This window comes from Ptychodera flava, chromosome 22, assembly GCF_041260155.1.
Source record: "Ptychodera flava strain L36383 chromosome 22, AS_Pfla_20210202, whole genome shotgun sequence".
Lineage (NCBI taxonomy): Eukaryota > Metazoa > Hemichordata > Enteropneusta > Ptychoderidae > Ptychodera > Ptychodera flava.
Genome location: NC_091949.1, coordinates 31576750 through 31703312, shown reverse-complemented (window position 1 = coordinate 31703312; position 126563 = coordinate 31576750). Strand labels below are relative to the sequence as shown.

Here is a 126563-nt window from a genome sequence, read left to right as displayed (position 1 = left end):
TCCTTCAATCTTGAACATACCTCCGCTTTCTCTACCGTATCGATTCCATATTTGGACATATTAGTATCGGTCATTAACTCTTATCTACATCCATATTCTGAAAACCCACCAACGACCAATACTCTTATGTTTTGTTTTATTAACCTCACTTGTGTCGTCGTAAAGAATTTTGCACCTTTTTTCTCAGTTTCTGCATGTCCGCCTTATTGGCAGCGATCAAAACGATTTTGAACAACAGATAAATGCAATCAAAACTTGGTTTGTAGCAAGGGATTAACCCAGTGAAGCGGTCGATATGGCAGTATAAAGCGAGTAAAACTTCCAGCGTAGGAATAAACTTGAACTTCAGTGACTACTTCACACTCTGAAAGTATTGCCTTGATCCTTACTTATCAACCCCTCAAGCAAAGTAATCCAGAAAACAATTTTTTAAGATTTTTTCTCTGTTGACCAATTCACATAACATACCCAACATGTCTACCGCACCATGTGCACCAAATATAGCATTCAGGCGTGATAGTAACATAAGGGCTCGACTCGTGCATACTAGTTCACTAGACCTACTTAGTGTTGCGAGTACTCTATGATCACGATGTTGCCGCCGTGTGTGCATTAACTTTGCTTCTGTGTCTAATTATAATAGCAAAAGTATTTATGGTCATCGGGGCGTTTTACCACCTTAGAATTTATTCATACGTAGATCGTCTTATTTAATTTATTGCATCAAATGCAGACGATGTGACTGGCTTGGGAAAACGCCATCCAGGCAGTCATTTTGTAGAACAACTTCGTACTGTCACTAATGGAATTACATCTACCGGATGACCGAACATTTATGTACGCCTTCATGGGGCACATCTGACACGAGGGTCAGAGTCACGGTGACGAATTATGAATGATAAAACATTAAATCGGCGGTCATACACAAGTACTATGTTACTTTCTCCAGCTGGTATGAACATTCAATTAAACGCATTTTCTACCGCTATGCTGTTCTTGTCTTTAAGATACCTTCTTTCTCTAATGTAGTCGTGTATTTCTATGTAATTTCCTTGAGGAGGCCCATACACCTATTTTCATCTCCTTTTCTTAGGAAGAATGATGTTTATCGTATATGATAAAAAGCCAGCTATGTTATATTCATTCATCTTCATTCTTACTCATGTAGAACAACATGGAGGGTAATAATAACTGTGTTCGGAACTGCCCTCCACTTGATTTGAACACACTGCTTTCCCCTATCCATTGTCTTTTATCATTTCCCAACTCTAAATCAGGTCAAATTAGACCTGCAGGTGAAAGGGTACGGCTTTTCATGGTCAATATTGATTGCCATTAACAGCGCAATGTAAAAGAAAAAAATTTCTTTCAATATATTTTATTTTCCATTAAACAAACAAACAACAAACAAAACATAATATCTTGTCAAAAATTGATCAACTGAAGGGTCATGATTTTGCTTTTGTATCACAAGATGAATATTTTCACACATTGAGAGGTTTCATAAGTAGCAATATTATTCTGTCTCATTTGAGTCTTCGTCACAGTCAACAAACTATAATAGTTTCATTACTAATATTGTTTTTAGATGGCCTCAATAGCTAAACATTTTGGTTCAGCTTGAATGAAATGGTATTTCATAAGAAATCACTACTTTCAAGGAAACATAGATTTGTTTAAAACTTGTAAGGCTTCAAGTCTTACTTAAGACATAAGTTTTTGAAACTTACGATGACGTCACTATAACGTAACTTACATTGCTGAACCCAGAACAAATGAAGCATCGTGTTAAAATGCTTCAATCAGGGTCATCTGTCATAACGTTTAGCGCAATACTTGCACGTGAATATAAGAAAAGCAAGGTTCATAAAACTTTGAATCCGAATGGCTGACAAATGGTTTACGTATGTCCATTAAAACTTGTCAAACTTTTTTCGTTATAAAATGCAATTATAAATTTGCCATGGTAACACTACGTGTTTCTTTAGGAATATTTTTTGTAGAAAAATACGTATTAAAATATTTTAAATAAATTAAATAAAAAATCAAATTTAGCATTAGACAGAAATGCTCGCTCAGTACAAATTCAAGATTTTGCTATAATTGTAAATATGCATTGCACGGCGTAAGGACTGGAGGGCTATATAGACTTAAACCCTTTCTCTACCACATGTACAAGCCACTGCCAGTTTTACTGTTGATGGCTCATAGACATAAAACCCATCAGAGTCACATTCACTGGTTTTCAATAAGACAGTCAGGTCAGGAGTTGTCACCTTCTCACATCGCCACAATGGATGATGGTCGCTGCTTTCGAGTAGATCAGTGATGCAGTTGGGACAATCGTAACACTCGGCTTCTACCAAGGTCTGTGGATAACGGTCAGTGTTTGTGTTTTCAACATTGTAGTAAGGACACGTGGATCGGATTTCCAATGAAGCACCTGGACCGTAAGAAACAGGGCATGTGGTCGATGAGGGCGGGCTGTATGACCCTGGGGAGGCGGCGAAGGAGAGCGCGTTCGGTGTGTATTGGTCTAGCTGTGCTCGGAGAGCATCTTGACTCGGTTGCTTACAGTTGATTGGGTTTCCATTGATACAATGTACATTGTAAAGACAAAATATGGCAGCAATCTGTAGAAACAAAATATAGAGATACAATTTCATTTCGGGAAGAAATTCAGTACTAGAAAGATATGATACAGCACGGGGTTATTTACAACTAAGTTTAAGTCGTTTACGAATTCACATTCCAGAAACCGTTCTCAGGCCAATGTGACAGGCTACTTAGATTTTCATCCGGTAAACCGTTTAGGCAAGATCTATAGCAAATAAAAAGTGTCTATAATGACATAAAGAAAGAAACCAGATATAAACGCACGAGAAAACATTGCTTTGTAATACTTACATGTAGTACACGTAGAATATTCATTTTCAAAATTTTCTAGAGGATAGAGTTAATCGAAGGTTCTGCAAAATTTACCACAAAAGCTTGGAAATGTTGATTTCACAGTGTTTTGAGTTCCGTCTGTGTAAATGTGAAAATGTTGATCGTCTTTATATATACAAATGTTTGCGATCTTCAATTATAGTACTGAAGGTAGGGAGTATATTTGAGGGGAAAATCACGCACTTGAACCATGGAATCATCAGCTATAATTAGAATACAAGGAAATCAGACTGGATCTATCAGCTCCCCTCAAAAGTTGTCATCTAATATATATCAGTTGTGATGATAATTTTTTCAGAAAAAAATCTATGTCATGTCAGCCGTAAAAGTTTTCAGAATTGGGCTGTAATTTTTACCACGAGAAGATATCCTTCCAGAAAAAAATCTGAAATTCTGTGCAGTATTTGAAGTGGTCTATGATCGTGTTTGTATTTTAACGGTTTTTTGACGAAGCACTTCCCCAAGTGGTGACAAGAGTGTTTGATTGGTGGACAATGTAAGGTCAACGGACAAATAGCGGAAAAACTCGTGTATCGCTAAATACGTCAGAGATACACAGAAGGAAACACGATCCCTAAGTTACAAAACCGCCAGGTAAGGCTTACTCGCTGATAGTTTGAATGTCTTCACTCCCCCGGATTCTTTACTTTCTTACAGATTTCCCCCAAGTTCGATTAAGGCTGCATTCACAATTAATGGTTAGGAAAGGGGTGAGCTTGAGGAATCGCTATGGAAATCCTATTTTTTTCAAATCCCCTTAATGCCCCAAAAATTCTAATCCGCCATCTATATGATCAAAATTTTCAAGTCCCCCAAAATTAAATTATAGCCGAATATTTATTAGGGATGCACGCACAAAAAAAATAAACATGTCTTGCTATCATTAACTTTGACATGATTTGCATCAAATAGTTCTAAATCATCTTTATTTTTACTCTGCAAAGTTACCACATATTTTACAAACATGTTTTCATGCATAATCAGTGTCCACAAACTTTAGATTAAGATTAGCTTCCACTGTAAGCCAAGACAGAGCAGTATTTAAGGAATTATACAAGAATGCCGGTCTTTTTATAGCAACGTGATACGCATATAGATCAGAAACCATCAACACGTCTGGGCAGATCGTGGAATAAATGGTGGTGGCTTACCTCAAATGTTATGTTTACCCAACAAACTATGATATAATCATGTATATGTATAGAACGCCGCCAGTCCCTTGTGCCTTCTTTGTGTATACTGACATACCCAATATCACAGGCACGTACCGTAAAATAGGTACAAAGCCAATACATTGACAAACAGCCGAGGACCCAAAGGCTGGGCGGGGGGGGGGGGGGGAGAGCAAGCCACTGCCGATGGAGCAGACAGAAATCCCCCAACCACCAGAGACGCATCGCGGTTTATGTTGACCGAACATGTTAACCACAATTAATTCCTATCGTAGAAGATAGGTTAGGACAAACTGGAGAAATGGATTTGCCACTGAAATCATTTTCTTGTCAGGGTGTTTATTGAAACATATCGTTCAGAAATACAGTGGGCCTCGAGGGATTCGAATTCAGGGGTTTTGAAAGTTTTTGGGGTAGTAGAGGGGGATTTGAATGGTTTACAGTGGGTACAAGGAAAATCTGAAATAAACGTTTTGTTCCTCAGCTTTTTTACATTTTCAGATGCCACAGTTTGGTAGAGAAATATTGTTAGATCACCCAGCGGCTCTAACTTTAATAATAATTAAACAAATTCTGGAATAATTTTACAGCATTTCAGGACTTTTAATTTGAAAAAATATAAAATAGTATAATTGCCATTATATTTTCATAAATGCCGATATTTGTTTACTACTTCACTGTATCGTATTAGTGTTTGTCTAATGATTTCTGCCAGTATGTAATGCATCAGGTGCTTTGCAACTCTGCGAATGATACGAAATTCTTTAAGCAAAATATGGAAAGTGAATTTCCATACGTTTTTATTGAAATATTTGTACAATATTGTTTCCTAAATTGTTCATGTTTTCCCTTTTGAAATGTCAAAACTGGAGATGTCTTTTGGGGTGACTTTTAGCAGCGAGTTGATGTAACTTAGAACTATTTAAAACATTTGATGCTAGACAGACTTGAGCGCCAAAGTCAATTTTTGTAGCCGTTATAAAATATAATCGTTAATTATTTTTCAGATTTTTGCCAAAATTTTAATACAAAAATGTATCCAATAAAACACGATGTCCATTTGGTCCAAAAATTATCAAAACAATTGCACAAAAATTCATAATTATTGGTAAAATGTTGCGCTAAAATTTTGGTGGGAAAAATTACAGCACTTGAATGGTTAACTCATGAAAGTCATGATACATTATCTGCTAGGGTATACGTATGACTTCCCCTTCTCATTCCACCACGTGTCCATGGAAATGGATTAAGAACTATTATACCATCAAGAACTCCAATGACCCCCTTTATTTAGTCAGTTCACTGGATCAACTTGAGGAACCAGCCGGGGGAAGTCATGGATCTGAATATAATCTTTTGAAGGCTACACAGTTATCTGACTACGTGACAATGACCGGTCGTAGTACAAACAGTTGGAGATGCTTATCGGCGGGGAGATAGGTAATCTGCTACTTGACAAAGCCCACATTTTTTCCGTAATAGCTTACATGCATGGAAATAGCTTCCTTCCCAGGAATGTAGTTGTTGATTCTTCATGCTTGCCCTCTCTGGATTGATAACTTTGACTGGAAAAATAGCCATCCCCTGAGCGATAACATAAAACGTTAGACGTCTGATTCCGTTATGTACTGAAATAGCTCACGGATCATCGTTCATTCTATCAGTGAAAAATGCCGTATTAACCCTAAAATGCAACAGAATCCTCTAATTCACCCCCAACAATTTCACATTCACATACATTTGAGATTTTATTTGTGGGAGATCACTAGATCTAAGAACACAGCCCTCGATAGTACAGTATTAGTATGCATGGTAGTGAGAGATACACATGAAAAAAATAGTTGTAAGCATTGTACTACTTCAAATATCCGCACGTCAAACATCTTTTGTTTCATTGTCCTTTTTAAAAGAATTCATAATATTGAATTGCCAATAACAAAAAAAAACAACAACACAAAACAAAAAACAAACAAACAAAGAAATCATCCCTGATTTCAAGTAATGGGCATTTCTCTTTTCATATGTTTAAAAAGAACTGAATTATTTATTTACAATGCGAATTTATCAGTAAGTGTATTTGTTTTAATTCTGTTGTTTCATTCAATAAATGTGTATTTGTTAAAAACAACAACAACAACAACAACAACAACAACAACAAAAAAAAAAAACTACCAAAGAAATACGGTTCTGATATAAACCTTTGTCAGCATCGGTTACAAACAATTGCACCTGAAACGTGTGTTATTAATCGCTGGGTTTATAGTCTTTTTACACTGCATATCCGGTTAATGGTATTTTTGACATAGAAAAGTGAATCCTTCATACCGTTTGTTTCATTGTTCATGTTTCATTTCTTTCTCAAAGTACACTTGCGGTATTTTATCTCAATTGTTTTGTCTTTTCAATATATATGGTATCCATGGTAGCCCGGTCACCTGTCTACAACCGGGTGAAGATGCTCTGCAGACACAGTTGCAGCAATGCACACAAAACACACTCTCGTTTGCTGCCACTCCAGGGTCACTACAGCCCGCCCTCATCGACAACGTGCCCAGTTTTTTATGGTCTGCTCACAAGTCAAACAGAAATCAATTCGACTTCGCTCATCATAAACTTACAAGATGAAATGAAATTGCGAAGGAAAACAGTACGCATGAAAGCTGATGCAGGAGAAACCTAAAACACGATAGCATGTATTTTTTCATCTATAGCACAGGAGTCGTTGATTTTCATGAAAAGAAATAAAAATTACAGGTTTCTTAAAATTACAGGTTTCTTGGAAGTCAATGTTTTGGTCTTTCTCCTCCGCTCAAGTTTGCTTTTTTATTCAAGCACAATGATTGGAACTCTCGTCATATTCGCTGAGAGTTTTACAGGAAATCGTCCTTACCTATTATTTGCGAAAATTTATACGTCGACAGTCTGGCTCTCATAGCCATCGGAGGCACTTTGCCATGGGACCGTAATACTTGTGAACACGCAGGTAGAATTGAGATTGATGGCGTTATTTGCGAAACGGCAACTCTCACCTTTCCAAACTACAACTTCAGCTTCCTGATACAGCTGCGCTTTTAAAATGCATTTCTCTCCTCATTTATTGCAATTTATGTTTAGAATAGACTCTGAAGTAGTCTGTGGTTACTCTAAAGTCTTACGCACTGCGTTTTAACTAAACATGTTCTTCTCATGATGATATATAGAATTCTTGACTATTGATTTGTTGATTCTGCAAATCATAATTACCGACACCCTTATTAACAACCGAGGGCGTTATGGAACATCATATTGTATCATCTGAGAAAAAACGTGTTGTATACCAGTTTCTGTATCCATTGTACAGGAGAAAGAAAATCATATCAAGCCTCAATTCCTCAATTCCTGAGCAAAAGAACAGAAATTCACGATATGATGAGAAACAGAAATTTAATGTATCCATATGATGAGAATATAATGATCTTCTTAAGATGAAAAAACTCCTGAATACGAATTATTTTACACAATATGATATACTCGTTTACAAAAAAGGAAAACAGAATTGTGAAAACATTCGATTCGACTGCTCAGTCAATTGTTTAAAGGTCATGGCAAATTGTCTAATGAGGTCATGTCCACCTTCAAGACAATACATGTAGTTACAAGTTTTATCAAATTAAAGCTGATAAGATGTAACTTTTGATGTGCATTTTCTCGTATTTCACTTTAAAGTTTAAAATCCACTTTCTTGTTTACTTCCATATCCATGTCGGAATTCCTTATGTTCCATTTGTATCACCATGATGTCTGTATGACCCAAAAGTCATTACTGACAACGGAATCTAAGTCCGTCCTTGAATTCAAGTGTAGAAATGACCTTCCATATTGAACATTATACATTGTCATGGCAAGGTTATCAGTTTGTAATTGACCGTACTTAAGTTACTACTACGAATTACGTCAAAATTAAGTTGTGGTGTCATTTTCTTGAAACTTTGCACAAATATTCTTGGAAGTTGTGCAAGTGCAAAAATAAAATAAAAAATGGGGGTCACCACGCTCGTTCCATGGAAACGGACGTTAAAATGGCGTCGTTCGAAATAAATAAAAATGATATAATTCACTTAAACTAAAGAAAGCAATTATAAAAAGCTTAGCAAATGAGATAATTTTAATATATACCAAGACTTAAGATCCATATCTATCGAATGTATAGTTTTCATGATGTTTGTAAAGAAATATTTACATAAGTATCGATTACAAAATGACGATATCGAAATTATATCACTACATAATTTTCGAACTTTCTTCGTGTCGCTTTGAATGGTGTCATTTTGACCAAACTTGGCGAATAAAATCCTGACATAATACCATTAGTTTACACTTTTAATAAAAGGGTGTCACCACGCTACTTTTTACAATATCTCCAGGTGAATGGGTAATATGCGCCATGTAAATGGGAGAGAAATGTTAATTTTTCGCTCATATTGAATAAAAACCAGCTTCCTAGGGGGTCAAAATATGACAAGGTTATAGGTCACATGTATTTCTAAGAGACTGGGTCAAAAAATTAGGTAAAAGCGCAATTTCAACAATGACAGGTGATGTTAAATACATGCACTACAAAGTAACCCATTTGCGACAGGCTTGAGTTAAATCTGCGCAGAAACGTTCTAAAGCGTGTGCGCGTCCGAATTCGTCGCCCTTTACCGTACTTAAGTTACTAATCTACGATTGCGACCTGCTTTGTTTGAAATCATTCTGCGCGGTTCCAATTGATTGGGTATGAGGGCACCACTGATCTATAGTCATTTCTGCTTGCATTCTACAGCAGCACAGATGACCGAGTTGACATCAATCGCAAACAGTTCCGCAAAACACATAACAATTTACACAAGTCACACTTGCAAAGGTAAATAGGTAAAACGGAATATTTATATATCATTTTTATTACAAATAGTGGTAATAAAGTACGAATAAAATCATGCGGTAAAAATAAATTAAAAGGTATACATACTTACGATTTAGATCTGCTGAAGATCCTCCAAAACTACGGATGCAAAAATGTATATGTTCAAACCTAAAGGGTGTAATGTGAACTTTAAAAAAGTAATTGTTGTTAATCTTATGACCGTTTAAGACTGAGGTAGAGGAAACATTTTGTCTCATTTCAGTAGTCCCTCTTCAATGAAATGGACCCTTCATAACCTGAGTTTTTGGATTTCATTCACGTTTTCCTTTGTCTCGTTTCACCTTAATACTGGAAAATGTACGTGAATTTTTAAAAGTTTGAACTATATGAGACATAAGTAAGAATATTCTGAAAACTTAAGAATGTAACAAAATATCATATTTCAGAAGATATTTATAAAAATGCGCGTCCTTAAAAATACACTTTTTTTCTACTTTCTGACATACACTATCTGATAAAGACGACTTTTCTGATTAATTCTATAAAGTTTTTAAAACTTACATATCTGTTACTACAACGTAACTGACTCTATCTGATTCTTGTGACAAATAACAAACGCGTAAGCTTACAATTGCGCATCTTGCTAAACTTATCCTTAGTTGTCATTTTGTCTGGTATCAGCTTGCGAAACCGAGATCCAAAAAACGCTACAACGGTTACCAGTAATTGTGAAACACAATAGTTGGCCATAAGGTTACTGCAAAAAATGCAGCGTGTACATTATCCATAGGATAAATAACATTCAAATGATCGTATAATTACGATGATTAATACGTCATCCTTGGCAAGACGTACGCTTAGCATCCTGTCAGTCAACTATACACACCCTCTTCGCTATGGCCCCACAGCAAATTGCCAATATATATTTGAAGAATGGTTAGCTTTCCGCTTTTCAGTTAGGCCTAATATGTTTTAATGCAAACAGATTTGGTTACGTATGTTCAATGTCTTACTAAAGAGCAAAAATCGTAGAATTTGTCAAACCTCAAATATTATTTTCAATTTCTCAACACTTTTTCAATTTTCACAACACTTCGTGTTTCTTTAGGAAAACTTTTTTTGTAAAAAATGCGTTTTGAAATATTTTAAATAAATCTTTCAAAATCAAATTTATCGTTTGACAGAAATGCCCATTAAATACAACTGTACAATTTCGACATGTTGCTGCAACAAAATGCAGTACAAGATGGATGGACTAAATAAGTATTCCACTCTATACTCTTTCTCTACCACATGTACAAGCCACTGCCAGTTTTACTGTTGATGGCTCATAGACATAAAACCCATCAGAGTCACATTCACTGGTTTTCATTAAGACAGTTAGATCAGGAGTTGTCACCTTCTCACATCGCCACATTGGATGATAGTCGCTGCTTTCGAGAAGATCAGTGATGCAATTGGGACAATCGTAACACTCGGCTTCTACCAAGGTCTGTGGATAACGGTCAGTGTTTGTGTTTTCAACGTTGTAGTAAGGACACGTAGATCGGATTTCCAATGAAGCACTTTGACCGTAAGAAACTGGACAGGTAGTTGATGAGGGCGGGCTGTATGAGCCAGGGATTGCGGCGAAGGAGAGCGCGTTTGGCGTATGTTGATTTAACTGTGTTTTAAGGACATCTTGGCTTGGTTTCTTACAGTTGATTGGGTTACCGTAGATACCACTGCTCGTCATCAAGATGGCAACAATCTGCAGATATGAAAATAAGTTGAAATTTTTTTTTATTCGTGTCGTTCTTCTGTTAAGGTCGGAAGATTCACTGCGATTGATAACATCACAACTTTGTGGAAGAGAGGTGAGCGTTTGAATTTCGGATCCTGTGTACCACTACTATAGGACACAATTAACAAATGAGTATTCGATCGCTATGACCATAATGTAAAAGTTTTTGTTCAAATCCTAGATGTCATTTACACAGACTGCAAGTGTGTCAATCTTAGTTTTATTTGAATCTGTTTACATTTGGTGAGCGGAATACTTCTGATTTATGTACAAACCATTCTTGGAAAACAAGTAGAATCTTATCACATCTAGACTTCTGCTTCACCCGAATCCTCGATCAAACTGCACTGTGATAATTAGAAATGTATCTCTTTGCGGTTCAAGTTGATATTGTAAAAATGTTTACTTACCACCAGAACGTGAACGAAGTTCATATCGATATTTTCTGTCTGTGTTATTAACTTATCCGATACGGACGGGTTTTGCAAAGTCGACGTTTGCTGATTCGATACGATGGCGTTATCTTGATTAGCGGTATCATCTTGCATTCAGAACTTTTATAGTCAATGGAACATAACAAAATTAACTCAGTTACAACTTCGAATCGGTCGGGGGAAACCACCGTCCGGAACCAATAGGAGGTACGTGTGTTTGCACCCGGACTTCCGCATTTTTGTTTCATCACCCTTTGAGCGCCAAAGTCAATTTTTGTCGCTTCCATAAAATCTTCTCCAGTCAATTTTTTTTTCAGAGTTTTGAAAAAATTTTGATAAAAAATGTAGCCAACGAAATGTGATGTCTACTTGGTCCAAAATTATAAAAAAATTAAAATTTGTAAAATGTTGTACTAAAATTTTGGAGGCAAAAATTACAGTACTCAAAGGGTTAAAGTTATTATGAGCGATTATTTGAATCTTATCTATGCAAAACCATCGATAAGGTGAGCTATTTTTCAGCACAAATTTTGGAGTTTCATCATTTGGTTTGAGTGTGGTGCGTAATTTGACAATTTGACGAGACACAAATCAGGATGTACGTCGTAAACGTACTTAATACTTCCGGATTCCGACTTACGAGCTACCGTTACGGTAGCTGTTGCTATTTGCGGGTACAGGGCATGCATGTTGATAAACAGTCATGGACTTTGATCTCAAGCATGCAGGTGCCGAACAGTTGCAGACGATAACCACAAAACATAGCCACTGTCTTCATCGATATTGAAGGAGGGACATTATCGGCTGCCATGGCTACCGATTATTTATTATACTGAGAAATGTGCATCTAAAGCTTTTGCTATCGAAAGTGACAATTTCGACCATTCTTTTACCTCAAGTAACTAAGCAGTGACAATACTAGATATCCTGTCTTCTTTTTGTCTCAGTGATGTGAATGCAACCTTGAAGCAAGAAAACTATGAAGTTCAATGGCAGCCCTGCGTAAAAAGGTTTTGCGAACAAAACCTGGAAAAAGTTAACATCCAAATTATACACAAAACCGCCTACAGTTAACATCGCAAGTACGCAAGGTTGTTTGTGAAAATAGTGTTCGTGATCGATTACATGGCGGGGGCAGAGGGGCGGTGGAATTTGGGGAAAAGGGCTCTGACGGGTATTTTTATCTCAGGGAAACGTAATTAATATGTTCAGCGGACAGTTGATAAAAATAACCTGATAGACAAACACTCAGTTGGGTAGCCACATCTTGTCGTCAGTGGATAATTTATACATGGTGTACAAATACCACGCATGTCACTCTAATGATGTGTTTGTAAACAGTTAACAGATACCTTTGAGACTGCTATCTATACTACCTGTATTCTAGGGGAATTTCGGCCACGCCCCTGTCCGTTTACTCTAGTTAAACGCACACTAGGGGAAAAAAAACTTTACGGTACTGTTGTCACGTAATCATCTCATTGAAGGTGTAAACGTATATATTTATTGCAAATTTGTATTAAATTAAATTTTAGCAGTCCACGCCTTTCATGGTATGGTTTGTAATTACTTAAAGCAAGGAGAGTGTAGCCCTGGTAGCCGTGTTAATCACGAGAATAAATGTTTTTAACAGACGGTAGTATCCACTGAATGATAAATATTACTAAATAAATCAGAGTATGCAACTTCCCCTCAAATTTACAAAAAATAAAGAATTGTAACAACACCTGAACATCGGTTGTCTTGTTCTATCTCAAATAGAACAAAATCAACACGATGCTGGTAGTATATATATATATATATATATATATATAATAATATATATATATATATATATATATATAATATATATATATATATATATATATATATATATATATATATATATATATACAACGGTTCCTTACAACAACTCTTTCAGGTCTCTTTCAGGGAAGAAAAAAAGGTCAAAAGAACGGCGCACGTCAAATCAACTTAAACTCATCGGTTAGCTCATTTGGTAGAGCATCTGAACTGCTATCGGGGGACGTGGGTTCCAGTCCTATAAACGGGTCATTTTTTCAAGCCCCAAAAATTTGCAGTGTAGAGACAATCAGATGCAGTTGTGTGATTTTCTCATTAGTTTATATTGTAGCCCTCCTGTCCTTCCATTGAACAACGTTTAAACATATTTACAATAACCAAGTGTTGAAATTGTACATTTGGACGGCATAGAAATTGCTGTACGATGATTAATTTCGTTTATGTACAAGTATTCTGATAATGATATCCCTTTTCCTGTGCAGAACAAAACGAAATCATTGTGTTCAACATTACTTTGTTAGCCATCTAAACTGTTGGCGGCCTCGTTTTCAAAAATAGTGTGGCTTTTGCGAAATAAAGAGACAAACAAGGACAAATTAAGCGAGAAAATGGTCAAGGTTGTCGGCGTTATATAGTTTACATATGGTTCAATCTCATTTTAGATTTTCACTTGCGTTTTCAATCAAGAGATAATGCCAGAAAACAAAAATGAAATTAAATTATCTCACGAGTCGAGTCAGGTTAATAATAGAGGGAGAAATGGCTTACGTGGGGCAAAGAGTCATTAATTTCCTTTTCGTTTCATGTTAATGCATATTTTGCTATTGCTCCAGCTATTTCAAATATATTTTCTTATTCTACTCCAAAATGATGTGAAAATAATAATTTTCGACTTACAGCACAACATTCAAGGATTGTGCACGATATGAAAAGTTATTGTTGACAGTTGCATCGCAGTTCGGACTGGAATTCATTCGAATATCAATAATAACAATCTATATTGTACACAGTGCGTTAATACTTCGTATTGGACCATACCATAGATCTTTTACCGGTTCCATGATACAGTGCGCGCCAGGGTATACAAAGCATACGTTACTCATAAACCTTTTAAGCCGTAGGGTATACGCAGGGTATGTTACTCATAGAACACTATGGCTGGTTACACTCTGACCTACATTTTTGTCGTCGATGGATGGAAAATGCACGAAACATTTTTTGTCATTGCAAATCTGTGTCATTCTTGTATTACTAATCGTTGTACAACACATAATCAGTATGCGTTTGTTGTTTTGAGTGTGTGCACTATGTTTGATACAGCCACAGCGATGCATTGTGGGATAACCGGAAATGGTTTATTGTAACTAACTTACGATTGCGACCAGCGCTGTTGTACACACTATACATGTACATGTAGTTAATGCGTCTAATAGGCTGGTTCTAAAGGTACTATTAACTCACATTATCGCTTTACATTCAGTTTTACAGCAAATGATTTAGTCGGCGATAACCACAAATTCATTATGTGTTCGACATGATAATTCAATCACAGGTCACGCAAATATCAATTTCTCGAGTGAAAATATCACACTTCAAATATAAGGTTTTTTTTATATAGATTATAAAATATTTAATGAACAATGAAAACCCGCTCATGTACTTTGAGTTTTACTAATTAAGTTTTTGCTGAGTCATCACAGTCAATATTCCATCAGATGAGGAATAATGCAGTCCGGTTGCACCTACTAATATGTCAAGCAAATATACGTCGAAACGTTACTTTACATTACTTTTCTTTTTTAATCAAACTTTAACGAAAACGACAGCTCATCAACATAGAGACCACTTTAAAAAATAAAATAAATACGATGTTGAAATACTTAACGATACAAAGTCCCTAGGCAAAATATCAAAAGGTTAAAAACACAAATTAAAACCTGCTAAAAACTCTCCAAGATACAAAAATAGTCATGTGGAATGGCAAAAATGCCTTTAAAATAACTGTTTGCAATAAGTTCTATAATTCATTTTGGTGGCAAGCTTGTTTTCCATAAAAAGAAATGGGAACATGTAACTCAACGTCAGCCAGCTCTTATAGGATATCATAAACCTAACTTGACCTGTGAATTTTTTTTTGTCTAGCATTACCTCTTGACTGAAAACGTCAGTGGAAATTTAAATAAGATTGAAAATGACAGATGAAGAAAATGACATATTTCAGAGATATTTATCAAAATACTTCAGGCCTTAAACAAAAGACTTACCCTACTTTCTGGCATAAACTTTTTCTGATATAGACGACAGTTAACGATTAATTTAACTGAGTTTTTGAAACTTACATATGTGTCACTATAACGTAACATACTAAGAGGAACCATTCGTGTCCATGTAAAAACTCATGAGCACAAATACGCATATCTCGTTTGTCCTTTTGTCTTGCAAAAGACAAATTGTATCTTTGAAAACGAGACTGCTAACAGGTTACATGGTTACAAAGTTATGTTAAACGCAGTACTTATATAGTGCGTTTTAGTCATGATGAAATGTTTCTAAAATGGTGAAATATCTTATATAGAAACGTTCTTATAATACAAATGTATAAAGATATAATGAATATACCTCCTTTCATCGTAAAATCCGATTTGAAAGGAAAATGGATATCGAAATACTTTCACGTAAATTAAACTTATCGTCATACCGAAGTGTCCATGTAGTAAAAATGCACAAAATGCACAATGTCAACACATGGTTATTTTAAAAATGTGTAGCTCTATGGAAGGATTGGAGGGCTGTTCAAAGTTATACCCTTTCTCTGCCACATGTTAGGCCTAATATGTTTTAATGCAAACAGATTTGGTTACGTATGTTCAATGTCTTACTAAAGAGCAAAAATCGTAGAATTTGTCAAACCTCAAATATTATTATCAATTTCTCAACACTTTTTCAATTTTCACAAAACTTCGTGTTTCTTTAGGAAACTTCTTTTGTAAAAAATGCGTTTTGAAATATTTTAAATAAATCTTTCAAAATCAAATTTATCGTTTGACAGAAATACCCATTAAATACAACTGTACAATTTCAACATGTTGCTGCAGCAAAATGCAGTACAAGATGGATGGACTAAATAAGTATTCCACTCTATACTCTTTCTCTACCACATGTACAAGCCACTGCCAGTTTTACTGTTGATGGCTCATAGACATAAAACCCATCAGAGTCACATTCACTGGTTTTCATTAAGACAGTCAGGTTAGGAGTTGTCACCTTCTCACATCGCCACATTGGATGATAGTCGCTGCTTTCGAGAAGATCAGTGATGCAATTGGGACAATCGTAACACTCGGCTTCTACCAAGGTCTGTGGATAACGGTCAGTGTTTGTGTTTTCAACGTTGTAGTAAGGACACGTAGATCGGATTTCCAATGAAGCACTTTGACCGTAAGAAACTGGACAGGTAGTTGATGAGGGCGGGCTGTATGAGCCAGGGATTGCGGCGAAGGAGAGCGCGTTTGGCGTATGTTGATTTAACTGTGTTTTAAGGACATCTTGGCTTGGTTTCTTACAGTTGATTGGGTTACCGTAGATACCACTGCTCGTCATCAAGATGGCAACAATCTGCAGATATGAAAATAAGTTGAAATTTTTTTTTATTCGTGTCGTTCTTCTGTTAAGGTCGGAAGATTCACTGCGATTGATAACATCACAACTTTGTGGAAGAGAGGTGAGCGTTTGAATTTCGGATCCTGTGTACCACTACTATAGGACACAATTAACAAATGAGTATTCGATCGCTATGACCATAATGTAAAAGTTTTTGTTCAAATCCTAGATGTCATTTACACAGACTGCAAGTGTGTCAATCTTAGTTTTATTTGAATCTGTTTACATTTGGTGAGCGGAATACTTCTGATTTATGTACAAACCATTCTTGGAAAACAAGTAGAATCTTATCACATTTAGACTTCTGCTTCACCCGAATCCTCGATCAAACTGCACTGTGATAATTAGAAATGTATCTCTTTGCGGTTCAAGTTGATATTGTAAAAATGTTTACTTACCATCAGAACGTGAACGAAGTTCATATCGATATTTCTGTCTGTGTTATTAACTTATCCGATACGGACGGGTTTTGCAAAGTCGACGTTTGCTGATTCGATACGATGGCGTTATCTTGATTAGCGGTATCATCTTGCATTCAGAACTTTTATAGTCAATGGAACATAACAAAATTAACTCAGTTACAACTTCGAATCGGTCGGGGGAAACCACCGTCCGGAACCAATAGGAGGTACGTGTGTTTGCACCCGGACTTCCGCATTTTTGTTTCATCACCCTTTGAGCGCCAAAGTCAATTTTTGTCGCTTCCATAAAATCTTCTCCAGTCAATTTTTTTCAGATTTTTGAAAAAAAATTTGATAAAAAATGTAGCCAACGAAATGTGATGTCTACTTGGTCTAAAATTATAAAAAAATTAAAATTTGTAAAATGTTGTACTAAAATTTTGGAGGGAAAAATTACAGTACTCAAAGGGTTAAAGTTATTATGAGCGATTATTTGAATCTTAATATCTATGCAAAACCATCGATAAGGTGAGCTATTTTTCAGCACAAATTTTGGAGTTTCATCATTTGGTTTGAGTGTGGTGCGTAATTTGACAATTTGACGAGACACAAATCAGGATGTACGTCGTAAACGTACTTAATACTTCCGGATTCCGACTTACGAGCTACCGTTACGGTAGCTGTTGCTATTTGCGGGTACAGGGCATGCATGTTGATAAACAGTCATGGACTTTGATCTCAAGCATGCAGGTGCCGAACAGTTGCAGACGATAACCACAAAACATAGCCACTGTCTTCATCGATATTGAAGGAGGGACATTATCGGCTGCCATGGCTACCGATTATTTATTATACTGAGAAATGTGCATCTAAAGCTTTTGCTATCGAAAGTGACAATTTCGACCATTCTTTTTACCTCAAGTAACTAAGCAGTGACAATACTAGATATCCTGTCTTCTTTTTTGTCTCAGTGATGTGAATGCAACCTTGCAGCAAGAAAACTATGAAGTTCAATGGCAGCCCTGCGTAAAAAGGTTTTTCGAACAAAACCTGGAAAAAGTTGACATCCAAATTATACACAAAACCACCTTCAGTTAACATCGCAAGTACGCAAGGTTGTTTGTGAAAATAGTGTTCGTGATCGATTACATGGCGGGGGGCAGAGGGGCGGTGGAATTTGGGGAAAAGGGCTCTGACGGGTATTTTTATCTCAGGGAAACGTAATTAATATGTTCAGCGGACAGTTGATAAAAATAACCTGATAGACAAACACTCAGTTGGGTAGCCACATCTTGTCGTCAGTGGATAATTTATACATGGTGTACAAATACCACGCATGTCACTCTAATGATGTGTTTGTAAACAGTTAACAGATACCTTTGAGACTGCTATCTATACTACCTGTATTCTAGGGGAATTTCGGCCACGCCCCTGTCCGTTTACTCTAGTTAAACGCACACTAGGGGAAAAAAAACTTTACGGTACTGTTGTCACGTAATCATCTCATTGAAGGTGTAAACGTATATATTTATTGCAAATTTGTATTAAAATTAAATTTGAGCAGTCCACGCCTTTCATGGTATGGTTTGTGATTACTTAAAGCAAGGAGAGTGTAGCCCTGGTAGCCGTGTTAATCACGAGAATAAATATTTTTAACAGACGGTAGTATCCACTGAATGATAAATATTACTAAATAAATCAGAGTATGCAACTTCCCCTCAAATTTACAAAAAATAAAGAACTGTAACAACACCTGAAACATCGGTTGTCTTGTTCTATCTCAAATAGAACAAAATCAACACGATGCTGGTAGTATATATATATATATATATATATATATATATATATATATATATATATATATATATATATATATATATATATATATATATATACACGGTTCCTTACAACAACTCTTTCAGGTCTCTTTCAGGGAAGAAAAAAAGGTCAAAAGAACGGCGCACGTCAAATCAACTTAAACTCATCGGTTAGCTCATTTGGTAGAGCATCTGAACTGCTATCGGGGGACGTGGGTTCCAGTCCTATAAACGGGTCATTTTTCAAGCCCCAAAAATTTGCAGTGTAGAGACAATCAGATGCAGTTGTGTGATTTTCTCATTAGTTTATATTGTAGCCCTCCTGTCCTTCCATTGAGCAACGTTTCAACATATTTACAATAACCAAGTGTTGAAATTGTACATTTGGACGGCATAGAAATTGCTGTACGATGATTAATTTCGTTTATGTACAAGTATTCTGATAATGATATCCCTTTTCCTGTGCAGAACAAAACGAAATCATTGTGTTCAACATTACTTTGTTAGCCATCTAAACTGTTGGCGGCCTCGTTTTCAAAAATAGTGTGGCTTTTGCGAAATAAAGAGACAAACAAGGACAAATTTAGCGAGAAAATGGTCAAGGTTGTCGGCGTTATATAGTTTACATATGGTTCAATCTCATTTTAGATTTTCACTTGCGTTTTCAATCAAGAGATAAGCCAGAAAACAAAATGAAATTAATTATCTCACGAGTCGAGTCAGGTTAATAATAGAGGGAGAAATGGCTTACGTGGGGCAAAGAGTCATTAATTTCCTTTTCGTTTCATGTTAATGCATATTTTGCTATTGCTCCAGCTATTTCAAATATATTTTCTTATTCTACTCCAAAATGATGTGAAAATAATAATTTTCGACTTACAGCACAACATTCAAGGATTGTGCACGATATGAAAAGTTATTGTTGACAGTTGCATCGCAGTTCGGACTGGAATTCATTCGAATATCAATAATAACAATCTATATTGTACACAGTGCGTTAATACTTCGTATTGGACCATACCATAGATCTTTTACCGGTTCCATGATACAGTGCGCGCCAGGGTATACAAAGCATACGTTACTCATAAAACCTTTTAAGCCGTAGGGTATACGCAGGGTATGTTACTCATAGAACACTATGGCTGGTTACACTCTGACCTACATTTTTGTCGTCGATGGATGGAAAATGCACGAAACATTTTTTGCCATTGCAAATCTGTGTCATTCTTGTATTACTAATCGTTGTACAACACATAATCAGTATGCGTTTGTTGTTTTGAGTGTGTGCACTATGTTTGATACAGCCACAGCGATGCATTGTGGGATAACCGGGAAATGGTTTATTGTAACTAACTTACGATTGCGACCAGCGCTGTTGTACACACTATACATGTACATGTAGTTAATGCGTCTAATAGGCTGGTTCTAAAGGTACTATTAACTCACATTATCGCTTTACATTCAGTTTTACAGCAAATGATTTAGTCGGCGATAACCACAAATTCATTATGTGTTCGACATGATAATTCAATCACAGGTCACGCAAATATCAATTTCTCGAGTGAAAATATCACACTTCAAATATAAGGTTTTTTTTATATAGATTATAAAATATTTAATGAAGAATGAAAACCCGCTCATGTACTTTGGGTTTCGCTAATTAAGTTTTTGCTGAGTCATCACAGTCAATATTCCATCAGATGAGGAATAATGCAGTCCGGTTGCACCTACTAATATGTCAAGCAAATATACGTCGAAACGTTACTTTACATTACTTTTCTTTTTTAATCAAACTTTAACGAAAACGACAGCTCATCAACATAGAGACCACTTTAAAAAATAAAATAAATACGATGTTGAAATACTTAACGATACAAAGTCCCTAGGCAAAATATCAAAAGGTTAAAAACACAAATTAAAACCTGCTAAAGAATGGCAAAAATGCCTTTAAAATAACTGTTTGCAATAAGTTCTATAATTCATTTTGGTGGCAAGCTTGTTTTCCATAAAAAGAAATGGGAACATGTAACTCAACGTCAGCCAGCTCTTATAGGATATCATAAACCTAACTTGACCTGTGAATTTTTTTTTGTCTAGCATTACCTCTTGACTGAAAACGTCAGTGGAAATTTAAATAAGATTGAAAATGACAGATGAAGAAAATGACATATTTCAGAGATATTTATCAAAATACTTCAGGCCTTAAACAAAAGACTTACCCTACTTTCTGGCATAAACTTTTTCTGATATAGACGACAGTTATCGATTAATTTAACTGAGTTTTTGAAACTTACATATGTGTCACTATAACGTAACATACTAAGAGGAACCATTCGTGTCCATGTAAAAACTCATGAGCACAAATACGCATATCTCGTTTGTCCTTTTGTCTTGCAAAAGCCAAATTGTATCTTTGAAAACGAGACTGCTAACAGGTTACATGGTTACAAAGTTATGTTAAACGCAGTACTTATATAGTGCGTTTTAGTCATGATGAAATGTTTTTAAAATGGTGAAATATCTATATAGAAACGTTCTTATAATACAAATGTATAAAGATATAATGAATATACCTCCTTTCATCGTAAAATCCGATTTGAAAGGAAAATGGATATCGAAATACTTTCACGTAAATTAAACTTATCGTCATACCGAAGTGTCCATGTAGTAAAAATGCACAAAATGCACAATGTCAACACATGGTTATTTTAAAAATGTGTAGCTCTATGGAAGGATTGGAGGGCTGTTCAAAGTTATACCCTTTCTCTGCCACATGTACAAGCCACTGCCAGTTTTACTGTTGATGGCTCATAGACGTAAAACCCATCAGAGTCACATTCACTGGTTTTCAATAAGACAGTCAGGTCAGGAGTTGTCACCTTCTCACATCGCCACATTGGATGATAGTCGCTGCTTTCGAGTAGATCAGTGATGCAATTGGGACAATCGTAACACTCGGCTTCTACCAAGGTCTGTGGATAACGGTCAGTGTTTGTGTTTTCAACGTTGTAGTAAGGACACGTAGATCGGATTTCCAATGAAGCACCAGGACCATAAGAAACTGGACAGGTAGTCGATGATGGCGGGCTGTATGAACCAGGGATGGCAGCGAAGGACAGCGCGTTCGGTGTATGTTGATTTAACTGTGCTGTGAGGACATCTTGGCTTGGTTTCTTACAGTTGATTGGGTTACCGTAGATACTTTTACTGCTTGTCATCAAGGTGGCAACAATCTGTTGAAATAAAAATGTAGAAATGTTCTTATTAGCTGTGTTACTGCAATTTTTCTCATGTTTTTTAAATCGCAACATAACAAACATATTAGTGTCATTCCTATACTGATAAGCTTGTCAATGATTGATTGACTTTACGTGACTACATCCCATTATCACAACCCAGGCTACTCTGTATAGAGTAATCGTGCCACAGCTTGATGCAAGACGTGTATTTTAATGTCGCAGTACTTTATACCGTAATAAAACATAACAGATACAAAAACAATGGCCTGGGAATGTAAAGATGTATGCCTTGTTGAATATTTGATCACTATATTTGAACCTGTTGAACTTTGGTGTAAGGGATACGCCTGGGTTTTAGTGCAGGTGATTCCTGAAAACCTGGTTGTCTCTGTATAAGACGTTTAGCCTAGTGACTGCAGCTGTACATAGTTACCAAAAGGTACAGTTTCACTTATATCGAACAAGACATTTTCGCATGACATATAGACAAATATATAAGAAACAGCTGCAAATGACTTTTTGTCATTTTAAAGCTTCGTCAGCTGTTACACTGTCATATTTTCCACAGTTTACCTCCTGTTTTTAAAATACACTTTCTCGCTCTACTCCCCAAAATCGGGTCGAAATGCCATTTTTTTAACTTGTCAGCACAGCCTCTATAGATGTGAAATGTCTACAGTGAACAATGGAATTGTAGACCCCGGCCAGAATTTGTTTTGTAAACAATAGCATTACAAATCGAACACATTGCATTGGTCTGGAAATACTAGCACGTTGTATTACAAAAGTAAAGAATCGAAAATATCATTGAGAATTACAGGTATTTTTTCATTCATGCATCAGCTTAAAACCAGTCTAATACTGTCATATTTTGTAGTTCGTCTGAATCGTCGATCAAACTGCAAACAGATTAAGAAGGTTATCTCTTTGCAGTCTCGACTTTTTTTCTAAATTACTCACCATTGGTAGAACGTGAATGAAGTTCATAATTATCGACGGTTTTCTCTCCGTGTTATTGAACTGATCTGACACTGATGCCTTTATGCACGGTCGATGATTATCGTTGCGATGATAGTGTCTTAGTTAACTGTCTCATCTTTTCTCGACACTTTTATACCTTCAGACATAGCGGACTTAAATTGTGACGTATGAAGAATGGTTATGGAAATTCCGTCCAGGATAGAGGGAGTGTTGGAAGGAACCGGGGCTTCCACCATGAGCTTCGAAAAGGTCGTTCAATTATGGTGTGAGATAAAGTGAATCTTAATGTGTTTATAATACTATCAATAATGGTCAGGTATTTTCCCGCAGCATTTTAGGGTGATATCAGTTTTTATCTAAATGCCGAACGATTCAGTGACTGCCAATCATGTCAGATCAAATAAGGAGTGGAGAGGGGTGATCTGACGAGACACAAACAGGATCTACATAAGCCAAATGTACGTCATGATTGATTGATTATAACGGTGATTCCGGGTTCCGACAGCTAAGATAACGTATCAGTCACTGTTTACAGGCTCAGGTACGCGTACTTATCAACTGTGGTGAACTCTAATCTCCAGCTCTAGATACCAGACCGTGACAAAACATAGCGACTATCAATGTTCATCGACACAGTAGGAAAATCTAACACCTTATTGAAGAGCCAGGCTTCCGATTGTTTTGTTAACTGAGGAATGCAGAATTTGATATCCAAAGCTACAACGATCGATCTATCCTTTTGTCGCAAGACTATTAGTAACGAAATAATGACCAGAGGCCGTCGCTATCTTGCCTTTTATCTGACGTACGTGCAATCATATGAAGCAAGCAAACTTTGAAGTTTGAGGACAAAGTCACGTGGTATGGAGAGGGCCAGTGGTAACAATGGGGATAGTGGAGAGGAGGAAGTGCCGATATTTTTAGGAGGGAGATAGAAGATGGCGGGTGGATGTCCTGATCAGTAGCACTGGAGAAGTAATGGGTTGCAGAGGCTGGGGAGAGGTAATATTTGTACGGACGCTCGCTCCGTTCTAACCATGCCCATCGGGTACAAAGCCTAGTACCCTCCATGCATCATCAAATGCAAAAATTAAGCAGTCTACTTATTTGAACGGTACATTGGTTTTGGGATAAGTTTGTTTGATCCTCGCTAGTTTTCTAAGTCGATCTCGGCCAAGTTGACTTTGAGCCAAGTTTGAAATTGCGAATTGGATTAAGGTCGAAATGGAGTGATTCTTCTCATCGTCAACGCGTATTTTGACCTACTCTATGACATCATGCAAGGGTATTCATGTGTTCACAAAAGAGCACCTTGTAAAGTGATACCAACTAACAACCCTCTCTAGTCAAGAGCATATGGTGAAAAAAGCGCCGTGATTGACGATAAGCTAAAGGTGTACATATTGTGTGTAAACAATTGAAAAGAGCAAGCAAATATGGTCAATCTATGTCGTTGGTCAAAACACTCATTTGTTTAATAAAAAAATGATAGCGGCCATATCATTGTACATACAATCGTACACGTGTCCATACTTTGGGAGTCGAGTTTAACTCTATCGATCTCTCAGTCAATTTGATATTCATGACAACCAATAATAATGTAATCTGTATTTGCCTGTATTTACACACACAAACTGACGTATCCTTATTGGTAACACTGTAGCAAGTCCTTGTCAAGTCGAGGGCTACTTGACCTTACTTATTGTTTTATCTTCGAATTTCTTATTACCGTTTGTGAATCATACCATATCCGACCGTACTTCCTTTATGCCTAATAACGATTCTTTGATCCAATGCATTCCACTTCCGCGTGAACAGGTTGGTTAGTGTGCTTTTACCATGGAGACGAGGCAGAATGCGGATGCAATATTCATTATCATATTCAAAGACATAGTCTTGTCCTCTTTCGACAAAATACGGGATTTTCACCCTGGTCGTTGTACGTCACTACAACTGCCAGTCACAGTGTTTTATAGAATTTGGACTTCGTAGGCATAGCAACTCGTCGGGACATGCTGGAGGACGCGACAGTGTCATTGCCATAGAGATTCTGTTATTTTCTTCCTCGAAAAATTGTGTAACTTAGCTTGAGGGAATCCTTAAACTAAGCCTGATGCTATCTTATTTGAAATCGTGTATAACATGGCAGGTGGTACTATCTGTACTATACAGTATGGCATTTGCAATAAGTACGACATTCTTCTCTAGCGATCTTCACTCTGCAATGATTGGCAACGAAATCACTTGAAATCTCGGAATCACTTGAATAAGTCAATGTATTGTGCAAAAAACATCGATATCTTGGCTTGTACACGTGATAATCTCATACTCGTGATTTGTCAACCATATCGCTTGTCGTCTTACCCCTTGTGCGCGCTATCCGTCAAACAGCAATGGCTCTGTATTGTGCTACGGACAGTGTCACGCATACTGTTTCCTTCCGAATTCAGCTAAATCTCTAATTTATCGAAATAATTAATTATCAGATTCCCAGTTTTCTTTTTCTATTAAGAACACTATAATATAATTTGGGAGAATTGGATCTTCATATTGTTCAAATTTCTCAAAAAGTGCTCAATGCCCTACAGCTGAATGTTGCAATATTACAAATTACTCATAAAAAGCAAGTGTATAACGAAAAACAGATGAGCTTATATTTGCAGATTAAACATACTCACTTCGCTATCTAATTATCTTAAATTAGTGCCAATCGTGTTTAATCAAACAGATCGACTTCTTTTTCACTATTCACAATGATGTGAATTTCTTTCTCAATTTTGTTTTCACTTGCCGTGACTGGACCATGCAGGGTTACTTGGAAAATAGTTTCATTCATTTTTACGAACATGATTAGATTTGTGGGTTAGTATGGATTCCCTTCCAGGAAAAATATGGAATTACCACTCAAGATATGATTGAAACAAGAATTTTAAATTATTGATTGTTTGTTTGTTTGTTTGTTTGTTTGATCGGTGACATATACCATCATATTGACTTAATCCAAGTCTGTGGGTATATAACTATCAAAACGTAATAAATTGAAGTGCTAAACATCGGACAGTAGTAGGCTGTTGCGTAGATCGTGGGGTGAACGCCTTGCCTGGTCAGTCAGTAACTCACGTGCTGAGAAAAGCCAGGCGACTGGGGGCTAGTCTAATCCACATACGGCATTACTACGCAGACAATCTATTTCGTTCAAAATAGAAAAGCCGCTACACACGTGACACTGTTGGTCAATTCATGATCTATGGGCATTGCTGTAGTAGTCCACGAATGTGTTCCAATTTTAGAAAGGTCTTGACCTTTGACACGTTTATATCATCACCGTACCCAGAACTGATAACCTCAATGTCGGGGATCCTAGGTACGGTCAAACTGTCATTCTTATTCGCAAGGACACTGCTCCTGTTCGCTGCGTATTTCCTATTATGGTCAATTTGTTTAACGGTACAACAGTGCATATAAACTATGAGCTGTACAAACAGTGCGTTGCGTCACTCTCAGCTCTATCAGTAAATGATTTGTGAGCGTATACCGTGGGCGAGACTCAAAATACTCCCTTCTACGTCACCTTGTCTAAAAGTGATGATAAACAAAGTTTGAGCTATTTTTGACAAATATATCGACTCATGGACGTCAAATTTCGATACTAGAAAGTAAATATCCGATATGTTTTTAACCTTTCGTTAAGTTCATATATTTTTGGCACTGAGACCAGTTGCCCAATTGCAAAGTTTCGTTTTTGATAGTCATCTTCATTTGCTTTCCTTTAAAAAAATTAAAAGGTACAAACACAGTTTGATGCTAGGATGTTGAAGTGGTGTATTATTATTTTTTCAATCAAATGTTCTAAGCCCCTATAACTGAGCGCGGGTAAAAAAATCTGAACTATATTTGGATTTGACCAGAGGATCGGACCAGTTTATTTCCTTCAGGGCCAATGATTTTTTAAAGTTGCTGGCTCGCTTGACCAGTAGAGATTTTGCATGAGTTAGCACACTGATCAGGATAAATATGATGTGAGTAAAATATGTCTGGATATGAACGGATACGTCACCACTTTCATCGGGCTCTTATCATGTTCTGATGATGTCACACGTTCTCTTGTCGTTTGGCAGTCGTTTTCTACGTGAAACGGCCACTTTTCACGTACACCCTTTCCGAGAGCGATTTTTACGCTCTCTTCGCCACAGATTTGATGTTCAATACAATACTTGAGTTTTGATTTTCTATGCCATATGTATTTATAAAACTTCAGTCCACTCTAGTCTCACAGCTAACCTTTCCTATCCAAGTAATCCTGCATGTTCCAATCTCATTTACTCAAATGATCACAATGGCAGATTCAGCTATTTCAACGCTCGTATCCTAGCAAAGTAACTATCCCCTGTATTACCCCTATTTGTAACAATCAACCCTATTTGTAACAACATTTAGTTTTCAAAAAAACTTTGCCGTATATGTTGAAATATTAATAAAATATGCATATTTGTATGTTTGAGGGCAATTTCTTTTTTTTCCTTGTCAAAACTCATTTTTCCGAAACTACTTTTGTTACAAATTGGGTTGATTGTTACAAATAGGGGTGACATGTGTAACCCTATTTGTAACAATCAACCCTATTTGTAACAAAACCTAAATTCAAAGAAACTTGGCGTATTTGATGAAATCTTGATGAAATATACATATTAGTATGTTCGGGGGCAATTTTCTTTGTTTTCCTTGTTGAAACTCATTTTTCCGAAAATGCTCGTGAGATTAAATTTCGTTGTGCAGGTTCCTAGGGATAAGAGCCCTACTCGTAAGATATAATCAAGTCGTGCAGATACATGCCAAAGGTTTGTTTTGGGGCGATTTTCACCATTTTCGGTCAAAAATGTTAAAAATCTTGTTTTCTGACCGAAATCATACTAAACCTATATGGGGTTAACTTTTGTTACAAATTGGGTTGATTGTTACAAATAGGGTTGACGTGTCAACCCTATTTGTAACAATCAACCCTATTTGTAACAAAATTTAACCAACTTGAAACAAAACCTAATTTTCTACAAAACTTGGCCGTATTTGATGAAATCTTGATGAAATGTACATATTAGTATGTTTTGGGGCAATTTTTATTTTTCCCTTGTCGAAACTCATTTTTTCCAAAAATGCTCGTTAGATTAACTTTCGTTGTGCAGGTTGCCTAGTACAAGAGGCCTACTCGTAAGATATAGTCGAGTTGTGCAGATAGGTTTGTTTCGGGGCAATTTTCCCCAATTTCGGTCGAAAATGTTAAAAATCTTATTTTCTGACCGAAATCATACTAAACCTATATGGGGTTAACTTTTGTTACAAATTGGGTTGGTTGTTACAAATAGGGTTGACGTGTCAACCCTATTTGTAACAATCAACCCTATTTGTAACAAAATTTAACCAACTTGAAACTAAACCTAATTTTCTACAAAACTTGGCCGTATTTGATGAAATCTTGATGAAATGTACATATTAGTATGTTTTGGGGCAATTTTTATTTTTTCCTTGTCGAAACTCATTTTTTCCGAAAATGCTCGTTAGATTAACTTTCGTTGTGCAGGTTGCCTAGTACAAGAGGCCTACTCGTAAGATATAATCGAGTTGTGCAGATAGGTTTGTTTCGGGGCAATTTTCCCCAATTTCGGTCGAAAATGTTAAAAATCTTATTTTCTGACCGAAATCATACTAAACCTATATGGGGTTAACTTTTGTTACAAATTGGGTTGATTGTTACAAATAGGGTTGACGTGTCAACCCTATTTGTAACAATCAACCCTATTTGTAACAAAATTTAACCAACTTGAAACAAAACCTAATTTTCTACAAAACTTGGCCGTATTTGATGAAATCTTGATGAAATGTACATATTAGTATGTTTTGGGGCAATTTTTATTTTTTCCTTGTCGAAACTCATTTTTTTTTAAACTACTCATTAGATAAAATTTCGGCGTGCAGGTTTCTAGGGATAAAAGGCCTCCATCTAAGAGGTAATCATGTTTTTCAGATACATGCCAAAATTTGGTGGGGGCATCAGTCACTAATTTTGGTCTAAAATGCAAAACAAATCTTCTTTTCTGACAGAAGTCATACTAACCCTATTTGTATCAAAAGTTAACGCTATTTGTAACACTTAAAACATAAATTTTGCTCTTCCAATAACATGGTTTCAAAATAGGGCAGTTAGGTCGGCTGGTTTTCTTTTCCCCTATATTTTTTTTTAAATATGCACTTTTCAGGGGTTCAGGGCGATCTAACACTTACCACAACATTTCCAGAAAAAGCGTATCATTCATATTAAAGGACTAATTACATAAAAGACGTCGACGTCCCAAGCAAAAATCAAATATCAGGTGACGAACACGTGATTTTACGGGGTTTTCTGTCTTTTTGTTTCTTCCGTGTTTACGTTGCTAAAACGTTTAGGGTCGCAGTCTAAAAAAAGGGTAGGTCGGGTTATCGGAACAGGACAAATTTTTTCTTTTGCCTATCCTATCCATCTGCAGGCCACCGAGACTTTGGTCGGCCTCTGTAAAGGATGCTTCATAGTAACTTAAATCATCATCAAACTTTAAATTTAAAACTTTCAATCACGTCGCCCTCGAGTTCTATATTTTTTTCCTCCTTCAGTCGTATTTTTCTCTGTATTACTCCACTAATAATGCCGTACAGCAATGACAATGCCGTAAAATCGATAATTTTATCAAGCTTCAGCAGCCGAAAACCATATGGAATTAAGGCAGAAAGGACCCATCATGTAGTTACTCATAACCCAAGCCAGGCACAGATAGGTGAGACACTACACATACGGTGTCCAAAGTTAGAGAGTGGAGTCGTTTATGTTCCAGATACCTTCGATCTGGTATTTGACCTTATAGTATCGGTCACCCAAATAACCGAGTAGTTCAGAATATCATAAAAATATAATCAAGTGCATTGTTTTAGAATTCGAGGGACAGATACTTCTCGATCTTAGTAATCATAATGTTATTGAATGTTATCGTGATCCCTATGAACATAAAAAGTAGAGATGAAACGTGATTCTGAAGAGTATTCAGAATGAAAATCTCCGAATCTAAGAAGTGGTGCGGCCGATGCAGATAATAACATCGTTTATGATAGTCTACCTCTTGAGGTTTATGATACGAAATATGCCATGCACTTGACTCATCCCTTCATCAAAGGTCATAGGGTTACTTATCCATCAGCGCTCGGCATTAACATCGAGTGGGAAATTACCCTTGTGTCTCTGTCTCCTAGTTAATTGTCAGTGAAAATCTCCCTACAGCAGGTTATACAAACTGACGAATATTCAATTTGAATGTTAAATGGTTGTAGACTTCATGACACTACTGACACTGGAAATGCATTCAACATTTGAATTTACAGTTGAGAAATACCTAAAAAAACAACATTTTCCGACGTTGAAATATTTCAGGGCTAAAAGCAAAACTAAGAAATCATTCTTGATATTAAAACAAATGCAAAACCAACTGGAACGTTCCAATGCCTGCTCAGAGGATCAACCAAAACCAACCTTTAAGGGACCCATCAAAGGCAAAATTCTTAGATACTCGCCTACATGCAATACCCAATCGATTTCAAGAAAAAATGTAGCATTCTTCACAAGCAACTTAATAGACAGAGAATGCACGGCAACATAAACCAAACAGAAACCATACTCAAAACCGTAAATAGAAAAAACAAACAAACAAACATTCACAACATAAAATGACTTGATCTTCACAACAACATTTAGGCTCAACACATATCAAAACGAAGGATAAAAAAGAAAGCCCGTCAAAATATTTGGAAGAACTTGATAAGTGGGAAGCAATAAAAACCCTTTTGCCGAAACAACCAACAAGAGCCTACAATAAACAACAAGTGTATAAATTAAAGCAGCGGCATTGAGGGTTCAAATGAATCCAAACAAATGCCAAGGCCGTATCTGTGATGAATTATCTGAAAATTAGGTAAAACGTCACCACATGGAACCTTCATACAAAATGTCAAAGCAATAGGACGAGTAGATTCTAAGAAGAAGATTTTTGACCCGTTTTTTTGCAAAAATGGCGAAATTGCCAAAAAAGAGTGGTGCATAGATCAGCATAATTCAATACGTCTTGAAGGAATTATCTCCAGAAACCTGTATACCAAATTTCAAAACAAACCATCTCGCAATTTTAGAAAACATATTTTTTTGAAAAACGACATATTTCCCCAAAATATAGACCTAAATACGAATATTTCATCAAGATTTCATCAAATACGGCCAATTTTTTGAAAATAGGTTTTTTTAAAAATTATTAAATTTTGTTACAAATAGGGTTGATTGTTACAAATAGGGTTGACACGTCAACCCTATTTGTAACAATCAACCCAATTTGTAACAAAAGTTAACCCCATATAGGTTTAGTATGATTTCGGTCAGAAAATAAGATTTTTACCATTTTCGACCGAAATTGGGGAAAATTGCCCGAAACTAATCTATCTGCACAACTCGATTATATCTTACGAGTAGGCCTCTTATACTAGGCAACCTGCACAACGAAAGTTAATCTAACGAGCATTTTCGGAAAAAATGAGTTTCGACAAGGAAAAAATAAAAATTGCCAAAAACATACTAATATGTACATTTCATCAAGATTTCATCAAATACGGCCACGTTTTGTAGAAAATTAGGTTTTGTTTCAAGTTGGTTAAATTTTGTTACAAATAGGGTTGATTGTTACAAATAGGGTTGACACGTCAACCCTATTTGTAACAATCAACCCAATTTGTAACAAAAGTTCACCCAATATAGGTTTAGTATGATTTCGGTCGGAAAACAAGATTTTAACATTTTTGACCGAAAATGGTGAAAATTGCCCCGAAACAAACCTATCTGCACAACTCGATTATATCTTACGAGTAGGCCTCTTATACTAGGCAACCTGCACAACGAAAGTTAATCTAACGGGCATTTTCGGAAAAAATGAGTTTCGACAAGGAAAAAATAAAAATTGTCAAAAACATACTAATATGTACATTTCATCAAGATTTCATCAAATACGGCCAAGTTTGTAGAAAATTAGGTTTTGTTTCAAGTTGGTTAAATTTTGTTACAAATAGGGTTGATTGTTACAAATAGGGTTGACACGTCAACCCTATTTGTAACAATTAACCCAATTTGTAACAAAAGTTAACCCCATATAGGTTTAGTATGATTTCGGTCAGAAAACAAGATTTTTAACATTTTTGACCGAAAATGGTGAAAATTGCCCCGAAACAAACCTTTGGCATGTATCTGCACGACTTGATTATATCTTACGAGTAGGGCTCTTATCCCTAGGAGCCTGCACAACGAAATTTAATCTCACGAGCATTTTCGGAAAAATGAGTTTCAACAAGGAAAACAAAGAAAATTGCCCCCGAACATACTAATATGTATATTTCATCAAGATTTCATCAAATACGGCCAAGTTTCTTTGAAATTAGGTTTGTTACAAATAGGGTTGATTGTTACAAATAGGGTTGACACGTCACCCTATTTGTAACAATCAACCCAATTTGTAACAAAAGTTAACCCAATATAGGTTTAGTATGATTTCGGTCAGAAAACAAGATTTTTAACATTTTTGACCGAAATTGGAGAAAATTGCCCCCGTAACAAACCTATCTGCACAACTCGATTATATCTTACGAGTAGGCCTCTTATACTAGGCAACCTGCACAACGTAAGTTAATCTAACGGCATTTCGGCAAAAATGAGTTTCGACAAGGAAAACAAAGAAAATTGCCCCAAAACATACTAATATGTACATTTCATCAAGATTTCATAAAATACGGCCAAGTTTTGTAGAACATTAGGTTTTGCTTCAAGTTGGTTAAATTTTGTTACAAATAGGGTTGATTGTTACAAATAGGGTTGACACGTCAACCCTATTTGTAACAATCAACCCAATTGTAACAAAAGTTACCCAATATAGGTTTAGTATGATTTCGGTCAGAAAACAAGATTTTTAACATTTTTGACCGAAAATGGTGCAAATCGCCCTAAAACAAACCTTTGGCATGTATCTGCAGACTTGATTATATCTTACGAGTAGGGCTCTTATCCCTAGGAACCTGCACAACGAAATTTAATCTCACGAGCATTTTCGGAAAAATGAGTTTCAACAAGGAAAACAAAGAAAATTGCCCCCGAACATACTAATATATATATTTTATCAAGATTTCATCAAATACGGCCAAGTTTCTTTGAAATTTAGGTTTTGTTACAAATAGGGTTGATTGTTACAAATAGGGTTGACACATGTCACCCCTATTTGTAACAATCAACCCAATTTGTAACAAAAGCAGTTTCGGAAAAATGAGTTTTGACAAGGAAAAAAAAAGAAAATTGCCCTCAAACATACAAATATGCATATTTTATTAATATTTCAACATATACGGCAAAGTTTTTTTGAAAATTAAATTTTGTTACAAATAGGGTTGATTGTTACAAATAGGGTTGACATGTCACCCCTATTTGTAACAATCAACCCAATTTGTAACAAAAGCAGTTTCGGAAAAATGGGTTTTGACAAGGAAAAAAAAAGAAAATTGCCCTCAAACATACAAATATGCATATTTTATTAATATTTCATCATATACGGCAAAGTTTTTTTGAAAATTAAATTTTGTTACAAATAGGGTTGATTGTTACAAATAGGGGTAATACATCCCCGACTACTGGACTTGTGACTTGAAGGTGATTTACAAACACATTTCCAAACTTTCAACATAGTACAATGACAAAATTTACATTTGGCAGAGACTACATCATTGAAAATGACTTGTTTTGTGTGTATTTTATGACTGTTTTCATACCTACCTTTCATAATTCTATCTGGGCGGAAAACAAAAGTTTACATACTTTGGTCTCAGTAGTGTGACTTTTCTGTAAAATCTCGATCACTTTCTACTACATATAGAAAATCAAAACTAAAGTATGATGTAAGGTGTTCTGTGAAAGGACTTTGCAAGTATTTGCCCACATTCGCAACCTTGGTAATATTTTGCACTTACATGTTAGTTTTCGGTTATTTTAATAGGTTGCATATGGATTCTTAAGAAGATGTGTGAATGTTCAAGAGCAAGCCTACATTAGTTTTCAAACATTTATCGATATATCCAAGTACTGCTCATACATTTGCAAAGTGTTACGATTAATCAATGATATCGAGTTTGTAAGTGCTGAGAGTATTGTGGGTCACTCATGTATTCAGCATATCTTCGAAAGAACTACAAATCGAGTTGTCACATCATGTCGCAGAATTCTAAATAATGAAATTCAGACAAAACTATTTTAACACAATAGATATTATCCTTTCTATAGAGTAAACAAATATTTTATTGCAAATTGTTAAAACTATTACTCAAATGTAGTTTAAATTTAACTTATATTCCAGTAAAGACGGCAACTGTTCTATATGAAAGAGTTAAGATTTTCAGACAGAAAGCAAAAAAGTGTGCGGTTGAGTATGATTCAGTGGAAATTATTTCAAAATGGTAATTCAGAGACATGAATTTTTGTGGCCATTTGTATCTTCGCTGTCAGCGACATGGAGCTTATCAAATAGGCTGATTGTCCGTCGTCGTCCATCGTCATCGTTGTTGTCTATCTGTCATCCATCAACAATTGTCCATTAACGATTGCCAAATGAGTTTTGTGGTTAGCGTTATTAAACCACTTTTGATATCAGAAAAAATAAAACACCCCATGGTAAAAAGGTGCAGCCAACGAACAATGCACTTTTGAAGGTGACCTTATTATAATAAGATTATTGTGCAGGACAAGTAATGTGAACTGACTAATTTTAAGTCAAGAGGGTAGTTAATTAGCTGTTAATAATTTGCCCTCCAACTGAAAATTTTTCGATTTACTCTCCTGCACTCAAACTTCATTTTTATCCACTCCCCATATATTTTTGCCTGCATGTTTCCTCTCCCGATTGTGATTTTTTGAAGGTCCCCTGCCCTGTGGCGAAAAACTTGTCTTTTCCCCTGTCTTGGAAAAAATAATTCACCTTGAAGTTTTATCATTCTGACTTCCCCCGTCTTGTGATAAAAAAACCTGTCGTTTCCCCCAGTCCTGTAAAAAAAGCAAGTAACTTCCCCTCTCCTCGTTTTTCACCAATCCCGGTCCCAAGGCCAATCAACCTATATCTGTCCGACAAAAAACTAAAATCTTGTTCCCGCCAGCTAAAAATATGTCCCCTGCCCAAGCAAAATTAAATTTTCCCCTGCCCTCAAAAAAATGCTCTCGGAATAGCTTTTCCGATGAATAGCTCCATTGGCTGCACCTGGGTAGAGACTCAACAACATGATATGTTTTTAGTACACGAAACTTGAGTTGATTATTATTATTATTTTTTGACCCGTAGTGATTCAGAAATCTTTAGTTGTTTGAACACTTTTGTAGTTGACAGAAATTACCCGTTTGAGATTCATTTGTAGGCATTCTTTGTCGTGACATGTGGGTGTCGTCGATATGCTGGACCACTTCCCCCCTGTATTAAAAAGGTGAGGGTGGTATTTTCCAACGTACCTCATGGACACGTCAGTATACCCACTGGATGACGACATCAATCTTGGTAGCCTGTCTAAAATACATCGTTGGGGTCGTCGTACCAATATCGAGCCCGTACGTTTTGTGTTAGCGGGGCACCATCATGACTAGATGATTCCTGTGTTGTCTTGACAAAGATACTTCATGACCTTGAACCGATCGCGTAAGATACAAAACGTTTTCCTGGTCGTAGGTCAATACATTGTGCTTTAGAATATGAAACAATAATAAAACATATCTGAGGCACAAACTTAGAAAGTACTTCTCATAAACATCGGTTTACGTTCCACTATAATGAGAAAGTGCCCGCACATCGTGTGGTAAGTGGATGGTGAGTTCAAGACTCCAGTGCGGTGTTGTGCCCTGAAGCAAGGCACTTTACTCCTCATTGCTCCATTGGACAGTGGATAATGGGTACCTCATCCTGTAGTTGGGCGTGTGCCTGTTGGATGATGGATTGAACAAATGGGGGATTAAAGAATTTTACATTGTGCTCGACCCTTGTGAAAAGAGGCATACAATTATCAAGGCTGACAGGTTGAAATAAAGATGATGATGATGATGATGATGATGATGATGATGATGATGATGATGATGATGATGATGATTAATTTCTGCAACACGTCTAGGCCTGGTTGCCTGTATGTGGATGAACGCTTCCAATTACTGATCTCTCTCTTTTAACTAAGTTTATATGTACACAGCGCATGTAGTTCTGAAGTTGTTGTCTACATTTTGAAATTTTACCTGGCGACAGTTCAGATAATCTTGTATATTATTACTTTGACGATTTTATTTGTAAGGCTGAACACAGTGACGAAGTGATGGCAAGCAGCCATCGCGTTTGAACGAATGGAAATTGTGAGGTTTTTAATGTTATATGACGTCATAGTAATAACAATCAGCAAAGAGATGTGTGGCTTCAACTACATCACGTGATACCGTATCCAAACGACATACGAATCTGTAATATCAGTATAACATTATTGAATGTTAAAAGATATTTCAATCATTTAGTAAATTGAAAAATTCAGTGAGAGTACATGGTAAAATCTTTACGTCATGATCTGTGTACGCCCTAGGTCAAAAGACGGAAGGGGTTTCACAAAGTAAGGGCCTCTGGTCTCCGCCGTAAGACCCCGAGTACAACAAAACTAATCAGAGCCGTAAAGATCAACACAACCTAATGTATAGTGTGTGGGTTTTTTGTGTGCAGAAACTGTAAACTGCATTTGCACAAAGCGATATAAATGTATGGTTACATGACATCGGGATAAACAGTAGATGGTTGAAAATTCTGTCTGGGATTAAGCATTCAAAACCAGACACCAGCTGTACATTGTCATAAACCCTTTATCTTTTGTGGAGGGGCGAAAGGTGGGTCTAGGCACAAGATAGTTTAATGAATGTCACAAACTAATACCCATTCTGGTCAATTGTAGGAGATCGTCTCATAGTTGGACTAAAGTAGTCAGCATTTGAAGTATGTTCCTTCTCAATTTATAAAACATTTATTTGCGCATGACTTGGTATATCCCACTTCTTTATACTCTTGCGATAAGATGTGAATCCGTCACGGTTGAAATTCCTCTCATAAGTTGTTGATAGGATTAATGGAGTTGATCTTGCTTACGCCCACATGCATTGTAGATGCTCTCAGTAACATCTTCATGGGTACGAATTTCACTACATCGGAACACTCCTTGTTTCTGAAACACTCTGCATTCTGCGAAGATTCATTTTTCACAGACTGCCAGCTGACTGTATTGCCCGATGATATAGAATGCACGGGTTCTTGTCCATGAGAGCTACGAGAGCATTGTGGAAGGACGCCGCTATACGTTTGTGCGAAAGGAAACGTTTGTTTTCATTTGTTCATGCAAGAGATGGAAGAAGACGTTAACATCTGCTGCTGGTGATGAGTAGAAGAAGAGGCTTTGTATAAATCCTTTAGCAGGAGTCTATACCAAGATCATAGATGACAAATGGACTAATGATATTCGAAAATATCGGGCCTTTATCTAAGGGCCTTGGCGTGAGATTTGATCTATTTTTTGGGACGAAAGGATGCGTATCTTAATGAGGCGAAGCTGTTTTTGTACAAAACCTTGCACAAAAGTAAATTTAAACTGCATCTTTTCTGTGGTAAAACACACTTTCGATGGCAAATAAAGAGTACTCCGAACGCAAGTAAGACATTATTCTGATTAATTCCAGTTCAGACAGTCCACCTGCTTAATGACAGACCCCAATTGCTCATAATACAAGACACAGAAATTTCACATGAAATGTTGATTTTAAAGCTTCGACATAGTTCCACGATACTTTGTTTTAGTGAACTTGATATAAAATCTTCCCGATATTTGATCTTAATTTGACGTGTTAAGTATTTCATTAGGATATTTTGATAAATCTGTTAGTCCCTGGACAACATAGGAAATACGAACTATTCTTGACTAATATACGAATTAATGATCAAATGAATAAAACGACCCTTGTACAATATTATATTACTTGGGCCTGATGCCATGCATTCACTCTGTCCTTAGCCATAGCATCAATTGTGCCAAAAATGCTGCCCTCTTATATATATGATCCAAAAAACTAGTAGATTAAGAGTATGCAATTAATTCAGTAAGCGACCTACATAGAATTTGAAATAAAGCGCCGACTATTTTCTCTCATATCGCATCTCTGTGGCCAGAGCTTTTGACATTTTTCCCGCAACTTTCGCTATAACACCTTGCGTACGGGTCGACGGTAAAAGGTTACACGGCATCATCAATTTAATCATGATAGATATATTACCATTAATAGAACATAAAGACTTTATCCGCAGTGAAAGACAATGGCTGTACGGCTACCGTGTAGATATCAGCTTCCTCTTCTCTTTTGAGGCCCATGAGTCATCGAATAAAATTTATGCGGGTGGTTATTTGTGTTGTGAGGCTAGGCTAGCGCAATGTTTATATATTTATTTCATAAATGTCAGCAGCTAGCCCGCGTAGGACGACCAGCGTTGATCAACTGTTTTCATGTGGAGCTTCTACAAATCAGGATTAGTTTATTTGATTGACGTGACAGTGTCCAGTAAGGTAAGATTCATGCACATTTATCTTAAGCACCTTCTCGAAGAATCTGAGTGGTAGGAAACTTGTAGTTGCCCTACTACTACTAATATTTGAGGCAGATTGTTGATGCATTGTGATGGTTTACGCAAAAATAGATAGTTTGAAATAAGCCTTGTATTTTCCCTTGCCAACAGCGAGCCAATAACTAAGATAGGAAACGTAATCCATTTTTTTACCTTTTTGCTTTGAAAATAACACGGGAAAGACGGTAGTAACAGTTTATGAGGTCAATGGCGTGCCTGTAATGTTAAGTGGTATCACAGGGGTCAAATCTTTACGACACCACTCTCAGCCATTTCAACACATCCCAGATGAAAACCTGGTGGCCTTCGACTCTCAAAATACATTTTTGTGCGTGATGGATACCACTATTTGCCATCTATGTGTCCTCGTCGATATTCACAGTTGTAGAGTTATCCAAGGCCAATCTAAATCGAGAACTTTCCAGTCTATTCGAAAGTAATGAGGTGGCACGCTTCAGTATGCAGTGTTGTTAATGCAATCAATATTCGAAAAATGATTAATTTTAATCTGTGAGATTTATACCAGAGTGATTGCACAATATGTACCCGGATCCGCTAGACTGAAATATAAAATGCATCTTCTGTAGGGTATTTGTGTATAGGGCTGCTGTTCCATAACTCAAAGCATTGAAAGTAATAATCATAAAATCGCGAATTTCTCTGGAATAATAAAAATGGTTGACCTAATTTTCTTCTCATTTGTGACATACAGAGAAAGTGATGATTTGTGAAAACAGCTGTTAGCCGAAACTTTAATGGGGAAATAAATCAACCCACACCTGACCCTTGACCTCGAGGTCAAATAATCTTTTCACCAGAAATGACAGTCAGAAAATATATATATATATATATATATATATATATATATATATATATATATATATATATATATATATATATATATATATATATATGTATATATATACATGTATGAATGTATGTATGCATGTATGTATGTATGTATACACACAGACACACAGACACAGACATACACACATATTTTTTAGTTTGTAAGACTCACTTTTGGCACTACATTTCCAAGGAAACAATCAGGTTGAAAATTACAAAATGATAGATGTGAGTTAAAAGAGGAGAAATTTTTCGAATCTTGACTGCAGGGTTGTTTGCTGACTGCTATCACTTTCCTCTTCAAAGTTTAGAGTAACTCTGAATCAAAACATGCGAAGTCAAAATTTCTCGAATCCTGCTGATTGGCTGCCCATGGTTAGAGCTGAGCGAATCAGTGAATGGCTGCTTTACTTCAAGTTTTTGGCCAGAAAACTCTAAACCGAACAATAAAATCTTACAATAACAGAATGTTTTGGTACACAAATAATCGTTATCGATTAAAGCTGTGCCTAACAAAACCTTCTGGCCGAGAAACGTGAGTCTTATATTATGCTTGTTCAAGCACAGCCGAGTTTGATAAGACACGGTCGTTTTGTGGAAGGACCGTGGAAAAGAGCAACGGCTGCTTGTAGCCGTCAGTTTCTATAGGCATCTATTGTTTGAGAAGTGGTAGCTATTGTGTCGATGGAGTTCTGGTTATTTTGTCCTTTGCATTTACTTCAGACATTGCGTAAGGACTTAATCGGATACGGTATTTACTGTGATCTATCCCCATTTAAACGAAAGAACCTTTGAGCCATGATGCAGGGATTTAAATTTCCCAGTAGAATGCATGCAAACACTCACATCTACCTTTCCATTGCTAATTATTTATATGACAAGTGTCACTTGATTTCACACTTCATTTTATTGATCCTAACCTTGTTGTTGGTGTGGATGAAGTCCTAGCGTATAAATTTTCCTCACCAAGCGACACATGACATCGGTAAAACTCGAATGCAAATCCATAAGGAGATTACCAAAGCAAGAAAGATCACGACATGAAAAGATATCAGACGCGTTCAAGCAATTTAAGGTTACATAAACCCCAATTTGCCTCAATGAAATATGAGAGTCGGGTAATGGGGATTGGTAAGCGACTTTTATTAAAGGTATAGTCGAGAAGATGAGTTAATTAATTCGTGAAAAGAGTTGATGCAATTAAGAAGCAAAATACAAATTATTTGATGACGGCCCTTTCGTAAACAACACTCTAAAAATGAATGCAAATTTTACAGATAGTGCTAATAGAACTGACTTTTAGTGACATTATTTTTCAAAATGGCGTCCTAACGACCGATCAGTATTGTCTGAGTCTGGTCTTTGTCACGTGGCATTTCCCCGTTGTTCTTGTTGTTGTTGCTATCGTCGTCGTCGTCTTCGTCGTTGTTGTTGTTGTTGATGATGATGATATGATCGTGATAATGATGATTACCAGGGCAAAACTAAGGATGAGGCCCTGTTATATCTTATTTACCAATCTCACCTGTTCGGGTGCAAATTTACAAAAACTGGACAAAGCGAATATTTGAAAACTTAAAATCGAAGTAATATTGTTCACACTATCTACAGTAATCATTTTTCATCACATGAATCATTATCCGTCAAAATCAAAAGACATGATGGCACACTCTAATAATTTCACTTCAGGATAAACATTTGTCTTATTAATAATTTGTATAAAAAATGACGTCGGCGGCTAATTGATGGCAATTACTACAGTGTATTCCATTAATTATAGTAAGTGGATAGTGAGGTTCCATGTTTTGAAAGCCAGCAACTATAGAAGCTCATTACCCTAAACGAGAAATGCAATTTCAAACTCGCTATTGCCCAAATGACTGTACATTACCACATCAATGGTAGTTTTAAATGCCATTTGAAACTTGTCTTTTTAGAGATTCTTATACCGCCTATTTGTGATCTGTAAATTTTTACTTTTGTTCAGAGCACTGAGACGTAGTGTAGTGCGCTTTTAAGAAAAAAATTAATGATGATAATCATCATCATCATCATCATCATCATCATCATCATCATCATCATCATCAATAGTAGTTTTAATTATGATAGAAATATTTCATGAAATTCAGAATCCAGGAATTCTCCTTGTTGAAGCATAGCGTAGTGATCATCATTGAACGCAATGTGTCCATATCCATGTAATCTATAAAATCGTAGTAAAGCACTGGAGTATAAGCATTTTCTCAATAGTCAGAACATACTAGAAACTCGTAACAATACGAATGTAACACTATTTTTTCCTTCAAAATAAATCGTTCAGTTATTTTGTAGATCCATTGAGCGACCTGTAAAGTTACGCAATACACTATACGCTTTAAATGATATGTTATTTCCTTCCTGCACGAAAGTGTACCGGAAAATCGCCTCACACGTAAAGTCGCTGATCATATTTATGCGATGTGCGGGACAAAAAGTAGGTTCGAAATAATAACACAATTTACCAATAAATCCCAACAGTACAAGAATTACATGTCTGCGTGTGTCAATGTTCGCATCAGTGTGAAACAACTTCATATTTGCGTTCCTGCTGTGGAGATATTGCATCTTTTCGCTGTGGAAAATAAGGGCATATAGTTCGTACACCACGTGCGGTATTATTTCAAAACAAAGGCACCGTCTTCAACAAGACATGCAATTGAACAGACACAGTGGTCCAGGAGTTTTGATGACATCACTCAACAATGGAGACCGAGAAGGCCAAGATGTTGATTGTGCGTTGAAAGTGAGAGAACAGCGCTCCCTGCGGTGGCACAAAACCTTATTGTGCAGCCTCTCCATAGCGCTATTCATCTATGAAAATTCCCACGCACCACGCATGCTTATTCTTATGTTAATTATTTTCATGTAAAATATGACGGTAGGCGGGATTATTACCCTCTACGAGGCCACATATACCGTTGTCAATATGACCTGCGAGTTATCCGTCGCTGTGTTAGTAATTGTGCCACACCATTAAGGGAGTTAATATTAAACCGCGGCCATCGCGAAATACTGTATTCAGTCGGTCGTCGGTGGTTATTAACATATTTTAATCACTCCTACACTAACCTTTTAAACATGGCTGCTCGGGTGATCAGTGCAAACGTCAGGTGTTCGATTTGCGCGTATCCCTGCGAAAACTAACACTCCAGGTCATATGGTGCCACGATAATTGTTGAACAAGATGATGGACATTCTCTCATCGCCGAAGCCCGATAATCCCGCCAACTTTTCTTGGCCGAGAGTGACATCGAAAGCACGGCCGAGGACGACGACAGCCGATAGCCCAAAGTACAACACAGAACACGTTGGAAGGGAGGTTACCTTGCAGGTACAGAATGCTACCCACCCGACAGATATATCGCTACAGGCGTTCTATCTAAGCTACATGGTACACACGGCAAGGTCCATTCAACGGGCCATACTTCAGCGGATCAGCAAATGTGGCGCAGTCCCGAAAGTAAGGATTGTTCGGAGCGATCCTACGCAAGATACTGAAAGTCTATGGGCCGATATTCTCTGCCAAACCCTGGACAGCTATACGCACTTAGTGCATCAATACGCCAATGGCCAACTCAAGCGAAAACTTGAAGGAGAGCTGAAGAAATTCGATTACAATGAAAAACTCAATCTTATTCTCGTTGGACATGAACACGTCGAAGTTCGGTAAGTCTCCCATGCATAAAACAGAGAACGATTTACCCGTTGGGTCTGTTTTCATCAAAAGTACAACTTGCCTTATTGCATGTGTGTAAGTGTCAGGAACTTCAATTGACAAAAGCGGCGCGTCGTTGGAGTCGAGTGGCTTGGCTCTTGTCAACAAAGGACGCGACTGTCAAGTACACAGAATCGCTCTTTAATGAGTTGTTTGCACAAATACTCCAAAGTTCCAACAAACCTTGTTATTCATTTCTAATATTTTGTTAAGGTGGCGGATTTGTTCAGCGATTAAAATTGAAACCTGATCGTGACTGTATTTTGATCTACTAGATGCCCCTGCAGTCACATTTTCTCTGAACTTACGTCCTTAAGTACAAATACTGTGACGTAATAAGCGATACCTTGTAACGCCAGTACCAGCTAGCACCTTGTCGAGAGCGCATCTGCAATATCTGTTACAACACACTGTTTTTCAATTGTTTTAACGATGAACTAATTTGTTTTGCCCCAAATCAAAATGTCATCATCTGGACAAATTTCGTGCTGCACCGCAGATTCATCACCATGTATTTTTTTGAAACCCTATCGAGATGTTTGTCCGTCAAACATCATCTGTCTATTCAAACCATTATAAGCGTTTTCGCTGACGGGTTGCTTTCAACAACAAAACAGCTACAGGAAAGTGAAAAGGTTTTAGCAATGCAGGTCACTTTTCCGGGTTTCTTGTTTCCAAAATGAACCTTCTTTTTCTTGACTCCGAGAAATTTTTAAACAAAAAACTTTCCGCAAAACGTCAACACGGGCTCATAAGCGTGATTCACAGGCAGCAAACTCACAAATTCAACTCTACAAGTATCGATGTCAGCATTTTTCAAATAATACAAGTCTCGGTCCATGAACCACGCAACCAGATTGAAAAGGGGAATCGAACTCGCTTAATGGAACCACGTTGCGTTGAACCATAAATTTAACAAAGAAAAGAAAAATGCTCCGTTGAAGTGAACAGTTAATCCTTTACGTCTTTGTCAACAAAGGAGTTAGTATTGGCGGTGTTTTTCATTAAAGCTGGTCATGTAGCGGTAAAGTTCAGCGTGCCTATTCAAATATCACCGTCATTTCGCTGGTGGTCTTACAGTCTGTCCTAAGTTAGACTCTTCTTACCACTTTTTCGTCATCCTCGATCACAGGCCGATGGCATTTTTCAAGCTGTTAAAAACATACCTGCAATTATTTTACACGCCATGGAGTCATTCTGAAATATCTATTTTTGCCCATAAAGCCTTACATGGCATGCTGTCAACTTGGTGTGTTTCTACACGCATCTGTGCGAAGCGGGAATCGAAAGCAAACGAAGTCAGCAAAATATGAGGAGTATATATTATGCGAATCGGACTATACCGATAATTTGGAAAATTCAGGTGGAGAAAACAGAGTTAGACAGACCGACCGACAGACAGGCAGACAGACAGACATAGAGACAGATGGACAAACTGGCAAAAAGGCAGGTAGACACTATGCAGACATGACTCAACGTGTGCCATACAGTCGAATTCAGCGTATCCTATACGACCGCCGCGCTCAGACAACAGAATGTAGGACAAATGTCGTCAATAGAGAAGTGTTGACTGATTTTAATGTAATGTAAAGAAAAGACTCCCATTGATAAAGTTTATTACATCCTTTTCTGTCGAATGGGAAAGTAATCATTTCTATGTTCCGAAACAGACTATTAAGCTGGTGACATTTACCTGTTGGGGTTATAAAACCTAATCAATTAGGCTTCATTCAACGATGGCTCAGGTGTCGAACCAATTATTACAAATACAAAATGGCCTATCTTCTTTCATGCTGACGGCGATGATGTGTCCGTCCAAGCTCCATCTTTGGTTTGCCTGTCTCGTTTCTTGAACACCGTACGGTGACGATAATACCCCAAATGACACATCTGCCTCACGCAACCTGTAAATATGAGCTAGCGGTGTGCACACGGTTTATGTGAACCAAAATAGCAAACACGAAACTGATGAACTGTATTTTGCCAGTACATGTTATTCTGGGGTATATAGTATGTTATCTTCGGTTACTTATCTGCTTTGATTATTTCTCGCATCTGAGTGCCAGGCTTCGTTATTTTAGCTTTTCTAGAATGTTCCGCGATTTAAAACTGACACACTTTTGTGTTTTCAAATAAAGGTGTTCATCTGCCGACTCATTGCAGGATTAAAATTATCAAAAGACACGCTGGGTCGCGTCAGCAGTGCGCAACTCTTTTAATATAAGTGAAAGGAAAGCCTTGTTGTTTTTATTAAACACGTCGGCTCTGCAGGACAGCCCGTGCCAACTGATTCACGTGTTGGCAACTACTATCAAGAAATTTATGTATAATGTTTGAGTATGGATAAGCTGATTCACTGTTGGCAGTGCCTTGTAAGCCCTGGGGGCTAGGTGTAGCATTTATATGTCCATACATGACATTTTAATAAGTAAATATTTGTAACATGACATGACATAGCTAATATGACGTAAGTGAAACGATTATCCAAATTTCATATCTTTCTCTCAGCTCACTATACCATGTTTGTACTATTTTTTAAAACTTATAAGGTACCTTACTGGCGATTTAAGATTTATTGCCTTTTTGTGCGTAGATAGTATATCTACTTTGGATTTCGGTCGTGTATTCAGATTTTTCAGATAAACAAGATATGGTAATTTTTCAGATTATTTTCAACGTCAACATTGTGTACCGCAGTGTTCAGAACATTTCTGTTCGTGTTGAGTGGTGTGCATATCAATAGTTTTAACAAAATATCTCTTAATTGGAGGAAATAATTAACAACGACAAACAACTAGCCTACTAAAGGTCTGTCAAGGTCACAGTCTCCCTATAGACTTGATGTCGTTTCTTGGGACTATTGTCTACTCGCATTACTTTGACAGGGAGTTAAAAGTCTCCTGTCAGATAAGAGTATCGTAGTTACAGTCGTGACGTCACCAAGTAAGGCCGTTTAAGAAAATTCTTTGTTTGCCGTCCTTGGATATTGAAAAACCTACCAGCCAGCCAGGGAAAAAACAAACACAGAAAAAAAACAAGTGCATTAATATACGCTCAATTATTATTTGATTGTTTTGGAAAAATGATATCGTTATTTGTAATAGTATACAATTGTGTTTGTTTTCTTTATTTTCTCTGAAAACCTACCAGCACGCGGACGGCAAACAAAGAATTTTATTAAAAGCGCCTAATTATAGGTTTCTTCGCTGTGGTCTCTCAGAGAAAACAATGTAAAAGATGCTACTAGTATTTTCTTCAGCGTTCCTTCAGTTTTTAACCCTCAGTTTAATTTCTGAAAACTATCAGATGGGCGAAGACGCTGCAAAAGCTAAAACTTTCAATTTTAATATTTTACAGTCTGCTTGTTCTACCCCCTAGTCCTTTATGGCTAACTTGCAAACACAGCGTGTGTGTGGAATTATGTCCAATGTTGTTGTTTAGAAGTGCGAACGTCTTGCTTGATGTGGAATTCATTTGTCAACAACAACATTGCGTATTTTTCATAATTGCGTTCTAGGTATATTTGTTGCATATCAAAACTAAAGAAAACGTACTCGTGTTATTGATCAAACAGAATGAAATTTTTCAAAAATGTTACAACTATTGTACCTTTCATGTTTAATTGTTATTTTATATTTAGTTTCTATGTCACGTCACAGAAATTAACACAGTTGTGTATTGGCCTAACGCGAGAAAATATTCATACGAAATAATTGAAAAATATCTCGCCTCGGTAAACACAAATCAGTCTAATTATAGAGTTCAATTATCGAAAAGCATAGCTAGCGCTGCCTCGATAAGTACGCAAAGACAAACAGTAACATGTTTTATGACAAGATACCATTCCCGTGATCATCTAAGCTAGGCTTTCTTGCTGGAATTTATTTAGAAATCTTTCAACATGTTCACACTGTTATGAAACGTATAAAACTCGAACCAAATTAAAAACAAAGCTGGAGGTATCATGGGACATTGTGATGTAAGTGATGTAAGTGAAAATACGTAAAATTGTTATTTTTACATTCTACCCGTAATTTTCAATAAGCATGCGTGGCACGCTATGAGCACCAGCTGCAATTTGTTATTTGATGAAGCCGCCGTGTTTCAGTTTGTTCGCTGGTGTTTTTTTTTGGTTCTTTCCTCCACATCGCGTTGAGCGATCCAACACTACACGAACTTTGCCGACAATGACCATATCGAATCGAAAGGCATGTTAATGATATTGAAAATTGCCTAGCTCCTATCTTTTATAAACTCCATAAGGTTATTTTTAATTTCCCCTCCAAAATCAGGATCTTTACGTGTGTTCATAAAATAGGTTGTTAAAGAACGATAAAGCAAATGTGAATTTGCGTGTCAATATATTCCTATGGCCATATTACTTCGCTTATATAAAGGTGTATGTGTATGAAGGCGTGTCAGCTTGTCTGTATCACAACAAAAATTAACACGTTTATAAATAGCCTTTTAAAATCAATGCATGTTGCTTTACTTTTTCCTTCGTTGTTTTGCCAGACAAGTCCTGGGGACTGGAGATAACTCTGAAAGGCGATTATGAGATTCTGTAAAATTGAAACGACGGAATAGTGTACGGATAAAGAGGAGCTGGGACCAACGTCGACGTAACGAGAACAAAATTATGGTCGCCAGTAAAGGCAACTGACTAAAATTGATAATTGAATTGATAAACGATTTATGATTAGAGCAAATACTAGTAAATTAAACCTAAGATTTGTCGACTAAGACGAGCAGAATCTTGCAAAGCGTGTACTTGCATTAAACATACGTGTACATATTCATGTCTTAATTAGTAATAAAGAAGTCAAAACTTGAAGAAAAATATGAGATATATTGATGGCTTGATTGTTACATTTTATCGTGTTTTATGGATTTCTGTCATGAGCGACATGACCCCGTGACCTGGTGAACTTTGATTCGACAGTCACTCTATGAAGAGTTCACCTTTTTCGTTTGCCATCGATCCGACCAACGAGCTTGGTTGCCTACATGAAATCAATTTGTCTTAAAGGAGCAGGTGTTTATCAGTCCATCTCTGCAAGGAATTGGTTAACTTGACAAAAATTTAAAAGAACAAAGAACTAACATTAGATAAAGAGCCAATGTTATCAGAACAAACAATAATTGAAAATTCACCAAAAGTTAGGGCTGATTGAGCTATGAGTAACAATGTCAGACGTCTACACATTTTGTGGCGTGCTGTCACGCACATTGTGTAGACACCAGATCCCTCTCTCGATCCATTTCTTTCCAAAGCTGTTTGTGTTTGTCTGACATGTCTGGGGGCTCACTTTAGACAAAACAGCCAGGCAATGCCGGATGTTGGGTGCCTTTTCACGATGAAGGGGAAAGTGGTTCTCACAACTGATCCCAGACAGGTCGCGCTCTTTCCACAATCTGACACAATAAGCTTGGCAAGTGGGCGTGATCGTTTCGACGAGACGATACGACAAGAGAAATGGCCAGGTTAACAAGATGTATTCAGAGTCCATCGAGCTTGAGGTCGAAGTCTTTTTTGCGGTAATACATGCAAATTAAAGTGGCCGCGGATATAGTTTCGATCACTGCGTGCTAGTTTCAAAATCTATGGATGAAATGAGCCCAAACGGTATTTGCTTCGTTGTTCACTGGCATGCCAGAGTTAAACCATTCTTGAATGAAGTCTTGTTCACTATTTGCTCAGTAAATGCAAAACAACTACAGTAGGTTTTTCCACATTCACTTTGGATTATGGTAGCACAGGTCCAAATATTCGTATTGAGGAATTTTTCTAGACTATAGGTTTTGCTGCATTCTGGTGGTACATTTCCAATGTTAGCGTCTCGGGTGAGCCACTTTCTCGGCGTCTCTGAGTTACAGTTCTGTGTAGATTCCCCATCATACCGGTGATGTATGCTGTAGGTCGAGACAGGTAGGCTTAAGTTGACTTTTGTTCATTTGTTAGCCTGGGAAACACAATTGCCACTGATGCATTCTATTTCTTTGCTCGGTCAATACATGCATGGTGAACAAACTAGAAAACTCGACAAATCAAAGCTCAGACCCAAAAGTGTTTCTGTAGGGTCTGTGTTCATAGATGTAAAATGTCTATACTTTAAACGATGTAAACTCCCATGTGAGTTAGCTATTTCAATATTTGATCATAAAATGGGCAGTTCAGTTTGGTAGATAACGCTATATCTTGTGTCGAATGTATGTTGTATGTAAGCTATCTCGAGTTTCGCGTACAAATGAAAAAAAAAGACCGTACATATTATGCCGATTTTGATAGTTTGATAGGTTTGCTGCTGTCGGTATTTGTTAACCGTATTTCAGCATTTGAAATGAAATCGTTGGTGGATTTAAAAGATTCCGTCGTCAGAATACGGTGCAGTTTGTGTCATGTCACCTGTGATAAGTGACAAGTGACAGATCCTGTTCAGGGTCAGATGTCGGTGAGCGAGAAAGAACTGAACAGAACACAGAGGACTGCCTAGGTTACCAAAATAAAGAACAATGTGTCGTGTTTTTTTAACCTTTCATCCCCGTGAACAATGAGAGGTCTAAGAGCGTGTGTTCCGAAGCGTGTATTCAATTAATTTATAATATAAGTCGTCGTGTTGAGTGAGTATTTTTCAAATCCCCTTCGATGAATATACATCTCCGTCGTAATATAATTCAATTATTAAGTGTGTTAGTCACAGACAGACTTGATATTTGAGAAATCGCCGCCGACAGGATAAGCCATGATTTGTCCGGTGTGTTATCGACTCTACTATAGTATACTGACGGTACCATAGAAATCTTGAACTATCAAAGGCGCTATTTTCGTGATCATATAGGACCACCTTTGCGGTTTATACCGCATGAAATTGTACTGTAAATTTAATTTCAAAATAGTTGTCATCGCAGCGTCTTTACAGGCGTAAATTTGAATGTATCAAAGTGTGATGAAAACCAAAACTCATCCCTCCTAGTTTCAACAGGTACGGTGTAGACAGCCCGCCATGTGCTTTATTAAAGTACATATGACACATTAATCAAGCAAAATGTTTTGTCTTGGTTTTTAGAATCGACCAAATACTTCAGCTCGTATCAGTGATAACTTTACAACTTAAAGGGCTCGACCCTTGACCTCTTGGTGTCGGATTGCAAACCACACTACTGTTACATAGTCAGTTTCATTCTTATCTTGTAAGCACCCTGAAAAATTGTCACAACACAAAATTAACGTTAATGCCCTCTAGTTTTGTTTGAAACCTTTGAAGGAAAAAAAAACGAGAACATAACTCAAGTCCGTTTGAAAAAGGCCAAAGATTTTAAAATCTTTGTTTCGAGTAATGGCATATCGTTGCAAGCTTTGAAACAAAACCTAATTATTTCTTAGAAGAACAGAACCTGTCCACCGGTTGACTATGGAAAGCTTTCTCTTTTGAAAAACGCTTTTAACTTTTAGCAAGAAAAAATGAGATGCAATTTGATACATTTCAATACGTGACTTTTTACAGGAAATTATTATTCGCACGGACAATCACCCTTTACTGTACAATTATGTCTCGATACAAAAAAACCACCTGTCTCTATAGTCCGCTTTTTGTTATCTCCTACGCGTTTTGTATACTAATGGACTAAGATGACGACCTCAATTATGCACCCAGAATCTGACCAAAGTTTCTTCACTTGTACGAGATGAGAAAATATAATTGAAATTGTTTTTATCTAATTCTTATCTATTGCACTACTTCGTTTCTCCCTTTTCGTGAAACTTCAATTGTGTTTTTGGCCCGTCATCATAAACATTATCGGGAACTACAAATTTGTCAGGAGGAAAATGGCGCTTTAATCTCCAAATTTGATATTATATCACCGAAAAAAGCCATACTTTGTCGTTGAAAACCAACCAGTCTCGGCTCAGACATGTTAGCTTTGCATTGAACGGGATTTCGAAGGCATGACTCACTCCAGTTGACGTTCCGGAAATAGAAAATGATTCGTCCTTGAAATTAAAGTAGCAGTTACCACTTTGGTAATTATCTTGGTGCCATTGTCTCCGATAGAATAGAGAGTGCATTTCACCTGTTTTTCGTTTTATCCAAAGTGGTACACTCTCATGGTACATTGCAATCACGTAAATACAGCTTTGCTCCTTACGGCAGTATAACATAGATAGTCGAAAGATAGTGGAGCAGACACAATCTCGCGTGCCCAAGGGAGGCACCAACATGAATATATAAATTATCGAAGTTTAGAAACTTTTTCATATCCGCAAGGTATTCATCATATCGTGTGTCTATAACACTGACTCGAAATTTATCTCTTTTAGCAGAGCTCAACAATATATACCTAACTTCTCTAACCAGGTAACCTAATACCTCTTAAGAAGTTATCATTATAATAGAAAGATATAATCGTACTTCAAAATTATTACAAGTCACATGATTTGAAGTAGTAATTTGAAGTAGTATATGACTTTGTGATAGACAGACTGACACTAAGAGATTAGACTTGCTTTTATAGAAGTAGTCAGTTTCCTGGCCTTCAGATGGTATTTGTGCCTGATTTTGTTGAGAGAGAGAGAGAGAGAGAGAGAGAGAGAGAGAGAGAGAGAGAGGAGAGAGAGAGAGAGAGAGAGAGAGAGAGAGAGAGAGAGAGAAGAGAGAGAGAGAGAGAGAGAGAGAGAGAGATGACAGCAGGGGATTACTGCAAAGAAAAAAGAGAAAATGTGCACCTTGACCGACGCTCTAACTGTGATGTGAAGTGCATCGCTCTGTCTCTGAAAGCAGCTCAGTCGTATATTTTGATCCTAAACATACCAATATTTGCAAAGCACTTGATTTTCTGTTTAACGGTTAACGCAGGAGATAACAGATAAAATCATTCATTGTCGAATATATACAGTACCAGTGTATCATTAAGATAATCTAAGGCAAACGGTCAGTATCTTGACTGTTTTTACGTGACGTTTCGTTCAGAAAAAACACAGCTGAGCTCTAGAATGAAAGACAAGGGTCGCCATTGAATAACTGAGGTACTCGGCGAGGAGAGTGACCCTTATCGTCATGGTTCAGGTGGCCGTATAAGATACTCTATCAATCATCGACAACGGTGCCCGATGCAATACATTCGAGCTTAAGAAATCAAATAATGACTGTCTACCGAATGGTATATTTAATGCTCTTTGAGCTCCTGCGTCGTTGCTCTGTCGATGAGAAATAATGCCCGCGCGACCTAAGACATCCTGAGATAAAAGAAACATTACTTAGATTAAACGGAAGCAGGGTTTGGTCAGTAAGGCACAGAAAAGTGTGCTATCGAAATGTACAATTTATGACAAGGGAAGAAAGGAAAAAGCGCAAAATGCAAATATGAACACGGGAGGGATTAATCGAGAAATACTGGGATGTAAATTAGCAGTAATGACGATGCCGTCTTGGCTTTCTCAGTACTAGGGGGCGTAGACATATAGACACACGTACAAACTTCATTGTTTTTAAACACTTATCGGATTTTAATTCCGTGTGTTTAATTAGGACCCAATGGGAGATTACAGCTTTATTGGGTAATTTTAACTCGATTTGAGCATGTAAATGGTAATCCTGTAATGTGAAATAAATAAATAAAGAAATAAATAATAAATCAATAAACCAACGGGCTGACACATACATATAACATTATTGAATCGGATTGACAGATATGGTGAAACAGACTGACATGCACTGCCTGATAGATATTACACATGTATTATCATGATCAGAACTTTGCCTTTGTGTTTTGAACAAGTGTTATTGTGCTGTCTCTATTCCACAATATTTAGTCAATGCAAAGTATTTGATTCTAAAATGAAATATTAGTTATTAAAAAATAGAATAGCAATTTTATGGCGGTTGCTAAACAAGATAAATTTGCATGAAGGACTGCTCTTCGACTGTTAGCTTTATCATTATAAAATGTGACATTCATCCCAGATGGCAAAATGTAATTTCCTTATTTGGTAAAATATTTGATGTTAGTTCAGAGTTTGGGAATAAAAGCGCCATAAATGACGTCATTATGGATGGTCCCGCGTTGCCATGTAAAGCTAAGAGTTATTCTTGGGAATATAAATTCGAAAGCAATATTTTTTTTGCGATGATGGACTTGTTCAGCTCTGACTCAATACTACTACTACTGAATTTTGAAATCGATGTTTTACTTTACTTGACCTTGTCCACAAGCACAAAATATTTAGATAAGTGAGTTTTTGAATACATCCTAAATGTCTCATGCTATTTTGAAGATCAATCATTGAAAAATAATGTCCTGTCATTTAATGAAAAGCTATAGGAGAACAGTGATGCAATAATAGTTACTGAATTGGATTCAGTGTCAAGGACAGGATTTCACAGGATCGTCACTCAATGTTATAATATCTATTAATGTGAACATAAATCATAATTAAAAAACCGGGGCATTAAATTCTGAATGTACATGTGTGCTGTTCAGTGTGTGTTGGCGGTCATAGACGACAACAGACTCAAATGCTCCCTGTCTGTGTCTCTGTCCTTCTGTCTGTCTGCCTATCTGTCTGTCTGTGTCTTTCTGTGTCTGTCTGTCTGTCTGTCTGTCTGTCTCTCTCTCTCTCTCTCTCTCTCTCTCTCTCTCTCTCTCTCTCTCTCTCTCTCTCTCTCTCTCTCTCGATAAAAGTGGCAAGTCAGCAGCTTTATTTCGCCTATTGTATAGAATTATGCGCACGCACACTCCTGTGGTATCACGTGTGCATGTGAAATTTCATAATGTCATTTTCAGGACTTTCAAAAAGGAATGTTTGATGTCTGTTCGACGAGTAATTAATCATATGTTTAATTATGCTGACTCATATACTCGTTACACTACCGAGCCTCAGCATTTGATACGCGCCATCTATTACTTTGTCGTTGGCATATTACAATTTACATATGAGTCATACAATGTGGTTGCAATAGATCCCTCGTGCCCATATATAATATAAAATAAAACAGCTGTAAAATGTAGAATTTAAGATTAATCGGAGACAAACTGAACAATAGAAATTACATCAGCCACCAGAAATGCATTTGATAAATGAAATTGCCCTACTTGACAAGGTCGTGTTGTTGAATAATTAATTATTCATGAGCATATCATGTGATAGGTCCTACTTTGCCGCACACAGATATATGATGTAATGTTCATCTTTATGTGTGGTTTCTTTATTTAGACATTTGAATTCAAATTTTACAACTAAAAAGGGTGGTACTCTCGCATTTGAATTTTTCCAAACAGCAATTCCAAATGCCGACCCTAACCTGTCTACGTCGCTTGCATGTATTTTGTTAGAAAAACTTAGTGAAACGCCAGTATTTTGTAACTCTTACAGGACGTATATTATCAAACTTGTTGAAATATATTTTAATATAATAAAATGCGCTTTTAGAGTGGCCTATGTATCTCTCTTCAGCTCAAAAATATAAAACCTGACTTGTTATTCTGAGTATTGCTGGGAACCAAATATGTCAGAGTATATGACATAGTATCGATTTTACCAAACCGCGCTTTACGATCTGTGTACAATATTTTCAGCTTTTTTCACTCCGATAGTTAGGTATCCATTTCAAAAAACGTGTTGTGACATTTACAATATGATTCCATCTACTTTTCACTTGTTTTCCAAAAATAGACATATTAGCATACCAGTGACTTGTGCATACAATCAAAACATATGGAGGTCATTTTTAGCTTTCCATTATTCATATCTATGGTCATCGACGTTTTTCGGTTATCATGAAGTCGCCATACATCAAATAAAATTAGCAAATTTATCACACATCTAATATTATAGGAAATGCTTATCATACAGCACTTTTATGTCATTAGGCGTCTGTAATCCCGCAATGCATGTTTGATGCAAAAATTTCGAATGGAACCTAAATCAGGGAATGGCTGTATGAATTCATAATTCGATAGAGGGCAGCTGTTGCAAGGCCAATCAATACAGAACTATTTTCATCCAGAAAAGAACGGCAATTTCGTCCTGTCTCAAATTGCTTTGTTTTAATTACATCAATAATTAATAAGATTCGCCATTAAACAGTACATTTAAAGAATAACGTCATTACGGATTGGTAAAAGAATTGCAAGTGATAACACACATACGATATGGCTGATAGGTCACGTGACATGGACATTTAAATTTTGCTAAGTTAGCGAAAGGCTTCTCATCAAATACACCACCAACGTTTACCATTATGGTACCTTATACGGTATTTCAAAAAATTTAATAAATTTCGCTATTTTGTATTCGACCGGAGTTTATTCGATCGATAATTGATAAAGTGAAAGTGGTACCAAACTTCCTTTCTACTGATTGTTTAGCCCTAATATTTACACAGATTTTGTCTGAACCCAACATTTTATCTAGGTCTTTCCATTACAATATTTGTCCCGCATTTAATGAATATTTATTAGCACCATAAGTCTTTCAATTTGCTATGGTACAGCAGTAATGTATAGTGTTTAAAAACACGCACCATCGCCTAATATATTCAAATAGTGTGCAGTCCCATTTTCAACAGAAGCGAGTATTCTGTCATAAAAATATGAAACATATTTTGAGAGATATTTTGGGAAGGTCACGCCATTTAGTCTGGAAATCTAACCCGACATCTCAAATAGCCTATCCATCAGAAATACTCCCTTGAGGCGTACACAATAAACACGAATTCTCGTAAATCTTGACGTCGTCACCGAAAGTCGTGTACCATACCTTCAGTCAGCATATGAAAGTTGATGTTTGTAATGGAGATTAATCTTTATTCTGGATCGGTACGTCAGATTTTACGTCAGAGAAATTATGCCTCAGTTTTTTCCAATTTAGTGAATACATAAAGCCAGCTTATTGGTGAAGATGGTTAAGGAGATGACCATTTTCCTTGGAAATAAAACGGCCAAATGAAATGCAGCCGTACTGTGTACAGCTGTTTGGCCTTCGGGCGACGTAATCTCATCTTTATGTAATTGAGTCTCTTCTTTTTATTGTTCACCAAGGGAAAGCACGGACACTCCGCTCTCCAGTGTCTGCGTTAGCGGCAACTCGTCGAGGTGCGAGACTCCGATTACGGAGACTGGGCTCGCCGAGAAGACCACTATTAGGGACAAAGTGGCGGAAGAAAAACGGAATTTCGAGAAGACGAAAGAAATGAAGATCGAGGTGGGACAGTCTCATTTGTTTGATTAATTGTCAACAAAGTGATTAATGAAACACTTGTATTCATGATGCCATATTTATTTCCTGTGTTCCGTTGTAAAGTTTGGTCTATCTTGAAGAATTCCTCATGAAGGACTCATGTTATCTCATTTTTCTCGGTATAAATTTAATTTATTTGGTTTATTTGTTTACTTGGCTTCGCATATAAGGCGCCCACTTATATTGTTGGTCAAGTGAACAACTCAATGATATGAACCCATCCCCATCGATGATAAGCCAAGTATATTAGCGGATTAAAGTACACCGTATAGGCACTGAAAATCAGTCGATGACTTTTTGACCGTCAGGCTAAGATTTCAAAATTTGGCTACTTCCGCCCACATTGCTGTTTGTGAAAAAAGACTTCGGTGTCGTACCCCGAGCACGAAACCATACGATGGACTTGAAATGCATCAGAATGAGATAGCACAATACATATGAGATTAAAACGCCTGTTTAGGCAGCCCTGGATATCAGCGTCGAATAAGTGGTGCAAATTAGCGATAGCAGTCATACGACTAGTTTTATTTAGACCGAGACGCAATACGAGGATGCAGAGTCTCATCGGTCATCAAATCGCCACTTTTCTTATCGGCCTGCAATGATCCTTCAATTCAATTATCTGTCAAATAGTGAATTAAGTAACTATCTGCTGATACGGTTTAATTATCCATATGACTCTTCCTCGTACAGTTTCACTGGTGCTAAATGTGCCTTAGAGACACACTCAGTGACGCATTGAATCAGTATTCTCCTCTTCCTCTGCTAAATAAGTTAATTCAACGTTTGTATTTCAGATACTTGTAATTATTGAAAACTCTATCTTGTTCCATTTTATCCGTCGAAGTGATTTAATGGAGCCTACACGCAGATATTTTGATGTCTATGGTATTTAACTCTTATTGCACAAATGTGTATGTTGTATGACGTCTTCATATCAGTGTGCTTTTGAACAAAAATTTTTCCTCTTATCAATATTTATCCACCTTTAATACAAAAACTTGTATCACACCAAAACATTTAAAGTATCTACATACTAGTCGCCAGTACTTCTATTGTGGCTCGGAAATATGGACATTGGATTTTTCGCAACGAGCATTTCTATCGAAAGTTATCTGTTTCATTCTGTTTGACTTTTGAAAAGCGCTGCAGTCACGAAATTTACAGGCACATGTGACAATATGACTAATATTACAAATGTGGACACAAAGGCGTCAGAAGTTCATAGCGATGTTTGATCGCTAGAGAACTTCTCACCTCTAAAATGAAGTGCATACATTAGCTTTAATAAGACCCAGTTTTTCGCATTATATTGCAGTTGAAAAGCTATCAATTGAGAAAGTTATTAGTTTATTAATACAGACGTTGCTCTGATATTGTCAAACTTCTCAGCCCATCCAGAATCATCTCGCATCTGATTGATCAAACTTTTGACAAAGCTCCAACGTCAAGTAATATCATCAGTGAAGTGTGTATTTTCGGTCAATTAAAGGTCTCTTGACCAACTTTTAAAGATCCGAGGGTTTAAAGGTCGCGATTGACATACCAGAACGAAAGCAATCATGCCCTTGTAAGTTGTTAGATCAAGCCACAAGAAATAACTTGACAATCTTTTGGTAAACAAAATAAAAGTACAATAGAGTCTCGACGATAGGTCCCTCTTTCATTGTTATTATTTTAAAATCATAAAATGGTAAAGTTACCAAATTTTGATATTTTTGTAGGAGTACTTTATGACACATTTGTTTTACATTTTAAGTTAAATGCCATTTTGTCAGCAGTGAAATCTACACATATGCAATCCTAACCGGCAGTGTGTTGTTTATTATCAAAACACTTCATGAATTTTTACAGCGGATATGTAGAGAAGTTGTTGAAGACAAATTTCTGTGCTATGTGCACACTAGAGTTAGAACAGTTACTGTGAAAACCTACAAGAACAGCATGGTGACACCTCATGAAATTTGAAAGTTGGTAAAGATTCTTTAAATTTCTATTAGAGAAAAATGTATACATATAGTCTGTAAGTTATTGCATTAACCGGCATTTCTGTGTAGTGACACGGGGATATCCAATTAGTAAAAAATCCTGATGACAAATCCATGCTTTTCCTTTCAGGATGATCTAGATCTCGCATTCCAGTTCCTGAAAAACAGAGTTGGTCGAAACTGGCGGGAGTTCCTGCGAGTTCTCGGCGCTAGCGAGCCCGAGATACGTAATCTTTGGCTGATCCATTTCAATGTGCGGGGCTGGCACGACTGCATCTACCACGGACTGTTGCTATGGCGACAGAGGGAGAAAGAAAGCGCGTCGCTGGAACCACTCGTGGAAGCACTGCGTCATATTTCAGTCATGAGACCGGATATCGCAGGTATTGTCTTTTTCTTTCTTCAAAACAACATTTGTTCGGATTTATGACACGGTAATAATGAGGTCCCATTGGACAGCTCTGGTTGAGCTGACAATCGCAAAACACGCGAAAATAACATCAGTATTAATAATTATAGTTATTAAATGAAAATACGAGGCACTGTTAATTCCGTGGTAATAATTGTACTTTTTTCTCGCTCTCACGTAACACGTCAGTTTTCATTTGCATGTTAACACGGTGAATACAAATTGATAATGGCGATATGACTATACATTGAAATAAATACAGCTGCTAGCCTTCCTTAGCGCCCTCAGTGGTTTTCCTTTTGTGATTCTATCGTATCAAAAAGAAGGCAAACCTTGTTAACTGTTAGCTAGCTATAGACCTGTGTCAATCTTGTCGTAAGAACAGATCCATGACCTATGGAACCACCTGTTGATTCTGATTTGAGATGGTCATCGGACCATATCGTGAGGAATAGTTTCTATCTTTTCAAAAATCTTGTCAAAAAATGTTCCATTATGTATACAACAGTACAGTATAATTCCTTAAAAATAATATATTTTTCTGCTTTACAGATGAACTACAGAACTATTGGGAAGAACTGAAAGAAGGTCGAACTCTGACAACGCCCTCACCTACTCAGAGTGAAATTTTGTCGATTGATCTAGAAACGGTAATGAGTCTGCGCCAGCAAGACCTTATGAAGGAGCGAGAGAGAATGCTGGCGCTGTTAGAAGGTGGCCGAATCTTAAAGCATCGGAAAGGAAAAGCGAAAAGAGACTTTTTTGGAATAGTTGGGTCAGAATCATCTGCCTTTTCACGAGTAGAGAAACAGGGGACAAGTAAACTCTTGGAAGAGGCAACAGAATGCGAGCAACAACAGTCGCCGAAGCATGAGCGCAATCCATCTGCGAAAGTGGAAGCTTGGCCAAAGCGCGAATGGGTGGCGGACTGGGTGTCTGGCGATAGGTACCCGGCAAGAAAGCGCGAAGGTTTGAACGACATTGACAAACTAGATGGTCCAAGTTCCGCGGGGAAATCTGACTTGCAGCCACATGTTCGCAAGCTAGACTTTAGTAATGACATTGACATTGACACACCACCGGCGAGGAAAATACGAAAAAGCGAACATCAAGAGAACCAGCGCCAGAATCCTCTTCAGACAGGAAACGATATTGTTACGGCTAGCGGTCAGGGTACGCCATCGACGAAATCGTTCGGGCAGAGCAGCAGCAAATCCAGCGGATTCTATGGTTCAAATGGCATGACCACAGAACCAGACACGACACCGTCGAATGCGGTGTTTTCACCGGTAACCCCCGACGATGGTTATTTCACTTTCCCGTCATCAAAGGACAATGTCGGTGACAGTACCGGCAGTTCTACCCCCGCTGTGCCGAAAATCCTCCGCGACAACGATTCAATCGACGACGCGTCGTATCACACCGCCTACAGTTCGTCCCCGCTCACAAACCCGTCGACACCGAGATCGAACCCAAAGCTACCTCGCGGCGGCCCCGAATACAGAGATGGCCCGAATACTCTTGAACTGCCACCGCAAGATAACCGTTGGAGTAATTCAACTACGACCAATGAGGATCTGCAGTGGGAAGATTTCCAGAATCTCAGCTTGAAGGATTACCGATTGACCCGTAGTTTTCTCACGCCGAAAACTAACGAAAGTTCAGCTACGTCAGACAGAGGCACAACTTCGTTTGACGACATGGACTGGCAGCACTTTGACAACATGACACCAACTTACTCGTCTTCCAAAGGCATTCGACACTTCACACCCATCGCGTCAAAATCTACGACTAGCAGTGTCGATTCGTCGAAGTTCAACGTCATTGACGAAAGTCCAGAGAACAGAACCCTTGACAAGGAAGATCAAATTTCAGAAGAATCTGGCGAATACGTCACTGCGGAAGCTTTCCCGTTGCTAGAAGAGGCAAACGATATAGGGCCAGTTGAAACTGCGACGTCACGCGATGGAGTTTTGAATCTTGACGATGAAAATATGCAGAGCGGGAAAGGGTCGGAGGACAGCCAAACGCCTGTGAATATAAATACAAATTCAGAAACTTCACCGAGAAGTTCAAATGTGCATACACCGTTGACAGATCCTGGTCAAGCTGTAAATCCTAAAGAGAAACTTAAAGCAAAATTCAACAAGCGACCAAAAAAGAAAGTTAACAACGACATCCCAAAGGACGATTTGGTCGAACCGATTGATGATTATCAGGACACTGATGGCGCTGAGCTGGAAAAGCCGCGGCGTAAACGGTATACGAAGAAAAGCCCCTCAAAGAAAAACCAGAATAAGAAGATCAAGCCCCCCAATAAGCCAGCCCCTTCGCTGAAACCAAAGCATGGTGACAAAAAGGCTTTGAAAGAACGAAAGCCCAAACCTACGACTGAGGAAACGCCAGCGACTGTGCCCCTTGCTGCGGAAGACAAAAAACCGGCCGAGAAGAGGAGTTCGGCGTCTATGCCGGAGTCACATGACACCAGTAGTCCAGAGGTTAACCGATGCATCATGTGTCCGCTACCGAACTTCAGAAAACCAGTTGTCAAACCATCTGTGCATAAGGGCTACAAACCTCCCGGATCGCCTTGGGAACTCAGACGCAACGGCAGTTCGGAAGAGGAGATTTCAAAAATCCTCGCAGATGCTAACAAACCCAATGGAAGCATACATGATGTGAACAAATCACCAAGAAGGAAAGAACCTGTCACTGGGGAGGTTAAACAGTTTATGGACTCATTCCCGCGCTATCATCGTTCCAGTAGAGGTAGCTCAGGGAGGGCTGAAGAGAACCTGGACAGATATTCACCATGGGAGGTCCGACGTGACTCAGAAACGTCAAGATCCGGCGCACATCTCGTAGCGAGAAGTGCGTCATTGGTGAACGGGAGTATCACGCCCTCTTTCGTGGATGAAGTGTTCGAGTCGCCTTGGATCGAGATGGACGAGGTTGAGCTGGAAAGGCAAAAACTCCTCAATGAAGCTGGTGGATTATTTGACGACCTGCGCGAAAAGGGTCTGCTTGATCTTCAGTCGAATGAAGTGGACGACGAGACTTGTTTCCTTTTGCTCGTTGGGGACGCTGTTCGGAAACTTCTGGAAGACAACAACCAAGACGCAAAAAGCATTTACGCGCTGAAACAGCTGAGCGAGAGTCTCTGTGAAGTAAACTTGCACAAGAAGGCGAAGAGCGCCAAGCCTGGAAAACCGATCGGGCAACGACATAGGCGCAGAAGGCGTTCTGACGAAGAAGTGCTGGCGAACGTAAAGCACACATTATACGGCAATTACACACTGAAATTTGAGCTGAAAAGGAACAAGAAAGCGAATAAGAAACAACCAAACAGTCTTAATCTGAAGGAAAAGATAAGACCACCAAAGCCGCCGCGTGTTGGAAAAAGCTCACGTGATTCCCCATCGTGAAAGCTAAAATTCGACAATGTCACATATAGATAGCATGCAATTGTTCACAAATGTGTGGTCCTTCACGCCTGACCACTAATCGAAAGCTATGGTTCAGTGATGGATTATTGACGCCAGCGAAGGCAGAATAACAAACTTATATCACGTGACAGACGCCATTGTCCCTGTCACATTAATCAGACGCGAAAAGTGAGAGTCAATGATTTGAACTCTTTTGAGCTGCCATTGAGATTCCACTTAATGGGATCGTTGCCTCTGTTTAAGCGGAGATCATTCACCTGGACAAACCCCGCTGCTTTTAACCTGCGCATGTCAAAGACACCGTAAGCCTTCAGTGTCTGCTGCAGGGGTGTTCTGCATAGCAGCGTTCACGGTAGTGTAAATAATGGAATCTTTGAAACTCGTTTATGAGGTTATTTGGTCGTGAAGATAACTTTTCTCTTGATTATCCTTGCTGTGAAAAGTGGACGGAGCGGGACATGAATCGCGCTCAGGGAAACACGAGACAGTGGAGAAAGGTAACTAGTGATATTTACTGGATACTGCACGTATGGTAGTAGGAAAAGGACTGCCCATGCTTCAAGGTAGTGACCAAAGAACCAATCGGAACAAGTGTTATATCGTGTCGATTGTTTGGAGAACATTTGCATTGCGTGATTATAGACCGAGGTTACTGACAATTTTAAAAACCTGATATTGTGCTTCCTTCGTGCTATTAAAAAGATTTAAAAATATCATATATTGTTAACATACTTTCATGTACATATTCAATCAGAAAACTCATTTTTACGTGTACATATTCGGAAAAAACTTTCATTCTTTCAGCCAGTACTACACAAATATTAGTAGTGAATTTACATCTTGGGTAAATTATTTAGCTTTGAAGTGAATAGGACGGTGTTGATTGTAACAGATTCACAGGATTGGTTTCAGTTTGTACATTTATGTAAAGAGATCCCCCACAAGGTCACCGGTCCCTTTATTTGTTCTCTGTGTGTCTACTGAAGCACACACAGCCAACACACATCGCTGTTAATCTGCCTAATAACATCCTTTCATTATGTCACAGTTAATTTTAGTGACATTCTTTCTTCAATCTGTTTATCAGTTTTTTTTTGTCAATCTGTCTGTCCATGCAGTGGGCATGGGGTCAGGTGACATTTTCTGCTGTTGAAAACAGCAAATATTCACTATTTGGTGCCAGTCCGTGGATACTCGTTATAACCGTCCGAGGGTAGGTTATGCTATGTAAGTGCATTGCCTGACCTCGATTTCTCTCCCGATACCTATTTACCTTAACTGATCTTGAAATCTTGAAAATATTTTCGCAAACACATTAAGAATGTATTTGATTTGAATAAGAGGAAAGCTATGCTTAGAGTTCTTTTGGTCCGTATAAGGTTTTTCATTCTAGAAAACAGATGTAAAAGCCTAAATTTTATCAACTTTTTATAGCATAGTTAGTTTTCCCGTAAAACTGGCCTATTATTTAAGGTCAAATATTACACTTCAGATTGTTACTAGTAATCTCTCACCCAGAATTGCGCGCGCAGTCGATCAGTAGCTTCGAACTGAGGGCGCACACGTTTACACATAGCCAATTCCTCATGAATCAGTGCTTTGATTTAAATATAATTTTAAGATGGTCCCAAATCAAAATAAGCTTAAGCTTTGTAAAAAAGATCATGAGCGAGAAGACTCGATCTTAAAAAGGATTGGAAAACAACTTTGCTATTTATTTATTTTTGTATCTAAAGTTTTGAATTACATTCGTTTACTGTTTTATCAGCTAATAGCCTCGGATCAAGGACTATGACAATCCTTTAGTTCGTCGCATAAGTAATTCTGTAAAAACGAAGTATATATATTATCTCGTAAAGTTTGTGCGGGCGCTGTTTCATTCATGCCTCTTCCGACTCAACATGAAACAGTCAAGTTCTTGGGGCGCAATTTTAATTATGAACAGAATGGCGTTTTCGTAAGAGACCTACATAGATTTGTGAAGTAATCGGATCCTGTACGGTTATGTTAAGGTACAACGCGTCTCGGTGACTGATTTTCGGACTCAAATTTTTACAATTCTTTTCTGGTCTACCACTTATGGGGGATCATTTTGAAGCTCTTAGATTGAGCAGTTTTCACCGTCGCCTCTTAGATTTGTAGAAATCAACAATTATATTCTTCGCCATAGAGTTCAGACTGGAATGGCAGCCATTTTGAGATTTACATATCGGTAAATTTAAGGTAAATTGTTTCTCTGGTACTAAAATTTGACCCTTGATTTTATGCGTTAAGAAAATTGTTGAAGGTTTAGTTGAAGAAAGTTTGAACAAAAGTTTGATTCTTTTAATTTCGACGCGCGTACTACCTTTGGTGTGGGCCCAATCTTCATAAATGTCACCTTCATGCTGTTTAAACAGAAGTTGGTTGGTCGTGCATCATGTGATACCCTCAAATCGATGTCATGTGCGACTTGAAAGTATATGTGTTGATAACATTTGATCCTACGCTCAGTCGTCTTCCTAGGCTGTCAATCTCTGGCTTTCTACGCACTTAGATGTAAATTTTACAACATTGTAATAACCCAAATGTTTCCTACAGTATGAGCTAATCTATTGATTTCAGAGTTGAGCAACTGTATCTGTTTTAGTATCTCCTTAGATCCAAATGTTAGTTCTAGCGCGATTTAAATGCATCACAGGCGACACTGCAAAACACCAAACAATCGTTTATTCGATATGGTCACGATATAGCATAAACGGTAAAATATATCAGTGATATGCATTTTCAGAATCATAACGAAAACAAATCATCATGGTTTATCTACTTTTTCTTTATTTGAGTTTGTTTTTTTTAACTTTTTAGTATCAGAAGTTTAAATATCTGTATATTTTTATGGGTTGGATTTCCACTGGATTCGTTTTATTTTAAATTGCTACCTGTTGTAATATATGTCCATATTTATTATCAAGCAGCGAGAATTCAATATTTGTTTAATAGTTACTCTGCTTTGTAAGTGAATATTATTTGGTCATTAAAGGGTTACTTCATGTATACCTTGACTTGTTATTGTTGATTGTGATTATTCGTGTAACATGCGACAGTGTTTCGGAAACCAGTGTAAAATATTTGTATATCTTCAGCCAGAACACTGCTGTCTGAAGATTGCAGGATGCATGAAACTGAAGTTATATATATATATATATATATATATATATATATATATATATATATATATATATATATATATATATATATATATATTATATAATATATATAATATATATATATATATATATATATATATATATATATATATATATATATATATATATATATATATATTAGAAAATTGTATCCTTCGGCTCAAACTTATCTAAAGGAAACTTGAAATCATTTTTTTTCTTAAAACTAACTGAATAAATTAAAGATCATAGTTTAATGTGAAAATTTGAGCATTGAAGAAACAACGTACCTAACTTTAACGACAATATACATTTAAAAGTTTGAAATGGTCTGCATAAATAGCCTCCGTTACTTCCGGATAGGAATAAACATACATTTTCAGTGTTTACAAAGACAAGGCGACGAAAACTTTATTTACTCCAAAGGCTCAAAATTAATGCAAACAGCAACAAACCAGCAAAGTAATGATGCCCTGGAGCGCATTCTACCTTAAGGTAGTTTGCGCATCGAAATCGAATGACTTCAACTTTTTCTAACTGTCCTCAAGGAAGTTTGAAACAATTCTCTTATTAAATCAAGAATAAAAATCAGGGGTCACCTGTAAAGTTTGGTTTCAGAGAACAAAATGGCCCGGCCACTATTAACTCTGCGGGGAATTTCAGACTTGTATTGGAACTAATTTGGGATAATCGGATATTCATATTTTTCAAATTTCTCAAAAATGTTAGGTGCCATATAGCTGAATGTCTCAATATTACAAATTGCTCATAAAATAAGTGTGTTACGTAAAAAGAAAAGCAGATTAGCTTACATTTGCAGATTTTAAAGACATTACTTCAACATCCAATTATCCAAAATTAGTTCCAATCGTGTTTTCTGTAGACTTGTAATATAAACCCAATTTAAAGGTTTATTTTTAACAGTAATTTTATAAGAAAATTTTTGTTCTCAGACTCCTCTAATTTATTTAATTTATTTATTTAACACGATTTGAACTAATTTGGGATAATTGGATGGTGTGCTAATGCCAGTTTAATCTGCAAATGTAAGCTCATCTCCATTTCTCTTTAAGCAATACACTTGTCTTTATGAGCATTCTGTAATATTGCAACATTCAGCTGTAGGGCACCCACCACTTTTGAGATTAGTTCCAATCATATTAATTTTTGTTAATACTGATTGAAAAATTGTTTTATAAAAAAACTTTACGGAGAAAAGAAAAATTTTCACTTTCTTTCTCCAAGACCTTTAAAATGAGTCCCAACAAGTGGTAGACCATAACAGTGTTGTAAAAGTTTGAGAGTCTGAGTAGCTGTCCCCGTGGCGCGTTCTACCCCAACAGCTTAGCAAGAAAGCGTAGTGGAATCTAATGTCAAATATTCTACAGTCATCAACGTGATGATGATGGTTTGATGATGTTTACGAACTCATCAATGATGGTCTTTTTCACAAGACGACTCCTTAAATCATTACTTTTTGCAGAACAGCATCGTTTATTCATATTGTGGCAATAAATAACTCACTATGACAAAATATTCATAAAGTCTTCTGTTTAAACAGTTATCGTCATCGTATAGCATTCTGGGTAAAAGTTACAAAACATGTATGTGCAAAAGTGAATGCCTGTGTTTAAACAAAAATACCATCTTAATTTGTGACCTTTGATATATGTTATGGAAAGTAAACCCACTTTCAAACAAAGTGCGATGACCTCTAGTTTAAAAACCGTCGTCTCTGACAAGAAATGTGGACTATTTCACAGATACTGAAACAAAAGAGCGGAATAGGTTTGTTCAGTTCATCTATCGGTATTAATAATTATATGCTAATAATAGTTTGGAGTTCATTATCAAATTACATGAACCACACGTCAAAGTATGCTTGAACGGTAGAAAAACAAACGAAGAAAAGCCGATGGCCATTTTAAGTTTATATTTTCATTAACATCCGGGCTCCTTGTGTTCTGAAAGAGAAGTATATATACAGTTGCCGCGTTCGTTACACACGTTCTGTTATGCACGTTTGTTGTTGTCTTGTTGTTCTCTTTATTGAGAATTGTCTGTTAATTGTGTTTTGAATAAGACGGTTATGCATTCATTTCACATGATCTGTGATCAACGGCATTACAATACTTTTCAGTCAAAAAATTAAATGTTCGCGGCACAACTGCTTATACTGTTTTTTTCTATCACAATTATATAATAGAACTTTTTGATTAACAAAAACAATTTTATCATGATATGTTTTGCATCATCCGATCCCGAAACCTAAACACAAAAAGTCACAAAAACGTATGTGTATGTGGTAACATCGTCGGCATGTTTGTTTTGTAAAGCCAGTGCGAGAACTATATATGATTTTCCAAAAGTTTCTTTTTTATATAGTTTGGAAATAAATTTACTGAGGGTATTCCCGCGATGGAAATACCCCACCCGTCCTCAATGGTTTGAATAACCAATAAAAACAGACAGTTTGTAGGATAGCTTCTTCATGCACAGTATGCAGATATAAAGAAGGATCGCTATTTTCCAAAGAGGAAAACTACAGTTCAGTTAAAGGCTTACATTATACATTGTACGAGGAATAATCCAACGCAATTCCTTGTTTCATTTCAATAAATGGAAGAAGTTTTTAAAAGTTTCTTTCTCCCGTCAGCAGCCACTATTGACGACCTTGTGTTTCCGGTGCCTTACACTGCAGTCTTTAATTGATTGAGAAAGTTAGTTGAAGTCCAAGGCCACCATGATGAAGTGAGAATTCAACTGATATGTTCAGTACTCAGACGGACGAATTTTCATCACAATTTGTAGGGGTGGTAAGATTTAAGGTCATTCCTGTGGTGGTTTCGCATTGGTCCAACTAGTCCGTTACCTCCATGGTGGCTAGAACAAAACGTCGACAAAAGCGTGTTCCGCAAGAGCGGGTTGTAGGACACAATGGACGGCGCGACAGACGAGGTGACGGCAAACGGGAGGCCGAACATGGAGAAATTTGACTGTCTGGACGATCCTGCATCGGATATTATGGATGGATGGTGTGACGTAAGTAAATGTTCATGTGACGTCATAGTGACCTCTTTCGATGTCAAGGGCGACCTCGGCGTCACTGTTGAAAACGAGGGAGGCAGCATAAACGACGGAATGGCAGCTTTCATTGGATGTTGAGGCGGAATATGCCTGTGTTTCAGTAAATCTGCAGTAGGTATTGTAGGTTTGGAGCATAAAAATGGCGGCAATGTGGGTCGATGGAAAGCTGAATGCATCATGTCCTCCCGCAAACCAAACTTCGCAAAACCTGAGGAAAAAAAGAGATAGAGTGATATTTAAGAAAATATTCAATTGCGATGTGTATGTTGAGTACAGTAATGTTGGTATCACATCATGGCATTTGAATAAGATTGACATTTGAATCTATGTTCGGGCATATTTTACTCAATTTTAACATCGTGCTACTGTGTTTTGCTGTAAGCAATACATTTATTGTACATTTTATGATCAACGATGATAAATTTTCTCCGTGTATGAACTCTCTACTTCTCATAACTAATGTCACTTTCCAGTTTACCTTGTTCTGTCGCAGTTTTTAACGACTTCAGAAACTCGACAGCCGGTCCTTGTCCCTGAGTGACGTCACTTCTCTTCAGAGGATCTTTTCTACATGATTCGCATGCACACCTGCCAATCTTCTCCTTCTCAATATTATCTATGATAAAACAAGGCAGTAAAACAGTTTACTTCACCATCGAGAACAAAACATTTAGTTTTAAATGAGATCAAAATGTAAGGAAAAACTTGATTAAAAAAGGATCTGGTTTATTTCAAAAGATACATTTTCATGCAAGGCTAAACTATCGCCGCAAAGGTGGCTTTATATGGGCGTATACTGTTGGTTATATCGCAAACAAGGCAAAATCTCAGCCGACTTAAAATTCATATTAAAACGATAATAGTAAACTCAATCTCGAAAAGATGCAGATGTAAAATATCGACAAAAATCTCGCGTAAAACTTCCACTTGTAGTTCATTACTTCGATTTATTCCTAAGTGAAAAATATAAGTGAATATGCAAAAAATTACCTCTTTTAAAACATGAACTTTGTAAACGTATTTTAAATTTCATATTTACCTTGTCTAGCTGGATTCTGTGCCTTCAAACACTGAATTATATTTTGTAGACCATCTTTGATGGGCATCCTTCTGAAAGGCATTCGGAATCCCACCAACATTGCTTTCGTCACTCCAGCGCCCTCCTGGTCTGATTTTTCGTTGCCAAGTTTGTAAGCATCAAATATTGCCATGGCGACAGGGAAAACTTTACAAGAGGCGAGCTCGTTTCCCCAGTACATCCAAAATTCGTTGATGATTGGCGGTCCTAGCGTAGGATCCTGTGATTTGACATCAGTAATTTGTGAGGTATGTTTGAACACATTGACCATTAATGAAAAAACTTTCGCTTCTCAGCCCCTTCTTAAGGGTCAATGTAATTCTTTGGCATTTTTATAGTTTATAAAGTTTGCACTCAATCTACACGGAGTTTCCAAATTCTGGATTGGATATAATTTTGTATAATTAATTTTCGATGACCCGCATTATGCACAGTCACGTAGAACACAATGAATGGATTAATTACACTATTCTGATGGGCAACTTGGCGTAATCTCCGCTTCAATGAGACACAATTTTACCGCACAATGTTAATGATGAGCTAAAACATATTTTTGTGAATTGTTCTTTACTTTTGCAACAAATGCATTTATCTTGTGCGTTAAATTATCATAGCCTCAAGGTTTTATGATTTTTTTCACTGATATAGGGTGATTTGCCACATTTTAGACGGGTCGTACCAGGTATATATTGGTCTTTTCCCGCCAATTCTCGAGCTTAAACATCGACTCTCAATTGCTGACTATTCCGAGATTGTCTTCATTCTACCTCTCAAACTTAGCATCAAACCACATAAAATTCTTACCCGTAAAATTAAGTCGGCTCTTTTGAAATCATAGGCGCTGCACTTTGTAGAAGTCATGTGATCCAAAAGGGCGACGAATCGTGCCGCGTCCTGCTCTGGTAACTTTGAGCCGACCTCGTTCAAGGCGATATAAAAATATTCATGAAAACTTTTCAAGCATGGAAGTACCATTGTGTCCTGTAGCAGAAAATGCGAAAAATGAATCTTGAAGTTGCTTAATACAGACTCTATATCAATGTTTTGGCTTTATCAGCAGAAATAACATAATTATATCTAGTACAAAAATAGATTCGAGTAAGTAAATAATATCACAAACCTTTGAATTAAATAAAGCTAGTCATTTAGCCATGAACTCACTTTCAATTATACTTGATCGTCAATCAAGGAGAGAGAGAGAGAGAGAGAGAGAGAGAGAGAGAGAGAGAGAGAGAGAGAGAGAGAGAGAGAGAGAGAGAGAGAGAGAGAGAGAGAGAGAGAGAGAGAGAGAGAGAGAGAGAGAGAGAGAGAGAGAGAGAGAGAGAGAGAGAGAGAGAGAGAGAACATTCACGTTGACAAACAGAGAGACAGGCAGGGATAGACAGAGAGTGACAGAGACAAAGACATAGGGAATGAAGATGCATGTCAGTGACGTACCTTCAACATCTGCAGAATGTCAGCTGCATTTCGTTCTGGAAATGTTTTGACTAAATTCTCCCGCTGCAACTCCAAGATGGATTCTGCGCATGCCTGGATTACTTGATCGCGGTCCGTTGGTTTCAAATCAACCACAAGTGCCTGAAGGTACAGTAGACAACGATTACTATGCAACACATGGACAGTTTTCTTGTTCGTTTGCTGAGTGCAAAGATGGTGGAATAGTAATACCGATATATGAGACTATCTTATGCACCTACCGGTAGGTGGCAGCAGGCAAAGTGTGCATGCGGATCAAGGAGAGTCTTCACAAGACTGGCGAAATGCCGACGCAGTCCCTCTACTGTACCCTTTTGCCATAATGTCAGCTGTACAATTGACATACATCCCCTAAAGAGAAAAAAATAACATACGACGTTATCTAAACATGTTGATGCCGTCCATCGCCACAGTGGACTGCCATCATGTGATTGTAAAAATTGGTCTTGCAAAACAGGAAAAGTTGTGTAAAATTTATTCACTGCTTAACAGCCTTAATCTATACAGTTTAAATACCAATTTAGATAAAATTTCTATCTCGCAATCATATGGTAAATAACAATATAAACAAGCTAAGTAGCAATAAATGTTTATCGTTATTTCTTTCCAATACTGAACGGCACAGTCAAATTAACTTACCTTTGAAAATTTGGCGCCATAGTTATGATCGTCTGAAACCCCTCGATTAAATCAAGGGTATCGTCGCATAGCAACACCGGTGTCACGTGATGAACACGAGGTAGACCTTCACGGAATTTCATTTGTTTAAGGATGTCGACCATGAACGGAAAGGAAAAGGTAATATGCTGTTTGTCTGGCTTTATTGAAAAACTTTTAATAGCCTGGATAAAAGAAAAAAAAAATACATACATCATGAGACCAAGCATGTTGAAGTGTGAAAATAGAGCAAAAGATATCGCTTCTTAGCACTTTATGTTGACGCGTTATGTGTGACTTTGGTTGCATTGTCAGCCTGAAGCCAAAGAAGATAATTTTTAAGTGAGTATTCTTCCACGGATTTTGACATTATGAATTTATTGCAGTATCCGGTAACACTACCATTAATAAATATTTGATACAATAGTATGGAATCAACGTTACATTATTACAATGCATTCGCAGGAAGATATTTTGCAGCATATCGCATTTTTAATAAACTTCTGATATACGATAGTAGTTCTATCGTATGCATCATATATGATATGTGTCGACAATTGCAGATATATGATTCATATCGCATAGCTAGGTTTGTGTGGATATTTGACGTGACACCGATAAGTCATTCGGCAACTTGAAAGTACAAACATATTCTGACACGAAGCAAAATACGAAACAGGTTGAAACACGTGACAAAGAATAGCGCTTTGACTATTAATTAGCCGGAAAACACGGAGTTTCCTTACTTACTTGTTGGACATTGTCGGGCAAACATCCGATAATATCCATCGTCAGTGTATTTTTGACTTGAGACTCCGTTGATTTAGTCTTCTCGTTTAGGTCTCGCCGCTGACGCGGTCTCGTCACCTTCTGTTGGGCCTGTAATGTGATGATATTGTACAAATTAGGCTGAAAACAATGTTCTGGAATTTATCTTAGGAGAATATGAAGAGGTTCATTTGACTCTAAAAGTCAAAGACTGTTTTCAATATTCTTCAAAATCTAGCTGACATGGATTTGGTAAACGACTGCCACTCTCTGCCCAAAAATACAACAACGCCTTACCAATCGTAGCTCAGCTTCGAATACGTGAGATGGGTCGACTCCCAATTCCAGCATCTCAGTTGGGATTTTCCTTGTGTCGGGCCGTTGATGGTCGTGTGTACCACGTGACTCAAACGTAATAGCGTCTTGACGATCACTCCACAGATGAACGACCGGGAATCCGTTGTTTCCTCGACACCTAGATTGGGCACAAAGAATACCGAAACGCTCCGTGTTAGTCCAACGCCCTCAACGACAGAAACTGTTACCAGTCATACCCCACTTGTTTTCACAAATTGCTCGGAATACTTTCGCAGCTAAGATTTTACTGCCCAGAGTGATGACTCATACTAATTTGTAGACGCTGATATCTTCTTGCTTGAAGAACAGTTCTACATGTTACTCGCATCTGACTTCGAACATCCAAATGTCGCCTAACCACGGAATATTCAATTTTGATAGAGCATGCTGGTACAAAAGTAAACTCGAGTTAAGTGGATTTTTGTGCATTGTCACAGTCACTTACTTCCTATGTACAAGTATTCCTTTGCAGCAAGGGTTCGGGCATGGTTTACCGATCTGTTTCTCTCTGACTTTGTCGGAAATGGCAGGTCGAATAGCTATCGCAGACCATTCGCCGTCGTCGACACTGTCGGTCTTGCCGGGATCGGAACAATTACTGCAAACGATTACGCCGATGCAGGCTTTCTTCAAAACGTACTTGTTATGGTTATTCGTGTACTTCATGGCCCAACCTGGAGAGACATTGTGTTCAAATTAAATATGATGTCGTATCAGCTTGGAAGAACGCGCCTCTGGCCAATATGACGCACGCACACACGTACAGAAGTGACATGAGGTCGGTCGCATTCTGTATTGTGTACATTATCTGGATAGATTTTAGATTTGATTTTAAAATTTTCTAAACTGGATACATTTTGTACTTTTAGTATCATGACTTCAAGAGAAACGAGAAGACACACAGACTTCCACTTTCCCCCCCACATGAAACTGGTGGAGGTTCACTCACAGTACACAAATCGCACTGGTTAAATGTAATGGGACACGTATGCAGACGAAGGATGGTAGAATTCTGTCTATAAGTATTACGAAGACTTTTTGTCAAGTTGTTAGACTGTTAGAATCCCATCCCTTCATTCGTTACCTGTTAAACTCACCTGATACGTGTCCCTGCGCTTCAGGGTCTGTTGGACGATATTGTCTTTTGACACTGCCGTTAGCCCATTCGTCGAAATCGTCGTATTCTCCATGAGCCAACTTGCTAGCATCCAAGGAAGAAGTTGCACATCGTGAATTTATCGGCGGCTGCGAGATAAAAGGAAGATATTAATTCAAATTAATAGAACTACAGATGTGAAAGATTTTGGAAACAGTTGAAAGCCATATCCAAATAAAGAAAATATATTGTGTTCAAAGCTTGCCAAAAAGTTGAGCAAACTTTCTATCAAATACCCGTCACGTATTGTCAACAGTACATGATATTTCAAAATACTTAGCGATTTTCGCCTTGAGTGTAAGAGAAAGATTCTCCGACAGTTGGTACATTGCATATATAATAAATACATATATAATTAATAAATATATTATTGTTTATTCAAGACGATGGTTTTCATTTTCTTCTCTTCTTGCTTTCTACCAATTTAATGAGTGCTGCTTTCGATATGGATCCGAGCTGACATAGTTTTGCGACATAATACCCAACTTCAAAGCAATGTATTAATACCCAGTTCAATTTCTTTCTTGTTTTTTTTTTTTCAAATGCACCATCCAACTGGTCACTAGACCATTCAAATATATCCACAACACATTGACAAACCATAAGCAGAAATATTTTTAAAAATACAGTCACCTAAGGAGAGATACCTACTTGGTCAATCGGTTTCTCTTGAAGACCATTGCGTTCCCTCTCTGCGCCATTTCTACACAGTCTCGTTATGTCTAACCTGAAAACAAATGTACACACGCCATTCAAACCACTTTTCAGTGAACAGATCGGTGACAAAGCCGTGACACTGTATAGCTTGGACCCCAGTTTTCAGAAAATTATTCAAGCTTCATTACAGAGTACCGATGTAATATTTTATAACGTTGAATAACCCCTGCGGTGTGATTGAGGATTCCGTTTCGAACGTTCAAATGCTGTACCAACACACCAAGCAACATTGCTGAAGTCGCTCCAAAACGCTCGGCTACATCCCATGTTCACAAGATATGCTTCGATAACTGAGCTAACTTAACATAACTTCAAAATCATAACTATGACATTTTCTCCCCTCCTTGCCGCCCTTACAACATTTTATTCACCCCTACATACTTTTTTCGCTTTCGTGCTGTCTCTAGTTTTGAGTCCACAAATGCATCAGAATATGAAAACACCAAAATATACTAATTTCAAATTTTCCATCGAAATATGAACTTAATGAATACATCTTTTATTTTCTTAAAAGACCAAACATTTCTCACCTGTCGTTGATAATGGAACCAAGGGCATTGTTGAATGTGGAGAGAATTTCACTGTGATCTCCAAGGTGAATGTTCAAAGTCCTTTCGCCACCTTCGTCGGACTGGACGGACTCTGGACCGTTAGGTTTCCCACCACCACCACTACCACCACCAACTTCTTCTGCATCACGTGATCCTGTGTTAAGAAAAGGATTGCAATTTGATGTACGCTCAGTGATTTGGTGAGGTAGGGCTAAATTCAAACATTCAAACTGCAGCATGTTAATACCACGAACTTTAATTTTCAATGTACTTTCAATTATGTCTGTTTGTGGAATATGTTTCTTGTCCTACGTTAAAACGCTCTTGTCGAAATGCACGGTATTTAACTTGTGTCAATATACTATCGATGTGTAAGGGCAAACATCCAATATTTTGTCAACTATTGAATTTACGTCCGGACTAGAATTCATTTGTCAACAGAAATATTGCATATTGTGTCTATTGCATTGTGTTAGAAAGACTTATACTTAGTATTTTAGCCTACTTTAGGAAGGGGATGATAAAAAATGTGTTCACTTTATAATAACTATTTAAAAAATGTATCAACATTTATAGTTATTGATCCTAGAACAATGTTTAAAGATATATTTCCCTGTATCAACTTTTTGAAGGTAGAAATTGACTTTCTTTCATGAGCACACACTGGGCTATGAAATATGACATTTCTGAAGCGTCGTAAACCTCAACAGCATTCATAACTTGGCAGAAGAACAAAACCGATCAAAATGCAGCAGTTTATGGGATTGTCAAATGATAAAAAAATTGGAGATTGGGAACTTCAATTATACGTAGATATCTTAGACATGGTTTTCTTTGACGGGAAATTACACTCTCTTGGCTGTATTCGTATATGGACACATGATATACTATTGATCGCTCTTTTTACCTAAAAATATCACCCTCTCCGAAAAACCCCGAAACATTTGGTTATTAAGAGATAGTCAATTTCTCATATATGCAAGGATGCAGAAGAGGTATCATCTATCCAAATATATAAGGAGATGTAATAAAACTTTTAAATGAATTTTCGAAATATTACATTTCACTGGTATGGTTATCAGAAGAGTGTTATTTCTGCGGTCTCATGTGAAGTTATATTAGGTTTACTCTTTCATGCTTATCCTGATTTTGTATCAACATGAACGAATAATCCTCCAAAACTCTTGGCAAAAACGTATGATTTATGCTGTTTAAAATATTACTCCATTTTTAAAGTTGTTACTTAATTCTGCATACTTGATATACAAGGATTTCCTCGCCTACGTCTTTGAAAGCCGATTATTTCAGAACGTTTCGATTTTGATAAGTTGTAGTTTACAAAAAAAATTGTTTACTTCGACACGAATATCGGAACGTCAGCTAAGATGTTTATGATTTTATTTTTGTAATCTGTCTTTACTTTTGTGATTACGTATTCGTTGCGAAGAGGCTTTCCTTTCGACTGAAATGGCTCAGAGACACTGCAGTGGCCACAATGGCGTAGATTATGCTTTCCTACCTTCCTGATCGTCTATGTTGTCTTGTCTCCTGCCGCCATCCACTTTACCGATTTCCTCCTCTCCGCCCTCCTCTTCGCTGTCCACGATATCGATGTCGGATTCTGAAGAAGAGGAAGAAACCGATCCACAAGTGGCGCCGTCTGTGCACCTCAAAGATGGCGGCGAGTTTGGCAAAGAAACCGGCACGCTGCCATCGTGTTGGAGTGCCTTTGATGGCTCCGTCATCCTGGCTACTAGAGTCTCTGTAAAGAATACGGTGTCACTTAATCTTATGTACTCAATTGAAATTAGAGTTAAAAAGAATTGAGAGCTTAATGAAGAGGATTTAAAAGGGTCCAAAATGAACACTATAAACGACATGGAAAAAAAACATGTCTGAAATTTTGCGCCTAACATCACGTAGACTTACATCTAATAATTTCATGAGAGCTCAATCTTTGTCCTTTAAGTAAGTGCCAGATTTAGGCGTGATTTACTAAAATGATAAAAATACACTCGAATACACACATCGAGCACATAGTATTGTGTACATATGTATACATCTGTATGTATGTATGTATGTATGTATGTATGTATGTATGTATGTATGTATGTATGTATGTATGTATGTATGTATGTATGTAGTATGTATGTATGTATGTATGTGTCTGTCTGTCTGTGTATGTATGTATGTATGTATGTATGTATGTACGTACGTACGTACTGTACGTACGTACGTACGTACGTATGTATGTATGTATGTATGTATGTATGTATGTATGTATGTATGTATGTATGTATGGATACATGCATGCATGCATGCATACATGCATGTATGTGTCTGTCTGTCTATCTACCTATCTATCCATCCTATCGTAGTGTATTTGTGTATCTATGTGTGTATATATTTATATCTTTGTATGTATATATGCATATATCCATGCAATATGTTATTTGTAAGCGTTAATCATCAGACAAACGATTCGAAATCATCTGTAGAATTGATCCAGGAAAGAGCGAAGTTAACGGGAAACTCTTTTGTTACGCTACAGGACGGGCGCAGGCGTGGTGACTTTTCAAATTAATCTGTGACAGTAAGTCAAAATAGCGTAGGCTATTGTTTAGGAGCGCAGTGACTGTCGTCATGTGTGAGTGAGCTCCCTTTATATGTTGAAATATGTTGTCAGATTGACAGACAGAAAAAAATCATGAAATTCACTGCAATGACGTATTACAGAAATTGTGCATTTTAAAGCTTCTTTCGTTGTAAGAATTATTTACTTTGTTCTATTTTGCAGTTTCTTGTTTTTCCAAGCCCCTCTGTAAATTATGATGTCGAAATGCCAAGTCAGTAATTCGTATGTGTGTGTCACTATTGTGTGATATCCAATGACTATTGTTGAAAACTGAATTTTAGTACGGATTATCAATCGTTTGTCAACAATAACATTTTGTATAGTACACAGTGCCTTGTCTCTGCGAGAATAATTCACCGTTTTGCGTAATACTTCAGACAGAAGAAGAAAATAAAACAAAACAAAGCTCGGTTTTCTAAGGCAAATATGATAAAAACATTATCAAAAGTTACGACCGTTAAAGCTATGCTAGCAATATGCTAAAACTGACTAAAACTATGTTAATACTAACTGTGCATAATCTAGAACTGTGGATATATCAAATTAAAGTAGTTTGCACCTCGAAATGAAAGATTTCAATTTTTGCTAAAACCTTTCTCAAGCAAACTTTCGACTATTCTCTTTAAAAATCGAGAATAAAAATCGAAGATCACAGCACAAATTTTGGTAAGAGAGGAACAATGTACTCAATATTTATCGATATTTGATATTCAGAATAGCCAACATCTATGTGTTATCTCTATTGGCGAAAGTAAGATTTTCAATTTTCACAAAATTATGCCATTGAAAATTGTATTTACTCCATAAGCTTCAAAATGAGTCCTCACAATTTTTAAAAAGTTTGAGAGTCCGTATACATGTCCCCCCAGGCGCATTAAAATGAAAACATGTGAGTCAGTTTGAACAAAATTACCACTGGTGATACAGACACACATTTAAACAAAGGCAATATATTGGACCATATGACACAGTTTTTAGTATAAGGAGCAGATATCTGAGGCGTACCTTTTTAAGTGTAAATACTTAACAAGCCAATGTTAAGAAGTAACTTGGTCGGAAAAGATAAAAATTGAACAGATCGATATTTGAAAAATGTCATCAGGTTGTTTTGTCAAGGTGAACTCCCACATTAAGCGATACTCATACGTCATCGGTCATACTCTTCAAACTGCAGGAAGACCAATGACGTAATCGAGAGATGAGCTTTTTGTGTATGCCCCTGGTAATTCTCAAAAACTTTGACCCTAAAAAGCTAGCCAGCCGAAAATGCTCACTGAATTTCCTTGTAGCCGCTTTTCACATTTTGCTGTAACCAGCCTTGTGTAACGGACTATATGTGTTCATAATCGATCGCAATTTTTCACATTTTTAACCCGTGCTGTTTCTGTACTTGATGGCATCATCTGTCTCTCGGAACGCCCTCTTGGAGTTTTGAATCATACTTGCTGCAACAGCGAATACAGAATATTGTAGGGTCATGTAAGTTTGTAATTGAATGGTAGACCGTCGACATCTTGTATTCGTCACTCGTATATTATGCCTATAGAAACGCCTTACAATATTCTAAGAAGTCATGTATATCTTAAAACTACAACGTTCGTGTTGCTATGACGATTACACACTGCAGCCATATTTTATTCCAATAATATCACCGGTTACTGTTTTCCTTTGAGAGTTTGGCGATTTAAACACGCTTTTATGCGAATTCTAGCGTTTTGAACAATGACGGTGGAAATAGACCGTGAGTTTCAATATTTACCGCTTTCGTGGCCAGCGAAGCTAGTATAGAACAAGTTGATGTAATATTCACCGGAACAGTAGCAGTGGTTTTGTGTGTTTTGAAATGATAACTCAATGTTCTTTGTCCTATATACTGAAGCTTTTTAAGTCAAATTGGCTCGGTGGACTGAAATGCACACACTACAGTACAATGTGATGAATACATATAATAATCAATTTCTACCGGGCCTTCAATTTCTTTTCAACACTTCATGTCAAGTACGTATGAGATGTGCTCACATGGAATCCCGGCATGCCGCACGTGCCGTCACAAAAACCAACAGAGAAATGAAGCGACAATACGCAAGCGTGACCGCCATTAATATGCTGATCATTGAGGATAAAATATTGTATGGACCATCAAACAGGACAAAAGTGTTCTTCTTCTCAGTCTAATTATTGACAATAAGAATAAGGATGTACATGAAATTTTTGACAAGATTTTGAAAAGCTGTGATAAAGGCTTACTGCTGGACGAGTACGTCAACTGTGACCCTAGAGACATTATGGTAATTTTATTGTGGTCTTCCGTCTCATGATTTTTTCATCTGACGTCCTCCTTGACAGTTTTACATATCAAAAACCTCCATAAAATCATTTTTATTTCAATTGAGAGTATATATATATATATATATATATATATATATATATATATAGAGAGAGAGAGAGAGAGAGAGAGAGAGAGAGAGAGAGAGAGAGAGAGAGAGAGAGAGAGACTAATTTGACAAGCTGTTTTCGGTGTTACATATTGTTGATGCTTGTCAGACAAAACCAGTAACCGATCGACAAGCGTCTTAGTAAAAAGTTCCCAAAACACAAACGACAAATGTGAATAGTTTTGAAAGTTCTGCCCTTGGATGGTAATTTTGTAATTTTGTCAAAATTTTAAAAGCTTACCTGGAGAGATTTACTTATGAGCTATGCCCACAGTTGAAGGTAGCTGCTTCTTCTTTGCCCCCTGTCGATAGTACTGACGTACTACACAGCTAGACCTACCAGCGACAATAAAAACTCAATTTTGGAATTGACCCAACATGTTTTAGCATTATGATTATTTAATGAGTTAAATAGTTTAGGTACCTATTCTCATCTACAATCAATTTCCAACAACATGAAACATCATCACTCTAACAATACATAAAAGTACAAACGTACTCTATATTCAGCACACACTTGTGAAAATGTGCAGTACTTTGATTCGGCAGTATAGCCATTTAGTATTTAAAACAAAATGAGTCGTATCTGATCATTGAGAGAACCTTTTTTCGCTATTTGTTCGATTTTAGTTGTAACAAGACCCGTTTTCTTACGCGTGGCATTGTTATGATAAAAAGCACCGCTGGAATTTTCACACCTCGCTAGACAGTGTTCCATAGAAACCAAGTACCCATGCCACCTCTGAAAATCAATTTTCCATATTTTATGCATGAGACGCATACTCTGCTAGGCTAATCCATTATTGAGGTTGTTATCGTCGCGAAATCTGGATTACCTCTGATGTTTTTTCACATTGAATACTGGCATACTTACAAGTATTGTCTGGATTTCTCGAACTATCACAGACAGCACTCGCAAAATGCACTATGTAAAGCTGAATCATAATATATGTCATTATGTTGCTGTCCTTTACACCAATTACTTTTATGCCCGAACCCTGTACTGACGCATAGCACCTAATCGCATGAATATTCAATATAATGCTATTCCGTGCCGTCTTAAACTTAATGAGACATATATACAAGGATGGATACTGTTCTAAATTCACGCACACATATACACATATACATACATACAGACACACACACACATGCATGCAGAACATTTTCCAAAACGCTACAACTTAACATTACAACTTCGTACTAATGGTGGAAAAAGGAACATATTTTAACCTGAGTCAGCCATCTACATTCATGGATCTCCACCTACGCCTGAATTTAATAAATTTTGTCTATATGATGGCTTGACCCTTGTACCAAATAAACGGACTTTTCATTTCCATTTCTACTTTTAAAGAAGCAGACGCTATAATCAGAACACATTCGTTCAATGGACACATGAATTAGTATCGACGGCCCCATTGGAGGTAAGAAAGAGTGCCTTATGTTATTGTTGGTCTGTCTTTGACGGGCACATGTAAGTCGCTTAATTGCTAAAAGTTCAGTGCAGTCCACCGTATAATATCAATGACCTCCAACAACCTATCATAACGCTTCCCGCAGATGGTGCAGTCGGACGGAAAACTCGAAACGGAATAGTTGGGCCATACCTGTAAGAAAAGTGGCGAGTCTTTGGCGATAAAAATAAAAAGAATCACCTGCAAATGCTAACGTCTAAGCAAAATCGCCCATCTTCAAAGTCATTCTAACCTTTACAGTCATATCTATCTACAAGAGAGCTCGTATGCAGTCCACAAGATTAATCTAATACACAACACATGTGGTGGTATCTCGGACTCAAGATAAATTACTTTCTTTGTAGATAATTCAGTCTGTACAAACAAAATATGACCGACAAATCGAACCTGCGACTGGCCAAATTTACTTTTCCAATCGTTTGACAGGATCCGGTGATAAAGTTAGATTAAGGCGTCATTACCGGAAATTATTTTGTATTGACTACCGACACACAAACAACTGGAGCTAAGTGATGGCGTGCTAGCCTTTCTAAAAATAGCGTCTTTAGCACAAAAAATGATGCAAGAATGCAATCTTAATATCTTGATAGGTGACATTATTGTAAAATTTATGGAAGATTAAAAAAGCTTTGACAAACTTTTTATTCCCTGGGTAAGTTCTTGACAACAGCTATATTTTGAATATATTCCAAGTATTAATGTGTAAGGTACAAAATCTTTCTGCACTGAAACTGATTTTGCCTCGCATAATAACTGTCAGGACTGTTATCAAAGATATTGCCCCTCCATTGTATTATGGTATTATTTGCATAATCCTTGACAAAACATTTAAAGGACTATAGGTTATACCGCACATTTCCTAAATTTCAGTACTTTGCCTTCGATACCAAAGTCGGCTCAATAAAACTCCGGAAGGTCATTATATAATTCTTTGTGAAAATAAACATCATAATCTCAAAAAACGTTTGTACCAGACGACAATTTTTGTCCACAAAATACAGGCGTGACTTCTGGTAATGTCGGTTTGAAGTAGTCACGTGATAACGCCTCACACGATTATTCGTGAATGTCTGTCTCGTTTAACGGGACATGGTGAGCAAGCAAAATTCGTGCTTCTTGATGGAGAAGGAGTTGTGTTAGTAGATAAACATGCCTTATGAGATATCGGAGTCTTGTTCTAACTATCGAAATCTCCGGCGTTTGTGTGGGAATCGCAACAGGTGCATGGTGAAGTTATCTGGAGCCACTTCAGCTGATCGGTTGGTGTGTTAGACGCACGATTCTTAACTCTCATAAAATATTGACAGCGTATTTCCGTTCCTATCGATAGCGAATTCCAATAAGACAAAACCCGCCTGAGAGCAAGTAAAAGCATCTGTATATTCTAGGTCCTTTAAAATTCTATTTTGCTGTTCTTTTTTCAGTTTGTGACTCTCTGACAAGATCCATGGTAAATACCCGCCTTGAGTTTGTTAATCCTCCTTGAAAAGCCAGGCGTGTAGTTAGATGTGTACGACCACGTCTTATTGTTGCACCTAGCTTTCTCTCGATTGTTTCAGTAATTGTGGCCCAATTCTCGATTGTCACTCATGTTAGAACGTGCTCTTTTGTTGTTAATTAATCTGTTGGCACTCAACTTTTACATGCAATAAGATCGAGATAGATACCCATATTCCCTGCTTCGCGTATTGTAGATTACCTTGGTCGAATTTTCCTCGCTTTATATCCGATAATGTCGCGTGGCACAACACAACAAAGAAACCGAACGACAACGTCAACATACAGCAAAACTTTATTACAACAATACAACACAGCAGCTAATAACAGCATACGAACACAATATAACCACGCGATCGAGCATCATTGTTTTGTATTTGATCTTGTCATGATAATTTCGAATTTAACATTGACTCAAAATCATCGAAGGATATATTTACAAGAAAACAAAAAATGCAGAGGAGTACCGAATCTCAACACCTTCAAAAAAGCGACTAAGAATCATACAGGGATGGTGGATAAAACTACTTAAGTTTGCTCTCTTGAGTTTCATGAAGTCACATGGCTCCTCAAAACTGTTTACCATCTTGAAATTTCGATACGAGCCAAATATCTTATGAAAAAATGAAGTATATGCAAGTTTTCATTATGCACCCCGGCGTCAAAAGCTAGCCCGAGAAAGGGTGAGCTAAATGCACTTCTGTTTTTGCTTCTCGACGTTAAAGGGACCACAGTTGTAACTTTCAATTATAATTCAATTAAAAATAGATATATTGTCTTCTTCCCTTGCCTATGATATGTTGAGACGCTAGGCGTTAGATTTACAGTGTGTTAACTATACAATGTTATCGTTGACAAATAGATTCCGGTCTTGACTAAACTTCAGCTGTCAACAACAACTGTAGAAATTACACAGACAGTTACAGGCTATAAGTTGACGAGTTGAAAATCAGGCACTCCTACATAACTTCGAGAGTAGAGTAAGAAAATCACTATTTATAAACAAAACAAAACTATGGAGAGATTACTAAAACTAGTAGCATGGAGCTTAAAATGTTTTCAATTTGCTTTATGTAATCCTAACTTCTACTATTGGTTCTTTAGGCTCCAATATCTACCATTGATGAACTTGTGTTTTAAGTTTAAGTTTACGTTTATTTCATTCATTCATTCATTCATTCATTCATTCATTCATTCATTCATCCACTCATAGTCACAATAACAACAGTTGTAATTGCATTTCAAACAATGCTTACAAATGAAAGGATGCAGTCCTTGTCACAATCAAACCATGCCTTAACAACACTTTTGCACATACCATCAACAATAAATAATAACAATACATATCTAAATACAGAAATAAATAGATAAATAATGGTGTCAGAACACAAGTCTTTGAAATAGAAATCTTGTGAGGAATGCCTTTCCCAGAGGGAGAGTGGAATGAATGTGAATGGAGCTAGAGAAATAGCTGATGTAAATCTCATGAAATCTTGCTTCCAGTTTGTTCATCTGATGCAAAGCTCAAAAAAATCTTGCTGCCAGTTTGTTCATCTGATGCGAATTTCATGAAATCTTGCTGCAAGTTTGTTTTTCTGTCACTCCTCCATTCCTCGTAAATAATAACTTTCTGAGGTTGCATTTTCATCAAGGAATGTAAGATGATCACAAAGTTGAAAAAGAAATTACTGACATATGATTACAGGGACATAGGGATATAAGAATATTACCAGCATACTACGCTATCACTTAAGTCTGAAATTCGCTGTAATGCATATCTTACTATTCACGTTATCAAATTGTATACTTTCTTGTAAATTTAATATAGAATAATATTAAGTTATTTTTGTACGTATACCACCTTTTATATGATTATGCTGTACACGTATATTACACCAGCTTCTTGATTCTATATCTGTGTATCTAGATAGATTAGTAGACAGATAAAAAGATAAAATAATGAATTTATATTTTTTGTATATTATCATGTTTAGTACAAAAGAGAAAAATATTCATAGTCGCATTCAAGCCACATTCAATGTATTTTTGTGTTTCGTGTTAATTAAGTTTAAATCATGTTTATATCAACATAGCGTTGACATGTAGAATTATACTTCAACATGTCCCCTTGAATACTTACGGAACCTAATAATACAGTGTTACTGAACAATGTGCGACAATTTGCAAACTCTCTCTCTCTCTCTCTCTCTCTCTCTCTCTCTCTCTCTCTCTCTCTCTCTCTCTCTCTCTCTCTCTCTCTAAGATCACTTGAAATAATTGAAATGGTACTTTTGCGCATTAACAATTGATAAAACTGCAAAATATGATTTTGGAGTCAAACCGTGGGCTTAGTCTAATTGAGGATCCTCGTGGTTTAATTTTCAAATCACGATACGAACAGTTCAAAATCCTGCACTGTTTTATACTCTATATTTAATGTTCGCAGGTAACTTGAATATTTGGTATCTTTCAAAATGAACACAATGAGACAACTTGTCATGTATTTAATTCACATTTGTCCTTTGTAGACTTAAAAGTGGCTTCCTTTTTCATTTCGTGCAAAACGTAAAATACTGGTTCAGTGATAATTGATTTTATCACAATGCTCTTGAGAAAAACGACTATTGCAGTCTGTGATTCTTAAATTTCGATAAGGCCATGGTTTCTGTACTATTACGATCTATGGATGATATGGCCGCTATCAATTACAGCTCTAGGCAAGTATCGTTTCATCACGGACATCTTACGTGATTGAAGTTGACAGTGAGTAGCGAGAAAGCTTGCGCTAAACACTTTGCTCCAGTGTGTAGTTCGTCCATAAGGGTGTACATTAACTTTTTATGTGCTGAAAATGTAAGACGTTTTAGCAATTTAAATTCCTGCGAATTTATAACAAGAAAATCAAGTTGTTTGTTATATATGTTTGGTGTTTCATTACAGCAGACGTTTTTTGTTCGATATTTTGTAAGATCCTTTTGGAGTGTGTGGGTCGGACAGAAGCAATCGATGACTCGTTTCTTCTCTGTTTGGGGATGTTGTTGCTGACACTTCCAGCGAATACCAAGCCATGCTTCCAATTGACAAACAGTAGAGGGTTGACTTATCGAGTTAGGTTCCGTCTATTGTCTCACTGTACCATTCAATCAATAAACACATTCCAGGCGCGCTCGCCCGCTCTAGAATGTGGTACCAGATCGATACTGTTTACGAACACAATCATAGGATTATGCCTAAACTTACTCTAATCCGGGCCCTTCAATACACATGGCTCTGGCAAATCCATACGGTGTACCCAAACACAACTGACTTTACCCACAACACACCAGCGCTGCCTCGCTCTGCCTATACCTTTCTCCGGTACAGTTGGACAGCTGTCGATAATACAGAGAATTGAAACCACGCAGTTTTATCTCAAAAAACTCGCCACTCGCTATCTCTGGAAGGCACGATTAAAAATGTACAGAAAGCCATCCAAGATATGCTGCTGGGCTGTGGGAATGTTCGCGTGGTATTATTCGGAGTCCCTGAATAATTAAATATCGTCCAAACACAAACATCAGTCAGCGATTTAGCTAGTTTAGAGGGTTTATCCGTTACCGTCGGTGACTAGTTAATTATTAATACAATAGTTATTTGTATTCTAGTATACTAATCTGCTGCAACTCATTATAGTACTAAAGAACTTTTGTTTAGGACCGTACCCGCAGCTCTGCGACTCCCATATAAATAGTTAACGAGGGGACAACGCTTAGTCGGTTCGAGGAACTACAATGAACGTCGAGTCCTGGTCCCGTGAGTCTGGATGATGTACGCCGAGTCCATGGTACAGGCACCTCGCTGGATTATGTAGTTCCCTTGGCTTACAGGTGCCGGTGATAATTCACAAAAAATGAGGCCCAGCGACAAAGTTAGCCTCCATCAGAAGCAGCTTTGATGCATTTTCATTTTTACCCCGTTTGTCTGATGTAATTTCTTTGTCTACTTTCAAAGTCATGGCCAAAATGACTGTGGTGTTTCAGTTTGTCAACTCGGTACATGCATGGCGAGTACTATTGTTGACTACTGAATTTCAGTCCGGACTTGAATCATTCGTCAACAATAACATTGTACATTATGTTCACCATGAGTTGTGTTTGCAGGACTAATTCTTAGTATTTGAGATATGAAAATATGTCTATTATAAACCAAAAATAACGACAATATCAAAGCACACAGTGCAATGTTATTGTTGACAAATGGATACCTATCCATGCTTGAATTCACGTTGTCAACAGTAACATAAAGTTGGCATTACACATGCACACTCAGTATTGACAAGCTGAATACAAAGCATTTCGAATTTCTTAAGTCGAACAAGATCCTGTATTCGGCAAACACGAACTTCAAAAAGAATCAGAAAAGATATGAAATAGTGACATCTGATAGAGATTAATACATGACACTCGTTCTTGCGCAGGGAGACATGATCAATGTAATAAGACTTGAAGAGTCAATAGTATTAACATATGATCTTCACTATTTTTGTTTTAATGTCAACTGCAGTTTCTTATCCTATTCCCCAGAGTCTGTTGAGATACACAGTACTTAGCTTGTCAATTCAGCCTTTACCTATGTAAACAACATTGTTATTATTGACAAGTGAATTCTGGTCTGGTCTAGAAATCACATGCAAACAACAATAGTGCATTTTACATGTATAGAGACGCTGTGTTGACAAGCTCGATAGTCGGCATTTCAATATAATTTAGGAAACGGAACAAGAACTTACAAATGGCATAATAGACAAAAATAGTGAACAAATCATCACAAGTCACAGCTACAGGCTCGTTCACGAACATTTGCATAGACTTTGAAAACCGAGTTGATGAAGTAGACGATTCCATTTATCCATACAGGTAAGGAAGCATCATCGAAAAAGGGATTAAGGATTATACATCTTTAGATATGTCCCTACTGACTCTTTTATTTATCAGTCTTTGCATGAATGTTTTATCGGGACAGAGTAGGGTAGAGGAAAAGAGACTCTTCTATGAGTATCAAGACACCACTTTCAATTTATAACGACAATATGATTCTAATAAGATGACAGAAATATATTGTTAACTATCTTTGCTTAGAGTGCGTTTTTCGTTTTGTTCCATGTAGTCTATTTTGTCATTAAAATTATGAAAGGATGAATCCTGTGAATTACTTGGGTTGATCAAGTTGAAAGATGTAAACTTTCGACGTCTGAAGGCTAAACATGCTTTCAAACTGTCGTCTTATTGTTGCGCACATTTTTGTGATGTCATTATAACATCCACATTGCATATTATTATCTCAAAAACGTCTTATGCGATCTTTTCTTCTCCACTTGTTATTTTGTATACGGGCAAGTGTCTGGCTATATGATCCACGGAACGTCGCTTCGGATTTCAGATGCATTGCTTACCTAGCAATTTTGTCTTGCGTCGCAAAAGCGACAGTTTTAAAAGTAAATGTCATCAAACTTCTAAAATATTCGACGGTATTTCAGCACAGTGGTTCAACTTACAAAATATCAAGTACTCGAAAGAGGGGAAAAGCTGACGAATTTTTCGTGCCTTGTTACTCAAAAGTAAAACTCCCGGCGGCAGTGTTTTTGCTGTTGAAGGTGGTACCCGTAGGTAGTCACGAAATGACATTCCTGTGCCTACACACCACTGCGTTCGTTCTATAATGTGGCTCAAGTGTGCTAATAAAACAAATACTTCTCATGACCAGCACTAGATGTTACGCAGACAGCGGGAGTCTGACAGCGTTCCAGGCGTGATGTGTGTCATCTATGCAGTATTACCGGGAGCGATGAAAATATACCGCGTTCGAACGTGCACAAATTTTGATTTCAATGCTCTCTCTCTCTCTCTCTCTCTCTCTCTCTCTCTCTCTCTCTCTCTCTCTCTCTCTCTCTCTCATCGAAAAAAAAACAAACACTCGTTATACGTAGCTTCTCTAAATACGACAAATGTATTATCAATTCAGCCATAGATACATCAATTCGTATACGTAGCATACTTCTTTTAATTTCTCAAAGGATGAGCGTTTCTCCCCTGGAGGTCATCCTTTCGGTACACTATATTAAGTTTCGCTACCGGCTCACCGGGTATAAGTAAAGCCCATTGTCATCAAATTGTACATTTTCAAGGTCTCGAAATGACACGCAAACGAAAATGACGCGTCTGTAAATTAATATCATTTTCACGGTAGCTATATTCAAATGCATACAAGATCTCGCTACAGTTGCACAGCCTTCGATTGATGCTAATCAGAGCCCCCGGCGCGATTTTAATTTCATTTCATGTCACTCAAGTGAACTTCAACATGAAAGTGGGAAATTTATTTGCCACCAATTTAACGCAATAATGTACATAATTTCCAAAGCAAATTTCATTGCTGTTGGAGATAATTGGTGCAATGGTTTTGGCGAATCTGAAAACAAAATTGCCTTCAAAGAGACGTATTTTGCACCCTCTCACAAAAGGCATGCCGTACAAGAGAGTTTTAAACATGACTGTTTTGAGAAAACAGTTTTATATGACTGATGCTTTAGACTACGCGAATACAAGATGTAGGTATTCAGCGAAACCATTGCATGTCCCTGTGGGCTCCGTGCTTCGACGCCCGCCTCGACTACACAGATTTTGTTTTGCCTGCTCTGGAAACATGCTCTTTGGGTGCTCAAGATTCGGTCTATAGACGTATAGACTCTCCCAGATGAAGTAACCCGCCATTTCATGTTGAATAATATTGCACAGATAAAACGGTTTCACCACTGTAATATCTTGTTTGGTATATGTGGTGGTCATCAAAATATTCAACTTATTTTCAGTTCGAAATCGCTGCGTCATATTAGTGAAACAAGACCCCTGCTGAGTGGAAGTACAAAATGTCATATATTTTTCATTTGATTTTAATGTTCTCAGATTTTGTGATCTTTGCATCGGAGAAGAAGCCGGCTTTCGAGCGACCGCCGTCGGCTGAAGCGATAGGCATGAAAAAATAAAGCGCTAAAATTTCTTGCAAAAGATTATGATTAAAAAATAATTGATAAGGGTTTATTTCTACGGGCGAAATGCAAAAGAAGTTCTGATATACTGATTGGAGTTTGACAACGCGATGAAAATTTCAGATTATTTAATGTATAATTCATTTTCTGCCAAGCTGTTCTCGTGTGTACTGCCGTGATATTCGTCCTAACCGGTACGTTTCAACGAAATCGTGACCACGGGCTATGTTTTAGTATTTATATAATATCCACATTCATTAAGACCCTTTCCGCACGAGTTTAGTAATAACTTTTTTCACACTCTTGTATGACTGGAAGCATTGAATAATGCGAGCGTGCGAACGCTGCGAAGTGTCCTTAACGCTGATTGGCTGAATGATTAAGTTGGCAGATCATGAATTCAGATCGTTTCTTCTTCTTTATTTACTGCCTGTAACACATCACATTTTTTTCATATGCGGGAACACATTTTTTACTCCGACTGGAAAACCTCTCATTTAAAACGAGTTTTTTTTCCGCAATTAACTGAACAAAATATATAATTTACAATTTTTATGTCACAGAAAGCAATGTAACACGGCAAACTTCACTGAAATAAACAATGAAATCAAACGAACGAGTAAGGCGATGGGCGTTAGCGATCTGCTCCATATATATACACACGGCGGAAGGTTTGTTTTAGGGGTTATCTGTTTTCATACAGTTGCGTTAGCGTCAAGAAACTGTCATAGAATCCTGTATCCGTTGAGTCCCTTATAGAAGCTGGAGGTAAGTTCTATCATTAGCAATGTAATGATGTTTTGAGTACTGGAACTATATGTTCACGTGACCTCTAAAACATATAAAACGGAAAAATTACTTAAAGATAATTAACTGTACCCTTTTGATATAATACGGTAATACGGAGCGAAAATGAATTCACAAAGTCATTTCACGTGTTATGGCGCATGTTAAAAGTCAAAGATTAATCAACTTTCCATACTCTGAACGAATGCAAAACTTCTGCAGTGAACGCCTGTCATCACCGAAGAGAGATTTAAATTACTTGAGTATGAGCCATTCATATCGTAATCATTTTTCGTGGCAGCTAAATTTTTAAAGGTCTGTCCATGGTACGTATGCATATATTGAAGACCAAGTGTTAAAAGGGGATAAGTTTTCATGTCGAAGATTCTTTGACTGGAAACTTATCTGTGATTGGTGAGAAGTTTTGATAACACTGACGAAACGGGCCATGAAATGATTTACTCCTCCCGCTGTCTCGCACGCTATGTCGCCCTATAGCTGTGTGTATTATTGTTTTCTTTCACTCTCGCTGACTACATCCATCGAAGCAAAAGGAGTCCGTACTGATACTTTCCAAACGAGTATCGTCAGGAGAGAGAGAGAGAGAGAGAGAGAGAGAGAGAGAGAGAGAGAGAGAGAGAGAGAGAGAGAGAGAGAGAGAGAGAGAGAGAGAGAGAGAGAGAGAGGGGAAGGGAGACTCGGAGAAAGTGAGACAGAAACAGAGACAAGGACGGGGGAAGGGGAAAACAAAGCGACAGTAGCAGAGACAGAGAGTCAGCAAGACAAAAAGACAAACAGACAGACAGAGGCAGAGAGATAGAATTCCATACTTCAGCATAGCAATTCCTTGATAAAATGACATATTGGTATGATCTATTTGCCAACGCTGAAGAACTTTGTTTTTTAAGTATTTTCAAAACTTTGATTTTTCACACTGAGTAAATTATAGGCGTAAGTGAAATGGATGAGGTATGCAATTTTTGTATGTATTTACTGTTTGTATCACCCAACGCTATTGTCTTGATGACGAATGCAGTCGACGAAAACTCTCTATTGTTTTCAATTCAATTGCCAATTTCAATCAATCATTTCGTCATTTTTTTTCAAGTAAAAGGGACATTCAAAATGTATTCCTTAGCACTTAGTTTAAAATTTCACGGTAGAGGATCGCAACAAATTTAGCGTTGCTTTAATATCAGTTAAACACAAATCTATTTAATATTGCTTGTCTTCCAATTTCATGACATTTGCTTGCATTTCTTTGAATACAGTGAAGTCTTACAGGATAGTATGTTGTCGATTTGCATTACAGGGGGAAAGCGTAAGCAGCGATAGTGGGTTTAAGAATAAACAAAAACAAAAACTATATATTATTACCGAATCAAGCTCACCCGAGAGCGGCCTTTTCCGAGAATATTATCAGATTTCCGACAAGGGTATCACCTTCCCATCAATCTGAATTATTCAGATTTTCTTTTGAAATTCCACCTTTCGCTTTATCCTTGGAGATAATGGTCCACTAATATGAATCAGTTTAATCAAGTCACAATAAGCGCTTACTCTCGGCTTTCAAAAATTTCCCAATATAAATCACATCTCGAGTAAGTAGGCGGGCCGTCGACTCTTGTTTTCTTGTTCACCGGATTCGAAAAGCCGGGCATGTCTCAACTCGTTTTAGCCTCTCTCTCGTAGGAGAAATCTGTCTAACAAAACAAATTAGGCTCGTTCAAGACCGCACAAAGTTCACTGTATAGTCAGGAGACGCCGGTTGTTGTCTTTCGGTCACGTACAAGATGACGCCTTACCCTACAAACCGTTGCTTCGAATATCTCTTCATGATGTCGCAAACGTGGCAGTTATTACTTATTTTGTATTTAAATGTTCTTTATGCAGTCCCCTAATCCTGTTCCTCAACACGGTGTATTTGCAGCTCCTACTGTACAGCGCCCCGATGCCAACTATAAATAATTAAGGAAGTATTTATCTTCGCGTGTTTTATTAATAACAGCGAAGGGAGTAGTGTAAAATGATACCTTTGTAATATAAAACTGAAGCAATAATGTATACTGAGTATTAATATATTTATTCGCATTCTGACAATAATATATCTTTGATGCAGCAGCTGAGCTTGTATGATTCAGAGCAGAACGCCCGGTTTCTAATGGTGGCCGAGTTTCATTTGGCCATAGATCATGGTGTGCGTCAGAGAGTGGTATTCAAAATATTGACACTTGTTGATAATGTTGATTTTCTCTGTGTGGGTTTAGAGATTCATGGGAGGAGGGAGCGGGGAAAATGAGAATGGGAGTGTGATTTGGTGGGAATATGCGTTGTGTGCATGAGAGACTGCGCGAGTGGTGCGTACACACGAGTAGCAGTTATTCAGTTTCCGTTAGTTTCTGCGTGTTGGACGTTTCAAACTTGAAGACTTCGCGGTGACGGGGAACATAAACAGCGATTGACGGACAGCCGTCGCGAAGGCGATAGAGGTAAATGATTGGACTAACGACAAAATATTCTAAATGATGAGTAAAATGAATGAACGAAACAAGCCAATTACTTGGAGCGCGGTCTCAAATGTACCGAATCATGCATGTGTCATTTTTATAGCAACTCACGCACCTCATTAAAGGACCGATATACTTTCAACTGATGCGAAAGAGACCCCAGCCCCGTCCCTTTCATGTTTCTTCCCTTGAACTTGGTTCATTTGCAGGACAGACTGTGACCCTAGTCGTACACAATAGATTAATTAGAACGAAATGAATCGGCTCGGGATGTCGTATTGTTGTGGAACTGCCTCTCACAGGGCGCATATTGAGACTTTTGGGACAAAACTTTGAATTATTAAACATCAACGCAATCAGAAGTTTATTGTATTTCACTCGACCGTGGCGAAAAGAATCAGTGAATCTATACACAGATACAACCTGTGAGAGTAAACCGTTTGTGCAGCCCTTTAAACTCACTCAACGCAAGGGCTTTCAGCGTAATTGGGGACATGTGCGCAGCCTACCAACCTACAATGCCGTTGTCCGTCATAAGACGCATCCATGGTGGAAATACGACGGTACACTCTATATATCGTGCAATCAAGAAAATAACATTCGATAAATGTAAAGAAAATAAACAAAACAAAACAAAATAAATTTATGGCCATCTTACCTGGGCTTTTATTAGCTTTGATCTTCCTTGCGAGTGTATATCTTTATCAAGACTAGGGTCTTTACGTGTGGAGTGTGTACTTATCGAACGCCCGCCGCTGGCTTTCAGGAACACACATCGACCGCTCTGTCTCCGTTTCCCGTGGAAGCCAGCACATACATCAAACCAAGGGTGTGAATACCACTTTCTTTCCGTAGGGGAGACTCAACAAACGATCTGCTGGTGACAAGATGTACTGAAGTTCGATCGGTACAAAGAAGTGGTATCAGATGTGCGTTAGTAACACGCCAAAATAAGTTCTTTTGGTTCTAAATTTTGAAATTTCAGGATAACTTAAAGAGTAAGGAATGTAAAATCAATGTAAGTTATCTGCCGCCCCTCAACATGTGGCTCCACCCCTCCATCTATAATAGCATCAGCCCGTCTACAAGCGTGTGAACACGGCCGCTGTTTCGGATCAAAGCAGGTTTTTAATGGGTTTTTAAGTGTCCCTTGTTTACGTTATGGATATTGAAACAAACCTAAATAAACGAAAGCTGAGTGAAGTATCCATCGGAAACTTCATTCGAGAAATTCAGATATTTTCCATATCGACAAACGGGCGGAAATCATCGAAGTAGCGAACGGGACAATTCATCGTGTATCGACGGTCACACTAACAATTTTCATAGTTGAATTGTTCTAAGTATGATTTGCCATTCCTCATCAAACTTATAAGAATTGATCTGAAATGAATGAAAGCGTTTGTCCGGAGGCCATGTTACGATGGCAATGACCCTACATTTGGTTGAATGACACATTTGATAAAGTTGGTACGCCACTTAGGATTTAACGAATGAATCAACTTTATAGGAATAACACACAAAAGACGGATGGCCAAATTAAAAAGAGAATCATTTTCCCTCGTGTATTGTGCACAGTTTAGGTATTGTGGTGTAGGTACTATCTTTGTCTGCTGTGCTCGTTCACATACCACAATTCGATGCATGTTTTAACCATGCCTAATGAAACAATTATAATAAGAAGTCATGCCAATCTGGTTACATTGTGAAATGGAAAACTGTCACCATCAATGTTCATTTTCGCTTGACGCATTGATATAGATATCAGACGGCAAGACACAATGGGATGATGATGATGATGATGATGATGATGATGATGATGATGATGATGATGATGATGGTAGTGGTGACGAAGGTTTAAGTCGATATGTCCACTGCAAGAGCTGTTGTGTTGGACATCTCTTCTATAATATTTGTCTTATCTCGTTGACGCTGATTTGTTTATACTATTCAAAGACTTGTTAGATTGCCGTGATCATTTAGAGGCATATATAACTGGAAAAATGTATGTATGTATGTATGTATGTATGTATGTATGTATGTATGTATGTATGTATGTATGTATGTATGTATGTATGTATGTATGTATGTATGTATGTATGTATGTATGTATGTATGTATCTATGTATCTATGTATGTATGTATGTATGTATATGTGTGTGTGGGGGGGTGTGCGCGCGCGTGCATGCATGTGTGCGTTAGTATACCTATTGAAAGATAGATGGCAGTTAGATTACTGATGTATGTGTGCTTTTTGTGAACAAACCACAACCAAACGCATATAGTTTGATCACATCCCTGTGCAAACATAATTTGTGGTGTGAAAGAATAATTTGGCATTTACCTTTGAAAAGATTGTGGGGAGACACATGTGTACCTATAAACAAATTTATATATTCATCTAAAAAACATAATTGCTCATCTTTTTTGTGTATCCAGAGCATAAATATAGAGAAACAACGAAAGATAGTTACATAGATAAGATAACACAAACTAAAGATGTATGCTTAACAGAATTATTGGTTCAATGTCATTTGACAAAACTGATTGTTTGTAAACGGGTCTTAATTTTGGTGCACGGCATGACAGTGTATGTGAAATGGAGAAAATGATAATTCAATCTAAGAAGTGTCGTCATCACGTAACTTTGTCACACACTTTAAATTTCATACACGTTTCCAAAGTGAGCATTATCAGGTCGTTTTACTCCATATTTTTTTTAACATTTTTTTTATTTTCACTCTTAGAATTGCATTGAATTGCTCAAAATGCTCGAAGAAAAACATTTTCAAAGATGGGGGATTTGCATTGTGGATCGCTGAATCTGAAACTGAGAACACGATTAATTCTTTACAACATGTGCCGAACAAGAGGGATTCTGAGTTGCTATTTTTTTCTGAGAGCATTGTGGGGGTATCATGGGATACACACATGCCGAAATCCCGAGCTGTACGTTTTTATCCCGCTGCCAGGCAGCAACTGTGACTGCACATTTCGTTAATCAGTTTAAAAACCTGGCGTATTCAAAAGCGCCCATCGATACAAGAAGCTGCGAGTGTGCTTTGCTGGCGTTTTGCTAAATGTTTTTCTGTGACTACGTGACGAATCCGTCAAAACTGGATTTCTTGAATACGCCCAACCATGTCGGCACACTAAAGAGCCGCGTGAAGGGGGCTTCCGGTCATCGACGCGCCAATTACACCCTCATATTGATGTAACACGCGCAGGCAGCAGAGAACGTTCTTCACTTGTGAGGGAAAAAAATCACTTTTGCAGCTTTGATTTCAACTGCCTAGATAAGTCGAAAACGTGTTGTTCTGCTCATCAGAGAAAATAAAGAAGAGCACACAAATGGCGGCTATTCAAGTCATGGGGTTTACAACTGACGAGTGTCTCGCGAGTTCATCCTTCAACAGATTTTCCCGGGAACTGAAAGTAACACGCGCGCTTCGATTTACGGCACTTGAAGCTGACAACATGACGTCATCGAAAGCGCCATGCAAAGAAGCGGTACCGGCGACAAAAGACTTCACACATATCTGTCTTTCGACCGTGAGAATCGTCAGAAAAATCGTGGGTTCGATGGTAACACGGAGCAGCTCACCGTAAAATGCGTTGTATTTCATATGTCATTCAACGAAATAGAGGAGAGAAATGATGAGCCGCTCTAATGCGAGTGAAGATGAGGTCAACCGGACATGTCTTCTGAAACAAAAAACTCTAATTGTAACGACAGAAATGCATTTAGTCACGCAATTTTCACGAACAATTAAGTTTTACCACTTTTCGAGAAGTTCGCCTTTTTCCTCCCTTTCATTGTTTATTGTAGTTCAGGCAACATGCGGTGGTTGCCCGCGATTGTAATTACGGTACGGGAGCATCAACCTCCTCCAAGCTTCAGGTCCTAACGGCTCCTCGTTTCACAGCTCAATGCCGTCAGATCAGTACTTATCGGCAACAACAGTCAAGTTTCTTAACGTTGCCAGACCGGCAAAAGCAATCATAGTCAGATTTCCTGGTTTTTTTTCACACTAGCGAACGGTTCTAGTTATCTTTTTGTCGACTGTGAGATGAATATTTGTGATTGTATAATGTTACCAACTTCAACGAAGAAAGAGATCATATCTGATCCTCACCATTAAAAATGTACATACACTGTCATGCGTATCTCTCGTTCCGCTGCCATATAGTCACGTCAACAATATCTTGTACAGATATTAAAACATCTATCTTTTGTGTATACAATGGTTGTCCTATCTAAACTTCTTCTAGAGTGCATATTGATTACACCCTAGCCGCCTTAAAGGGCCACTAGATGTAACATTTGATGAATTTTTCTTTTGCTTTTTTTTATATTCTCAAGTTCACATTCAACTCTCCAAACCGGAAACACTCACCAGTTGCTTGTCATATAACAGCGTATATACGAGTAAAATGCTCCCTTATTCAAGTCGTTAACGGTTGAATTCTTGTCCGGACCAGAACTCTCTTGTCAATAATACCAATGCAGTTTACACATGTACAGGCTGGGTTTGCAAGCTCAGTACTGTGTATCTCAACAAGCTTCTGGCATGTTCATTAAAAACTTCAAAACAAAGGGGGGGATAATCAAAGGTTACAGCAAATGGCCCTTTTAATTATACTCACCCTTCTCTCTGTGATTGGTAATGATGTAGATATATTTACTTAAGACTACTGCGTGATATGATATTATATGGAGTACATAGGGAAATGCTGAAAATGAATGACGAATAGGCCCCGCGAGAACAACAGTGCACCCAAATCTCTGTCGCACGTATATATTTAGCTTGACAAGCATGATCTGAAGTACATTCCATAATGTATGACTTTTTCTCCTTTCCTTGAAGTAATCAGGTAAAAATGTTGGCTATGAGTATGATACGCCATACTATAATTTTGTATTGAATGGCATTTATTTCAGAAGATACAACTGGATGTTCACTTGTGTACACATTTAAGAAAGAAATAAAGATATTGTTTAGTATGAAAAGGTCAAGTCCGTGCCCCTGACAAAATGGTTGATACCTATCAAAATAGCCAAGGGATGTGAAACAATGGCCCATTGAAAAGATCATATGGACAGACTGAGTTGTAGAAACGGTCTACTTCCAGATTTTCGAGTTCGTGTATGATGAGTACGTAAATGATGCCAACAGTTTTAACATTGGTCTTCAATTTATGAAAATCGGCCATGACTAACTAGTTTGTATTCTACTTTTGACTTTCGCCCACCATTATGACTTAAAAGTCACTATTTTGTAGATTTTTGATAGTTTCTTAAAGTCAAACCGTTGTCTATATACATTAGAGCTTAATTGATTTAATTTGTTGGACACGGCAAATTGGAAAACTTTCGCTGTTCTTTTAATGTAACTACACGTTAATTTACATTTTATATAAAATGCAATGTGTATAGTAGACTTGGTTCTAGTCTGTGATTTGTGAACGTGTATAGTGAGGTGAATGCGATGATTTGTGTTCTGTTTTCCTATGAAATGTGTGGGTGGGGTGAACGAGATGAGTGAGGTGTGCGCGATAATACGGCAGACACTAACTCACTACTGCGCAGACTCACAGGTAACGCTTTCGGATCGCTAGAAAAATCCGACCTGCAAAATTTCAAATTTTTTTGGGCTGCAAAATTTCAAATAGGTTTGTATAAAATAGGAGACACACAAGAGACTCTGCTGCTAATGATTTTACTTTTTAAAAATGCACCGACTTGAACCAAGTCTATGTGTGTAGCTATTCAGTAAATAAATGACACATGATGAAATCATACTTGTAATGATTTGTAAAAACAAAAAAAAACCAAAAAAAAACACGTCGTGTTTTTTTTTCGAGTCTCGAAGTACAACAAAAACGATGCGGATTCAAAAAATCCAAATCATAACAAAGCGCAACTTTCTCTAAGGTAGTTCGAGCCTCGAAAATGAAAGACTTCATCTTTTGCTCATATTCTCCGCAGCAAACTTTTCACCATCATAAATTCTCTTCCAAAATTGAGAATGAAATATGGGGGTTACCGTCCAAATTTCGGAAAATAGTGGAACGAATTACTAGTGCCCAAATATTAACCGATATTGAAATTCAAAATAGCGTCCATCCCTACATTACCTTTGTTGTGTAAAATAAATTTCCAATTTTCACAAAACTAAGCCTGTGAAAATAAACTACACTAACTCCAAAATGAGTCCCACAAGTTGTAGGTCAAAAGAATATTGTTACTGTAATCATTTGAGAGTCCGAATATCTGTCACTTAGGCGCAGTCTCCCTTAGCAGATGAAAACTTATAAACGGTTACAAGCTGTGGCAATCGACTGTGAGGACCCTATTGATATTTCGATAATGGTAAATTGAAACACGAAGTTTTCAAGAATTACTATAGTAGTTATCAAAACAACATCATCGGAAAACATTCGAAGACGGGTTTCTGTAGGGTATGGCAGCGGAATTTATGCCGACTGATCCGACAATATTGACGACATCCCTGGAAAATTGTGCTATTAATGAATTTTCTCTTGGCAGTCATATTTTGCCAGAAAAACGAATCACCTGAAAAACTTTCCATCCCTCGAAGTAATAAATAGACTCTTCCAAAAACGAAGCCTTATTTTGTAAATGTAAATGCCTTTAATACACTGAGCGACCTCTGTTTTTAATATCTAAAAACAAAGTCTTATTTGTAACTGACACTGAGCGACCTCTTCTTGGAATATCTAAGATTTCACAAGCTTAAAAAAGAATTATTCACATAACCCTGAAATGACTTCCCATTTTTTCGATGAAAACATCAATTTCACATGGAGGTAGACAAGTACCGGAAATAATCTCAGGGCACTATATGCCTGTCTTCACTTCCTGATTCCCATAAGTCTTTGCTGCCACCCGGCCATGCTCGTTTTCAACGTTTCCCTTTCACGTTTACAATATACCCTGCAATATCCATCCAATCATGTAGATATTAATGATATACCAGCTATAAACATCAGGTTGAGAATATCTTTATCTCTGCTCCAAACATCTACAACTCCAACTGGTTATCAGATTTGGTTATTTAAAAATAAACTGTCCCCTTGTTACCAAATGTGAAAATCTTACACATACAATTGAAAGGTTGGCGCGTTAATAATGCAATATACAGCATCGCATGACCCCTTTGAGGTGAAACATGACAATATGAAGTTTGTTTTGTGTATATCTTAGCTGAAGGCTCGCCTGGGATCTTTACGTGGTTTTCAAGCTAAGTGAATCCGAAAACAAGGCTTTGCAGATCATTAAAGTGACGTCTTGATTCTAGACTAGCCCGTGGCTAACGAACAGACGTAAATAAATCATTGTAAAAACGATAAACGTTTTCTTAACACATTACGGATAAATCATCAGTACAAACATGTCGTTCGCTGTTATAAACCTCATGCGGTTTTTGAAGAGAGCTCACATTGTGGCTGGGTTATACACGATCAGCTGAGAACAAATCGTTCAAATGTGGCGCTAGGTCTTTGTTTTACAGCCATTTTGGTAGCTATCCTAATAAAAATGCATATTTACTGTCCATCCTTAGAGATGTCACGTTTCATCGCGTTGGTTTTGTTATTCACTTTTAATTCCTGAAAATCAAAACGTGTCTTGAAAATTCATTAATCCGACTAAAATACTCACATATATGATGGATTTTTGTTGAGAAAAGGCAGAATTGAAAGTCTCTTGTGTGCAGTACAATTGCAAAGATGTCTGGTCAATTAATTAATGATAAGAGAAAATACCTTCAATGAAAAGAGATGGCCCATAGTAGTGATGGAGGTTTAGCAATTCACAAACGAGAAACGGATGGCCCTACAAACAGGAGTTATGATAAATTACCGGCCTATATCTAAACTGTGCGGCTTTGCGACGTTCTAAATTAATGCAAAGCTATGAGAAAACAGTGTTCCTTGCATGAAATTAATTTTGAGCTGAATGGCAGACAGTGAAGTCAATTTGAATTACAATGAAAACAAGTGTCATGCACAAACTCACATTTTCAGGAGGGTGATAGGGGTTGCCAGAGTGACGTTGTTACGTTTAAGGTAGTACGCGCATCGAAATTGGTTTAAACGTTTGCTTAAACCAGGGAGACTTTAAACGGATGCCTGTCAAAATCAAGAATAAAAATCACTGGTCACCGCGCAACAAGAGAATAAATTACCCAATATCTACCGTCACTTGAAATTCAAAATGGCTGCAATCCGTATTTTGGCTCTATGGGAAAATGAATTTTCGATTTTTAGAAAAATAAATCTGTTAAAACTTTATTTATTCAATAATTTTCAAAATTAGCACTCAATGTAATAGAAGAGAAAGGTACTGTAAACAGTTGAGAGACCAAATATCTGTCTCCGAGGCGCGCTCTACTTGAATCTAGTGAACAGATTGAAGCTTATAATTCGATCTTGTCCTGGCTGGCTAAACTTAACAATTAACATGATAATAAGCCTCGATATTTTCCAATTGTTATGACAAAAAAAGCTTCCAAAAGTCAAAGAGATTCTTATTTATGAGCTCAATTACCAGGAATGATTACATGAAAATTATAACCAATTAAAACATGTGTTCAAAAATCAGTATTACCCCAAAGAAAGCTAATACGAGAAATGTAATAAGTCGTCGACTTTGGCAGAACAGGTGCTTATATATACTAATACAGAAGACGTTAGACGGGTGTCGTCACTGGCATACAGTTTCCCATGCCATAAAAGATTTATTTTACTGGATAGAATGATGAGATATGATAATATAATAACACGGATTATCTTAAAAATTCAAGTCTCTAAGTTTTTTATCGTTTTTGGAAATAAGAGAGTTTAATTTTCCAAGTTTTATCAGGGACAGCCGATAAAACTGAAAAATGTATGTGTTCGTGAGTGATCTCTTAGCGGGAGGGCGCGAGGACAATAGTTTTATCAGATCAGCGTGCTGGGCACTTTGGCTACTAATTTTCATCAGCGGGCAGGGAAACGTAATTTTTTTGCTCAGAATGCAACTCGCAAAAAAACCACTGGGCAAGCAGGGAGTTATGCGATTTGGTTATTTACCAATGTTTGCCAGGTAAGAAAATGCGTGTAGGAGAGAACAGAGGAGAACTTTTGAAGTGCGCAAAGATGGGGAGTTTAGAGGGAAAACTGGAAGGTTTCCTATTGGCAAGTAGGAAAGCTAGTGGCATAAAGGCAGTTACGAACGGCTGTTACAATTCCTCCTCATATTTTACTTTTTGTTCAAAATATTTTAGAGTAGCACATTGGCACATGTTAATTTTCCCATAGGACAAAGCTTCAACAATACCGCCAGGTCTATCAAATCTATTCTGCAAATTTTAAAGCCCTAAAGGATGGCATTTATGATCGAACAACATTACCATTATTTGTTAGTACTGACGTCACTTCTGTTCAAATCCATGGTATATCTTTTTTAGCAACCTATTTTTGTAATTCAAACGTACGAGATCTTAGTATGCAAATTAACGTTCGTCTTGGGTTGTCAGGGATTTTTGTGTCACTTGAATCATGAAATTAGTGTAACATGTTCACTATTGTATTGCTTAAAACTTAGATTTCATGTTCTCTCTAGAGAGTATAAACAAATCGTTTCGATCTGCATATTCCACGCTTGTCTTGCATTTGATAAGTTCACCCACTGATGATGAGATTGCTATGTTTTGACTTTATAAAGGTATCATGAATCAACGTAATTCAGTTTGATCATAATGTTGTAGAATCCCATCCCATCCCCCCTCCCTCCCTCTCTTTGTCTCAGTGTCTCTCTGTCACTCTCTGTCTCTCTGTTTCTCTGTTTGTCTCACTTTCCTCTCTTCCCTCTCTCCCCTTCCCTCCCTCCTCCCCCTCTCTCTCCCTCTCTCTCTCTCTCTCTCTCTCTCTCTCTCTCTCTCTCTCTCTCTCTCTCTCTCTCTCTCTCTCTCTCTCTCTCTCTCTCTCTCTCTCTCTCTCTCTCTCTCTCTCTCTCTCTCTCTCTCTCTCTCTCCAATCCATGGTATTTAGGTTATTGTTTGTAAGGGAACCTTCAGTAATTACAGGGGGTGGTCGGGGGAGTTTGGGGGAGGTCACTTTCTAGAAAACTGTCCATAGGGGAGGGTCACTTTTTATAAACCTTCCGGGGGGTGTTAGGGTCACTTTTAACAGATAACCAAGAGTACATAAATACACAGATTTACCTATAGTTTAGTATTGGAAAAAATTATTCATAGTTTTCTCATAGACTACCATGTATTGCGAATCAACATTTTCAATGAAATCCAAAAATCCAATTACAATACACACATGTACGTTTTACTTCCGACTTCAAGCAAAGTGCATTCATATACATTATCAAACATATATAAATGTACAGATATAGCCTGTTGTGTGGGAGGAAATTGTCAATAGTTTGCCTGATAGACTCCCATGTATTATGATTTGATATTTTTGGGTGAAGCACTCAGCCACATCTTGCCGCCTCTATAGTTGCGCACAATATCGTGACCCTCCCACAACTGCATGACCCTTCAAAAATGCTTGCGTGATAAATTGCGACCCTCTCTCCCAAAACGCAAGTCCTCCCCCTGTAATCGTTTGAGTTATTCCTGGGGAGAATACTGAAGTGATTGGGGGGGATCAAGTTTTAGAATGTCGGACAAGGGGTAGAATCACATTTTAGATACAAGTATAGGAGAGGGTCATATTTTACAGTAGGCCTACAGGTGCACCCGCTCTAATTACTGAAGGCTTCCTAACTATCAATCGGTTGTGCAGTCAGGAAAGATGAAGCAGGCGGCCGTCTTTGGTATATTTTCAGTCGATGATTAGAGCCATTCAAGGATTAAAAAGATTTAAACTTTTGCTCAAACATTCCTAAATGAAACTTTCGACCATTCTCTTATCCAACGAAGAATAAAAATCAGCGGTCACAGTGCAAAATTTAGTACAAGAAACAAAATACCTAAGATTTTCCGACATTTGAAATTCAAAATGGCCGCCATCGCCATTCCTCTACGAGGAAAAATAAAATTTGCGATTTTTGAAAAAAACCAAGACGTCGAAAACTTTCCTTACACCGGGAGCTTTAAAATGAACCCCAACAAGATGTAGATCAGAATAGAATTGATAAAATTTGAAAGTCCGAATATCTGGCCCCGAGGTGCGTTCTATCTTAAAGCTTTGCAGTGTGAGTCTGTTTTTTCATAAGTATTTATTTCTTTACATTTAGAAGAAGTTATGGATTAATTTCCTATAGGCAAGCATTTTTTTACAAGAGTATTTCCTTAGTGTCTCCAGAATACCTTGGGATTTCATATACATGCCCCCATGGTTATCATTCAAATGTTAATTGAGAAGTGCGTCGAAGTTTTTTTCTATTCATTAATATGGAGATTGCAATAAAGGATTGTGATATTAGGGTTTCTTGCAGTATTGAATACGCTAACAATACCTCAGTATGAAAGACTACAAGTAAAAACCTAAAAAGTAGCTAGCTTGTATGGCTTATAAAATGTCCTTGTTTCAGAAAGACGTTGGAAAGAGTCCTACTTGAGGCAACTTAAAGATACTTTGTGTTTTTCCAATTGACGAAGTACATCAATAATGTACGAATAGTGAATAGTTTAGCAGACGTACAAACATCACGCGAATCTATTTGATCTGACATTTAGAATGTTAAAGTTTTATTTCACATTACGCTGATGAACCGTGGCTTATCATGAATATTTCACAATACGGTGACGTATTCAACTCAAAGCCACTTCAAATCTTCGATACCTCAACCTGAAGCCAGAGTTAAAGTCATGTTTCGTAAAGGCAGATTCTTTCCATCAAATAGTAAACCATAAATAGCACTTGGCGAACTGCCATGTTCATCGTACGGAATGGGCGCGAACTGCCATGTTCATAGTACGGAATGGGCGCGAACTGCCATGTTCATCGTACGGAATGGGCGCGAACTGCCATGTTCATAGTACGGAATGGGCGCGAACTGCCATGTTCATAGTACGGAATGGGCGCGAACTGCAACGATTCTCATTTCAAATTTTCAAATTTCGGGAGGGGGGGGGGGGTAATCACTGTATTCTTTCACCAGTTGAACTTGATTTTTTTCTAAAGTGGCGTGAGTCTACGCAACTATCATGAAATTTTGATCTATCACACCATAAATGCACTCGAAATGTCTCTTCTGTATTGCGCATATTTATAGATGAGGTGGAATGGGCTAGGCACGTCATTCGAGACGGTCGTTCAAGATGTGTCTGCCGATGTACATAGTTAGTGTACTGGTATTCAACATTGCTATCATGGTCTAAACAGGGAAAACGTAAAAACAACCGTGACTACTCAACAAAAATATACAAGTACTTTTGGCTTTCTATTTGATAGAGTATTACATGTAAATAAACGTGGAGAACTGTATAAATTTGCTTAATTAGTCTCTGAGATCGCTGTACAACTTGCCTTTAAGTTAACTTGGGATACTATGCCATGAACGCAACAAAGTGATTGACTTACACATTATCCGTCAGCATGGATCAATTTCTCACGGAAAGTACAGGACAGGATTACCAGCGAGAAGGAATGATTAAACTGGATTTTTCTAGTGTGTTCAATAATTATCTAGCTAATGCACCACTATCTTAAAGTTACTCAATCGTTGCAACTTTGCATACATCCATATATGGAAACAGGCCAGCCAATAATTTTGAACTCCTGGATTGTTAGTTTAGCATATGTTCGGTATAGATTGTGTGTTGATTGGAATTTTTGCGTGCCACTCCACATGATAATAAACAATTTGTTGTTGTAAGTGCTGGCGATCAAATTCCTTGAAGTTCTATGTCTTCTACAGTAACTTCTTAAACTCATCGAATTTTATTAATAGCGATTGTTTGGATTTAAAATTGTCCTTCCTTAAGTTTTTTGCAGCTCTACTATCTTTCGTAGCGTTCGTGGCGGACTATGGATAATATAAACAACAACTGACGACCACTCACAAGGTCTAATTTAGGTATAGGGAAGATTTACCCATTAACACTAGTCATTACTAAAACAAAGCTTATTTCATGAAAACGTGCCTATTTTATTGAAAAATTATCTTTCTGAGATTCGCCCAGAATCTGTATAAGTACACGAAAATATACTGTTTACATATATTTATGAATTTAAAATGACTGACACCCAGTCTCTTGATTAAATTGATACTGTAGCGTTGGTGAAAAGTACGAACAGTATTTGGATGTGTTAAACTTGAATTCAATGTCGTTTTGAGGATCTTCACTGCACGTTGGTAGACACTTTGGCCAGTTTCAATAACGTTACGTTGTACGTCTGCTAGACTGACCCTCAGTCGCTTGGCTTTTCTCGGGCGCAGTTACTGGTTGTTGGCCACTGTGTAAACCACAGGATCTACGCAACGGCCTACCAATAACGCGAAAGTCTGCTGGTTTATTTCTTCAATTTACTTCCTTTTGATGTTTATATGCCCACAGACTTAGAGCAAGTCTATGCTTCTCCGAACACGCCAAGGCCATCGTGAAACGGGGAAAAAGAACGTACCCCATTTCAAGACCCAGTTATATCATGGCGTATGCATTACTTCGAGGCTGTATTATACCTAACCGTCGCAGGATGATGGCAGAAAGATGGCAGTGCTAACACCTAAATATTTAAGCACCGTTGAAAATTTCCATTTAGGCCTAAAACTAATCCGTGATACCATTCTCAACAATATATAGGCCTTAAACGCTGTCCTTTCCATGTTCCATGTGCTTTTAGCCCTTTCAGTTGCATAAATCTGATTAATTTTAGAAATTAATACATAGGATGTCTTAGTGTACATCACTTTCAACGACTGCTAATATATTTCCTTGTACATGTGACCTTGCGACATCATCATGGATGATGTTCGCCTACACACTGATGTGCAGATTTCGTTCCCTGCCGCATACCCATCGATAGTCACGTACGCGTAACAACTTCATGCGGTTTCAGCTTTGTCCGTTCATTGGCCTGCGAAGTCTACTGACTTTATAACTTACCCAAAAGCTACAAGTAAGCTCATTTTTACGTATAATATGATAATGGTTTGAGTATTAAGCACTGGATGCACAATCATGGCGTCCGTGTGTGCGGCCCAAGTTTGAGCAAACGAAATATTACATCCGGTTAGCTGATATTTTAGGCTGATGTGTCATTGTTGATAAAATTGACCCTCGATGCTCATAGATGCACAAAATGTGCAGAGATCAAAGACCAATGTCAAGTTACTGGCCCATGATTTGCAATGGAAAACTACGTTGTTGAAGCGTACGGGCACTTTTCCACCAACGATTTTGGTCTATTGAGCGATTCAAGGAGATTCTATGAACAAGAAAAAAGTTACTTGATTCTGCGCTTATTTTATTTGCTATAGTACATCAGGAAAAACACGAATTTCATTATACATCCTTTGGTTTATATACATGATATTTCCAATAAAGAAATGTATTTTTTATAAATGTCTCCACTCCCTTCAAGTTCATACCTAAACTTACCTGGTGTAGCGAACTGATTAATTCTGTCAATTTCACAAAATCATCATAAAACGTATTTCCTAAGGGGTTGACCATGTGATATCGGGGAAGGGGAGGGACTTGGGAGATTCAGAGAGGTTGCGTATGTATGAAAATCCAGCCAAGGATACAAGAAAAAAGGATTGCTAGCAGAAAAAAAACAATGCGCGTACAGTTACTTTAAGTCTTTACTTAAAATTTTCGGTGCGCCCCCTTTTTATGACATCTTTAATTTTCAGCGTGCCCTAAAATCGGGCCCATTATTTTTATAATTCTAGTATCTTTCAATGTCGGTGTTTCATTTCATTGATGCTCTGATTTGATTAATATTTTAACTCACACTTTTGCTGTAGTTTTACATTTAGGCGTACCCAGTGTTTCATTTTGAAACATTGTAGAATTAACTCGTTTGCTGTGCTTGCTGCTACTGTTTCACATTCAAGCACCTGAAAAAATATTGAATACTCAATTCACCTTGTCCACATAGCCTGCACCAGATATCCTTTGTCCACTTTTGTTCTCGACAATGCCAGGCTTATCATGACTTGTGAACAAAATTATATATTGTAAACATGTCCTGTAAATATCTTAACCGGGGGCTGCAAAATGAATAGCCGTACCCTATTTGAACCAATGTATCACATAAACATTTGAAACACAAGAAATCGCAAGCACTTCTGTAGCACACACATATGCAGAAGCTGCATTTTGATTTCTTTGCATTAATCTGCATTTCTTTGCATTAACAGGTGAGAAAAGTAGAAATTTTTCCAATTTGGATATTCAGTGTCTGTTGACAAGGTAACGATGGGAAATCACTTTGTGTCTAATATATTTTGATTGTTTACGAAAACTCTGTAAAAACACTCAGAATGATCACTACATAACCCCATTTTAATATGTAAAATTCAACAATTTCTGTATCAGGAGGGGAACATACACTCTAGTCTCGCTTTCCAGATCTCGTTCGCTTCGCTGACGCAATTAAACTGTCAAAGTAAAGTGCGCCGCTGGTGGTAGGGACAGACATGTCGTGGAACGAAGCAAAGTCCATGAGCGAAGCGCTTCGCGATTCGATGATAAGTCACACTGCCTAACGTTTGTGGAGCACTTTTCTATGATTTTAATGCAAGAACGAAGCGACCGAGGTCTGGAAGTCGAGAGTAGGAACACCCTCCTAACCGCCCGAAGTACTGAGGCCTATTATTGGATTAATTGTGTCACTTCAGCTGAATATTCAACTACTTCTATGCAATTGCAGTCTTTCAAATCCTTAGTCGGTTTGTGCCACATGCTTTCGTCTACCAGACCTAACTTGGTTAGCAACAGTGGTGGTGGTTTTCACAGATTGATACCTTGATGACTCACTATTTGCCTCCATCAGTAATTTTGTTGCAGAAAATGATGCTTCAATTTTCTTTCCAACTTTACAGCATTCTGAAGCAGATGTTGTTTGCCAGTAGTTCCATGTCGACTTTGTGCTGATTTACATTTTCTTGTGGTTCGATATAGGACCAAGATGCGACCTCAGTTTATCTATGATGTCTTTCATTGAAGAATATAGAAGAACCCACACACAAATTCCGCGATAATTTACAAAGTTACATTTAATTATATGACGCACAGTACGTGGAACCATAAATAGTCGGTCAACTTTAACATTGAACCTGAATGAAAGGCAGTATCAGAACATCATCATATTAAATCAAATATTGTCATTTCTTTAAACTTTCACAGACTTGGAATAAGAAATCATTTTGAAACTTAAAGTCAAAAAGTGATGTCATCAGGCTAGCCTTCAAGAGCAAATGGCAAGATTATTCTTACAGTACAAAAGAACCCGTGAAAATGCTGACCGTGCAGTTTGGTAAGTGCTTAAACCACAGAAAAAAGTCTTGTGCGTCGGATTTTTTTGACCAAGTTTCAGGAGCGGCGAGCGAGAATTTTTGATTAATTTTTTTAGGCCAAAGGTAAATTGCGGTCCCTCGAACTTTTTATCGGGATACAGACAAGGCAAAATGATCTTTTCTCCCTTTTAGACTAACCAGAAATATCTCAGACAAGATACACTGATACTGGTTATTGAATTCAACATTATATTTCTCAATAATAACATAGGGAATTACATATACAGTCTGTGTTTGCACAATATATTCTGAGTATTTTAACATCTCAGAATAAAACTAATATGCACAGCAAATCACTAAAATCCAACGATTCAGTATCGTTCAATATCCTTCTGCCAGTTTAATATTTGGCCCCATGTCTTGGCCGCTTCCGCTGTGGTCCCCGACACATTTTACACAATGGTCTGACAACACTGTATTGTGATCTGAATGAAGTTATGTAGTCATCGTTCAGAAGGTTCTCTTGTCGTCCACAATAGAAACAGCAAGCTTAAAATGATACTGCTGTTGCACTTTAGTAATTTTCATTCAATCCGATGCACCGCCCATCGTCTTCTGTCGCGATCTTACTTGGTAAACAGATCGCCAATCGTTTTAGGCCATCAGTACAAACACTGGACAGCGTCTTTGGAACTAACTGTTGGCCATCATATCGAATGCTGTCGATCAAATTAATAGTCATGGTGTACTAACGTTGACAAAACGGAGAAATTTCAGCCAAAAATTGACCCAGTTTGTGTTGTGATTTTCAAAATTCAGAGTGTACAGAGCTCAGTGCGGCACGTCGCAACCGCGAAAGGAGAAAACCCGACGAAGTGTAGGGCGCCGCCAGCGGCGGTACGAAAGTATTTGCAATGCAGAAGGGTGAATTCTGCCGAAATTCAAAAAATCCAAATCGGGCAAAGTAGAACGGGCGATTCCGATAAACAATTTATTTTTTCTTTCTGGCCTTAATATAGTTTTTGTTTTATACCAAGAGATACCCATGTCTTGCATCAGTAGAGTATGCGTGCAATCCTCAAAATACCATGCATATTCAAATTCCAAAATTACTACATGTCTGGGGATGTCCCTGCAGCTGAATTACTGCACGGTTTTGGAATGTCACAGATTTACTGCTTGTTTTTTGAAATGTCCCAGAATTACTGCCTGTTTTTAGAATGTCATAGAGTTACTTCCTGTTTCTAAAACGTCCCAGAATTACCGCCTGTTTTTGGAATATCTTTAGAATGCCCTAGAATTGCTGACTCATTTTTGAATGTCCCGGAATTACTGCCTGTTTTTGGAATGTCCAAGAATTACTGCCTTTTTTGGAACGTCCCAGATTTACTGCCTCATTTTTTGAATGTCCCAGGATTACTGCCTCATTTTTGAATGTCCCGGAATTACTGCCTGTTTTTGGAATGTCCAAGAATTACTGCCTTTTTTGGAACGTCCCAGTATTGCTACCTTCTCCAGAAATATAGCGAATCTGTAATGTCACAGGTCTAGTGATCTGAAATAATGATTTTAAGCTAAATTTAACATCATGAGGAAAATGTATAACCTAGTAGACAGAGACATATTGAACAAATCCAGACAATCTTCAAAAATTAGCACAGTCAAATGGAATTCAAAAGAAATCAAAACCAAAAAAAATTGAGTATTATGATAAACCTATTCGCAAACTAAAAACACTTTGACGTACCCTTATTCCAGTAGTAAATTTATTGTCTATTTCTTCCACTATTAATTGCTATGTAGTCTCAAAATATTAATCATATTAAATCAAATTGACATTTTGTATCGGTTAATGTCAAAGCTTTATCCATGCAATATATTTTTAACGGTATTTCAGAACATTCGATGAATGAATTCTGACCGGGTCTGGAATTTCTTCTGACGTAAATTATTGAATATTATCAGTAATTATGTTGAAATTTTCTTACATGTGCAATTAGTTTGGAATTGACAGACCTCAATGAATTCTACCACAGGATAAATGCATGAACTGAAGTAAAAAAAAAAAAAAGAAATAGTTATTTTCAGCGTATTTATTTGGTCATACGTAGGCAGGCTCTTGAATTTGGTTTACATGTTGCGCTGAAATGACCGCGTTTATAATTCAGTAATGTATTTTTTCACTCAGACAAGTTTATAGACCGCGTCCGAGATCATGACCTTTATCCAACCCAAACAGACGTGTACCAGGTACACTCAGTATGCTCAGTGATAACTGTCAACAATTTCCGAAAAAAGTGATTCGTCGGAGACGAATATGTGCTTGAAGACTTAGGTATTAAGCGAACATTTCTAGGAATTTTATGTCCACATGCAGGGGTTTCATTAAGTTTTGAAGTAGGGGGCCAGAACGGAAAAGTAGGCGGCTTGCAGCTGCCATGACCAAAAAGTGTCGTCGTTGTGGGAGGGTTCGGGAGGGGGTGTTCCCCCTCCCGGCCGAAGGCCGGAAACCCTGAAAAATGAGCTAAAATTCACTTTTTACAGCTTACAGTCACTTGAATTTCTAGTATTTTCAGGAGAATCGTCAGCAGTGTTCCAGGGCAATTTTTGTTCATATCATAAAAGCCATTTTCCTGGAGATTAGGCCTAAATATGACAATTCATAATTAAAAATGATAAAATGTGGCAATGTTGACGATATTTGAACAAAGAAAACTGAAGTCTTTAGTGCCTCTATGCTTTTAGGAGGTAAACTATAATAATTCACTATTATTAATGATATAAATTTGATATGTTGATGATATTATACCGTGTTACATATAGACTTGGCGATAGGGGAATCCCCCTCTGTTGAAAATGTTGGCACCCTCAATTTATTTGTCAAGGGGGACCTGACTCCCCAATGAAATGGTGCCAGTCACACCATAGAGGTACAAGTAGAACACATGAACAAGTGAAATGCCGCCGAAATTTCTGTAGAGGGGGAAAATCCCTCTTGTTGCTGCCATCCTGGATGAAACACTCACATTTTAAGCACAGTAAATGATAAACGTTTCATTTATGTATAATGTTATGCTTAAAATTAAGAACCATGATGTTTGGTATGAAAATCTGGAGATGAAGAACTTTTATACCACTGGGGGAGTAAAAAGGATAATTTATATAAGAATAATGATAAAAACTGTCAATCATTGCCATATTTTGCAAATAGAATCAAAGACCCTATAGGTTATTTGACTAAATGGGTATGCAAAGAACCTTGATATAGGATATGAAAATTTGTACGTTCAGAAACTCACATTTTGATTTAAGCTGACGACCGTTTTGAAGTGAATTTAGAGGTTTGATCGTATTTTTAACCACTCTGGGCGACATTCTTATTGGCTTCGATAGACCGAAAAGCAGTACATATCATACGTCCAGCTGGTTATATACGTTCACATTTAAGCCTACCGCAGTGCAACGCACGTCGGCTTACTAAAATTCGAACTATAATCGGGAAGTTTTTCGTGAGAAAAAAAATCAGGTCATTGCCTTCGAAAATAGTTTAAATCCACGTAATTATCCTTCTCTTGTTTCTTGGTCCACTTCAAAACCAAGGATCGTACAGTAAAGCCTGGCCTTGCGATCGCTTCCGTCTTCATTTGTTCATACCATTTTGAGTCAAGCTAACGACGGCCGACAGGTGTAGTATGCCCGTTTTCATTGGCGTATATAAAGGCCACCACATAGGAATCAGCAATTCAGGTAGCCAATAGAATCGTCCGTTGCGATTACCGATATTTATTGCGGCAGTATACTCAAGACCATGCTCCATCATAGTACACGGCGATCATAGTAGTCGCTCGTCTTCTAAATTTTGTTTCACATAAAAGCCGTTGAAAAGTTTGATTACACAGCTTTTGATACCTGTGCGTATCATTTCAGAAGGCAAACTATATTTTAGCTATGAAAGAGTTCAAACTTCCAAAAAAGTAGCCGGCGAAATCGTGAGAGTAACCGGTCAATTTCGCCGGCTGCCGGCTCCTAATGAAACCCCTGCACATCAGCCACATCACATTCGTAAAAACTGATAAAAAGTTCAAATGAATCAAAGAAAGCCTATTGTTACATTTGGGTTAATTCTGTTTAGTTTTGTTCAGCATTGTCAGTTTCATGCGTGATTTGGTGACAGTGGAAGTGAAACGAAAATGAGAGCGCCGCCACTGTTTGGAGTGTGCTCCAATGTTGAGATAACCTTTAACCTCATCGCATTTACCCACAATGCCATAGTGAACGACAGAGAAATAATGGCGGAAGAGGCCAGCTTGAAAAGGACGGTCTTTTGGCCTGATCGCTCTGGCTTGCCCGCTGGCGTTCGGCGAGCAAAGTAAGTTCAACCAGATATTTACACGGGATACCTCTGTTTCGCCTATGAAGAAAGATTTGGTAGTGCTTCATTTCGTTGTCATGTCTTAGGCTTCGTGTGCGGCGGTATGTTACGCGGGAAATACAAAATCGTAAAAACCGCAACAGGATCTCAACCATAAACAACAACTTATTTTAATGTTGTGTCGATGAAAAATAGAATCATTTGCTGTAGAAGTCAGAGCTAAACACCCCACAGAAATTTGTCATTGCATGGAGGTACCAGATGACCCGTTCACAGCTTCAACCAAGTTTTTACACCGTTAACTGGTCTAGTTTCCCTGTCCACCTCCAGGTTCATGTTCTTGATACCCATGGGGAGCAGGTCATCTCGGGGCCCAGACACTTCGCACCAAAACCACTTCGCCCCACACAACTTCGTCCCAAAACCATTTCGCACCAAAACCACCTCGTCCCAAGTATTACCTCGTCCAACGCCACTTCGCCCCAAGTACCACCTCGTACTAAAACCACTTCACTAAAGTATAGTTCCGCCAACTCGTCCTAAAACATCGATGCCACGATGTATCATAACGTTGTTTTAACTGCAACTTGGCTACCACGAACCATTTATTCTTCCATGAAACCATACGTATATTAGAAAAAAGAAACATGCAAACTACTAAATGGTACATTTCAGGTGCCGTGCGTGGTATTGCACGATGCGATGTCATTTTCTCGAAATGTGTACAATTTCAAGATTTCAGTCCTAGAATGATAGAAAGGTGATTAAAACTTCACAGGCAGTGGTTGGTTATTTTCAGCTTTTAACGGTTAGCGATAAATTGAGGAGTGAAGTGGCAATGTTTTTGGGGCGCAATGGTTTTGGGCGACGTGATTTTTGGGGCGAAGAGGTTTTGGTACGAGGTTGTTTTGGTGCGAAGTGGTTTTGGTGCGAAATGGTATGGGACGAGATGGTATGGTGCGAAGTGGTTTTGGTGCGAAGTGTCTGGGAACCCGTCATCTCGACCCCTGTCCGTTTCGACCCAAGTAATTAACACCGGTTGTGGTCACCTCGACCCCGGTATCAAAGTCACTTCGACCTTGTCACACTTTTCATGTTGTGAAATAACATTTTACTGAATATAAAGTGCAATTTTGCATACGAGAATTGATCGTGTTTCTGTGAGAGGATCTGTTTGCTTCGAAACGGTGATTTGGCTGTTTGATACGTAAAATGCAGGCACCACAGTCTAGCGTCTATGCGGAGACGATTTGCCGTGTACACGTATGCATCTACCAACTGTCAGCCATACAGGTTTTTGGTACAAACATGGTGTTCCCGGCGTTACAGTTTGCTAGCATCCACTATAGCAATTCAAAGTGCTATGAACATCAAATAAAACTGACGACGTGCTTTCGAGATAATATACAAAGGGTGTCCTCGTAATACTGAAGGAAAGGTATGAGGGGTTGAGGTGACAAGGGTGGAGGGGTCGAAGTGACTAGAAGCCAATTATAGCTAAAAAAAAGATGATACAGACAGTGCATGATTATGATGTAGCTTTTCCTAGTTTCTGTAAACCTGTATCAGAACATGGAGGTAAAAGCTACGATCAGAATATGCCCCGCCTTGTCAAAGTTCAGGCAAACAAATGCAAAGGACAGCTAGTACACTAGTCTTTGGTTGTTTGAAATGTCCCTTTCTGATGGAATCAGCTATAAATGGCACTGTGAGTCTAAATGATGATGACACTACTGCCACTGGTACTACGTAAGCTTTGAAACAAATAATGCTTTGAAACTTTCTCTACTTGTATGTTTGAGAGAGAGCTCTTACCCATTGCTTTGAATGCAACAATGAATCAAAAGTTCTATTCCTTGCATCACTTTCTCAAGTACCAGTATCTTCAAAACCACAGACCAATGTGGCTGAAGACCACAGACGTAGCCTTGTCCATTTTATCCTAAATTGAAGTAATTTACACCCTTTTGTTGCTGATTGTAGGTCACCCCAACTTGAATACACTGATCACTTTGACCATACCATGCAACTTGGCTGGTAAAAATGATGTTTCTGTGAAAAATCTGCTTGCTTTGAAACAGCTATCTCTGATATGCAAAATGCATGGACCTTGGCCTAGTGCCTACGTGGCAATGCTAAGCTGTGTACACCACACCTGATCAATGCATCTCCTTGGCTGCAGGGCCTGCCTGAACTATGTAGTGTGTTTCCAACATTACTTGCTTCCACTAAGCCCTGAAAAGCACTATGAGCATCAAACAAAGCTGGCAACGTGCTTACAAGATAAATAGTACTAGTTTTGACTCTGTGATACTGAGGAACAGTGTGGGATGGTCAAACTAACTAGGGTGGAATGGTTGAGCTGACCAGGGGTAACTTGTGTCGAAGAGGTCAGGACTTGTAACTAAAAGCAGCTGAGAAGAGATACATCCCATGCAATCTTCTTTATCTCAATGCTGTTTGATTTCATCTGTCCATTTTTCAAAATCTCTTTCTCTGAATATATCAGACTTACCCCAGTTGACAACACTTTTGTAGCACTTTGAAGTCATGTTCAGAAGCTGTCATTGTTGTTACATGTATTTTTTGTTTAAGCAGTAAACGACAAGTAACAATGAGACCATTTACATTCACACAAGACTGGGAGGCTGTTAAAAGCCCAATGATAAGTACTGCAACAAGGCCAGATGTCCAGGTGAGATACATGTACCAATTAAGATTATATTTTTGGTACATTGCACTCCAAGTAGTAGTGCTGTAAAACGTCTTGCCCTTATATTAAGACAGTTAAAATAACATAAGTATAGTGTTTTCATCAGGAGCGGTAGGTGGGTAAATGTTACCAGAATCTCCCATTTATTTTACAGTGGTTCCCCTTGTTATGTCAACACAATAATGGAAACTTGTTAGAGATGTATGCTAACTAGAATGCTATTTCTGTCTCATATCATACATTATCCACTTGTTGGTGCACGTTATGTTCTGTTACAAGCAAAATTACTTGCATGTCAGATTTTCCTAACCAACATGCAGTGAGACTGAGAGCATACTGTGGTAAATCACAAAATTTGGCAAGTCGACAGTGATTTTTCGTTTTGTGTTAGCATACATGTAGCGTCTACATAGAGTGTCATAGCATTAGCTGTCACTTTTTTGAAAGAGTAGAAATGTTTCTTTGATTTCCGAAGCATTTGCCTATGTAAGTCTTCCCTAACTTAAAACAAAAGCACAGAATGAACTGCATGCGATGTGTCATCCTCAGGAGGCAAGTGATCCAGTAAGGGAGAGACAGGACCCTGCTGAATCTGGCGACAATGAAGTAGCCCAGCGATCTGAATCTGAAACTAATTTTCCCAGTGTTCCAAGCCCTTCAACGGTGGTAGCAACAAATCTAATGCGTAAGACGCCAACCCCAAGAGTACTCAGAAGGTCTCCACGTCACAGTTCAACCTCAGGAGGTGAGACCAGTCCAGTAGGTCAAAGGTCAACAACAGAGGTGGTTGCAAGTCCAATCAGCCAAAGTTCAACACCAGGGCAACTGGAAAACATTGCTAATGATTCCATAGCTACAGGGAGGATACCAGAAACTCAGGCATCAGTCAGCATGGATAATGGAAGCCTACAACCTCAAGAGGAATCACCTGCATCAGATGCAAATATTCCAAATGAGGCAACAGATTTAACTCCTGATCAAAATCTTAGTCAAGCCTCAAGTGCATCCAAAAATAAAAGTAAGTTTAGTTGTGTTTATTACACTGGTGTGCTTTAGCTATAATCTACTAATGATGTCACAGTTTTTGATAGTATGCATGTATCTCAATATTGTACCTACATCAGCATATGAAAAGCAAAAGTTCCAGTCAGTTTTGTCACTTAGACTCACTAGCTCATTTTCTAAAGGAGCATTTGAAATTTATGCATGAGCAAAACATAACATACTCAAAAGTTTTTCCATACATGTATTAATGTGAAACTCCTGTACCGTCTCCGATATTTTTCAATTTACTTTATCCAAAATAGGCTCTTTTCAGAAGTGTACATTATAGCTGTATTAAGCTATACATTTAACTTAGAAATTTCAATTATCTCTTCAAGATTGCACAAAGTATAAATGTATTATTCAACTATTGATATATTTTTACTAGATTGATTGACAGTTAGAGGTATCACAGTACTGTTGTTACGACTAGAGATTGTTGTTACCCTATCGAGAACTCATGTGTAAATATACTCTAAAATGAATGCAAATTAGCCACAATGCTGCAGAAATGGTTAACAAAACCTTACGTGCGTGTGTGTGTGTGTGTGTGTGCATAGGATAGGATAGGATAGGATAAACAATTTATATAGCGCCTAGTATCCATCAGCAATGTTCACTGGCGCTTTACACTAGGTCACAGGTAAGCTCTCTTGAAGAAATGAGTCTTTTAAGCAGAGATCTGAAGGTGCGAATGTCCGTGGCTGATCGAATAGGAGCTGGCAGTTTGTTCCATAGAATTGATGAGGAATAGGAGAAGAATCTGTACTTGTATTTACTTGTTTACATGTACTTGCATACTGTACTTGTATTTACTTGTATATGTCTACACTCACAGGTCCTGCTAGAAGGAGGACAAGGTTCAGAACTCCTACATCAGCAGGAATAGCAATGGAAGAACAATCATCACAGCCGTCTGCGTCACAACCCGAAACCTCAGCGTCAAGAAAGACTTCCACAGTAAAACAGTCAACTCGTAACACAGTTTCTAAACCATCAATGACTCCAAAGAGTACACCAGTTGTGAGCAGAAAAAGGCAGAAAGAGAGAGTGTCTTCTGAGGATGCAGACAAAACTTCTGGTATGTCTTGACATTTAGATTAACATCAAATTTGAGTAAATTAACAGAAGTTTTGAAAGGGCCTAATGTTTCCTTGTTATTTCACACAAATGGCTGTAAAATGATGCTATACTGAATTACAGGCCAAGGGAAGAAACTTTTATTGTCTTATGCTGTCAGGTTTTGGACAAGTGTTCCAGGAATTGTACACATCAGTGGAAAGCTTTCATGGCGTGATATTACTTTCTTACATTATTTTAGGTGGAAGGCTGCAAGTACATGTAGCATTATTCTATCAGCCTAGACTTATACTTTTAGGCATGTTCAACTGATGGCAGTTCTAAAGAATAAAAAGGGCGCCCTTGGTCAAAGCATAGAGTCAGGCTATTATAATTACAAATTCATATTGACAATAGATATTTAATTTTATCAAGATATGTGAATTTTGATCCTGAGGTCAATTGATATCAATACATAATACACTGTGAAATTCTTTGTCAGGTTTTTGTGTCCTATCAAAAGAAAACCATTATCAGTATTTGTTTTTTTTTCCCATTTCTTCTGTTTTTTGTTGTATGAATGGTCAACACAAGCTACTTTTCTCCAAAACAGCAATTTTCACAGAAAGAGGTGACAGATCAGCAGACTAATACCGGTAGTAATACAACACCAGACGGACATCAGTACTGACATTCATGCGAACTACCAATATTTTATCATAAAAAGGACTGTGAGTGCTGGTTATTATATGGTGCAGATGGTTGCAGTCCCTACAGTATAGATTTCAAAACTAGTTATTAACCAACATACATGTTAATGTAACTCGAAAAGGTTCTTTCTCTTGGTGAAATGCATGTACCTGATCAAAATACCATTGTTCAGTGATGAAATTGTACAAGTACAATAAATTATAGCATATACATTCTGTCTAACAGCCATAGATACATGTGGTTGTGATATGAGGATTTGTACAAACTATTGGCCTTTAGCACTGTCATCACCACAGTTGTAAAATTTCACACCCCCATTTTTTTACTGTGAAGTGTAACCTCTACACTCTGAAACAGGTGTCAGGGTTAAAAACCCCATACTTTCCCATTCCGTAGATCTGCACCCCAATTACAAATATACCAGTATCTGTGACTTGTTGTTTAGGAAGATAGTTTATATTGTAACAAAAATTAGATTTCTGAAACAAAACAGATTGAATAGAATAGATCAGTCATAACATTTTGTTGCTTGCAGTGACACAATAATAGAAAAAGGTAAATGCACTGCCAAATTTTGAAAATGAAAAAAAATATGTAGTGTCAGGGAAAGACACTAAGGGTTGTCCGATTGCCCGGGGCAAGTGAAAGTCGCCTTCGGGCAAGTGAAACGCCGATGCCACTTGCCCGACGGGACAAGTGAAAAATAATTACCATACCTAGAAATCAAATCCATGAGATCGATTTTCTGATGTGGGAACACCGACTTCAACAACAAATAATAATTATTTTACTTCATTGTGAGAACTAGGAATAAGTTTTTCACAATATTGCATGATCGTTTTCAATAAACAATACCATCAGTTAATTACCGTACGCTGGTAGAGCGTACGTCCACAAAGTTCCTTGCCCTCACAAGACAAGGTTAATATGGTGTCCACATGTCTGTACGATCAAAAAGACATACGAAGTTTTTGTGTTTTGTATGAATGTTTACAACTCTATAAAAATAAAATTAGGTAGCGACAATTAGCACCAAAAATAGTACTTTTACTAAAACATACTCTACAATGCAATGTTCAGTTCAGTGACTGGCATTCACGGGGGGTCATTGTGGAAAGATTGCATGCAAAGATGACAGCATGCATGGTCACAAGCAAGCTTTGGTGTCAACGGGTCCAGTCTTTGAATTTTCAATGAACACTGATTTACTTCTCAGGTCAAGGAGCCAAAAGTTACTTGTCCATGGCAACCAACCTCTCTGTTTGTGAATTTTCCCATTCTAAAATGACTGTCAAGAAGCAATCGGACCGAATTTTAGGCCGTGGGCTAGAGGGGGTCTACGTGCACCCCCCCCACAGGATAACAAACCTGTATTTTTCAGAAGCCTTGGGATCCCTAGAATACGAAATGGAATTTTAACAGAAAAAATATAGGGATGGAATAGCTGTTATGGTCATGTTTTGAAGGGTACCGCAAAATCACGATTTTCCAAGCCAAATGCATTTTCGTCAAATGTGTCTTCTTGTAAGTCATGTGCTGAGCTCATTTTTTAACATAACCTCACTTGTTTGGTATCATTAGAAAGGGAATTTAGTCCTCTTTAAGATGACATATTGTACTATGCAATATCTTCTACAGTTTTTGTCAAATATAACCAAAACTTACCCCTTACCCCAAAATTTAACATTGCAAATTACAGTAAATCTCAAATTCTACCAATTTTTTAGCTAGGCATAATAAAAAATGCAATGCTTTGTCTGAAATCTGTTTTATTTCATACAGGGACATGTCAGAAACATGAAATAGACTTTTAACAGAAAAAATATTGGGAATCTACAGCTGTAACAGTCATATTTTGAAGGGTACCGCAAAATCACAGTGTTGCAGATTTGCATGCATTTTTGTTAAAACTGTCTTCCTATAAGTTATCTGCTGAGCTTGTTTTTCAATATAACCTGGCTTGTTAGGTATCATTAGAAAGATAATTTACTAATCTTGAGAATGATATATTGTAACATGCAATATCTTCTATAGTTTTCATGATATATAACCAAAACTTACCCCTTACCCCAAAGTTTACATTGAAAATTTCTGTCATAGCTAAAACCAAATTTTACAATTTTTTTAGCTTGACACAAAAATCTGGCCCTTTTTGCTATTAAATCTGTTTTATTTGGTACAGGGACATGTCAGAAATATGAAATAGACTTTTAACAGAAAAAATATTAGGAATCTACAGCTGTAACAGTCATACTTTGAAGGGTACCGCAAAATAACAGTGTTGCAGATTTGCATGCATTTTTGTTAAAACTTTCTTCTTATAAGTTATCTGCTGAGCTTGTTTTCAATATAACCTGGCTTGTTAGGTATCATTAGAAAGATAATTTACTAATCTTCAGTATAATATATTGTAAAATGCAATATCTTGCATAGTTTTCATGATATGTAACCAAAACCTACCCCTTACCCCAAAGTTTACATTGAAAATTTCAGTCAAAGCTAAAGCCAAATTCTACAATTTTTTAGTTTGACACAAAAAATCTGGCTGTTTTTGCTATAAAATCTGTTTTATTTGGTACTGGGACATGTCAGAATTATCAAATAGACTTTTAACAGAAAAAATATTGGGAATCTACAGCTGTAACAGTCATATTTTGAAGGGTACTGCAAAATCACAGTATTGCAGATTTGCATGCATTTTTGTTAAATTTTTCTTCTTATAAGTTATCTGTTGAGCTTGTTTTTGAATATAACCTGGCTTGTTAGGTATCATTAGAAAGATAATTCACTAATCTTCAGAATGACATATTGTAACATGCAATATCTTCTATAGTTTTCATGATATGTAACCAAAACCTACCCCTTACCCCAAAGTTTACATTGAAAATTTCAGTCATAGCTAAAACCAAATTCTACAAATTTTTTAGCTAGAAACAAAATCTCTGGCCGTTTTTGCTATTAAATCTGTTTTATTTGGTACAGGGACATGTCAGAAATATGAAATAGACTTTTAACAGAAAAAATATTAGGACTCTACTACTGTAGCGGTCATATTTTGAAGGGTCCGCAAAATATCAGTGTTGCAGATTTGCATGCATTTTTGTTAAATTGTTCTTCTTATAAGTTATCTGCTGAGCTTGTTTTTGAATATATACTGGCTTGTTAGGTATCATTAGAAAGATAATTTACTAATCTTTAAAATGACATATTGTAATATGTAATATCTTGCATAGTTTCATGAAATATGACCAAAACTTACCCCATACCCCAAAATTTACATTGAAAATTGTAGTCATAGCTAAAATCAAATTCTACCATTTTCTTTACCTAGACATATAAAATCAGGCATTTATTTGTATGAAATCTATTTCATTCGGTAATGGGTCATGTCAAAAATATAAAATAGACTTTTAACAGAAAAAAGATTGGAATTCTGTAGTTGTAACAGTCAGATTTGAAGGGTACAGCAAAATCTCAGTATTCCTGACTTGCGTGCATTTTTGTTGAATCTATCGTCTTGTAAGTCAGCTGCTGAGCTTCTTATAGAATATAATGTAAGTGTTAGGTATCATTAGTAAGGTTAAAAGTACTAGTCTTTAAAAAGACATATTGTAACATGCAATATCTTGTACAGATTTTTATGAAATATGACCAAAACTTACCCCATACCCCAAAATTTACATCGAAAACTACTGTCATAGCTAATATCAAATTCAAGCAATTTTTTACGCAGACATAAAAAATTAGGCAATTTTTTGTATGAAATCTGTTTAATTTTGTACTTGGCCATATTAGAAATATGAAATGAACTTTTAACAGAAAAAGTATTGGGATTCTATAGCTGTAACAGCTGTATTTTTAAGGGTACAGCAAAATCTCAGTATTCCTGATTCGTATGCGTTTTTGTTAAACCTGTCATCTTATAAGTAGTCTACTGTGCTTGTTATTGATTATAGCCGGGTTTGTTTAGTATCATTGGAAGGTAATTAACTGGTATTTACAATGAAATATTGTAACAGGCAATATCTTGTATAGTTTTCATGGAATATGACCAAAACGTACCCCATACCCCAAGGTTTATATTGGAAGTACTGTCATAGATAACGTGATCAATTTCCGTGAATTTTAGCTAGACATGATAAAAATAGTTCTGTTTCGGTATTAAATCTGTTGTATATGGTACTGGGTCATGTCAGAAATGTGAAATAGACTTTTAACAGAAAAATATTTGGACTGTTTAGTTGTATCAGCCATATTTTGAAGAGAAATGCAAAATCGCAGTACCGCAAACTGGCACCTTATTTGTTAAATTCTTTCTTGTAAGTCATCTGCTGAACTTATTTTGTGACACAACCTGGCTTGTTAGGTATCATTAGTAGGAAATTTATTCTTCTTTAAGATGACATATTGTAATATACAATGTCATTCATAGTTTTCCTGGAATATGGTCAAACTTTACCCCATACCCTAAAAGTTCAAATCGCAAATTACAGCTTATCACAAATTCTACCATTTTTTGCTGCACATAATACAAAAGGCAATTCTTATTTAAAATCTGATTTATTTGTTACAAAAGTATGTTACAAGTATAAAATTACCTTTTCACGGAAGATGATACAATTTAGTAGCCACTTGGATCATTTTTGGAGGGGGAACCCAAATATTGCAAATGTATGTGTTTCGGCAAATTTGCCCTGATACCTGGGTACCCTTCCAAATATGATCCAAAAGGCTACAAAATCATATTATGTTCCTGTTAAAAGTTAATTTCATATTAGTAACATACTTTTCTAACAAAAACACAGATTTCATAGATTGCATACAAGCATTGCCTTTTGTATATAAAGTTAATAGTTTCAGATTTGCAGTAATTTGCTGTGTAACCTTGGGGTATGGGGTAAGCTTTGGTCCTATTTCATGAAACCTAAACAAGACATTGCATATTACAATATGTCATTTTAAAGACCAGTAAATTACCTTTCTATTGATACCTAAGAAGCCAGGTTATGTCAAAAATCAAGCTCAGCAGATGACTTATAAGAAGACAGATTTAACAAAAAAGCAAGCGAGTTTCAATACTGTGATTTTGCGAGACCCTTGAAAATATGACTGTTACAGCTGTAGATTCCCAATATTTTTTCTGTTACAAGTCTATTTCATATTTCTGACATGTCCCTGTACCAAATAAAATAGATTTAATAGCAAAAAGGGCCAGATTTTTTGTGTCAAGCTAAAAGAATTGTAGAATTTGGTTTTAGCTATGACAGAAATTTTCAATGTAAACTTTGGGGTAAGGGGTAAGTTTTGGTTATATATCATGAAAACTATGCAAGATATTGCATGTTACAATATGTCATTCTGAAGATTAGTAAATTATCTTTCTAATGATACCTAAGAAGCCAGGTTATATTCAAAACAAGCTCAGCAGATAACGTATAAGAAGAAAAATTTAACAAAAATGCATGCAAATCTGCAACACTGTTATTTTGCGGTACATGACTGTTACAGCTGTAGATTCCTAATATTTTTTCTGTTAAAAGTCTATTTCATATTTCTGACATGTCCCTGTACAAAATAAAACAGATTTAATAGCAAAAACGGCCAGAGTTTTTGTGTCAAGCTAAAAAAATTGTAGAATTTGGTTTTAGCTTTGACTGCAATTTTCAATGTAAACTTTGGGGTAAGGGGTAGGTTTTGGTTATATATCATGAAAACTATAGAAGATATTGCATGTTACAATATATCATTCTGAAGATTAGTGAATTATCTTTCTAATGATACCTAACAAGCCAGGTTATATTCAAAAACAAGCTCAGCAGATAACGTATAAGAAGAAAAATTTAACAAAAATGCATGCAAATCTGCAACACTGTTATTTTGCGGTACCCTTCAAAATATGACTGTTACAGCTGTAGATTCGTAATATTTTTTCTGTTAAAAGTCTATTTCATATTTCTGACATGTCCCTGTACCAAATAAAACAGATTTAATAGCAAAAAGGGCCAGATTTTTGTGTCAAGCTAAAAGAATTGTAGAATTTGGTTTTAGCTATGACAGAAATTTTCAATGTAAACTTTGGGGTAAGGGGTAAGTTTTGGTTACATATCATGAAAAACTATAGAAGATATTGCATGTTACAATATGTCATTCTAAAGATTAGTAAATTATCTTTCTAATGATACCTAACAAGCCAGGTTATATTGAAAAACAAGCTCAGCAGATAACTTATAGGAAGACCGTTTTAACAAAAATGCATGCAAATCTGCAACACTGTTATTTTGCGGTACC

General features: G+C 37.4%; 3 protein-coding genes across 5 annotated transcripts in view; 2 read left to right on the top strand and 1 right to left on the bottom strand.

Annotated features, from left to right (window-relative positions):
• Positions 1 to 38696: 38696 nt before the first annotated feature.
• Positions 38697 to 65609, top strand: LOC139123196 (nucleolar protein dao-5-like). Of its 2 annotated transcripts, none has more exons than XM_070689297.1 (4): positions 38697 to 38826; positions 56527 to 56689; positions 58844 to 59096; positions 59675 to 65609. In XM_070689297.1, the coding sequence occupies exons 2-4, from the start codon at positions 56678 to 56680 to the stop codon at positions 62545 to 62547; spliced, it is 3138 nt and encodes a 1045-aa protein (XP_070545398.1). In that variant the 5' UTR covers positions 38697 to 38826; positions 56527 to 56677; the 3' UTR covers positions 62548 to 65609. The 2 variants fall into 2 exon arrangements, with proteins under 2 accessions (XP_070545398.1, XP_070545397.1); XM_070689296.1 differs by lacking the exon at positions 38697 to 38826 and adding an exon at positions 42631 to 43439.
• A 1602-nt stretch (positions 65610 to 67211) lies between these two features.
• Positions 67212 to 94758, bottom strand: LOC139123195 (uncharacterized). 2 transcript variants are annotated; one of them, XM_070689295.1, is made up of 15 exons: positions 94600 to 94758; positions 77099 to 77341; positions 75559 to 75733; positions 74963 to 75038; positions 74253 to 74400; positions 73601 to 73829; positions 73096 to 73273; positions 72781 to 72909; positions 72013 to 72215; positions 71595 to 71724; positions 71335 to 71475; positions 70702 to 70878; positions 69859 to 70117; positions 69298 to 69435; positions 67212 to 69027 (listed from the first exon to the last, which is right to left on the bottom strand). In XM_070689295.1, the coding sequence occupies exons 2-15, from the start codon at positions 77322 to 77324 to the stop codon at positions 68531 to 68533; spliced, it is 2706 nt and encodes a 901-aa protein (XP_070545396.1). In that variant the 5' UTR covers positions 77325 to 77341; positions 94600 to 94758; the 3' UTR covers positions 67212 to 68530. The 2 variants fall into 2 exon arrangements, with proteins under 2 accessions (XP_070545396.1, XP_070545395.1); XM_070689294.1 differs by lacking the exon at positions 94600 to 94758 and adding an exon at positions 80891 to 81017.
• A 19880-nt stretch (positions 94759 to 114638) lies between these two features.
• LOC139123194 (centromere protein U-like) overlaps positions 114639 to 126563 on the top strand; it is a 21840-nt gene continuing 9915 nt past the window's right edge. Inside the window, exons 1-4 of the mRNA XM_070689293.1 lie at positions 114639 to 114745; positions 117347 to 117443; positions 118011 to 118479; positions 119344 to 119586. Of these exons, the coding sequence (XP_070545394.1) occupies positions 114666 to 114745; positions 117347 to 117443; positions 118011 to 118479; positions 119344 to 119586 (889 nt within the window). The 5' untranslated portion in view covers positions 114639 to 114665. The remainder of the gene's footprint in view (positions 114746 to 117346; positions 117444 to 118010; positions 118480 to 119343; positions 119587 to 126563) is intronic.

Bases quoted from the DNA above. Each gene is read 5' to 3' on its own strand.
- LOC139123195 (XM_070689295.1), bottom strand. From the start codon at position 77,324: ATGACGGAGCCATCAAAGGCACTCCAACACGATGGCAGCGTGCCGGTT. The intron at 71,476-71,594 runs GTAGGTGCATAA...CTGTACCTTCAG, and splicing joins TTGCCTGCTGCCACCTACCG to GCACTTGTGGTTGATTTGAA. The intron at 70,118-70,701 runs GTAAGAATTTTA...GTCAAATCACAG, and splicing joins GAGCCGACTTAATTTTACGG to GATCCTACGCTAGGACCGCC.
- LOC139123196 (XM_070689296.1), top strand. From the start codon at position 42,958: ATGATGGACATTCTCTCATCGCCGAAGCCCGATAATCCCGCCAACTTT. The intron at 56,690-58,843 runs GTGGGACAGTCT...TTTTCCTTTCAG, and splicing joins CGAAAGAAATGAAGATCGAG to GATGATCTAGATCTCGCATT. The intron at 59,097-59,674 runs GTATTGTCTTTT...TCTGCTTTACAG, and splicing joins CATGAGACCGGATATCGCAG to ATGAACTACAGAACTATTGG.